General features: G+C 35.1%; 2 long non-coding RNA genes across 2 annotated transcripts; one reads left to right on the forward strand and one right to left on the reverse strand.

The window, feature by feature from the left end:
* Positions 1–1472: 1472 nt before the first annotated feature.
* Positions 1473–10288, forward strand: LOC130454574 (uncharacterized). Its single transcript, XR_008912229.1, has 2 exons — positions 1473–1583; positions 9904–10288. It is a non-coding gene; the product is annotated as an uncharacterized LOC130454574 (long non-coding RNA).
* On the reverse strand, positions 9325–60835 carry LOC103100522 (uncharacterized). The gene is made up of 4 exons (XR_008912228.1): positions 60687–60835; positions 22981–23033; positions 10532–10629; positions 9325–10446 (listed from the first exon to the last, which is right to left on the reverse strand). It is a non-coding gene; the product is annotated as an uncharacterized LOC103100522 (long non-coding RNA).
* Between the last annotated feature and the right edge of the window lie 83344 nt (positions 60836–144179).

Below are 144179 nucleotides of genomic sequence, written 5' to 3' on the forward strand. Positions count from 1 at the left end.
TCTCTCTTTATTAAATATATATTATTTTTTAAATTAAATTGATCATAATAAATCTTATACCTTTTGCAAAATTTGGCTTAATTTTGGGACTAACTTTCCTACTTAGCATCTGTAACATAGACTTATGCACAAGGCATTTCTTATTTGCCTATGAGCACATATTATAGCTTCCCAGCTGCCTGAAACATCCTTTATGGCCTTCTTCCTCCTTTTAAAGAATGCTCATTGAAGATTTAAACATTCTAATTCTTCCCAAAGGGAAAAAAAAAGTATTTTCTTTAGATGCTACATTACAGGAAAGATATTTGAAATAAAGTACTTATTTGCTCTTGCTTCTGATAAGGTTTGGTTCTTTTAGAATTAAGAACAACATTCAACTGAAAAATAATAAACTCAAAGGTGCCCTACTCTATAATTCAAGACAAACATTTTAGAGACTGGTTCTATCTCTTTCCCTCTCTTTACTTTAATTTTAGTTCTTTTGGCATATTCAAAATCAACTCTTGTCTGTCAGTGCAGTCAATGCAGATCAGTATGGGCATGAAGCTTAAATTAGAGCATAGCCTATGGCATTGAGTTGACTTGCACAAGGTATCACAGCCATAAAGTGTAAACCAGTCTTTCTTAATACAAGGTCTTGTAGTTTTTTCCTACTGTGTATGTTTGTTTATGTGTGTGCATATGTATATGAGAGAGACAAATAGAGAATAAGAGAATATTAACTTAATTTAAATTATTACCTGTTACAATTATTAGATATGAACTGTGCTGATACTTAGGCAAATCTATTAACTGCCATATGCCTTACGATTGATCTTCTAAATTATTTAATGTTCATTATATGTTGGTAGAAGATGTCCACATGAAGAGAAAACACAGATCACACAAATACATATATATATATACATATTAAACTGAGTGTGTATTATGTTTGTGTCCCACGCTGTGCTGACTAATGATTTATGACAGAAGATGGTCATGTCATTGTTTTTTCAAATAATTTGTAGTTTGATTACAATTGGGGGTAAATTATCAGAAAAAATGACAAGAAAATGGGAAAGAACTTACTTGTACAAAATATGTATAGCTGCCCTTTTTGTGATGGCAAAGGATTGGAAACTAAAGGGATATTGATCAATTGGGAAATGGATGAACACATTTTGGCATATGATGGTGGTGGAATACTATTGTACTCTAAGGGATGATGAATAGGATGGTTTCAGAAAGAGTTGGAAAAACCTAGATGGACTGATGCAGAGTGAAATAAGCAGAACCAGGAAAACATTGTACATAGTAACAGCAATATTGTGGAATGATCAAATGTGATGGACTTAGCTACTCTCTGACAAAGAATGCTATCCAGCCCCAGAGAAAGAACTTCATTATGTGGAAATTTGTTGTTAAATTTAAATGGTTAAAAAAAAGCAAATTTAATAAAAACACTTTTTCTAAAGGAGGGAAATTCATTCTCAAATCTAATGATTCTCAATATTTCTTTGATGGTATTATTTAGGAATCTGAATTCATTTAACAGTCAACCAAAGGCAAAGTCAAAGTCAACATTATTGCCTGGAAATGAAAATGTAAGTATAAAAAGGAATGTTTAATCAAAGAAATATCCTTAAATATCAGTTGAGATAAGAATATTAATAATAATTATTTCATGAATTGTTCCTCTAAATATAAAATTGAGCCCTTCATCTGGTTTTTGTGCTCTCCTTGAGACTAAAGTCAAAAGAGCTAAATCTCATCACCTTTTCAAATAATTCTTATTCCCCCTTGAGCTTTCTGTAGCATTTGACACTACTGATAATCCTCTTTTCCTAGATATTCTCTCATTCTTTGAGTTTTATTATTTTATTCACTCTGCTTCTTCTCCTGCTTCTCTTCACTCTCATTCATTGGTATAATTTTCTTAAATCCTTCTGTAGATTTCCCCTAAGGATTTATTGTAGGCCTTCTTTTTGTCTTCCTCTACCCTTTGTCCCCTGGAAATACTGAAAGAATTTCTAATGTTCCCTCTATATAGACTTCTAAATCTCTATCTTTAGGTCTCACCTACTCGCTGAATCAAAATACCGAATCTCCAACTTCCTGGTCTTTATCTCTCTGGCTGTATATACTAGGATCATCATAAATTCAACATGTATAAAACCAAGATGATATTTCACCCACTTTACTTTCTTTCTTTCCCTCTATCTTTCCTTTGAATTTCAATGCTTATTTTCACAAAACTATTATTCTCTCAAATACCTATGCTCAAAATCTTAGGGTTATCTTTGAATTCATGTAGCCCTTTTCTGAACTTTCAATTTTTTTTTCTCTTTTAAAGACTTTTCTGTTTGTGTTGTATTTTGACATTACAATCATCTATAGATTAATCCTGGTTCCTGAGAGGTGTCTTGGAACAAAATAAAATATAGGTAAAATAAATCACACAATGATTTTATCTAAAAGTCCATGCAATATTTCATAATCATTATACATTACTCTAATTTAAAAAATATTTTTAAATTAAAAGTAATCTATTCTGTCTCCCTCCACTCCATTAGAGGGCAGAAAGAAAAAAAATCCCCACAAATTTCTTATAACAAATATGCATAATCAAACAAAACAAATGCCTTTAATGGTTCTATATACATATATGTCTAATTATCTATCTAGAGAGAAATACATTTGTGTACATATGTACATATACATACATTTATATAATTATATACAATTCACCACAAATTCACCAGATTTGGGTAATGAAAAGCATGTTTAATCACTGTAATCATGCATAATCAGAGCATTGATCATGGTTCTTATACCTTTAAAAATGTTTGTTTTTACAATGTTATTGCAATTATATACGTTACTCTTCTGGTTCTATTCATTTTGTTCATTAGTTTCTGAAGGTCTTCAAAGTCTTTCATTTTTGTAATATTGATGCTATAACAAAATTTCTTCTGTTTACTTCATCTGCATCAGTTTTATATTTTTCTGTGTAATTTTTCATACCATATTTTTTTATTTCATACCATAAATAATACTCAACCACATTAATATACCTCAAATTATTCAGCTAATCCTCAATGAATATCACACTTAGCTATTAAAGGTCATATCATAAACAAATTAGAAAAACATGATAAATTACCAATCAGTTCTATGGTTAGGAGAAATGCTCATAAATTAAAAAATGAGAAAATAATAAAAGATAGTATGGGTAATTTTATTTATATAAAACATTAAAAGGTTTTGCAAAAACAAAATTAAACAACATAATAAGGTGAATAACAATAATCTCATTTCCAAGATATATGATGAATCAATTTAAATTGAGACATTCTTTAATAAATATTCTAAGGTTATGAAATAACAATGCTCAAATAACAAAAAAATGGTTATATGTGAAAAAATGCTCCTACTGAGTAGAATACTAATTAGAGAAATTCAAATTAAAGCAATTCTGAGATTCCATTTTATGTCCACCAGAGTGGCAAAGAAGAATAAAAAAAATAAGGAAAATGAAAAATATTGGAAGAGCAATGGGTAAAGAGAATATTGATGCAATACTGGTAGGTTTGTGAATGGCTACAAACAACACAAAAGTATTTAAACACTGTGTATCCTTTGACTCAGTTAAAACACTCAGCTTATACTTCAAAGAGAGAGAGGAAAGGAGAAAAAGAGCATTTAAGTACAAAACTACTTACAACAGCTTTTTGTGGTGGCAAAAAACAAATAAGAAACTAAAACAATTCTCCCCTTTCAGATCTCTTTTACAGATATCCCTTTCTCTTAATTTATACTGTCATCACTCTCCTTCGTGTCAATTATATTTTGCTTAGGGCCTCTCCTTCATTGATTTATTTCCAATATGTACATAATTCTAATAACTTGAAATTTAAGTCTACATGTCATCAAGTAATTGTCCTGATCTGTTTCAGCTTCCTTTTATATGGTGTCTTCCTCCATTAGAATGTAAAGTCCTTGAGAACAGGACTTCTTTCTTCTTATATTTTTATTTCTAAAGCTTAGCATAGTGACTGGCAGAGAGTAAATGCTTAACAAATGATTGTTGATTCATTGATTCACTTTATTAATTTGAATTGGTCAAATTAATCAGTTGTTTTCACTTGATATTTAAAAACTTCAGTGTCTTACTTTTAAAATAAAGAGATTAAATTTTTTTTGTGTGTGTGTATTTAGCATTACATTTCTATATCTTTGAAAATGTGGCATTGTAACCAATGAATGTTCTTTGATTACAGGAAATATATGTACATATTTAGACAAACATTGAGGAGAAAATGAAAGAATAGAATAAAATGGATTGAATTCCAGGCAAATTTATAAGATAAAGAGTTGTAAACACAATTTCTGGTTAGACAATAATAAAAATCTGACATTGCATAAGAGGAAACCAAGGAAACAATTATATATAAATTAACAATGACAATAGCAAACATTTTTGTATTGTTTATTATATGCCAGGCACTATGCTAAGCACTTTGTAAATATGACCAAGTAATATGAAAGTATTTTCATGAATATAAATATTAACAGCTGCATATATATACACATATACATATCACTTTAAACTTTGTAAAATACTTTGTATTTCACTTGTTTTCACAATACTGGAAGATAGGGGCTATAATTACCTGTATTTTATAAATGAGAAAATTGAGCCAGACAGACATTAAGTGACTTGTTGAGACTCATAGTAAGTAATCAAGGCCAGATTTGAATTTAGGTCTTTCTCTGTCTACATCCATAAATCTATCTACTCTACCACCTATCTGCCTCTTTCAAGTAAAATTGAAAAAAATATCCCTATTAATATGAATGCACTCCCTGTTTATGTAAACTATCATGGAAAAAGAGCATGATTTTAAATAAATGAATCCTTCCTTTTAACCCCTAGAGACCTAGTTTCAAACAAAGACAAGTGGTTCAAAATTAGATGATGGTACATGGAATTGTTTTACTAAGGTTAAAGAGTCTGAAAAAAGTGAGTGGTACTAAAACTGGGTGTGAAGTGAGAGTGAAGAAGAGATTTAGGATTCTCCTTACTTTGCCTCAGCTTTCCCCTCCAGCCTGCTTCACACATTCTCTCAAACTTTTGATCTTTCTATGACTTTTTGTCTTCATCTTTCTGCCTCTTTCTTTGACTCTGTCTTTTCATCTGTTTGTCTATTTCTGTATCTGTTTCCTGTTTCTTCGGTGCTTTGATTATGAAGTGGAAAAACATAGTTACTCAGTGATACTAATTGATGATTATACCTAAAGGACTGAAGAAAATTTCATTGGTAGTGCCATTAAAGGAAAAACCAGACGCAAATTCAATTCAGTGCTCTATCCCCTAGGAATTCAAAAACAGGCCAGAATTCTTGATTTAAGACTAAGAAGGGAGGGAAGATGGGAGAAAGAGATGGATACAGGATTCAGTAGCCCTGTGAGTTAGAAAAGAATTTGAACTGAGGTGACAGCTTAATAGGAGAGCAAGGGATGATTAAGAAATATCTGTAAAAGCTCATCACTCTTCCCTATCATATTATCCCACCTCATTCATCACTATTTATAATAAAACTTGACTCTGGACTGAAGATTGAGTGGTTAGTCTAGGAAACAAACCCAAATGGCAACCTACAGAGAGGGCAGAGGAGGAAGGAAGAAGGAAAAGTCCTAGTGTGAACCCTAGTGTGGATAGCAGAGAGAAGGCAAAATCTTATAGACACTGGCTTTCCCCAGGTAGGCATTAAAAAAGAAAGGATGAATAGAAAGGAAATTGATTAGATCTGGAAATATCACAGGACCTGAGCAGAGGAATGACTTTATAATGAGAAGTTGTCTGAACATCTGTTAGAATGCTAGGTCTCTGCTAAAAACAGAGAAGTGAATACCTTCTTTCCTTTAATGATAATGTCATCTTGTGAATGGTAGAGTAAATAAAAATAGAAAATTCTATTCTTGATGTGATGCTATATAACGGGAGGAAGTAACCCCCCGAATCATGCTGTCTTGAGAGAATTAGTGTCCAAGAAGGCAGGGGGGCAATCTTTCTCTTCCCTGGCCTAGCCACCTCATATTCTGATCACTACTTTTTAGGAAGGACATTGACATATGCAAATCTCAAATATGCATATCTTTGAGATATGCATATCTCAAAGAAATACTCAGGGTGGTGAAGGGTACATATCATTTGAAGGAACTGAAATGAAAAAGGTTAGACTTGAGAAAAATTTAAAGCAGTCAGGATAGCTCTTTTCAAGTTATTTCATTTAGAAGAAGGATTAAGCTTGTGCTGTTTTGCCACAAAGGTTAGAAGTAGAATCAGAGTGGAAGTTACTTAGGGAAATTTAGCTTTAATGTATGAAAAAGCTTCTTAAAAATTGTCAAGCCAAAGGTAGAATGAGCTATCTCAGTAGAGAGTGGACCTATCTTTTATTGGAAGCCTTAAAACAAAGGGTGGATGATCACAGATTCTGTATCTTTTAGAAGGAATTCTTTTTGGCAATATGGGTGGTCCTGAATGGCCCCTGTGGTCTCTTCAAGCTCTGACTGTGATTCTGCATAGAGTTGAGGAAGTATCTATAATTGTGAATTAAGTATTTGACAGGTCACTCAATGCTTATGTTTCCTAGCATGAGTAATAGTTTGATTTTGGTAAAGGGTTCTTCTTTTGGTCCCCTGGAGTCTTAGTTTCAAAACTTTGGGATTTAATCCAATGCATACTGGTTTTGCCTGGCTTTGAGCCTGATGGAAGTTTATTTTGGAGAGTGTCTGTTTATGCACGTGTGTACATGTTGAGTCAATGGGATCATTTATAATTAGTAGAGGATTGATTTCAGCTGAATCTTTGGCTTTATATACTTACCAGATTTTTAAAAAAATGAATAGTTATTTGTAGAATATTCATCATAAATTATACATGTATGCTACATGTATCCTTAAGCATACATGCATAATTTTTAATGGAATGCAATGCTAATTTGCATTTTTACCATGTTCCACACTGAAATCAGAATGTTGCTAACTGCTTCTGACCTAGAATTACAACAATTTCAATTTTTACTGAAAATGCACTAAGAAGTAACCAAACCATTAGTTATTAATACCCTGGAATATACAATACATGCTAGTTACTTCCCAAATGTACCACATGATGTCAGTACTACACCACAAGAATTAGAATCCATGCTTAAATTAGTGAAATAGCTACTAACAACAAATTTGTAGATTTTTAGAAAATGAAATACAGTATACATTGTAACATTTTCTCCTATAATCAATTTCAGAGAATATTGCAAATTCAAGTGAGTTCAATTCAATAATCTTTACTCTAAATATGTATGATCACTTTTTTAGAAACCTCCAATTCGGTTATGTCTTCTATAAATGGAATTATAAATATAAAAATTAAATTCAGTTAAATAACATGAGAAACTCTTATAGCTGTTAGGGATACAAAGAGAAACATGAAACAGTTCCTGAACTCAAGGATTTAGATTCTGATAAGCTGTATATCTATGTAATTACATCTACATGTGCATATCTACATACTACATATGTAATGTACATATACAAGTTATAATAAATAATAGGTAGAGAATCAACAGCTAAAGAAATGGGAGTGGATCAGGAAATTTACCCAGAAGTAGTAACTGAACTGAATCCTTAAAGAAGGATAAAAAATTCAAGAGACAGATGAGAGGAAGCAACAGATGGTAGGTCTGTATATTAATTTAGATTGTTTTTGTAAAGAATAAAACAGATAACATGTCACATAAGGAAACAGTTCCTAATGATGGGAGTAGGGTGGGATTGAACCCACCAATTAACTATGTAGACTGCCTGATGGTGTTAAAACTGGCTACTAACAATTCAGGAGGTGGACTTCATCGGGTGGAGCCAAGGGGGTAGAGAAAGCACTCAGATGAGCTCTCCCAGCATTTCACTCCAAACAACTTTCCAAAACGTCTCAGGAGTGTTGGAACCAACAAAAGGCCAGAGTGAGGCATTCTTCTGGCCCAGGACAACATAGGAGGTTAGACAGAGAGTCAATAGTGCAGAGGAGGAAGATGGTCCAGACTAGGTCCACATGGAAGAAACCTCGGTGGCGCCACAAGTACTGGTAACAGAAGCAGTAAGGGCTTAGGAGCTTTCAAGCCAGAAATGGTAAGGAGACCTGACTTCTAGGGATGACAGAGTACCCTCTGCTAGCACTGGAAGCAGGGCCAGACACTGTACCTCTTTCTGGGTCGTAATTCAACAGCAGAGAGGATCATTTTCAATCAAGAAAGCATGGAAGCCGTGGGAAATGCTCTTCCTAAGCAAGAGAGCAAGGACCACACCTTTCCCCAGACCTCATTAGTTTGGAAGCACCAAAAAACTTCCAAGCCAGTAAAACTAGCTCTGAAAACAGCAGCATGAAAAAGCCTCAAGCCTGGGTTTACAGATAAATTCTACCATACATTTAAGGAGCAAATTGTCCCAATATCATTCCACTGCTTCAAAAAACGGGTAAAGGAGGAATCCTATCAAGTGCTTTTTATGGCATATATATGATTATGATAACTAATCCAGGGAGAGGAAAAACAACAGCGAAAGTAATTTTTTCAACAAATTTTCAAAAAATTTCAAATACAATACTATTAAGGAGAGTATAAAATATATTATAAAAATATAGATTATGAACAGGTAGGATTGGAACAAGAATGAAGAGTTAATAAAATATTAGGAGAAACATCTGCATGTTTAATGATCTTAATAATGAAAAGCAAGAAAATATAATTATATATTCAGAAAAAGCCTTTGTCAAAATTAAGACCCATTCCTACTTAAAAATGCCAGAAAGATTAGTAACTGATAGATACTTTCTTGAAACAATGAGTAGTATCTTTGTAAAACCAAGAGCAGGCATTTTCTGTAGTGAGGATAAACTTGAAGCCTCTTCAGTAAGATCAAGGATGAGACAAAGAAATACATTATAATGACTATTATTGTATACAATACTAGAAATGTTAACAATGGAAGTAAAAAAAATGAAAAAGAAATTAAAGGCAAAGAGTAAACATCTCTCTCTCTCAATCTCTCTCTCTCTCTCAAATGATCTGATATACTTAGGGAACCCTAGAGACTCAACTAAAGAACTAAGTGAAATGATGAACAACTTCAGCAAAGTTGGAAGACATAAAATAAATCATAAATCATCTTCATTTTATATACTTTAAACAAAACTTATTAGTAAGAAACAGAAAGAGATGTTCTATTTGAAATAATTGCAGACAATATAAAATATTTTAATGTTTACCTGCCAAGACAAACCCAGGTATTATAAGAACACAATTACAAAAAAAAAAAAAACTTTTCAAACAAATGAAGACAGATCTATACAACCAGAGAAATGCTTTCCAATAATCTTCAATGGAGTCAATTCCTCAAAATTCTAGGGATCTTCTATTATAAAAAACACACTTATACATACACATATGTAAACTTAAATTTAAATGGTTTCTTAAATTTATAAAACTTATAGGGTAATGTAAAATGTTAATATATGTAACATTCCTTTGATTATATTTCCCTTTAAAACAATCAAAAGTGAACCCATTAGTGATAACATTGAGAGCTGGAATGGATGACTATATAGAATGAGTCAGGAAGAACTGTGTTGAAATCCTTCCTCATAAACTTTGTGTCTGGGTGACCTGGGAAACATACATTATCTTGCTCTGTTTCTATTTTCTTATCTGTAAAAGAGGGTAGTACTTGCAATGGTTTCAGAGTTGGATCAGTTAAAAAATACATGTAAAGAGCTTTGTGAGCCTTTAAGTGCTATGTAAATATAAGTTCTTAAGCAGAACTTAACAATGAACCATTCATAATATTGGAACTTTTTTTTCCTTTCAGTAACTGGAAAGTAATATCTCTTCTACAGTTAGACAGGTGAAGTCAAGACGCTGAACTAGTAAGAAAATAGAAAAAAAAGCCTACAGACACTAGTAGAAGATGTTTGATTTGAGAAGCATGAAGGTCATTATATCTCTTTGCTTTTATGTCTCCTGAGATACGTTTGAAAATGACTTTTAAAAAATGAAACATATAGCAAGGAAAAACTGCATACACTGCTTACATTTTCATGCTTTTGTGTATTACTCATGCTTTTTTTTATCAACCTGATTGATTCCTTGCTGCAATTACATTAATGTTTATATAGATGTGATCATTGCTTGTTGGATAAATATTTCACAATATGTAAAATATCAAATGGAAAATAAAATAAGAGTTACAGCTGTTTTCAGATGTGATTCTTTCTTACTCCCATTGAGGGTGTTCTATGGGAATAGGTTCAAGTAATCCATGATGCAGATGGGATGGTGATAACTAAACTACATAGAGAAAGCAAGAGCTGTTCACCTTTTTTTTTTTCCTGTCTTCCTTGACAAGATTAACCTTGGGATTGTAAAGAAAACAATAAAGTAAGCCAATATGTAGTAGATACCAATGATAGATAGGAAGATTATAGAGGAACATTTACCTTTTCTTGATGAAGTCAGGCTACGAGCACCAGAAGAACTCTATGCCAAGGTACTGTAAGAACTGGTTCGTGTGATTTTGGAATCAATTTCAGTGATCCTGCAAGAATAAGAACTATCATTTATTAAATTCTAATGACCTAGTTGCTATGCTAAATACGATCCTCAAAACAACCCTGGGGACATAGGTTCTCTTATGATCCCCATTTTACAGTTGAAAAAAGCAATGCAGTGAGGTTGTCCATTAGCACATAGCTAATTAAATGCTTGAGTGCAGCTCTGAACTCATTTTCCTCACGACAGGACCAGAGCTCTATCTATTACTCCACCAAGCTGTTTCGGGGAAACTGTGAACAGGTTAAATGTTGTCCTGATTTTCAAAAATTGAAGAAAAAAAATTGAATCTGCAAAGTGTAGGTCTGCAAGCTTGATTCCAATTCCTGGCAAAATTCCAATTAGTCTAACTTTAGATTATAATAATAAGTTAGTTTCTTAATAACTAGTTGAGTGATTTTATATAAATAATAATTACTAGTTTAATATCAGCTTGAAAGACATGCTTTAATGAAGTGCTCTACAGATATGTGCTGTTTAACACTTTTGTCAATGATTTGGATATGAAGAGTATCAGAGTTCTAGATGATACAAGTCTAAGGAGAATAATTAATGTGTTGTATGATATAATTGGAATAGAAAATATCTTGATAGGTTAAAATGTTGGGCTGATTGTAAGATAAAATTTAATAGAGATAATGGTAATGGTTTATACTTGTGTTCAAAAAATCTATTTCACCACTGTGGTATAATCGAACGTAATGGACTTCTCCATTAGGGGCGGTGTAATGTCCCTGAACAACTTGCAGGGATCCAGGAGAAAAAAACACCATTCATAAGCAAAGGATAAACTATGGGAGTGGAAACACCGAGAAAAAGCAACTGCCTGAATACAGAGGTTGAGGGGACATGACAGAGGATAGACTTTAAATGAACACTCTAATGCAAATACTATCAACAAAGCAATGGGTTCAAATCAAGAAAACATCTAATGCCCAGTGGACTTACGCGTCGGCTATGGGGGGTGGGGGGGAGGAAAAGAAAATGATCTATGTCTTTAACGAATAATGCTTGGAAATGATCAAATAAAATATATTTAAAAAAAAATCTATTTCACAAGTATAAGACGAGGGAAGAAAGGCTAACAAGAATTCATTTTTTGAAATCCTGAGGATTCTAGTGGATTAAAATTGTTTCAGTTGTGTGATATGGTAGCCAAAAAAGTTACTGAGCTCTAAGGCTGCATTAAGAGTTAGCCTTCAGGACTAGGGAGGTAACAGTCCCATGGTACTCTATCCTGGTGAGACTAGATCTGGATATTCATTCAAATTTTAAGAAGACATTATTAGTCTGAAGAACATCCAGAAGAGATCCTCAGTTGGAAAAGAGAGAGGAGAGTATGTCATATACAGAGAGGGGATTGTCTAAAGAAATGGGTATGTTTAGGTGAGAGTAAACACAATTAATGTTTCAATGGCTCCCTATTTCTTCCAGAATCAAATATAAAGTCATTTCCTTCATTTTTACAGGCCTCCATAACCTGGTTCCTTCCTCCTTTTTGAGTCCTTTTAGAGCTTCCTCCCTCTTATCTTTGCCTATTGAAAAATTCAGACTGTTGTATCTTTTTTGTTCCTTATACATGATACTATTAGATTTTCAGTAACTGTCTCCTGTCCCTGGAAGACTTTTCCTCTTGTCTTCACCCACTAGTTTCCAAGTTCCTTCAAAAGTCAGAGAATATTTTCCATGACTGAATATGTCTAATCTACATGGAATTGTTTTCCTTCTTAAAGAGAGGAGAAGGAGGAAAGGAAGGAGAGAATTTGGAATTCAAAATAAAAAAATAAATGTTAAACGTTTTTTTACATATATTTGAAGGGAAAAAGTGTAAAAAAAGTCTTTCCTAGTCTTCCTTAATACTAGTGCCTTCTCTTATCTCTAATTTATCAGTTGAAAATATATATATACTTACAAATATAATTTTTATAACAGATCATTTTATTGACATTATGTCTGTGTGTATATACCTATAATTTATACAAAACTATTTTCCTCTTCTATTAGAATGGGAGTTCCTCGAGGACAAGAATTGTCTTTTCCTTTTGCTGAATATCCAGTGGCACAGTCCTAGATATATATATTTAGCCCTTAGTAAGAGCTCGTTGATTTGAATTTTTATTTTCAAGTATTTAAATGACTGTCATCAAGATTAGACTTGATCTACTTGGCCTTAAAGGACATAACAGGAATCATAGGTAAAAACTGAAAGTAGGCAAAATTTAACTTGATGCAAGGAAAACTGGATAAAAATTAGAGCTACCTACAGTGGAATGGGCTAGCTAAATCAATAGAATGACATTTCCCACTCATCAGAGGGCTTAAATCAAAGTAAGGATGATTGTTTTTCTGGTCTATTTTGGAGGGAATTCTTGATTTGGCTTTCAGAGCCTATTCTACCACTGACATTAACTATGTGCACTTTGTAATTGTGATGTGGCTTTGTGGGGTAGTGTTTGGGAGAGGGGACAAGCAACATCTGTTTGATCAGGGACCTCCCAGGAAGGAGACTCCCTCCTGAGGCAGTTGTTTTCTCCAGCACCCAATGGCTTCCCTGGAATTGTCAATATGTGTCAGCAATCTCCAGGTCTTCCTCTCTATCCCTGATGTCAAATTGTCTCTCCTGATATTCTTTTTACTTAATATTGCTTATTTTGCTCATCTCTATTGGTATGTTATTTACTTACTGGATTATAAACTCATTGAAGGAAAGCAGTTAATCTCTGTTCAAAGTAAACTCTTAATTAATGTTTATTATATTTAAGTTTGCAGTGATAGTATATGAATAGTATTTTTTCATTCCTCCATTATATTTCTTATTTTATCAGGCCTTTAGAAAAGATCTGATAGGGAAGATAGGTCATACAGTGGATAATGTATAGGCACTGGAGTCAGGAGGACTTGAGTATAAATTTAGCCTCAGTCAGTCACAAGTTGTGTGACCCTGGACAAGTCACTTAACCTTTGTTTGCCTTAATCCACAGAAGGAAAGGGCAAACCATTCTAACTGCTTTGCTAAGAAAACCCCAAATTAGGTCACAAAGAACCAGTCTTGACTAAATGACTAAACCAATAACAAAGATCTTATAACAATCTCATACCTAGCAGATTGGCTAATATTACAGCAAAGGAAAGTAATGAATTTTGGAGGGGATGTGGCAAAGTTGGGACATTAATGCATTGCTGGTGAAGTTGTGAATTGATCCAACCATTCTGGAGGGCAATTTGGAACTATGTCCAAAGGGCGATAAAAGACTGCCTGCCCTTTGATCCAGACACAGCACTGCTGGGTTTGTACCCCAAAGAGATAATAAGGAAAAATACATGTACAAGAATATTCATAGCCATGCAGTTTGTGGTGGCAAAAATTGGAAAATGAGGGGATGCCCTTCAATTGGGGAATGGCTGAGCAAATTGTGGTATATGTTGGTGATGGAATACTATTGTGCTCAAAGGAATAATAAAGTGGAGGAATTACATGGGGACTGGAACAAACTGCAGTAATTGATGCAGAGTGAGAGGAGCAGAACCAGGAAAATATTGTACACACAGACTGATACATTATGGTACAATCGAATGTAATGGATTTCTCTACTGGCAGCAATGCAATATTCTAGGACAATCCTGAGGGAATTATGAAAAAGAACACTATCTACATCCAGAGAAAGAACCGTGGGAGTAGAAACACAGAAGAAAAACAACTGCTTAATCACATGGTCGATGGGGATATGATTGGGGATGTAGACTCTAAATGATCACATTAGTACAAATATCAATAATAAGGAAATAGGTCTTGATCAATGACAAGTGGAATTATAACCCAGTGGAATTGCTTGTTGGCTATGGGAGGGGCAGTGAGAGGAGGTGAGGGAAAAAACATAAATCATGTAACCATGAAAAATATTCTAAATTAATTAAATAAAATTTACAAAATCTTATATCAGGATTGTTAAGTAGCTGAAAATTTTCTGAGATGTCTTCCCTCCATCCAATGTACAGCTGACCAAGGTCTTCAATGCCAAGCCCTGTCTAACCTTGTTCTATTAGGGTAATGCTTGATGTTTTAAACTCTGCCCCCTCCCATCTTTGTTAAAATGCTCCATGTTTTGTGTGTCTTTGCCTCAGGACCCTGGGCTCTGCTAGCTGACAGCTAGATAATTTGATAAACGATTTCTTGCTAATTTTTAATGTTCATCATTAATGAGAAATGGCCCTTAGGTAATGTATAATTTAACAGTGTCCTTCAGAAAATAATGCCCTTTGCCAAACAAAGAAACTCTAGATAATTTATGCCAATATTATTCCATGATTTGAACATAAATGAGGCACTTGGAACTTCTTTCAACTATTGGATTCCCTTAACTTGCCATTCTATCTCCTGTCTCTATGCCCCTGGATAAGCTGTTGAACAAATTTGCAGGGTAGTCCCTCTTCATCTATGTTCTTCAAAACAGCCCATATATGTGTTTACACCAACAGACATACACAAACACACACACACACACACACGCCTTAATGGCAAGGACTTTTGTATCCTCAACACAAGTTCAGTGCTTTGTATGAGAATGCTTAAAAATATTTGTTAAATAATGTGGACTCGTTCTTCCACTTTATTCTGCTAGTATAGACCTAATGTGCATTACATTCTCCTTTCTCTGTTCCTTAAAGGAAATTTAAGGCAGGAAGGATTAGCCTAAATGAAATAAATAGCTTTATATTACTTTTGTCCAAAAAAAGAAAAAGACCAGCAAAAATCATATTCTTTCTTTCTCCCTGAATATAGACAACCTAGAAATATAATATACTTTTGTATAACAATTTCATAATTTTTAAAAAATGAAATACTGGCTCATGAAAAGTATTAAAATGTATCAGTTTTGAAAACCAGAAAATGTCCATCTCCAGATTCAAATGAAAGGAAATGATATTAAGAGGAGAGAAGAAAGATGTTCACTACATTAGTGTCAACTACACCTCCCTAACATCACTTGTCTTAAATGGCTAATTATTTGCCAGATTTTATCGTTTCTATCAACATCACATTCCTTATTCCCTAACTGACATGCCATGACTAGTTTGGGCTACTATTACCTCTAGCCTGGACCACTGCATCCCCATCTTCATTGGCCCCTCTGCCTCAAGTTCCTCTTGCAATTAATAAAAATTTTGTGTTAAGGGAAAAGGAATGGCTGCAAACTCAAGACCACTGAATAATAAGGAAGTTGCAAGATGCCAGCTAAATGTTCCTTGCTGATTCTTTGTCCTTTACCAAACTGGTTATGCATTTCTTATTTCTAGCTAAAGTGTGCCATCTGCTGGTTTTATGAGGAATTATTTATTACTACTTTATGCCATCAAGTTTATTCATTAACCAGTTTTGCTTAACAAAATTTGTCATAATAACAAAATCATAGAAAATATTTGGAAAATTAAGATGCAAATACATATAGTCACACATGTATATATAATGAGACAAATATGTTTATAATTGATAACCATTACACATATAAAATGAATTGGTCAGGTGTTTAAAATCTAATTAGCAAACCCACTTTTTAATGGAGGAAATTGCTGAAAAAAATTATCTACCTCTTTTAATTTATTAGCTAAGAAAGCTAGAAGAATGTTTGGCATGTAACTAAATGCTTAAAAAGATAAAATCCATGAATTGTATTTCAATAAGCCTAATCTTGTTGGTCTTGTTAAGTTAACCTTTTCTAATTTCCCATGCATCTCCTGATATGAGTGGATAACAAAGTATTACTAAAGATTTATTATATTTTAGTCTCTTCTAAGATTTGGGGATAAAATGGAGCTAGGCAAGACAGTCCTTGACCTCTGTGAGCTTTAATTCTAATGGGGGAAGACAACATATAAATGGGAGTTAGACAAGGAACTGTTGAAAACATCTATCAGTGTGTTTGGAAATGGCCAGGAACTGATATGGAGGTCTAATTCTGCGCAAGCTATAGCCAAAAACTTAACTAGGAAAAACCCAGGTTCCCAGCAACAGGAGTTAAGATTCTGGTAGGGTTTTGTTCAATTCTTTCATTCATTTCTGACTCTGTGTCCCCATTTGGGGTTTTCTTGGCAAAGATACAGGAGGGGCTTGCCATTTAACAGAAAAAGAAACTGATGCAAACAGAATGAAATCATTTGCCCAATATCACACAGCTAAGAAGTATCTGAGGCTGGATTTAACTACTTCTAGGCAGTGCACCCTATCCACAATGTCATCCAGCTGTCCAAGGGGAGGGTAATAAGAAGAATAAAGAAAATGGCCATTCAGCAGAGTCTCCAGACAGGCACCCTTTCTGTCCTGCTTCTAACAGATAAGTGAATCATCATATGGTTCTATTGTAAAACTGACTCAGTGACTGCCAAATCCATGACTGAGACCTCCAGAGTACAAGAAGGCCCATTTTCACTGCTTTTTCTCCAACTATGGAATATTTATAATTTCCCTGAATTCATTTCTCAATAACTCACAAATTCTCCACCCATCCACCCCCTCCCCAATGATTCTGAATGCCCAGCTATCTCTGCACAAACCACTTTTCCCATTCCTACGCTCTTCTTCCTTATTTCTTTCCCTCCCAATTCATCTGCCACGTAGATTCAAGATCTACTCATGCCTACCTCTGTACTCTCTGGAATGTTGGCTACAATGGTTATAGATTTGTTTTTATCTTTTGCTTTTTATTCCTTTCTGTTTCTTACATTTACAAGCTTTCCAGGGCACTTTCATCAAAACTGGCTCCTTTTTCATTCATACCTCAGCTCAGTATCTGTAGGGGTAGATCAGAACACTCCTTGCTCCTCACTTCCACCTCCAGACTCTCCTTCTACCACATTACTCAGTAAGTAACCTCTCCTTCTCTGAAGTTCATTCTATCCATATTTATTGCCTAAAATAGATTTGTTGTCTGTCAATTCCTGGACACTCTCCTTTATTCTCAGGATTACTGTCTTCCCAACCCAATTTATTATTACATAATAAAGAATGTAATCTTCCATGTTAATATTCAAACATGTTAATATCCAATTTCCCCAATTTATTTATTTCCCATGACTTTCACCTCATCTCAGCAATAGACTGATCTTGCCAGGCTCACAGACTGACATTCCATCATCCAATCAAAATTGAAATTCCATCTCTCATTGGCCTTACAACTTCTTTTTTTCTGCATTCTTCCAGACCTCCAATCCTTCCACCCTTAGTTCTTTCATACACCTCTACTGCTATTCTCTTTAATATTTCTTATTTTACTCCTTAGTAAAATAGTTAAGCTCTATTTATTCTCTTGTCTTGGGTATTTTGTCTTCTCATCCCATAACTCATCTTGTCCTACGAAGGTCTAGTCTTGTATTACTCACATCGTGTGTTCCTTTTGTTCTTATTCTTCTGGGGCTGAAATTTAAGAAGCCATGAAGCCTGGATCCACTGTGTATTTATGTTACATGATATTAAGTGGTCTCTTTCTGTAGCAAGACAATCTTTATTTTTTTTGTCTCTCTCTAACCCATTCAATATGCCATTTATTACATATGCTTTTTACAAATCTATTCATCCCTCCTCAATCCCCTCATGGTTCCCTCTTCTCCCATCTTCTCAGGACTGATAACTTTGCCTCATATTTAATTGAAAAAATCGAGCACATGAACTGAGTTCCTTCTCCCCTTTTCCTCATCTCAACAATCACATAAATTCTGTTGTCTCCTCCTTCAAAGTTTTCTCAGAAGAGATGACCCCAAATCCCTTGGGTTCTTCCTAACTCTGGAATCAAATATAAAGTGTTATAATATTTATTCCCAGATTTTTGTAAGCTAACACATATACCCACTTATATACATATATACACACATATAAATATAAATATTCATACAAGCACATACACACATTTATAATTTCTAGGCTTCTTACACATTATTTCCCTTCATATAATCTATGACCATATTATCCTACTTGCTGTCCTGCACACATGACACTCAATCTTTCATCTTTGTTCTATTTCATTGTCCATCTAAAGCAGGGATAAGTATGTAAATTTAAGAGGAGCAATTTGATTTCATTTTGAACCTTCATTTTGTGAGAAAGAAATTATTATATTAGTTGTTTTTCTATAACCAGATAAGCACTTGAGTGGTACAGTTTTGCAATGACATATGTCCCTCAGGTTTGGTAAACAGCTACTAATGACATGGGATTGTCTTAGATTTTGTAAACAACTATTAATGATGCATTTGTCTCCCAAATTTGGGAAACAAATGAGATACACTTGCTAATTACATTAGTTTTGATTCATAGTTTCCTTTTATCATAAGCTTAGCTCATCATTCAGAACTCAGATGTAATTTGTAAAAACTATTAGCCAAAACAACACAAACTCCCCAGAAGCTCTTCTTAACAGTTTTCTCCTAATATATATGCTTCTGGTTCTTAACTAGGTCAACCTCCTGTGTTCTCTGCATTCAGAAATATGAGTATTTCTGTGTCCACTGGAATACTGAGTTGATTGACAGAGACTTGACAGAATGCTAGTTTTGGGGGAGACACATGGGCTCCAGATGGGCAAAGTAGGAAACTTATCATGAGCCCTGGCATGGGACATGATTACCAGGACTTTAAAAATTAGGTTTTTCCTTTGTTCTGAGCGGGTTCATTGTTTGTATTCCTGAATAAAGTTGGATTGTTTATATTGATGGATGTCTTATTAATTGACTATCAACTCTACCAAATATATATGAGTAAATTTCTTTTTTCTAATAACCTTATGAATAAACCATATATAATACATTTATGCTTAGAAAACAGTCCTTTGTCATTTCTACTTCCTATAATTGCAGGCTTTCTTCATGACTCAACTCTAACATCACCCTCTGCTAGAGATTTTTCCTTATATCCCCACTTTTAGTTTTTATGTGTCCCAGGTGTAAGGAATTTAAATTAAGCATTTGACTAAAATATATGAAATGTATAATTTAATATGATGGTCACTGATTTAAAATATTATGCCTCATGTCAAAATGACTTTCAATAGTTGTTATTTACAAAATAGGTGAAAGAGTGAAATTTTGGAAATACAAAAAGAGGATAGAGAAGATATTTAGGCTATCACACTAAATATTGCTCCAGTGCTCGACCCAACCTGGCACAAGTTGCTAACCCTCCACCGGAATTAATTTCTCTCCAGAAGTCAGGAAAGGAAAGCCAGCAATTCACTCATCCCAGTTCCCTCCAAGAGGCAATTTGAGCTGAAGACAATGATTTGTCAAGGATGACTCCTGAAGCCAACCTCCAGCCCCAGAAAATCAGGGCTATTATATTGATTTCTTGTCCCTTCCCCTCTTTACAGGGGCCAACCACAGCTTACAAATTGTCTAACATTGCCCAGAAGGGCAGTGTCTTGTGGGATCCACTTCACATCCTCTGGTTGTGTAAACTCTTATCAAAAGGATTCATAATTTCCTGACCCATTGAATTGTTACCCACTTTAGCAAATGGTTTGCAAACATTCTTATTTAGTGTCTGGTAAGGTACTAATTAGGGGTACTTAAGTTGGTGTTAACCAAGTATTAACTCAAAATAGACAAGGAGAATAATTAATTCCCTTTCACATAGGTCCCTCTCTGCTTTATCTCACTTTCTCATCCCTATATTAAGGAACTTACATTTTAATGGGGGCAACAACATATATTTTATTGTAAGGAAAAGATTGTCTTGGGTTTTTCTTCATATCCCTGACACTTTAGCAATGACATTGCCTTGCTTGTGAATTGGATTTAAGTGAGGCAGAGTTGCACAAAGTTATCAGTCTCACTACCTTTTCTATAATCCTCAAAGTTCAAAGGCAAGATTAAGGTCAGGACATTTGGTGCTGACCTGGGATACAATAAATGGCGATGGCATGTTCAATGTTTCATGAGTATTTTTTATAAAACCTGTTCAGCTGTCTTCATGGCTGGGGGAGGGAAGCAAATATGTCTCATCTGCCCATTCCATTTGGAAAAGTCTTCATATGCTTGGGGGTAGAAATGCCTGCAATTTACTGACAACTGAATGATAAGATTTTAACTCTTTAGGGCTGGTAGGTGACACTGTGGATAGAACACTGGGCCTGACTTCAGAAAGACATGAGTTCAAATCCAGCCTCAGACACTTCCTAGCTGTGTGATCCTGGGCATGTTATTTAATCCTCTTTGCCTCAATTTCATCTTCTGTAAGGTGAACTGGAGAAGGAAATGGCAAAGCATCTTATTATCTTGGCCAAGAAAGCTCTGAATGGGTTCACAGAAAGTCAGACTTAATAATAACAAATTCTAACTCTTAACTAAAATATTAATTCCTCTATAGATCAGGCTCACAATTCTTTTTTGCATCTCCAGAATTCATCTTAGTGCCTGCCTGGAACATAATATTTATGAAATAATGCTGGGTGATTGATTCCTAAACTATTCTCTCCTCTAATCCATTTTACAAATCTGTGTGAAATCAGTGAAATTACCACATGCCTCTATTTTTCAAAAGCTTTCAATGGCTTTCTTTTGCCTAACAAATAAAGGTCATATTCCTTAGCTAGAACTTCCTAGTTATATGATCCTGGACAAGTTATTTAACTCTCTTTGCCTCAGTTTCTTCATCTGTAAAATGTGCTGGAGAAGGAAATTGCTGTAATACCCCAATTGTAGTCAGGAGGAGTCATAAAATCCAGTGAACACAAATCCTTAGCTCAGCGATGTCTTCATAGTCCTAGCATCATCATCATCTCTAGTCTTATCTCAAGCAGTTACGTTTAAATGCTTTTGCCCTGCCCGGTGCCAAAGTGGTTTAAAAAATTATTCCCCAGAAACTTCTCATATACTATTTCTATACTTTCTGAAATTCTACCTTTTTAAAAAGATTACCTCCTTATTTAAGGCAACCAAAAGGAAGTGATCTTATATTAATAATTTGTACATGTGTCTTATAGCCATTTTTAGATGGCATCATCTTCTGAGGGCAGGTCACATGCTTTACTTATACCCTTACTATGTCTAAAACATAATGAATTGTAAATACTAGTTATTTAGTAAATGCTTATGGAACTAAAAGATGTACACCATATTGATGTGTCATTTAGTGACCAATCCTCATTTCAAGTCTAAGGGGAAATTTACCAAAATAAACTAGTTCTTTTCCTAATCCACATGTTGTGAATGTTAAAGTTCATATACTTTGTATATCTAAGTTAATGTATTATTTAATTATAATAAAAAGGAATATTTTGAAATTACCTAATTGATGTCTTTTTTGTGTTAAAATGTTTAACACATGCCTTCAAACCCACAGGCAGTAGTAAAGAATTGATCAGAGATATAAATTCCCTTCATGAATAAGGGAATTTTAAACACTAGTCCAAAGTTTTTCAGAGTGAAATAAATTTATCAAATGATATGATTTACAGGTCATTTCTACTCTAGCATTCCTACTACTTGCTTGCCAGTACTTGGGATCATATTAAAACCATCTGTTATCCTGCTGGTGTTAAGTAGTCCTCAAGCATTCTTTAAAAAAAATCAAACTACAAGACCACTAAAACCCTGCAGGAGCTATAGAAACATAAAGGGGAACTGAGAATTCATGTAAAGTAAATCTGAACACACTTCTTAATGAAAAATATTGGCATCTTTCCATATGGATTAATACATCTGAAATAAAATTGTTTTATAGGAGATCAGGTTATATAGTATATTTTGGGTAATATTTTAAATAGAATAACATCTTCACACATTTTATAGATTTTAAATATTTTTCTAATATATAATATGTTGTTTTTCAAAGATAACACTTGAAAAAAATTCCAAATTTTATCAAAATATTAGTTTTTTATAATAATCACAGAGTACATTAAAAAATAAGCCAATGTTGGATGAGAGTTATAAACATCAATAATTTATAAATATTACCATTTATATCATTTTGTAACTTACTATGTTATACCTTATATTAATCTGAGGAATAATTTGAAAATTAAGAATGGATCTTTTATAGTGCCTATTATATAATACAATGCAATAGAAAGGTAAATAGTTCCTAGAAATAATCACATGCTTTAAATATAAATAACCTTTTCAATTCTTTTTCATCATATATTTATTTACCTTATATTTACTGAAAGATCATTGCATTGGTTGTAGCCATTGCAGGAGACATAAATATGAGTAAAATGTGCTCCCTGCACACGAGAAGCTTCCAGTTTTTTATATCAGGTGACATGAAAAAATAGTTCTAATACAAGACAATTTTCATTCCATAAAGTGATGACTTAGAACAATATTGTGTGGGGAGTGTTATACATACCATCTGGACAGAAGGAAGAAATAGATGCAGAGTTCAGGAAAGAGATCATGTGCCTAACAGAAAAAAACCAAACAACATGATAAAGTAGTGAGGGATCATATTAATTATCAACATCTGGAGCTCTGTTTTATACCAAAAACAAAGTGACTGATATATGGTCAGAAGGGTTAGGAAAATGAAAGTGTTTTACATTTACATTTGTTGGTCTAAAATTTTATAATCCAATGGAGCAGTTGTCAATGGGCTTGAACAAATTATATCCCAAGGTACTGAAAAAAAGAAATCAAAACTATGAGCCCATTTTAAGAGATCAGAAAGAATGGGAGCAGTATTACAGCAAAGGGAAAATGTTAAGACTAATTTTCAGAAACAAAGGGAAAAATTCAAAATGTCTATAACCTCTAGGCTAGTGAACTTGTCTTCAATTCCTGGCATAATTATTGAAGTCTTATTAAAGAAGCAAAGGAGTAACCATGGCTGCCTGAAGAACAGGTCATGCCAAACAAACCTCATTTGTTTTTGTGACAGAGCAAACAGATTTGGATATTGCAAGAAAACTGTAGATATAGTACACATAAATTTCAGCAAAGCATGAATCGAAATCCCTCAAAAACCTTCCAGACACAATTTGGAGATGTGCACTGAATTACAATATGGTTATAGTGGGGAGATTCAGATCTCAGTCAGACATTAAACATTTATTTTGCACCTATTATGTGTCAGGCACCATACTAACCCCTCAGGAATCAAACATTAGATAAAATCATGGTTTTTACCCTCAAATTCCAATGGGAAAAACAACATGCAATTATCCATGTGGATACAAGATATAGACCATGTAAATGGAAGTTAATATGAGAAGGAAAGCACGAACATGATAATTCTGGTAGCTGTTGGCGAAGTGCACTGAAGAGGTAAGAAAGTGGAAGCAAAGAACTTATTTACTAGTGCTAGTTCAATACTTCAGATTGGGGATTGGAATTGTAGTAGTAGTTAAGGGGATAGCAATGAAAGTACAGATGTGAAAGATACTACAAAGATGACTGGACAAACTTGACTGATTATCTGGTGGAGAAAATTTTTAAAAAGTAGTTAAGGATGACTCCAAGGGTTTGAGCCTAGTTTGCTGGAGCAATCACTGAGAATTAGATGTCACAAGAAATATAAATTAGTTCTACTTTTTTTGGGGGGGTGGGGGCAGATGAATGATGAATTCATGTTGAACTTAAGATGTCTACTGATAGGTTAAACATACATATTCATATGTAGGAGAAGAATTAGCTTTTCTGTAAATTCTATGCTGACCTTTATATAATCCCACATAATATAAAAGTTTTCTTTCATGTGTTTTATTTGAAGAGTAATGGTAGTGTTAGAGGTCAAAAATACATTGTTTTCATTGTTTCCTTGAATAGCATTTGTCTTGAGTTGGCTTTTTCTTTCTCAGCTTTGGCTAATCCTGAACATCCTTTTAATTTTTTTTTGTCTTATTGCCTAATATCAGCAATGAATAATTTTGTCTCTGGAACATCTTTGTTGTGAGTTGAAGACTTTTAAAATTATTATCTTTTTTAACATTGCTAATTTATTCCAGATTTCAATTGGTCAGGTCAGGTTTATGTGGAATTATATGTGGACAAGCCATTTAACCCTGTTTGCCTACATTTTTCATCAATAAATAAACTGGAGACAAAGGACAAGACATTTCACTATCTTTGCCAAGGAAATTCCAAATGAAGTCATGAAGAATCAGGTATGACTTAAAATTACTCCAAGAGCAACAAGCTATATTCATCTATTTTTATCAATTTGTATATTTAAATAGGTATGTATTTATAAACACATTATGGATGAAATATACATATATACACATATGATACACACACAGTCTATCTACACAATAGACATTGATATTTACACAATATACATGTTCATGTATGCACATATATACTGGTTAACAATCCAAACAAACTTTCATGAGCTGATATGATCAGGCTTTAGTATATCCTTGTTATATGAAAACACATTCATGATAGAAGCAGGTTAGAAGTAAGGTGCTTGTGTGTGAGTATGTTTTCACATTAGAGGGGTGTGCTGGAGTCAACTCAAGCTGATTATAAAATTTTCAGTGTATTACGCCTTGAAAAATGCAAACACTCCAAATCAGGGTTAGATTTATTCTTTTGCTAATTGAGATTTTAAAAAGTGATGAAGTAAATGAAAAACATACTGATTAAATTTCAAAATGTGTCATGTTTTCTGATTCACTTGTTAAACATATAACAGCACAGTCTGGTGAATGTATATACCCTTCTCCCTAGGTGGACCAGCATTTTCACCTGGTGGGATTGCTTCCAAAAGGTAAACTCCTTTGACTAACACATATTGGCATCCACTCTATAATTTTATAAACTTACAGAATTGCTGGGAAAATGACCGATTAAGTGCATTGCCCTTGGTCACACAAAGTGTGTGTCAAAATCAGGATTTTAATTGAAGTTCTATTTTGAGAGTAACTATATGTTATGTTATATTGCCTCTCTTGTTATCATAAAGTTTCAAAATACCTTAAAATATAACTAGTTTATAGTAGTTTATAGTAGTTAAATGCTTAAAGCAAATATTTATTAGTAGGAATTTAGAGGAATGTTTTGGTGGAATTTTCTTTATCTTGACAATCAAATGGCTTTCTGAATTGATACTTTGGTAAACATCATTAAATAATCATCATATAATAAATATTTTATTTATAATCTTAATTTACATATGTAATATAATAATATAGTACATATAATTAATTATTAATAATACATTATTACAAATATGCTCATCCAAGAAAAAGAAATTCTTTCATTAGCTATGTCCAAAAATCTATGTCTTATTCTTTATTCTCCATCTCTGGCACCCCTCTTGCCTGCCCAAGAAGGCAAATCATATTAAATTGATCATACAGATATTATCATATAATACATATTTCCCTGTTCACCACAGTATGTTCCAATAGAGAAAAATACATGAAGGAAATAATGTGAAAAAATGGTATGCTTCAATCTGCATTGCGACTCTGTGCCTTCTTGGCAATGGTATCTTTTTTTTTTTTTTTGTCATGAGTCCTTTAGAGTTGTCCTGGGTCCTTGTATTGTTGATGCTAGTTAAGTCATTCACAATTGATCATCATTCATTATTCTTGTTACTGTGTATAACGTTCTCCTAGTTTTGCTCACTTTCCTTTGTAGCACATCATACACGTCTTTCCAGGTTTTTTAATGATCATTTTGTAATTTCTTATCATACAATAATATTCAATTACAATCATATAGTTTTTGTTATCATTTTCCCTGCTCACCTTAGAAAATAAATCTAATAGTGATGTAATTGAGTCCAAAGTTCTATAACTTTTTTGAGCATTATTCCACATTTATTCTCCAAAAGGGTTGGATCAGTTCACAGTTCTACCAGCGTCCATTTGTGTCCCCATTTTTCCATATGCCCTCAAACATTTGTCATTTTGCCCTTTTAAATATTTACTCAATCTGATAGGTGTAAGATGATACCTCAGAGTTGTTTTAATTTGCATTTCTTCAATCAATAATTTAGATTTAGAATATTTTATATAGTTGTATGTAGCTTTGATTTCTTCATCCAAAAATATCTTTACAAATATTTTCACCATTTATCAATTAGAGAATAGCTCATATTTTATATATTTGACAAAGTTCTTAAAGTATTTTACATATAATACCTCTATCTGAGACACTGACTATAAATTTTCCTAATACTGCTTTCCTTCTAATCTTGACTACATTAGTTTTCTTTTCACAAAACTTTGAAATTTAATATATTAAAAATTATCCATTTTACATTTTATTATTTTTCTATCTCATGTTTATAAAATTTTCTCCCATCCATAATAGAAACTATGGTTAGGTTATGTGTTCCCTGTTCTTTTAATTTATATAAAATATTTCCCTTTATAACTACATCTAAATACAGTTTGGTCTTATCTTGGTAAATGGTATAAAATATTGGTTTATATCTAGCATCTGCCAAACTGCTTTATAGTTTTCCCAACAAATTTTAACAAATAGTAAATTCTTATTCCCAAAACTTGGAGCTTTACTTTTGTCAAACGTATGATTATTATAATCTTTTACAACTGTTTATTACATGTCTAGTCTGTTCCAATCGTCTATTTTTCCATTTCTTAGTACCAGATAGTTTGGGTAATTTCTTCTTCTGGTACTACTGGACTTATTGTTTAAATTGTTTATAACATAACATCCTTTTATATTCTTGACCTATTGCTTTTCCAAATGAATTTTGCTATTATTCTTTAGTTCAATAAAAATTATTCAAAAACATCTAATAATAGATAAAAAATTCCTTACTTTCCCTCTTAGCATCAATACTCTATATTGGTTCCAAGGCAGAAGAACATTAATGGCTAGGCAATAGGGTGGGGTACATGATTTGTCAGGGTCCCACACCTAAAAGTGTCTCTAGACCTGGCTCTCAATCCACTTAGCTACCTAACCTAGATACCCCCATTAATAGCATTTTTAAAGTATGACACTTTTTAAAAATCAACAGACATAACCCTGGACTCTATTATAGCCTACATCCACCTGTGTTGGTTATCTGATAAATGATTTGGTTTAGTAAACAAATGGAAAAATGACTCATTTTGGGGATAGTCTAATCAATTCATTAGACAACTCTGTCCATACATAAGATGACAACTTCACGTTTTTAGCCCTTGGAATATGTAGATTTAGAATCTTACAAAGCATCATACATTGTTACTTTTCCCTTCATATATAAGTAATGAAATGAATATTTGAAATACAACAATTGCCAGAAGAAAGTATTACTATCATTCTACTGAAAATAATGTCATACTTTTTCTTCAAATGAGGAAATATCACTTGGAAAACCTAGGAAAAAAAGATGCCTGGGGAAGAAATAATTCTAAAACTAGGCTATCTTTCATCTGAATCAGGGAGAGACTTTGGAACTTAGCATAGAGAATGAGTCTTTCTTTTTTTTACTAAAAAGGAAAACATAGTAAATTGGAAGACTCAAAATGCATGGTAGTAAAATATCAAGTTAAAAGAAGTATGGATGCAGTTTTACATAAACAACATTATTTGGAAGCATAACAAACATGAGAATAAAAGGCAAGACAAGCAAGTGCTACGGGTTCATAGACTCCCCCGCCCCCTCAAAGATTTCCCCAAATAACTGCCTAGGCTATTGCTTTCCTGGTTGAAAATAGCATTGCCCCTTACTTGTTATAATGCTTACTTAGGGGAAAAGTAATTACCTCACCAGAAGGAAAATTAACTAATGTAATAAAATACAAACCCATAAGGAAAAGAAGAAAGATCTTTCCCCTGAAATACTCCAAATATTTACTCAATTAACTTTTAATTAAACCCTGATTACTGGCTAGGCACTATGTTAAGAACTAAGAACACCAAAAGAGAAAAAAGACAGATTCTGCCCTAAAGAAGCTCACAATCTAATTGAGGAGAAAACACATATAAAGCCAACTACATGCAGGAAAAATAGGAGAAAATTAACAGAGAGGAGGCATTTGTTTTAAGAGAGGTGAGAAAGTCCTCTAGCAGAAAGTAGCATTTTAGTTGTCACTTTAAGGAAGCCAGGCAAGTCGGTAGTTCAAACAAAGCAGAACATTACAGATTGAGGGACAGCCAGAGATACTTTGAGGAGCCAAGAGATGGAGCATCCTTTTTTGTGGAACAACCTGGAGATCAATGTCAGTGGATCAAAGATTTGTTGGGGTGTAAGAAGATTGGACAGTTAGGAGGAGTCTCGATTATAAAGGGCTTGTATTGCTTAACAGAGGATTTTGTAACTGATCTTGAATGCTATAGGGAGCCACTTGAGTTTATTGATTTGGGGAGGGGGAAACAGAGGGGAAAGTAGGATATGAAAGTATTCTTTTTTTCCAGTTGTATATATGAAGAGAATGAGGCTTGGAGAACCTAAGTGACTCATTCACAGTTAAAAAGTCAGCGAGCCACAGAGCAATACATGCCTCCAGACTTGCCAACTCTTAAGAACAGTGTTTTCCCCATTATGCCACAGAAAAGAAAGGACTCCTATAAACCGGAAATGGGAAAATTCTTTTCCTCCATGTGAGATAAACTTCCTCATCATCTGTTTTCTTTTGTAGCTTCCACAGTTTAGTTCGGAGTTTAGCTCATGTCACCTAATACATAAGACATTTTCTTATCCTCCTGATCAAATGAATTAATGTTTATTGAGTGCTTAGCACATAGCAGGTGCTCAACAAATACTTATTTCTTCTATACTCTTCTCCATCCTAATTGCTAATAGCTAACCACAAAATTACCTTCTTTTCATTTTGTATGTACACATATATGCATGCACTGTCTCTCCTAAAAGAATAGAAGCTCCTCTAGGACAGGGACCATTTCATTTTGATTTTGCCTCCAGAGTGAGATGCTTGACACATAGTAGGTACTTAATGGAATGCTTGTTGATTAATTGATTGAGAGGTTCTGCCTCCTACCTAGAGTAAAATCCCTCTGAACTTTATCCAACTTAATTTTGTGAGTGGGATTGTCAAATGGTATCAACTTCTTCTGAAGTAAAACAAGAGAAAATCAAATAATATTTGAATTACATCTTCCTTCATAGCTTTTTGACTTTCATGAAGACTTGAGAAAACTAAGGGATTCAATATCATTTATTTTGGTCCATTAGATATCATAATTAAAGAATTCATAAGCAAAATATAAATTAGCATTGTATAACATTTACAGATACTTCTAAGACTTCAATAGTGTTAAACTTTGTTAACTTTGCTTTCATAAATACAAAACTCAGCCTCCAAGGATAAGAAAGATTTTTCCTGGGATAAAAGTGGAATATGGGAATAACTTCAAGAAGAGGGAACACTATGGACCTAAAGCTCCATAAAGACTATTTAAAAAGTTCAAAGGGAATACCTCAATAGGTTTCCTACAATTTGTAGCTCAGTTGGGTTGATTTGTTTTTCCCTGCAGAGCCAGGAAAAATTCAGTCTGTTTTCATACTTAAAAGCTGGTAATGTTACCATCTGGGTGAATGACTTTGGAAAACATGATGCATTGCTTGAAAAGATTTCTATGTTGACTGTAGAGATGATCTTTCTCGGTAAGTCCTGCTAATATTTTTTTTTTCTTGAGAGATCCTGCTGCTTTGTTTAAACTTCTGCTTCCTGGACAGCATGGTGTGTATGTCTGTATGCATGTATGTATGTCTATATTCATGCTTAAACATGTAAATGTTAAAGGTATTACTTTTTAGGACATGTTCACTTGTAAAATTGGGTCAATTGTTTTCACCTATATAATCTTTTTAGATGAAAAGAATAACTCCTCATTATTACTGACTTTTTAAAATACAAAATAGCTATATTCTTTGTCATAATTAGAAAATGACAAATAAAATGCCTTTTAAACTATATTATGCTCAGTGGGAAAATACATTCACACAACACACATTGATTGTTCACTTTTCACGTGCAGGGCAGTATCCTAGCTTCTGAGATGGGTGGGTAGAACCAAATATAAATTAAATTTGGTCCTTCTTAAGGAATTTACAATGTTATGGTAATGATAAATGTTCTCATATAATACCAACAAGAATTATAAATCCAGTGAGAATATGAAAATATATGAATAAGCACAAAAAAGAAGCCCAAGCAAAGTGTTCTGAACTCAGATGAAAGATTATTACCAATTATGGAGAATGGGGAAGACTTCACAGAAAAGTAAAGCTTTGAAGAATAGATATATTTTTAAGTTTACTGGGAAGAGAGAGCATTCCAGACATCAGGAATGACAGGGGTAAAATTTTGCTTTTTTATATATCTCTTGAATATGAGTTTTTCTTCACTAATTCCCTCTAAAATATTTCATTTGTAAATGAAAATTTATTGATATGGAATTGAGATGAATAAAAAAACAAATCAGGACACATGATAACACAAAAGAGGAGAAGACAAAAGAAGTTCAATCAAAATTGTAAATAGAATGGCATGACTGGACAAATCAAAACTTTGTGAAGTCTTTAATTTTCTGACTAATCATATTAGATCAGTAGTTTCATTAGTTTACTTGTAGAGTAAAAATTCTCCTATTTGCTGTCTGGATTCTTGTATTAAGTTAACAAGCTAACAAACATAACAGGCTAATTTGTATTTTTTTTTGTTTTCCAAAAATTAGATGAGGAGTCATTATATAAAATACTTTGTCCTGAAATATACAAATAACTGAGAGAATAATCATTTTAAGGATTTGGTATGGAATATATTTATAATAATCTAATTTTCTCACTTCATTTTATAAGTATAAACAGCCTCAATATCATGTGTTATTTCTACCCAGAATTAGCATATATTAAATTCATTAGATGCAAAGTAATTTGGACATATACAAAGTAATTTGGACATAAAGGCTACATTTTTAATTGACCTTCTTTTTAAGGTATTTGGATGATTTCCAGTATGAAGTAATTTCTTTCCAAAACTCATTTCATCTTTTAGGAGGAGGAGGAGATAGTCATTTGGCATTGAGGGTAATTGAATATTATTCTGAATTCAGGATGCAAAAATTGGAAATTAATTAATGTAGCATAACATCTCTCAACTTTAAAAAATACTGGTCCTGTGTTTGGGATAGGAGAATGATTTCAGATGAAAAACAGATGGAAAGGATCTAATTCCTAAGAAAGAGAAAGCTTATAAGCAGGCAAATATAGCAATTCTTCAAGCCTAAAATGAAAAGAAAAAATGGATTTGTAATTAAAGCATTCTTTCCAAATATTCTTTGACTTAGTCCCTAGCGAAAAATGTAGTATCTCACTCTTGTCTCCACAGGGGGGGAAAAACCCTGAACAAACATTGCAATAACTTCCATTAAAATAACAGCAGGTAAATGAAATCTAGAAGGGTTAGAAAGACAACGGGGTGGAATTCCAAAAAGTTCTGGGTAAATCACCAGGATACCAGCTCAGCTCATTATAAAGATCTTTCTTGTACCTATTAGTCTCTCAGTCAACATGGAGGCTTGCATTTAATTAAAGCCAGTGTGGTTTTAGAGATAGCACTGACCTGGGAGGATCTAAGTTCTATTCCTCATTTTGCCACTAAATTAACTGTATTTTGAGTAACTCACTTGACTCCTCGGGGTCTCAGTTTCCTCATTGGTAGTATGATTTCTAAAGTCTGTTAAATTGATTTTAACAAGATTATAAAAATAATGCTTGCAAGATATTTTCTAAACATCCCATTTGATCTTCAAAACACTCCCATGAGCCATATGTTCTTGTAATTCTCTTGACAGATAAAGAAACTGGGATAGAGAAAGGTTAATTGACTAGCTCGTTGTCAGGTAGCTAGTGTTTACAGCAGCACTTCAATGGAGGTATCTCAGATTTGACACTCATTCTACTTGGTTAAGGTCTTCCCAGCATCAAAATCCAAGAGATCCTGAGTTCTCTGATAAAGGTAAAGAAGTCCATTAATTGGCAAGGTGATAAGATTGGAATGGGGCACCAAGGGTAGTTCTGTATGGTGTGGAAAGGAAAAATCAAGCAAATCAAAGAAAGCAAAATATGACTCTGAAGGAAAAGTTCAAATGGAGACTGGTCCAAGATTTAAGAGTAGTAAATAACTTTGTAAAAAAGTCCCATGCAGTCATTCCAAGCCCATCTACAATAATTTCAGAAATTCCAAGTAAAGGAAAGGAAAGCTAAAAAATCTTTGCTTTAACTTGGCATGAGACTCAGTTGACATGGGGAAGATTACCAATGGGATTCTGTGATAGCCCAACAGTATTTTGCCAGCTCTTGCAACAAGATTTAAAGAACATCCAATTTATAGTTAGCAAAATAATGCATTATGTGGATGACCTTCTTGCATCCCCATCTGCTAAAGTTTATCACCAGGACAGTAAAAAATTCCTTCTAGAGCTATATAAGAAAGTCCACAAAGTTTCCAAATCAAAGTTACAATGGGTCATGCCTAAAGTTGAATACCTAGGATTTATCTTGGAAAAGGGGATGAGAAATATTTCCAAGAAAAGAGTAGAGTATATACAAAAGTTCAGTGTGCCAAAGACTAAGAAACAGCTGAGAGCCTTTTTAGGAATATCAGGTGTCTGTACACAATGGATCCCAGGCTATAGCCACATAACAATATGCCTTATGGACTTAACCAAAAACATAGTCACAGAACCTTTGAAACTAAGAAATGTGAAGATTAAGTTGTAATTCTCTGATTGTGACAATGAAAAATACTTAGTTCTTTCTTTATTGTGAAGATTAAATTGTAATCTCCTGATTGTATCAATGGAGGTACTTAGCTCTTCCTTTATTGGGAAGACTGAATTGTAATCCACATTCTATTTTTAGATTTTAATCCCTAAAAAGGTGATAACTCAGTATTTTAAGTAGATTTACACATTTTAACTAAAAAAAGGTGTGAAGTAACCCAAAAGATATAATTTAAGCAAAGAAGGTGTGAACTAAAGAGTGAACAGTCCTAAGAAAAGCATCTGCTGTGATTGGTAGATGTGAAATTTAAGGGAGGTGACACGAGAAAAAGATCTTTATAAAGAATATCAGAGGCCAGAAAAAGAGATATTAGATTCGAGATTCAAGTTGGATGGAGGATTCTCTGACTCAGAGTTGAACTGGAGGAATTAGGCCCCTGGAGGAAATCATTCAGGAGACCTCAGACTGCTTTTTCATTTTAGATGGTCACCGTTGGTGAGTGAAAGACTGACTTAGTGACCCTGCCTTTCTCAGAGGTGTAAATCTCCAAGAATGGCCCATTATCTTGAGACCCTTTTCCCTGATTAGGGCCTTAGTATTTCTACCTGGCTCAGAGGAAGCCAGAGTTTCCTTTCTCTCTCTCTCTCTCTCTCATTCCTTAATATTTTCCCTCTATTGCAAAGAAACTACCATAAATTCCATTTACTTTAGTAATTCATTTTGTGATTTAGAAATTAAATCCCTGGCGACCACTTACTTAATATAGGTCAGTCTCAACCACAATTAATCTTAACACAAAAGAGCATCTCATGCCTTGGCACAGCTCAAAGAAGTAATCATAACAGCTCCAGCATTAGGTATTTCAGACTACAATAAAGAATTCCATCTCTTTGCACATGAAGTATCTTCTGGAGTGTTAGTCCAAACTTTAGGACCCAATTTTAGGCCAGTGGCATATTATAGCACACAGTTGGATATAATTGAGAAGGAACGATACCCTGTTTGAGAGCAATCACAGCCATAGCAAACATGATTCAAGAGTCATCTGATTTGGTATTAGGATCAAAACTTAATGTCTACTCTTCACATCAACTAGTATCCATATTGACGAAATGTCATTTACAAGCTTGCACACAGCAAAGACTTTCTCAATATTAAATTGTGTTACTAAGCAATGAAAATATCACTTTAAAATGTTGCCAACCATTGAATCCAGCAATCTTGATTCCAGATCTGCCATTTGACAGGGAACCCATACATAATTGCCAGGAAATAATATAATTAGTAGAAAAAACAAGAAATGATTTAAAATACACTCCCTTGGAACAACCTGACATTGAAATGTATACAGATGGTTCGAGCATGATAGTTAACAGGGAAAAGTACACCTGAGCAGCAGTAGTAACACAAATAGAGACATTATAGTATTCATCCTTACCAAAGCATGTGAGCACTCAAGGGACAGAGCTAGTTGCTTTATTAAAAGTTTTGCAAATTGGGAAAGATAAATAGGTCAATATTTACACAGATTCCCAGTACACATTCTCAGTGATTCATGCCACAGCAGAAATTTGGAAACATAGAGAATTTTTGACCATTGCAGACAAAGAGATCACATATGCCAAAGTAATAATGCAACTTTTTGAGGCTGTACAACTGCTCAAGGAAATGGCAATAATCCACTGTACATTACACACAGGGCCTAAAGATCATGTGTCCTTAGGAAACCATAGTGGTAGTCTTTTGGTGACCGAGAATAACTATTGTCTTTGTGCATTATCATCTATTGATGTACCCTCATGTGGCTTTGAAGTCCAAAGACTGAGGTGCAAAGTTTGTGGCACATGGGGCATGGGATGCTAGTTGTTATGGGAGGTGCGGTTGTGGCCTGGTGTCGGCGTTCACGCGCAGCGGCAAGATGTCAACGTCGCTCATCTTCAAAGGTGGCGGCGGCATGGTTAATGTGGGTTTGCCAGCTGCTTCTGTCAGAGGCAGCAAGTTCTAGTTGCTTTGGTGTAATACCAGCCCACTTCAAGTTGGACTTTAGCTGATCCTTGAATCTTTTCTTTGGTCGACCTTGTTTCCTGAGTCCAACTGACAGTTCACCATAGAATACCTGTCTTGGTATTTGCTGTGGGTCCATGCGGATGACGTGTCCAGACCATCTTAGCTGGGTTTTGAGGACCATGACTTCGATGCTGGTGGAGTTGGCTCTGTCGAGGACTTCCTGGTTGGTGATTTGGTCCTGCCATTGGATCCTCATGATTGACCGGAGGGAACGTTGATGGAATTGCTCCAGCTGCTTCATGTGCTTCCGGTACAGTGTCCATGTCTTGCAACCGTACAGGAGCAAGCTGAGGACCACTGCGTTATACACTTTGAGCTTCGTCGCAGTGCTTACACCGCTGTGTTGGAGGACTTTGGAGTGCAGCCACCCAAGTGCCTGGCTGGCCTTTTGGATCCTGGTATTGATCTCATGGTCTAGGGACCCGACGTTGGCGATGGTGCTGCCCAGGGACTTGAAAGTGTTGACGTTAGAAAGCTGCGTGCTGTTGATTGTAATGCACGGCTGATTAGTTGGCCTCCGTGGTGCAGGTTGGAACAGCACCTCTGTTTTGCTGAGGCTGATAGTCAGGCCAAACAGTTTTGTTGTGGTGGAGAACCTGTCCACAATGGTTTGAAGATGATTTTCTTGGTGGGCCATGAGAGCACAGTCATCTGCAAAGAGAGCTTCCAGGATGAGTCTCTCTGTTGTCTTTGTTAGGAAACCATAGATTTGACATTACAGCAAAATTTGGAGCTAGAAAAGGACTTCTACATGTATTGAATTTCTCAATAATTGAACAGGAAAATTTAACTAATGCCTACAATGAATGGGAAATTCAATCATGGATAAAGAAGTTAGGGGCAAAACAAAGAAGAGGTATATGGTTTTCACAACTAGGCAAACTCATCCTGCCTAGAATATTATTCTATCACATGTTCAATGCAATGCATGCACAAGGACACTATGGAACCCAATCCATGATTGATTCAGTGAGACAGTTTTGGAATGCTCTAGGAATATCCTCATATGCCATAAGAGTCTGTAAAAAATATAAAATTTGTATGCAGTTCAATCAGGGAGTTTATATGACCAAAGGGTTAACCGGTCATCCCTTAGCTTATATTCTGTTTGAATGCATACAGATAGATTTTATCAATATGCTGAAAGAAAAAGGGTTTAAGTATTTCCTTGTCATCATAGACAGACTGACTAGATGGCCAGAAGTTTTTCTGGCCAAAAAGAACAATGCAGCATTTGTGGTCAAAATCCAATTAAGAGAAATCATACCTAGATTTGGGATTCCCCCAAATTGGACTCAGACTATGGGAGTCACTTTACTCAAACAATATTAAATGAAATTCATAAAAATCTAAAAATACAAGCAATATACCACATACCCTATCATCCCCAAAGTTCAGGGCAAGTGGATTAAATAAAGACATCAAAACTTTGATAGGAAAATTTTGTGCAGAAACACACCAAAAATGGACGGACATTCTACAATTATTTCTTTTCTATTTTAGAACAAGACCCAGTGGAGATCTGCATGTCTCTCTATTTGAGATGCTATCTGGACACGCAATCTGGCAAGGAAGGACTTGCAAACCAGCTTACATTGCAATGATTGGAGGAGATTGTCAATTAACAAAATATATACAAGCTTTACAAACAAGAATAGCAGAGTTGCATGATATGGTTTTGATACAATAAACAGTCCCCTTTGATTACAATTTGCACAACATCAAACCAGGAGACAAAGTATACTCAAAGAATTTCAACAGAAAATTGGCTACAGACATAAAATGGACTGAACCACATGAGGTATTGCATATTATCCCAACAGCTATAAAAATTGCAGAGAAAGACTCATGATTCCACTCTTCCTACATAAAATCAGAAAAATTCAACATCACTGCAATAGACAGAAGATAATCAGACAAAAGAAAGTGATGAAGAATGAAAACAAAAACTGATTAACATAAAAAGTACACCACAAAGAAATAATAGTGGCACATAATGTTCGCAAGAACAAGATCCCAGCAGTCAAACATGCCACAGCTAGAAGACAACTTTCCAGCCCAGATGAAAAGCATACCAGAGGAAAAGCATCAAGAAAAGCTGCTAGAGAGAAGAAGCAAAGAGAGAAAGCTGAAATGGACAGCTAAGATTTTGAACTTTGTAAATTTGTTTGATAGCTACTAGAGAGAAGAAACAAAGAGAAAAAGTTGAATGGACAGCTAAAACTTTGAAAATTGTAAATTTGTTTATATAAGAAGAGGACAGATGGAAAACATGACTTATATGTAAAACTGAGCGTGGCTAAATCATAAAGCAAAATTAATTTCACATATTAGGGAAATAGCATTCAACACTAAATAACTTGGAAGAAAAAAGAGATCCATCTGTCAACATGAGATGTGGAAATCTGAAGAAACTTGATAAGCATTAATTCAACACAGCATTATTAGATGCAAAACACAAAATCGCAAACTGACATATATTGGGGGACCTTGTTTAAATAAACAATTGTCTGAAACTGTATTTATGTAAAATGTAAATATGTATATAGTTAGTCCCATAAGGTCATAGGCAAATAGAAAGATAGATCTTTCTATTTGACTGACATCAGGATGCCTGAATGATATATATTATTGTATTATATGTAAATAATCTCTCTAAATAATGAATATACTATAATTAGGTTAGTAACAGTGATAGAATCTGTAAATATTTAGCTTAACATATATATGTTGTATATAAAATTATGTTATATATTAGACTAAGGATTTAGAGAATATTTATATTTATTATAAGTAGGGAATAGATTAGGAGTAAATTAAGTTAAACAGCATAGACAGTTAATTATACTTAGAATTAAGCTGCATTTTGCAGATAGTAAAGTTTTAATTGTTTATTGTAAAGCTGATGCTGAAATTGTATTTAATGGAAATATATATATATATATATATATATATATATATATATATAGAGAGAGAGAGAGAGAGAGAGAGAAAATAGTTTGCAAATAATTATAGATAAATAAAATAGGACAAATGTTTGTATTAGTTTTACTTAGCAAGGGTAAGTAGTACTAGCACTAAGATTTAAATTTCTTTGTAATGGTTTTGTTCAAACATTTATTGTACTGAATTTATTTGTAAAACCCCCAAACTACCCTTACCCAAAACTTTCTTGCAAAGAATTCCTTAGGGTAGATAAAGTTAGCATAGAATAGGGATAGACTAATTGAGGGAAGTTTATTATTTTGGGGGGAGTAGTTAGTAATTAGATGTAGTAGATTGGTAAATATAATAAAAATAAATGACCTTGGGAAGGTCACAACAAAAAAAAGGTGATGATTGTGGAAAGGAAAACTGAAGCAAGTTCTGAACTGTCTGCTACTCAGGTGGAACAAACAGGAGTTGGAATGTTAGAGAGAAGATATTGACAAGAATGACAATTGGTGGGGGGAAGGAATTTTGGAATGGCAGTTGGTCTTGTGACTCTCACTCTCTCTTTCCTGGCCTTCAGACTGTAAAGAGAAGAACTTCTATAACAATCCGACCAGAGGTTGCTATATAATTTTCTTTTGTGGGTTGTAGCTTGAGAAGGAGAAGGGAGCCCGAGGAAAATGGGTGATAAATGAAGACTCAGAGACAAGTTAATTGATATGGGGAGTGGTGGTGCTGGATTCTTATAATATTTCCTTTGAAAATTAATTAAAGGAAAATATGAGAAATAAGAGAACACAACACCACAACACGTGGAAGTAAGAATTCCAAGTTAGAAAGCACCTGGGCAAGAGTGGTGCTAGGAAAGATAAAGAGAGATAGAAGGAAGAACTCCAAAGTTGCAGGAATCAAGAGGGAGAATAGCTCATCTCACCCCAGCATTTATAGAGATGTGGATTGGGAGGTATTCAATGAATATGTAACATAGTGTAGTTCTTAGCATTGGTTGAATTGATAGTGATGAAAACAAAGAGGTATAGGTAAATCCAACCTGAGCTTTGCAAATGAGTGTGCTCTGAGCAAAAGTGCCCCTGTTATGTTAATGACCAGTACTTGGACCTGAGGCAGCATGGCCTTGAGGCAGCTTGGCCAAGACCCAGCTCATGAATTTGCCTGTCCTTTGCTAGTGCCTAGGACTGTCCCTTTAACATCAAGAGTTCTGACCATGAGTCTGGTAGTACAATATCAATACATCAATCATACTTCCCAAATGCCAACGTGCCTGGTATGCTACAACTTCTATTCCTGGATATTTCCCAACTGTGTGCTCTACCTGGATTCCTGTGATCCTTTCATCAAACAAAAGGATTAAAGGGGAGCAGTTTGAACTGTAAGGCCAGTCTTTAGGGGTGTCAGTCTGAAGAGACAGACCCAACCAGCTCACTTAAAAGAACTGGCATAGATTAGCATAGACAAGAATAAAAAAACAAAACAAAAAAAAAACTCCACTAGGCTTCGAGGCCTGGCCTCAGCTCAAAAGCCTGGAGAGACTCAAACCCAATCTAGGGAAATCCCAATTCCCTCTTCCCTGTCATTATTAGCTTGTTATTAAACTTCATCTTTATTTAACTAACTTCAGTCAGATAAGAGGACTGTCATTTCAGGGGATCTAGAGGGAGCTGAACCTCAGGACAGTCATTCAACCATAAACGGCCGTTATTGTGCCCCTGCTGGGCGACCTTGGTCTGGGGAAGGCTTGTCCCTCAGGAGGGTCCCTGCTTACCTGCTCTGGGGTATCTTTAACATCAATCCATAGAGAAGACATCCCCTCAGGCTATCATAGGTGACCCATTTCTCAGGAACCCCAAGTTTCAAAGATAGCCTCTCAGCAGGGGTATCTCCTTTTACCTGACCAGCAGCCATATTCCCTCTCTCCCTTCAACTCCTCATTTCCCTGTCATAAAACCTTCCTTACCCCCTCTAGCTCTTCCCCAGCCCCCTTCAATCCCTATAATTCCTTTAAATATTACAATGGAAATGGTTAAAATAAAAAGTTATTTCTTTTTTAAACTGTAAAGCTTTAATTGAAAGAAAACCAGAGCTCCAGCAGCCTTTAACTGACTAGCCTCTTTCCGTCTTTGAATCTAATTCAAAGTCCCCTCCTAACTCCTGGATTGGTTTTTATATAGACCAATCCAGTTCCAGGAAGTAGGAGGGTATGGTCCTTTCCTATCACGGGATTGGTCCAATTCAAGACCAATCCCACGCCAGGAAGTAGGGGGCATCATCCCTCCCCCAGTATGTGATTGGTCCATTCAAGATCAATCCCATATCAGGAAGTAGGAAGGCAGAACCCTTGTGACATGCTGGGAGATGCAGTTCTCTTAACCACAGCATTTTAAAACCCACAGTATTTTTTTTCATTGAGGTATTTATCAAGAGACCAGAAAGCCTCTCTACCTAGATGGATTGGATAGTCCTCTATCTAAAGGCCAACTAGATTATATGTTCTTTATTTTCATATTTTTATTAAATGAAGCATGTCTTTAGTCTATGTCATCTGTGTAAATCTTGGATGTTATAGTAGCAATATGGTGATAGCTTACTTTTCGAGCACACAGCCACTGTGACAAAGTGAGTCACACACATTTTCGGATTTCCCAGAGTATATAAAAGTTATATTTACATTATGCTATAGTATACTAAATGTGTAGAACTATCTAGAATTGTACATAAAATATTGCTAAAATGCTATTCATCATATGAGCCTTCATTGAGTCATAATTTTTTTTGACTAATAGAGATTTGTTCCTGATGTTGATGGCTGCTAACTGCTCAGGGTGATGGTTAAGGCTGGAATGGCTATGGTAATTTCTTAAAATAAGATGAAATGAAGTTTGCCTTGTTGATTGATTCTTCTTTTTTTTTCTCTTCAACACTTATATTGTAGGGTTATTAATTTTCTCAGACTAGGGAGGTCTGAGAAGGGGAAGAGAGTCTCTAGTCGGAGCAGCAGTCAGAACACGTGAAAATCAATTAAGTTTGCATTTTATATAGGCATACTTCAATTATAATAGTAACATTAAAGATCATAGACCACTCTAACAGGTATAAACATGAAACAATGATGAAAAATTAAGGAATGTTATAAGTGCTAAAAAGACATGATGTAAAGACTATGGGAAAAAGTGTTGTTGATAGACTCAAGCTTGATGCAGGGTTGCAACAACCTTCAATTTGTGTAAAAACAATTAACCACAGTATCTGAGAAGTACAATAAAATGAAGCAACATAAATTGAGGATTCCTATTCTTTTGAGTTTATTTTCAATAAAGATATGTATGATTTTCCAGTTCATTTTTGAACTACATATATAAAACGTCTAAGGAATTCATTGGTGGCTTATGTACAGTGAAAGTATAATAAACCTTTCAGCAGATATATAGTTTATTTTAATTGTTATATTATCATTAATGGTAATATGTGATACCTATTTTACTTATTAGAAACCAAATTGACTGAAAAGTGATGGATCCTTTGGACAGGGATTTATAATACCATAATCTTCCCTTACAGGCTGATATCATAACTGCCATTTTGATTCAAGAAGAGCCAAGGGGCACTTTTCACATCTTGAAACTCTATATATGGTGTTGGCAGGGAGGCAAAAGTACTACCTTCACAGCTGCAGTTAATTAAGGGAGTCTCTCTTCTTCCCTTACAGAAATGGCTGTAGGGGCATTTCTATAAAAGACAGTCAAAAGTGAAGACCTTTTGCCCCTTATTTTGACATTAGTTCCCTCTTCATAGTTCACAACAAAAAAGAAGATTCTAGGTACCTGGGTCTGGAGCCATATCCTAGGGTTGCTTACCTAGTTTTATTTGATAATTGTGTCTTTTGCATTACAGTGTGTGTATGAGAGAGAGAGGCAGACAAATAGACAGAGACAAATAGAGAGAGAGGAGAAAAAAGGAGGAGCAAGAGAAAGAAAGAGAGATTAAAGACAGAGATAGAGACAGAAAGAGAGACAGATACAGAGAAAGTTATTGAAATTGAAATGGATGCAGAGGCAAAGACAGATATAGATATGAGGAGAGGGACAGAAAAGGGAGGAGAGAAAAATGAAGAGGGAGGGGAAAGGAAATAAATAGAAGGGATAAGGAAGGGAACAGGAGAAAGTATCTATATGTTGCTCCTTAAATAGAAACCTTCATCTTATCATTTCTTGAGAAATATTCTTTCCTCATGAAAGTCTATTTATCTATAACTCCACATATTGACCTAATCAATATCCAAAATGTGTCTCCATACATAAGCCTCTATCTAGGATCATGTCTCACCAAGCTGAAGCTGATGTTCCCCCTTAGAGGAAATAGTGCAAAGAAGTTACAGGCTATGTCACAGGGGCAAAGAATCTATCACAGTCACTTGTCATGTATGCAAACTCTTATTAAATTTAATCTTCTTGTTTTAAAAGTAGCCTGATGATGAGTGAACACATGTATAAACAAAGTGAATAAGTGATTAACCTTCTAGGGAGTGGGATCTAATCTATCTATCTATCTATCTATCTATATATATATCTTATGATGCCAAATATCCTATGACATGTGAGGACAAGTACTTTTGTTCTATGGTCAGAATTTGAGTACAATTTTATAAAAATCAAAGATTCAAATTAAGGCTAATGTCAGACCTGATTTTTGCTTGCTATACATTATGCTAATGATGGATTACAAGCTTTCAAACAAAGATAAAGTTTTAACCACTTTTGATATAAATCAGCTGTTGGAAGAATTTCCCATTTCTCTGAAATTTCAAATCAGAACATTAGCTAATGCTGATTTAACTCCCTTTGAAAACATGTTGAATTACCATGTTTTCACTCCTATTTTGAACAGGGCATTATAGGAAATCACTGAAAGTTGCCCCCCTCCCCCCCAAGCACCTAACTCTATGTAGTTTTCAGCCTGAAGGTTTCAGCCTGGAGACCCAATTCCTTTTGCATGATTTGATAGGAGATAACTATTTTTAATTTGTTTTTCAGAATGCCTCAAAGTGAATATAAAAGTAAAAAATAGTCCAGATCAAAGCATAGCCCAAACAGATGCTTCTCAAACTTCCCAAAAAAACTCTGCCAAATAATATTTAGCTTTGACCTGAAACATGCCCTACTGTTCTTGTACATGTCCAAAGAGCCAAATTCACTTCAAATTATATAAGGGTTCTTGCTCTTAACAAATTGTTCACAAAGGACTTGGGGGCCTGCCAAGTCCATGTGTAAACGTAGATAGATTTTAACATATCTTGAAAAAAAATCAGTGTTTTCCAAAATTTTTAAACTGGACATTTCTAATGAAGGAACTGACATATCAACCAAATGTGTATATTTATGGACCTTTACTGTAAAAAAAAATTCCAACAATATGAAAAACACTAAGAATGTGGCTAATTCCATTCATTCTCAACCTGACATTTTAGAGTTGATAATATTTCTCTGTCTTGCAAATCAATGCACACCAGGGAATCTATTCTTGTACATCTGTCTTCTTTCCTTAGCTGGTTGCAAAATGAGTACTACTGTGACAGCCCTGGAGATAAAAGTAGATAACAGGTCAAGAGCAATGGGTATTATATTGATTTTGTTGCTAATATAATTTGCCTGGTCTTGGGCAAGTGATATATGTATGTTTGTTTTCGTTTTTCTTTTTATTTGTATCTGGAATTCTTGCTAAGAAATACATCCTTATCCTGGGATTCTACAATGTTAATTTACAAAAAAAAAAAGTTTACCTGGGGTACCGAGTGTTTAGATAACATAACCAGGGTGATAAAGACAATACCATAGGCAGAGTTTGAACCCATGCCCTTCCTCTAAATTTGCAAGCCAGTTCTCACTTTACTTTTGCCATTTTTCTTCTCTTAATAAGATGGGGATACCTGGCACTCTTCTTCCACACACCTGTTTTGAGAATCAAATTAAATCAGACATATGAAAATATTTGGATAAGTTAGAGGCAGCAATGTATAGAGCAATTCTTGGAAACAAGAAGACAAGGCTGGTACCAAAAACAGAAGCCCCAAAATAGTAATGTAAAAACATTTTATTTTTCCTTTTGTCATGCTTTATATTCCTGTCTAATGAGTTCAACTATAAGATGTGAGTATAATGTAATATGATCAATTATATGTGGCTTGGGGAAACTGTCTCCTCCTGTCTCCTCTTTAGTAATATATTCAATTTGATAATGGGCAATCTTCCTCAATTTTCCACCCCTTCTCTCTCAAGAAGAACAACAATAACAACAAAAAAGCTACAGAGGAGATATAGTATTTGTGAAGCAATGGCTCATATCAATTTTTCACCCCACAGACATAGTCAACATCCCATACTCAGAATGGATTGCATGATTTCTCCATCTGATGGAAAGAACAAGACTAAAATAGAGTAGATTCTTAACATGAATTAATAGTCAGTCAACCCAATATCTCTTCAGGTCAACTATTCTGCTCAGTGCAAGGGTCCTGAATCTTTTCTATGTCATATATTCTTTGGAAGTCTGATGAGACCTGTAAAACCCTTTCTCAGAATGTTATTTTTAAATGTATCAAATGAAATAAATAGCATTACTAAGGAAAACAACTATGTTCAAATAGTTATATTTTAAGAAAGTCCATGGACTCTGGAGTAAAAACCCATAGTCTCACAGAATAGATCGCAATCTTTTCATTCTGTGTGATTCATGTTTGTTTTTTTTTCATAAATATTCTACAATGACTCTACTAAATATACTAGTTATCTTCCTCAAAGGTTTTTAGCATTATTTGAGTTAACTCTTTGTCCATTTGTCAAGAATCTCAGATTAAGAAAACCTAAATTTAAAGTTTTGTGTATAGATGTACTAAAAAAAAATTAATTTTTTACATTTTTTACCCTTTTTTGCTACAGAAAATCAACAGAAAGTAACACATGGCTGAGGATCACTTTGCATTTTTCTTTGTTTTATGACTTGCCAGGGACAAAGAATTCATCACCTATGAGTGGTAAGCCTCTCTTTTCTTTGGAGGCCGGTCCTTGAAGAGCAGACTAAATCTATTGACCAAACCATACTGAAATTACTTCTAGCTTGAGAGGATTTGCCAGAGCTTATGATCAACTGGCATAGCCTTCAAAAAACTTCCATGCCATGATAAGGCCTCCATCAAATGAAGACTTTTGTAAAGGTAATTCTGAGAGGGGGTACATAATTTTTTTTTATTAATAGCTCTTTCTTTACAATTCTTGATGAAGTAAGAAACATCCGAACCCACATATTTCCAAAGTTAAAGAATAGCATCTTGAGAAAGGTAACTTTTATTTTAAAAATTAATTCATTTTAATTACAAATAATTTTTCTCTCCCTTCTATATTACCCCTATATGTAAAAGAAAAATAAATCTCTTGAAAAATACATAATAAAGCATATATTTTATAATCATACAACAATGTATATTTTGTGCAATAATTTAAAATAAATGTTTGTTGACTTTATTTTCTCATAGAGATCATAGATTTACACCTAGAAGGGAACTTAGAGGCTACTGCTTAAACAGATGAGGAAACTGAGGCCCAATGAAGACAAATAACTTGTCCAAGAGTTTCTGGTAGTAAGTGGAAAAGCCCATCTATTAACTGGTGCTCTGACTCCAAATCCAACATCCTTTCCATTGGAACATGTCAATTCCTCAAGCAGATAATTAAGTAGAAGGGAGGACAATGTCAATAGTTATTTAAAAGCAAGTTTTGCTGAAATTTATTTGCAATGTAAATAGTCAGAGTCCACGGTATCTTTGTTTAATTTTTTTGTTTGTTTGTTTGTTTTGTCTATTTGGTCACTGGAAATGACTGCTCTTTTTAGTTGTAAGAGTGGCCATTCGTCTGCCATTCTCAACCTACCTTCTAGTTCACTCATGTTTCACAATTAACATTTCTTATGTTTCTAGAGTTATCACAATTTCCTGAGCCAAGGAGCAAAAGCTGACACTATATAAGAGAGCCAGATGCTCTGAGTGCACAGAACAAATTATTTCCCATTCTGGCAATGAAGCAGGCATTTGCAGCATTTCTCGCCCAAATAATTCAGACAAAGTGCTTATTTTATGGTTCTTGGCAAGCTGTGTCTAGACTAATAGCAAAAAAAGGAAAGAAAAAAGAAAAAAAAACCTGCCAACCATAGGTTTTGGTTAGAGCAGTGCTGGTTGCTGATCTCTAGACAGTGGTGGTAAGATATGAAATATCAATTGGCCCTACCACTAATAAAAGTTAATTCTTAGACAAATTATTGCCACAATGCAGCATCTACAAACTATGGATCATCTTGCATTAATATTTTCTGAATCACAAGTGTCCATACTGAAAACATGTCAAACTATTTTAAAGAGATGGAGGAAAAAATAGGATTGAGAGATTTCAAAGAAAGAATGAAGGGAAAAGATAGATTTCAGATAATTTCAAGGTTTCTCAAGGTTTCTCTCCTCCAATACTTAAAGAACACCATGCAATTAGATCAGAATAATAACTTTTGTGATAGAGTAGGAGAGAGTTCATAAACTATTGATAATGATGCCATTTGAAAATCTTGCTACAATGTCTTTTCCCCAAGGTTCTAGTTGGTAGGCAGTTTAGCATAGCAGTAGTCAGTAAAAATTGGATTTAAATCCTGATTCTTATATTTATCTCTATGATCATGGTCGTCACATTCTTGCCCTAATGCTCATTTTCTCCTATATAAAATGTGGATGATTATACTTGTAAACTGATAGAATAGCACGGTTCAATGGAAAGAAAATAGAATCTGGAGAGAAACCTCACTCATAATGCTTACTATCAAAAGATTCTGACCAAGTCAGTTAATGGCCCAATGTTTCTATTTCCTAATCTATAAAATAAGAGATTGGTCTAGGTGATATCTGAGGTCCATTCTAGCTCTAAATTTATGATTTTAAGACTATTGAGAAATTGTGAAATTTGAATGATGCAATGCATGTAAAGTTCTTGAGAACATGTAAAATATAATTTTCAACTATTGCTATTATCATAATCAACAAAAATAGCAGCAGCAGCATTATTTGCTTCCAAGTCTTTGTGCAACTTAGAGCATGAACTATGGCTTCCATAGCAACATATATAGCAAAAAAATAAGAAAAGCTAAATTGGATCATATTGCTAAAGATGCTTCACCTATTTCTCAGTCCCTGCTTCAAATACAATTATATATAGTAACATTTTAATGGGCCAATTAGGAAAGATAATTCTAGATTTCTGGGCTTTTTGTGTATTTATCTGTTGCATGTAGGCAGATTCTGACATGGAAAGCATGAATACATGTGTAAACATAGAGACAGAGACCTATTTTCTGGTTCAACATATTCAAGATTGTATGGCAAGCCTACAAAGATTTATTTAGCAATCACTCTACTTCTATTGATTTATATGAGAATTATATCAGCAGAAGAAAATTTTAAATGTCTCAATAAAAATCTGTGGTGAAGAGAAACTGAGGCACAAAGATCAAAATATAATCTATTTATTGGCAAGGCTAGCATTAGCCGAAAGTAGAGGTCAATGGACCATCAGTGACCAGAGACCCCTTTGACAGTCAAAGCAGCATTTTTAATACTTAAAAAGATATGAGGTGCTAAAAATAGTTTTAAGATGAAGATTAAATTTACACAGTACTTGGCCTATATACGAGGTAAGGGGTGGGCATACACGTGACCAAATTCATAAGAGTGGATCCTCAGGATCCATGGCAATGAAGAAAACACAGCTTTGGTCAACATCCTCTGAAAAGTCTTATTAGGCAATCCCCTAATACCAAAGCCTGTGCTAGAGTCACACAAGGCAGAAAGTCAACTCATCCTCCTTCCTCACTTTCAGAGTAAGAGTCCAGGCTGTAGCCTAGAGAAACGAGGATATTAAATTTATGAAGTCCAACTGTCTTGGAAAACTGACTTTTAAAGTCAAACTAACTAATAATTCCTCTGACTATGACACTAAATACTGATTCCAGTGACTGGATACAATCTTCAATCAGTAATTAATAAAACATACAGAAGAAAGTAGGGTATCAATTTTAAACTTCACAAAATGTTCAAAAAGAAACACAACTGAAGATCTTAGGGAATAGGTGGCAGGTGTTTATTTTTTCCATCCCTAAAGCTAATTGAAATGAGGACATTTTGATGAAAATGGAAAGGATTTAGGATGTTGAAAAGCTAGCAGGTGACCAGAATGGTGCGAGAAGTAGGGAATATCATTTCGGAGGATCAGTTGAAAGAATTGGGGACATTTAAATTAAAGAAGAGAAGACTTTAAGAGGAAGCATGATAGGAGTCTTCATGTATAATGTTCAAAGAGTTGTCATAAGGAAAAAAAGGATTACAAGTGTCCTGCTTTGTTCCAGAAGGACTGAACTAAGAATAATTGGTGGAATTTGAAGCAAGTAAGATTTTACATGAACTTAAAGGGGTGGGGTGTTTGGCACTTTTCACATAATTAGATCTGACTGGTAATAGAATGAGCTGCCTTAGGAGTTCAATTGGGTTCTGTTTATCATATTTTCAAGGGCCCACATTATGGTCACTCCTTGCATATCGCTTATATGATGGAAATCTCATGCAGGAAAAAAAGTGAAAAATGTTATGCTTCAATCTGCATGTAGACTCCATTTAGTTCTTCTATGACAGTAGATAGTCTTTCCTGCTATTATTTTTTAGAGTGGTCCTGGATTCTTAGTGCCTAATAATAGTTGTCATATTATAAGAGTTGGTTAATATTCATTTTTGTTAAATAAATTTTTAAGAATCATATTCTGACGTTTTGTGATCCATGCTTTCTCCCTTCCACTTGCCCTACCCAGGTAATCTGATTGATGTGTTCTCATGTAATATACATATTACAATATTTATCATGTTATGAAAGAAGACACATATCTTTTCTATAAGGGACAAAACTCATGAAAAAATAAAGTGAACAATGGTATGTTTCAATCTGCATTTAGACATGGTCAGTTTGAAGGTGGATAGCATTTTTCATCAGGAATTACTTGGCCAAGTTGATTCTTGATCACTCATGAGCTGTACTATAGAGCTCTTGTCCTTTCCAACTCTGAAATTCTATTATTTTGCTTTTCAGTCCAACTGTGATAAATCACTAGAGGAGTAGACAGGAACTGAAAAAAGGTAGGATTTCATGAGAATTAAACTTGCAGTTCTCTAAATGACAGAAGGGTATGACTGGATCATTTTATGTCATTTTGAATTTGAAATCACAGCTAACATTTCACCTATAAAGTTATGAACTGAAGATATCATGAGCGAACAAATATAATGATACAAATTTGGGATCCTTATGTAGGTTTTAAAGAGAAGGTCTTTATAATATAATGCATTATTCCAATGTAGTCAACCAATTTTCCCCCAAAAATACTCTATATAAATAACTTGAGTCATTTCATCAAAGGTTTATGTAGCTGTTTTTGTATCATTTAGGCAAAAATCCAAGGTGGTTAAAAATAAATGTAGTTTTTTATGGCTCTAACACTTTGTGATTATATAGAGTTGGGATTTCATTAGTGTGAATTCTTCCTCTACCAGTATAGATTGTCACTTCTATACATTCTCATTCAGTTGAATTCTTGTCTACAAACTGCCATAAATTTCATATAAAAGACCCATTCAAAGTTTAATTTAGCATGAGATGGAACCTCCCTCTGATTCTTTTGGTATCTCAGAAGAATGATTGTAGCTCCTGAAGTGCCCATTCTTCGTCTTGAATCCTTGTTATATGAATGACCTATCAATTTTTCTAGCTATATTTATGCTTGACTGCCTTTTGAAGCACTTCTTGCATTATTTGAAAGCTTCTGATATATTTATTATGGGAACTGTATACTTCTACAATCTCAGAAAAATCATCATTGCAAATTATATATTTCCATTGCCATTTGGGGGTTTGTGTTTTGAATTCTTCTAAGATGTCCCATTATTTGTACCAATAAAGACTCATTGAAGAATGATTAACTTTTTTATCAACTTGGTATCACTAAATTCTGTTTCCTAAATTCAGTCTCACCCAATTCTATCCTCTTCCTTAATTCAGGATACAGCCCTTTGTCTAAATACAATGGTCATCCATGATATACATATTGATGTACTAACTAGATGAATTGTCCATTTAGCTGTATGATTAAGAAATATACCTTTTTTATCCACTGGTTTTCTCCTCATTTGGGATGGTTAAGCTATTTTTTTTTTACATTTCATTGCATTTCATTTTTTTCTTTATGGAACATAACAGTCCTTTAATGAATGCTATTTTACTGACCAACTCATTGAGAAGGCTTTTTAATCTAGGTCTCAATGCAATGAAAACTTTGCCATCTGAGATTAAGATAATTTGGAGGGTTTCACTATCTCTAGAATATCTTTCTTTCTTTTCCCTTTTCTTCTTTCCTTTTGAACATTGGGCAGGATATCTTCCATGCCACTGATGAACACTTTCAATAAGGGATAGTTAAGCTTGTGTGTGAATGTTTTATGGACTTAGTTGACATTAACAATCCCTGTTTAAAACCATAATTATATCTGAATGTGTATTGTATGTTTAATGGAAAATAATAGTGCAAATAATTGATTTTCAAAATAAGATTTCATTTAAGCAACTTGTTTTTTTCTCAATAAAGAACTGAAATATCTTTCCCTTCTAACAAATTGGTAATTAGGCTAAGGTATATATAATTAGGAACACTAATGTGCATATGTATTTGTTAATACAGTATAGGAACTGGACCTGTGATTTAACTGGTATTAGGGGTACTTCAAGAAGAAGAAACTCTACTGATATAGATTGGTACCCTCTCTTTACTTTATCATCTCAGAGTTTACTAGAGGACTAATAGGTCACATGATTTTTCTGGAGTCTCATATAAATATTAGTGTAACACTGATGTTTTTAATTCAGTTAACTTTAACTCCATGGGCATGATTTCAAGTATACCGCAGTTTCTTACCACAGTTTCTCATTAGGATGATAGACAAAGTACATAACAGTTTATTGAAGATGTTCATCTTTCCTACAATTGGACAATACTTTCCTTACTAGTTTCATTGATAATTTTCTCATTAATCTAATATTCTCATGAATTCCAAAGTATGATGCATTTTCTCAAATATCTCATCAATGATTTTGCTACATTTGCCCTTTTTTGAAAGCCATTATATAGTGCCAATACCTGATGCTATGTGCCCTGGCTTAACTTTGAAGAGAGGAGACCAGGAATACTATATTTGGGTATAGCTTGAGGCTAAAGTTACCTATAATTTTAATTATGGATTGATCCACCAAATGTGGTACATGCTGTGTTTGGCCTCTGGACCAGCATGTAAAATGAACCCAAAGCAATTCAAACATCTGTGAGCACTACACCTCCCCCATTCCCAAACACACATAACACAAAAATGATGGCACAAGGGAAAAAGTGTCTAGGACCTACCACTGCTGGGTAATAGCTGCACCACTCCTCCCAGACTGACTTAGTCTATCCATTGGATTTATCTCAGCTACTCAGGATAGTTTCTATCCCTCCTCCCTAAATACCCTGGTAGAAATGCTGCTGCGAATCAGTGTTTTCTTTCAGAGCAGCCCCACAGTACAAAAAATATCTTAGGGAAGTGTCTCAACATAGGTCAAGCCTATGTTCTCTTTCACATTCTGCAGCAACCCTAGAAAAATGACAATGGCATTACTGAGGATTGTATCAGTTAGTAGGCTTCAAAATACAAACATTTTCTCATCAACATAATAGTTGTTCAACTAAAAGTATACAAGAATGCAAAAGAATTATAAGAATGTTTCTGATAGCAATTAATATTTTAAAATTATAGCAAAATTCAATTAATATTTTAAATGCTGTTCCATTAGTATGGGTGGAGTGTTTTACATGACCCAGTCAAAAAGGCATTTGGAACATTTTTAGAGGGCTTTTGGCTAGTTTAGCACTAAAAGAGCTTATTTACATAGTGCTCTTGTCCTGAACCACTCTGTCTTGCCCTGGCACCCTGTGCTTTTGATTGGCACAAGTTTTCTTATAACATCCCTCTAAGAACCACTATCCTGTTGTTATCGTAGCATATCCTTATCATTCTAATTCTTTTTTGAACTCTCATGTCCTCTCTAGCTTAAGAAGTAATAATAGTCAACATTCCTGGAAAGATCATAATAATCCATTGTCCCATAGCTCTACAATCTTGTCTTCTGCTTTCTTTGTCCAAAATATGCCTCCCAAACATCAGTTCTTCATCTTCTTTGATTTCTCTTATTAGAACATAAGCCCTTAAAAGTCAAAAAGATAAGTCACTTCTCTTTGACTACATAATTATGAGAGGAAACCTGGTCTTTACTGAAAAATCTGAGTACAGAAGTGATGTGCATTTTCCCCTAGCCTAATATTCTATTATTTTGTCTATTATATTTTTCTAATATTAATTATCTATATTAATAAGTAAAGGAAAAATCAGAAAGTCAGAAAATCATATTTTTAAGCTAGAAGATGACCAAAGAGGTCATCTAGTTCAATTTATTTAGTTTAAAGATAAGGAAACTATACCCTAGGAAGGTTAGATATATCTAAGATCACAAAGGTAGTAAGTAAATAAGTAAGATTTGAACCAAAGTTCTTAGACTCTAGAGTCAGTGCTCCTGTCATGAACATCATGCTGCCACCTTGTGTCCTCAAAGAGCTTAAAGTAAAAAAGAAGGAATAAAAAACTTATACAACATAGAATTTAGTGGGGACAAAATTGAAACCCCCAAAATTCCAGGAAACCCTAAAAAGGAAAAGATCACCTTTAGGTGGAATGGGATGGATGGGGGAATCAGAGAAGGTTTCAGGAGAAAGGTGGTACTCAGCTTAGTTTTGGAGGGAACAAAGCTTTAAACCCTGAAGAGAACAGGTTCAGTTGAAGACACCCTCTATATTCCTCAAACAAACAAAAGATTATTTCCCTCCTTGATATATAACACTTTTGCCCAGTTGGAAAATGGCAGGGCCTGTATATCCCAGCAGGGCTTTTAATTAGACTTGAAATTCACTATGTGATTATTTGTTCCTGTAGAGTTGAAGGGACAAAGTAGAGCAGCTGGGGCCATTGCAATGGATTTTCCTTGGCTACAGAGATCTGAAGATTCTGAACCCACAGTGTGACCCTGACAGGTAAGTACAGAAACAGAAAATAGAGCTGTAGCAGAAGGTAGCCAGATGGGGCTACTCTGTGTTAATAAGCGATTTTATTAGTCTTATTAGCTTTCTTCTCTGGAGAAGAGATGCTTCAAAGCTGGATTAAGGTAAGAAAGTCTGTTTGGTAGCATACTCCTAAAAAAATGCTTCCACATCATAAATCTACAACCCCACCACTCTTAGAAGTTTCCATTCTTAAGAGAAAAAAAATGCTTAAAACAGAAGGGAGGGTTCAGGTGGAAGCAAGGCAAGCTGGCTTCTTTTTACAAAGCAGCTGTCAAATCCCGGTGTGTGTGTGTGTGTGTGTGTGTGTGTGTGTGTGTGTGTGTGTGTGTGTGTGTGTGTGTGTGTTTTATGAGTGTCAGAGTACCTACTCTTATTTATTTTCTCTCGGCAGTTTTAACAGTTCCAAGTGTCTTAAGATTTCATGATTGAATAAAGATGTGTCTGAGAGTTCAAAGACAGATAGGTAGCAGCAAAGAAAATATGCATTTTCCAGGCTGCTGAATATTTAGGGCTGCCTACACCTGGATGGTATTTACAAGAGATTTAAAGAATGTTATAGTGCATGTTCTAAGTCTCGGTTGAGCTGCAGATGATTATTTGCCTAATAACTATGCAATGAAGCAACTAACAGCGGACCATACAAACTTGTATTCTGGGAATAATTAATCCCATGATATATAAGAGGTCGTATGCCTGGTGAAGAGATCAGTCAGTTTGGATGTACTAAGCACATTCTATAATCAGAAACTATGCTAGGTGCCATAAGTAAACTAAATAAAAATAATGAAATAATCCCAGATCATAAGGCCCTCAGTAGATTTCAGGGCCTTCCTCTCATCATTAGGATCAAATATAAAATCCTATTTGGCATCCAGAGCACTTCAGAATCATTGCCCTCTTCACTTTTCCAACATCTTAAACCTTAACACTGCATCCTGCAAACCCCACCAAACATACCACAGAAACCAGTGGCTTGGGTTTCCATGCTATTCTTTGAATAAGATATTACATTTCCCTCCTCTGGACATTTTCAGTGTCATGTTCTTTCCTTTTCCTTTGTATCTCCTGGGTTCTCTGGCTTCTACTGAGTCACAGCTAAAATCCTACCTTATATAAGAAGGCTTCCTGACCTCCTTTAATTCTAATGCCTTCTTTCATTGATTCTTTCCAATTTATCCTGAAATTTGCATGTTACCCCCTCCATTACATTGTGGGATAATATATCAATTGTATTTGAACAAATTTTTAATTGCAACTGATAATGTGACAGTTAAACCTAGAACTCTGGGTCGGATTGAATAGACACTATTTTATGCATTGTAGAGAAAGAAATTGGTTGCTAATATGATTTGTAAGGAAGCTAGGAAAAATGAGATAACAGTTTGATGGGAAAAGCAATGGACTCATTTCTAGTCCCAGGTCTATCTCTAAGTAGTTCTGTGATTTTGGGTCAGTTATTTAACTTCTGTGGGGTTCATATTCATCATCTGGAGAAATGATTTTTACCCTAGCTCCCAATAGATCTAAAATTCAGTAATATTTCCTCCCTTGTCACAAAAGAGTATTATGTTATATGCCATATTGAGATGGAATCTATGTTAGCCATAAATATCCATGAATGTTTTATACCAAATATTTTAGATTTAATGATAAATTTCCTTAAAAACTCAATTATACAATTATTCTCTGTAATCATGAAGAGCAGATTATGTCCCTGATGTGTTAACACTGAAGATGTTGCCCAATACCTCCTTTTGCCTAGTTTCTACAGTAGACTGAACCCAATTTTCTCTTGCAAGATCTGTCTGAACTATGAGAGAATGCTTATTTATTAGTTCAGAAGCCACAAAACAGCAAAAGATAAGATAAAAATGGTCACTTACTTTTCCAAGATCATTTATCCATAATGATATTATTTTTCTGACCTCAACTGACAGTTCTCCTATATATTTTGTACATTTATTTTCTGTATTTCTAAGAACTCCAAATATAATTTTCTGCTCCCCCCCCCCAATACCCTATTGTATACGGGATATGTATGTTTCTTTTTGATTTGAAAGAAGTTATCAAACTGAGGAACAGAAGTTCACATTTTTCTCCCTTTTCTTCAAGATTTATGGAAAACTACTGCAATGCAGGTAATCAAGCCCACTGAACTTTGGTTCTAGGGCTGGTGTGGGGACAATTGGAGAGATATTCTATATAGCATGTATTTTGATGAGATTTTTGCTCAAATATTTGCTCTGCCATGTACTTCTGTTTGGTCTCCATGGATCCCATCATTGGGAGCTTTGAACAACAGGCCACTGAGAAAGGAGAGTTACCTACTCAGTAACTTCCATGTTCTCCTTTTATTTCCCCCTCTTCAGTATTCTGGGACTCTAATAAGTCTCTTTCCCTCCTTCCCGGCAGTAGTTACGATGGCTAAACATACAACATGCATGTGATTACAAATGCTTGACTGAGGCAGGATATGTCTCTAGCTGCCTCTTGACCTTTCCTTTTTGTTTTTGAGCACAAGTCAAGGAAATGGGGATCCTGAGAAAGATGTCCCTGACTTTAGGTGGTTACATTTGCTAGCATAAGTTATGCTAAATTTAACAAAGAAATATCTCATTTCACATTATTCACATCTTTCACATGTCTATTTTTACAGTCTATGATTTGAACTCAAACACTAATTACCTGCTCTGTCAGGCTAAAATAGCTACATATTGTAAAGTAGAGAAAAGAAAACAGAGAACCTACTGGGAGAGTGAATAAATATCAATGAAATGTAAATAACATAATCTAAGAGGCAGAAGTGAATTCCTCCATCCTCTGCTGCCACACTGTTTATACAATTGTGGGCTAATACATCCCACTGTATCCCTCCACTTTGTATTGCTAATATTACTGTTCATTCCTTCTTTAGTAGCACTTTGAAGGAAAAAAAAAACTACATCATATGCAATTGCAAATGTAACCCTTTGATGTTTCCTGCACAATGCTCTGAATGTGGTGAGTATTTAATAAATATCTTTTAGAGGAATGAATACAGATAACTTGCATTCTCCAGATTTCATCATATTGTGCTTATAATCTACAATTGTGGTTCTTAACCTGGGATTCACATATTCATTTAAAATATTTGATAATTGCATTTGAATATAATTTGTTCCTTTGTAATCTTATGGGGTTTTTTATTTAAAAGATTATTCTGTGAAGGGATCTGTGGGCTTCACAAGAGTTGTCAAAGAATTTGATGACAAAAAGAGATTAATAATGCCATGTATGTATGCAAGGAACTGCTTCTCCTGTGTTTCACAGACTATACTAATCCTCCCTGATCTGACTAACCCAAATTTATACTATGTAAATAAAAACTACCACTGTTATCCTTATGAATCTTAACTTCACCTTCAAATTATAAAATAGCAAAGGCTAGCTAGTTGAGTCTCAAAAAGAATTAAATTAGGACTCTGAGCCTTAACAGAGTCACAGTCCAAACCAAAGACCAGATCTTTCTTTGGTCTTTTCAGAGTTTAATCAATCTATATAAACCATAATAGATAGACAATAGTATTTCCCAAGTTGGAAAAGGAAAACACTCTACTCCTTCAGATCTTTCCCTCAGACAGAGAGAAGAAAAGATGTTACCTCCTCCAGCCTCAAGAGAGAGTCTCTGAGAGTATGTCTCTGCCAATTACCAGAGACCAACTCCCAACTGCCAGAGAAAGTAATTGACACAGAAAAATGATTAAAACTGTGAACATCTGAAATCAATTTTCTCTCTTAGCTCTTCTTCAATCTCTAGTTCTTTTCTCAAGCTAGCCACTTTACTTCTTATCTCCAAACTAATAAAACAATACTTATTTTCTAATATCATCCTTACACAATACATCCAACCTTTACACAACTAGACAAAATGGTATTCATAAAACACAGGTCTGACAATGTGAGCCTCTTGATCTGTATATTCCATGGCTCCCTATTACTTCTAGGAACAAATCTACACTCCTCTATTTGTCATTTAAAGTCCTTTAGAATCTAGCTGTATCCTTTCTTCCTAACTTTAGCAAATATAGCCTTATACATTAGTCTTGTCCATATACACTTACATCTGTATGCACTAAACTTACTTTATGATGGTTCCCAAAATATATCTTTCAATCTTATGCCTTCATGCACATGCACAGGCTGAGTCCCATTTCTGGAATATATCCTTTCCTTAACTCCTTTTCTTAAAATCTTTGACTTTCATCAAAGTTCAGGTTAAACATCAGGTATTTGTTGAAACCTTTCCTGATTCTCTTTCCCACTCATACCTACCAGAGCCTCCCATAAAAAAATTATCTCATATTTATCTTGTATTTATTCTGTATATCCATGCGTGTTTATGTTTTATTTCTCTTACAGAGGGTAAATGAAGTCTGTTGTTTTATTTTGTTTTATTCTTCGTATGCCTGGCATCTAGCACAGTGTCTGGCATTAATAAGCATTGAGTGTTGAACAATTAATAGAATTACAATCATTATGAGAAAACACAAAATAGAAACATCAGGAATTTAATTTATTTGGTTGTTGAATCCATATCATGAAGGAGGTAATTTTAGTTGTAATTGAAACAGTTATTTACAATAATTCTCAGAAGAACATTTTTAGTAAGTAGAGTCTCCATTTTTTTAACTTATCAATTGCATTATGTTTCTACTTAAATCAAGGCTAAGAACAAGTATTCAATTAATTTCTAATATTTCATGCAAAATGTAACAGTATATCAGAAAAACGGATATACTTTACTAATGTCAAAATCTACAATACCAGATATTTATGGCATTTTAAGGAGAGAAAATGGACTTGTGATTTCATTAGTACAGAAAGTTATGAAATAAAGAAATTCTACCTGTTAACACTGGTTGGTATCCTTACCACGACATATATAATGTTAGAGTTGGCTAGAGAATGTAGAGGTTAAGTGTCTTGCCTAGAGTCATACAAAGTAACAAAGACAAGACTGGAACCTAGTTCTTCCAAATTTTAAGTAGGATCTATCTCCACACCATGCTGATTCTCCATATGACAATTTAAAATTAGACAATACTTTTACATATTTCATCTACCTCCTGTGAAGTAGGCAGGACACACATTCCATTCCATTCTACTAATGAAAAAGTTGATGCCCAAGAAATGAGTGGCAAAGTAAGACCAAGGTGTTTTGGTTCCAGTACTACTGTTCCTTCTAGCATACAGGCTACCTCTGGAATCATAGAAGCTTGAAGTATGATGGATCTCAACTCTTGACACTGCCATTGAAACACCATGACTACTCCTAACTGTGCTCTAATCCAATCTATATTGATTTAAGCCACAAAAACACTGAAATACTTATTAAAATGCTCTTGAAATCCAGATAGATGAGATCTAAGCTGCTGTCAGAGACTGTGGTCTTTAGTGTAGGCGGAGGGATGTATAAGATGTGAAGTAGGCAGCTATGTTATTTCATCTCTGACCAAGATCTTGTGGTTTTTTCCCCCTAATCTCAGTACTATTTACTTCTGGATTTCTCAATAGATAAAATAGCATTTTATTAGCTTACATAATAAAATACTAAGCTAAGGAGCATCTAAGCTCCCTTCCACTTCTAAAGCTTATGGTTCTATTTTCCATCAGATATAACAGAAGACATATGCACTGGTTGTCCTATTCAGCCAAGTGAAGAGGGGCTTCTATGAGAAGTTTCTGCCAAATCTTGTTCCCTTTGTACTCTACAGTACTCAGCACTGTAGAATGACATCATCTATATTATGACAAATACTTTTTACAACCAGAACCTCCTATTTAGAATTTTAAAAGTCCACAAATCATTGGAACAAATGTCATGACATTTCTAAGACTCGGAGACTATATGCTTCCCCATATATAACATTTGTATTATTTGGTTTAATGATTCTCCTGTCTACAGTTATCGTGAATTTTCCTGGTCAGTTTAGGCTTCCAAGTTTTGGAAGCATAAAAGAATGATAAGCAATAGATGGAGCTTGGCTGGACTTGCTGGTTCCAAGTGATTGCTCATTTTGTTTCCAGTGATCACTGCTTGCCTATTATAAATTCTCAACTTCAGGAATGTTTTGGAAAATTAAAATTTTCTCAAATACACCTTTCCTTTATTTAAAACTGTACAATATTTAGCTGTGTTCAGTTTTCTGGTACCTCTGTCAAAAGCAGTAATTGTGCAATTTTATTTAAAAGTTTTTTTTCCCCATAGTCCTTGGTTTCATGATTCTAGTTTAGGAGTTCCTTAACTAAAGTCTATAAACTTGTCATATATATGTATATGACACACATATATATATATATAATATGTTAATATATAATATATGATATAATATAATAATATAAATTATATTGGAATGCAGTTTCATATGCATATGAATACATTCGAATATAATTGATTTCCAAAGTAATATGTTCCTATATATTTTATATATTTTTCAAATATTCTTTCAAGATATCCATAGACCACTGAAATTTCAAAGTAGTCTAGGACACACATAAAAAATGGCTCAGAACAAGAGTCTTACTCAAGCCAAAGTATCTTTATTTCTCAGTCTTCCAATTGAGATGGTGTCTCAGAATACATTTTTCTCAGACACCAGCTGGTGCTCATCACTCATCATCTACCTCTGGTCACTAACCTACTAATGGGAACACACTAGGCTGAATTCCCACTCTCCTACTCTCTACTTCCTGTTGGGCATTTTGTCTATACCTGAAGGAGGTGACTTACCTTTTCCCACTGAAACCCGGAGCTTCCTGTGTTTCCTGCTATTGAGAGATTTTCTGAGATCCTTTCCATCCCTGTCTCCAGTTGCCATCTCCAGTGATCATGTGAGATTCTGTATTTCTGAGAGATCCTGACTGTGTGAGTGTATGTGAGAAAACAGGCAATGAAATGAAACTGTTCTTTTTCCCCAAATAAAGTGATAATTCCAACCTGTGCCTGTGGTTGAAGTCCTGCCTTCTCCCAAACTCAATAAATGCAGAGGAATTTGATCATAGGAAATAGGCAGAGAAGGACACCAGACAACAAAGTCAGTCAGATAGTTAAAAAAAAGTAAAAAATGAGCATTTACCTCCAGATAGTGTGATGTTCAGTGTAGTCCAAAGGAGATCCTAGCAAACTGAGCTGAATAAGATATGTGGCCCGAATAGCCCAGAGACAATAACCAAGGAGCAGAAAATCAGTGCTCTGCCTCTGCTACTACTTTAAAATGCTGCTCCCATAAAGGGTAGGCAGTCACTGGCTTTGATGACATGGACAGTGCAGTCCCATCACCTCATCACAAGCCTCTGTTGCCATTAGTGTCTGTTGCGTTGGTGCTTTAAGTGTGAGTACCTGGAGTACAGAAAGAATCGAACTGGAATACAGCCTGAGCCTGTCCAGAAGATTGGAGTTCATTTAAATCAGCTGAGGTACTATCTGCTGACTATAAGTGATCTTAATTAACTTCTACTACTCAAAATGTTAGCACTAACCTTTTTGTTAAAAACTTCATTGAGGTCATTGTCTCTATCCTTTAAGCAATGCCAGGTTTAATCCTCTTACTTTACAGATGAGGAAAATGAAAGCCTGGCAAGGTTGAGGGATTTGCCCAGTTTCAGAGAGATTTTAAGTTTTGGAGGGAAGATTTAAATTCAAAGCCTCTGACTACTGAGGCACTCCTCTAGCCCTCTTCTATTTCTTCTAGCCCCTCCTTTCTTTCTCTTTAACAAATAAGTTCGAAGCAAAATAAGGATTGAGTAGTGATGCTACCCCTCCCTTCTTTATCTGTTTTCAGTACACCACTTTTCCTAAGCAGTAGTTTTATTCTATATTTGTTTTACTTTTTGAGAACACCTAAAAGACTTAATTTTCCTAACTGGATTTTTCACAAGTTCAATCTGTTTGGGTTTTAGGCTTCTTGATGAGATTCCATGTCATTTTTCTGAATTCATTACATCCATCTATTGTGAATAATTCCTTTTAATTCTGAGATTGTCAAACATTTAACTTGAGAAAGAATTTTAATTCACATTATGAATCATCTGTAATAGCAAGTTAAGACAGCAGATGGAGCTACAGAATTTACTAATGCTTGTTACAATCTTTATGTGAGAAGCATTACTATAGTTTGTAACAGTAACAGGTACCAAAGTTGAATTCATTATCTTCACTAAATCTTTTTTTTTTAATCTTAAACACTTTATTTTCTAAGTCTTTGTTTTTCTGCTTGCCAGCATTTCTATTATTTGCATAAAAGTTTTTTGCATAGTTTCAAGCTTATTTAGTTGTGAAAATAATTGAGGAATGATCTATTCCTCAATTGAATTTTAAATAAAATCTATTGATTTATTATTCAATTCTATTTGAAATGCTAAATATTGAAGAAAAAATTTAATGTAAAAGAATATTTCAAAAATTGTTAGATTATTTTCTTTTATTGTAGTTTCTTCTAAACAGTCTATATTAAATTGCTGACAGAATTAGTCTCTCAGTTACCATTTTGGAATATAACAATGCTATTAAATAACTCACAATGTATTTACTTGAAGTTCTTTGTAACTTCCCATTCAAATTGAACTCCTTCTTTGTCTCCTAACTTTAAAAATTTTCAACCTCACTAGTGTGATTTCTTTCCCCCAATAAAATAAATATATTTGATTTGCCTAAAGAAACTTGATATTTTCTTCTAAAAATTATACTTTTGATATTTTCATCACTAAAGTTCTTTGTATTCCTTTGCTAGTACACATTGAACATTTTCTTCAAGATACATTTCAGATTGATCTCTTTTAGGAAGTCTTTCCTACAGTTAAACTTTTTCTACATTGAGCAGTTAAATACATTTCTATACCTGAAAAATAGCATCCCTTGAGGCTGCTACAAATCCTTAAAAGTCTATTTCCTCTTATATGTCCAATAAAATAGCATTTTCCAGAATGTTTCATCCAATACTAATTTCTTTCTCTGTCTCTCTCCTGTTACTTTGTATCTTTTGCATAAAACTCATCAAGTGAAGGTGGAAAGATGCTCTGATGAATATGCTTAAATCCTAAATAAGTCAATTGTAGAATTCCAGCTCCTTTAGGACAAAGACTTATTTTTGAGGGTGGGGTTATATCTCCTCTGTCCAGCAAAGTTCATTGGACTTTATATAATAAATACTTAAATTGAATTATTGTCACTTCAATGAAAATATGAACACGGGAAAATAGATAAATAGGTATTGTGATATATGGTTCATGATTATGAATTAGAAATGGTCAAGTCTTCATAAAGATGTGATTCAACTGTACAATCAATATCCAACAATTGCCTATATGTAAAAACATAAACAATTTCATTGTTTGGGATGCTATTCATATTTGCTCTTACTAGATGAAGTCCAATCATCAATTTGTTAGAGCTAAAATAAAATTCAAGATAGATTTAGAAAAAAGGAAAATGAAGGAAAGAACCTTTATTGTAAATATCATAACTTTCCTAGTCAGCCTAATCAAACTAGCTATTGAATTTTTTAATGGAAAATAGAGCAATGAAACTAACAGAGATTACAATAATTTCCTTTGAAAATTTCATCTTTGTAAGGAAGGTAGCCTAGCAGTACTAGATCTCAAACTATATTATAAAGTAGTGGTCATCAAAATAATTTGGTATTGGCTAAGAGACAGAAAGGAGCATCAGTAGAATAGACTTGGGGTACAAAGATCCCAGCTTTTGAGACAAAAATCCACTTTTTGATAAAAACTGCTGGGAAAATTGGAAGACAGTGTGGGAGAGATTAGGTTTGGATCAACATCTCACACCCTACACCAAAATAAACTCAGAATGGGTGAATGACTTGGATATAAAGAAGGAAACTATAAGTAAATTAGGTGAACACAGAATAGTATATGTGTCAGTTATTTGGAAAAGGAAAGATTTTAAGACCAAGCAAGAGTTAGAAAAAAATCACAAAATGTAAAACTAAATAATTTGGATTACATTAAATTAAAAATGTTTTGTACAAACAAAACCAATGCAATCAAAATTAGAAGGGAAGCAGCAAATTGGGAAACAACCTTCATAACAAAAAACCTCTGACAAAGGTCTACTTACTCAAATTTACAAAGAGCTAAATCAATTGTACAAAAAATCAAACCACTCCCCAATTGATAAATGGGCAAGGGACATGAATAGGCAATTTTCAGTCAAAGGAATCAAAACTATTATTAAGCACATGAAAAAGTGTTCTAAATCTCTTATAATCAGAGAGATGCAAATCAAAACAACTCTGAGGTATCACCTCACACCTAGCAGATTGGCTAATATGACAGCAAAGGAAAGTAATGAATGCTGGAGGGGATGTGGCAAAATTGTGACATTAATGCATTGCTGGTGGAGTTGTGAATTGATCCAACCATTCTGGAGGGCAATTTGGAACTATGCCCAAAGGGGTGCTAAAAGACTGTCTGCCCTTTGTCCATCCATAGCACTGCTGGGTTTATACCCCAAAGAGATAATAAGGAAAAAAGACTTGTACAAGAATATTCATAGCTACGCTCTTTGTGGTGGCAAAAAAATTGGATAATGAAGGGATGCCCTTCACTGGGAAATGGCTGACAAATTGTGGTATATGTTGGTGATGGAATACTATTGTGCTCAAAGAAATAATAAAGTGGAGGAATTCCATGGGAACTGGAACAACCTCCAGGAAGTGATGCAAAGCAAAAGTAGCAGAACCAGGAGAACACTGTAAACTGATACACTGTGGTACAATCAAATGTAATGGACTTCTCCATTAGTGGCAGTTCGATGATCCAGAACAACTTGGAGGGATCTATGAGAAAGAGCACTATCCACAATCAGAGGAAAAACTGTGAGAGTAGAAACACAGAAGAAAAACAACTGTTTGATCACATGGGTCAATGAGGATATGACTGGGGATGTAGCCTCTAAATGATCATCCTAATGCAAACATCAACAACATGGAAATAGGTTTTGATCAAGGACAGGTGTAAAATTCAGTGCAATTGCATGTTGGCTACAGGAAGCAGTGAAGGCAGCGGAGGGAAAGAATATGAATCATGTACCCAAGGAAAAATGTTCTAAATTGACTAATTAACTAAATTCTTTAAAAAAATTTCACCTTTGTAAATCAATTGCCACAATAAAGAAAAAACATGAGTCTAGTTTTAGACTTCTATTCCTTTGTTCCTCTCTCCTTTGAACTCCTTTAGTTCACCTGAAAGTTTAGCTCTTTGCTGTTTACTAGTTCATGTGCAATTTTTTCTTTCTTTTATTTTTTGTAAAACAATACTGTAAGCTTGAAGGCAAGGAAGATATTTTACTCTTGCATAGTCAGAAGTACCTAGTGCAGCATGGTAAACATGTTTGATAGAAATAAGGAAGGAATCAATGAAAATATAGGATATGATGTTTAGTCATGTAAATTTTCAATATTTTCTTTATGTTAGGTAGTATTAGAGCTTTGAGTTGGAGTCAGGAGTGTTGTGATAAATATGTGATGATGAGAAATTGCAACAGAAAAGTTCTGAGCTCAATCTATTTTACTGGCAAGTTTAGTAATTATCAGCAATAGATGTCGGTCCTCTCTCAGTGACCAAAGACCCAATTGTGCCATCAGAATAGCTTTTTATCCAGGGTCATGACAGAACAAAGAGGATGATATAGATTTGTGATCCACATGTTTATAGAGAAGTGTACAGTGTTTTTGTTACATAAAGCCCGGGGACACAGGCTAAGGTGACACTATGATTGGTTCTTAATTATGCTTGACAAAAGGATCTTCAAAGACCCTAGCAACAGAGAAAGCAGATTTAGCCAATATCTTTCTGAAAGCCTTTGACAGTTAACCCCACATAACCTGTTATGAAGGAATCTTCCAGAGACCCTGGTAACAGCAGGGCATAGAATTAATCATCATCTCCCTGGAACATTCTTTGGAAAATCCCTATCTATAACTCCCTGTACCAGCAGAACTCAGTACTAGAAAAACATCCTGTGACCAGGTTGAATCATTCTTCATTCATCTTGCTTATCAACCTCAAGTGGCATGCTTTTTGTATTAGGTTATAGACATGTGATCATGAGGATTACATAGACATATTCTGGAACTAAATCTTATAACTTGGTTATAATAGTTGATTATATGACTAATGAAGCTCTTAAATATTGATATATCACCAATCATCAATTTCACATGAGGTTCTGAATTTAAATTTAACTTTACATACTATGGTTGTGGGACCCTAGAGAAGTCACTTAACCTCTTTGTCCTTCCATTTTCTTGGGTATAAATAGGAATAAAAATAGCACTTACCTGCTATTCTTTGATCTTTGATAATATTTTTAAAGAACTTTTCAAACCTTAAAAAGTACAATATAAATGCTAGCTAGCATTATTACCTATCATATATACTACATTACTTTTTAGTATGATTATGTGAATAAAATATGTAAATCTTCATTTCTTTTTTGTTCAATATATATTTTCCTTTTCTTTTTTTTTTAGTCTTTTGTCTTAGAGTCAATACTACATATCAATTCTAAAACAGAAGAGTGGTAAAAGCTAGGCAATTGTGGTTAAGTAACTTGCTCCAGATCCCACAGTAGGAAGTGATTGAGGTCATATTTGAACCAAAGTCTCCTAACTCCAGGCCAGGTACTCTATCACCTAGCTGCCCTTCTACTGTCTTTTGAATTATCAAATCAAATCTCCCCCTAAAGATTACTCTAATTTTCACATATACCATTACTCTGTGTGCGTGTGAGAGAGAGAGAGACAGAGAGACAGACAGAGAGAGACAGAGAGACATACACATTGGAAGTGTTCAGAGATGCAGCTACATGTATTTCCACAAAAGTCCAAATTTTAGAATTGTGAATTAATAGCACTGAAGAGATGGAAGTTTATTTAGGACAAAGCTAACAAATAGAAGTCCCAACAATGGGTATTTAACCTTCAGGAGAATATCTAAAGGGACAAGCAATTCTTTGCTTATGGATGCAATCTGTTTCTTTTTTGGAAAGTTTTATAATTAATGCCTCAACTTGGCTTATGTAGTCTTAAAAGCTATTCCTGATGAGTTCAAGCACTGTTGGCATCCATTATTTTGTAAAGGCTATTTTGTAAGAAGTCTATTTTTAGAATCAGACTCTGCTGTTTAAGGGCTAGATGAGCTAAATATAGAAATACTTATCAACAATAGACTTACTAGTTAGTATTGAAATATGTGGCCATTGCAACCCTTGAAATAAGTGAACAAAAAAGGCAAAATCCTGAATCCTGTGTGTCTTCCTCCCCTTGCTCCTGTGATTCTGGCAGAAAAAAAGACTTTGAATTAAAGAGCATTTAGATTTAATTATTATACTCTAAGTGTGATTCCCTTGTCAAATGAGTAGTAAGTTGAAATAGTGTTATAAAAACAAAACCATTTGAATATTTTATTCTTGCTATAAATTAAAAGTAAGACATATTACAAAACTAGCCACTGCCAAATGGAAGGATGGTTTAAAGCATGTCCCTGACCAGGCCATTAGGTCACTAAAAAGTTTGACAAAGTAGTTAGAGATAGATATATTATGCACTAATTGCAAAACATAGGTATGTTATTTTTAAGAACATGGTCATTTTGCCTTCAGTTCACATCAAAGAAAGGGGAAATAAAAACAACTCTGAAAATATTTGTACCTTTTGCATAAGACTTTTACAAAGAAAGAAAAAGCAGAAAAACTCTAACATAAAATCATTGGCCAATACAACAATAAATGAATGTGGTAAATGTTGGAGGGGATGTAGCAAAATTGGGACACTAATGTATTGTTGGAGTTGTGAACTGATCCAACCATTTTGGTAGGCAATTTGGAATTATATCCAAAAAGTTATAAAACTGTGCATACCCCCTTTTTCAGTAATACTGCTACTGGTTCTGTATCCTGAAGAGATAATAAAAAAGGGGAAAGGATCTACTTGTACATAAATATTTTTAGCTGCTCTTTTTGTGGTGGCTAAGAATTGTAAATTGAGGGAATGTCCATAGATTGCAGTGCTATAAGAAATGATAAGCAAAATGATTTCACAAAAAGGCTGAAAAGATCATTAGGAACTGATGCAGAGAAAAATAACCAAAACTGGGAGGATGTTACATAATAACAGCAAAATGTGTGGGTGGTTATCTGGGAAAACTTGGCTAATCTCAGCAATGCACTGATCTGGGATAATCCTGAAATATGTATGATGGGGAATGCTAGTCACAAAAAGAACTGTTGGAGTCATTTTTCACATCAGTGTATCTTTGGCTTTATTTTGGGGTTTTGGTTATATTTGACTGTGCTCTTACAACAATGACAATAAAAAAGGGGAAAAAAGTATGATAAAATACTAAAGAATTAGTAAACTGTAGAACTTTAGCTCTTTGAGGACAAGGAAACTTCTTTTGGCTTTGTACATATAAGTATATGTGTGTGTGTATATACATCTAGGGAGAGGAAGAGAAAGAAAAAGGCATTTTATAGTGACTTTTGACAATAGTTTTACAAATATATTTATAATATTGATAAATGAATTGTTTTAGTTTATTAACATAAAATTAAACAATCTATTTTTCTGATGATTATACTTTCCATAAATAATAAATTAATAAGATTTCATTAAATACTTACTTAGTTTGTGCCATTTACTGCACTATGCACTGGAGATACAAAGGGAAAAATTTATCAAAAACAAAATCAGTCTCTGATCTTAAAGAACGTAAGGGGAGATTTAAATATGTAGAATGTATTCATATACAAGATAGTACATAAAAATTAACTTCATAGGAGAGGTTGCTAGTAGTTGAGAGATTGAAAACAACCTACGAGGAATTTGTACTTTAGTTGAAACTTGAAAGGAATGAGGGATTCTAAGAAATAGTGATCATGAAGAGCATTTCAAGAATAGGAACACCCAGTTGAAAGGCGTGAAGCTGTGAGATAAAGCAAATGGGACATTATGGTTGGGTGGCAGAGTGTGGAAAGTACATTTAATTCAAAATATCTAAATATTGTGGGACTGGAGTCAAGTAGGATGACAGGGTTGGGAATCAGAAATTCAAAAATGATAACTGAATCCATGGGATCAGTATAGAGATTACAAAGTATAATAGTTGAGAAGAATAATTCTTAATGAGGTGCCAATGAGCTTTGAGAAACTATTTAGACAACTATTTTAAAATATAATTGTTTTTCTTTTTAAATCTTTGGATTTTTTTGTGCATTTAAAATGGTATTCTAAAAAAGTTTTCATAAACAGATTTCCAAAAATGATGCAAAAAAGGTTATCAACCTATAATATTAAGGTTTAAATTAATTTAGCAACTTGTTATTTGCATCTATCTGAGAAAGTCATTACATCTGCCTACACATGTTGCCAGATCTATAAAATAAGGACATCAGACATCATGACCTCTAAGGTTCTTTTCATTTCTACATTTACGATTAAAATGGGCCAATGGCATGAAAACAGGGTAGAAAGCTTTTAGAAGGAAAAAGGGGATCAGCAGAGTCAAATACAGAAGGAAAGTCATGAAAGTTTAGGATTGGGCAAAGGTCAGTAGTTTTGATAATTAAGCAATCTTTGGTAATGTGAAGATTGGATTTAGCTATCTCCTGACTGTAACAATGAAGATACGTAGCTTTTTCTTTATTGTGAAGATAAAATTGTAATCTCCTGATAGTTACAATGAAGGTATTTAGCTCTTCCTTTATAGTGAAGCTAGAATTGTAAACTACAATCTATTTTTATATTTTAACTACAAAAAGGTGTTAAGTAACTACAAAAGGTGAATTAACCACAAAAAGGTGTTAAGTAACTACAAAAGGTGAATTTAACAAAAGAGGATTTAAGTAACCCAAAAATATAAAATCTAACCAAAGAGTTTGAGAACTAAAGAATGGACAGTCCTAGAGAAAATCTATCCAAAGAAGGAGATAACTAAAGAATGGGCAGGCCTGGAGAAAAGGGTCTGCTGTGATTGGTAGACGTAAAAATTTAGGGGAGGTGACACAAGAGAAAAAGGTCTTTAAATAGAGGGAAAAAGACTGAAGAGGACAATCAGTCACCTGGACTTGGAGTGAAGGATCAGTCAGAGCTGAGGGAAAGATGGACCTTTGGAGATTCAGAGATTCAGACATTTGGGCATGAGGACATTTGGGCACTGACTTGGAGGAGTGACTGGAAGGCAGACACCCAGACTTCTTTTAGACTCTTTAGACTTTCACTCTTGGTGAGTGAAAAACTGACTTAGTGACCCTGCCTTTCTGGAGGCATGAAGCCTCTAGGTAAGGCTCATCTTCTTGAGACTCTCTTCCCCTGGCTGGGGCTTAGAATTTCTAACTGGTATCAGAAGAAGCCAGAATCAATCTCCAATCTCTCTCTCTCTCTCTCTCTCTCTCTCTCTCTCTCTCTCTCTCTCTCTCTCTCTGGTCTCTCTCTCTCTCTCTCTCTCTCTCTCTCTCTCTCCTTAATATCTTCCTTCTATTGCAAATATTGTAAATAAACTACCATAACTTAAATTTATTTTAGTAATTCATTTTCGGATTTAGCAATTAAATCCCCAGGGATCACCTAATTAATATATTATTAGTCCATTGACAATTAATTTTAACAGTAATTTTAGATGAAGAAATATAAGCCTAATTATGATTATTAAATAAAATCAATCATTTGAAATGTAGGGCAATAGCACATCAAATCACTGTCATTTACTCTCTATTTCAGATTATTTTTTCTTATCATGTTTTATTTTGTTACTGCTATTTTAATAGCTAACTTTGATACTCTATTTTTTATTTCAGAAGAAAGACCATTTTATCCATATTTTAAGATTATTACCATAATAGAGGTTGGTATTTCCACCTCAAAGCTTTTAAATGAAAGTATCATTAACTGTAATATTAATAAACTGTTTCATCAGAAGTTCTAACAAAGATGGATTTTATTCAATAACAAATACATATTAAAAGACCTTGTTTTAAGCATTGCATTCCTCACATTTTTATATTACTTTTAAAAAATTTATTCTTAGACCAACCTGTTACAATTGTCTTCCTTCCTCTTAATTGCAGATGAAAATGAATAGAATTTGTTCATTAGAAACTGATAAAAATTGAAAGGGAGTCCCAAACTTTAAGAGTTTAAAGCAATGAAATCTTCATAGAGAATCTTTTTTTTTAATATCTGTCACTGTCAAATGTCACTGTCAAAAAAGTGACAGAGAAGGAAAAAGAGAGGGAGGAACTATAAATGCATGAGAATTATTGAATTGTTTTCCACTTATGTGTGACTCTTTATGACTGATCCCACTTGGTTTTTTCCTGCACAAAATTTCTGAAGTGGTTTACCATTTCCTCCTCTAATTCATTTTTATAGATGAGGAAAACGAGATCTACATGGTTAAACGACTTGTCCTGGGTCTCATAGCTAATAAGTGTCTATGGCCAGATTGGAGCTCAGGGAATTGTCTTCTTGACTCTACCTTGCACTTATCCATAATGCCACCTAGCTCTCCAGAAAAGGCAGGTGTAATTATAGAGATTTTTTTCTATTGTGTCTGGACAGAAATAGACAACATTTTGCTGTGAAGGGATTTTAGTTTACATTGACTTGAGGTATATGCAAAACTGTTAACTGACAATTGTGTATATGTTTGTTATTTTGGGAGAGCATTTTTTCCTTCAAAAACTCCATTTGGGAACTGTGAATAATTTCTATGTATAGCATCCCACTGTCCCATGTTGAAAACTTCTATTTGTGATTATAATACTTATAATATTAAAAAAGAATTCAATTTTATTACTAGAAAGAAAGCAAAACAGAAGGGTTTGAATGAATATACAATTATTAATAGAGATATATGTAAATTCCTAGAACCACATATACTCCTAAGTATGACAACACATAATTTCCACCCTATTTTTTCCTCTGCTCTCTGGTTGGCACTGATATAAATTGGGTAGTCAGTAAACATAGAATGGACCCTCTTGTTTCCCATCCTATTCTACTCCTCTCTTTTTCTCCTTGGATGTCATGTCTCTTGTGCTGTATGAGGATAAAATACCTCAAAGGCACTTCCTTTTCATCTGCCCTATTTATCTTCACTAGTTCTTGGCAGAATCTTTTACTTCTTTATCCTCTCCTAGTTGCCAGACAAACAAGGTATCATTCATATTCCTTAAGTAAAAACTGTATTTTGTCATGTTACTAAAATAGGAAAAGGAAGGTTAGGGGGAAAATATTTTAGCAATTGCTATATGCAGAAATGGGTATATGAAGATGCAAGTTGAATGCCAATTTCCTTGATGCCTCATGTCTGTTTCATAGAAAAACAAATGAGGATAAAAAATTGTTGGTTGGTTGATTGCCAAATGGCTAATTATGGTCTTTTATTTTACTACATATTTTATAGCAAAAAAATAACTAATATAAAATATTCCTAGTAGGCAGTTATTATATTTACCTTATAGGAGGACTTAAGCATATTTTTTTAAAAAATCAAGATACATGTTCTCATAATAATGGATTAAGACAGGGGAATCACGATGGCAGTTTAGAGACAACAACAGTTCAGACCTCCATAAGCCCTTCCTCACCAATCAACAACACAATGCTTTGAGGGGACTGAAAGCCAAATCTAACAACAGGATATAGCCAGGAAACCCTCCTATTGGACCCAACTTAAAAGGTACACCCCCAAGAAAGCCTGAATTCTAGAACATGTGGTTTTAAGGGGTAGGAAAAAGGAAGGTTCCAGGACCCCTCCCTCACCTGTAGTGCTGAGCCTCCAGTGGTGACTGGAATCTCTGGGCTGGCAAGGGTGCTAGTCCAGAAAGAGTACCTTGCCAGCAAAGCTGTGCAAGGCTCAGGGCATAGAACACAGGCAGCATAAAGGCAGCTGGAAGAAAAGCTCAGACCAGGCAGCCTAGTTGCAGTCAAGATACTCCATCTCCACCCCCCCCCCCCCATCTTCTAGAGGTTTTGGCCTCAGGGCACATTCAGCTCTGCAGATAGACTCCTCTGCCCTGGCTCAATCTCATCAATAGGGCAGATAAGAAGCCTTCAGAGGGCAGGGGAGCTCAAGCTCCAACACCCCTCCCCCAAAGACTGGTCTGAGAGCCTTGCTGACTAAGATCCAAGGTCAAAAGCTACAACAAGATAAAGGAACCAACCTTGACAACAAGGCAGGAAGACCAGCTCATTTTCAGCTTCTGCTGTCAGCTGGGGAAGATCTGACTAACCTGATCAATCAGCAGAATAGAGAATAAGCCCTTTCAGGACAGAACAGGCCAAACCCACAGATCCAGCATATAATGAGAGGAACAAGACTACAGGAAGTTATGGGGGGGGGGGGGAGAAGGAGGAAATATGAGTAAACAACAGGAAAAGGAAAAAAAAGAAATTACAATCAACAACTCCTATCCCGACAATGAACAAAGAGCAAATGGAACAAAGGATGATCAAGGAACACAAAGCAAAAACACAGAAACTCTAGCAAATTGGACACAGACTTAGGAAGAAGTAAAAATATAATTCAAAATACAATTAAGAGAGGCTGAAGACATCTGGGAAAAAAAAACTTAAAAAGCAAGTTAAGTCATCTGGAAATAGAAAATAGTGTCTTGAAAGTCAAAATTCATCAGCTTGGAAAATGAGGCAGAGGAGATGAATGAAAGATGACATCTAAAGAAAATCAGACCAAAAGGAGAAGGATGACCAAAAAACAGGGATGAAATTCTGTCCATAAAAACTAGAATCCAACAACTAGAAGCAAACAACTTCACAAGGCAGCAGGAAACTATAAAACAAAACCAAAAGAATGAAAAAATTGAAAAGTATGAAACACCTCATCCACAAAACTGACGATCTAAAACAGGTCGAGGAGAGACAACTTAAGAATCAAGGAGCAAGGAGGAGAGACAACTTAAGAATCATTGGACTACTGGAAGATCATGACAAAACAAAAAGCCTGAACATCATTCTACAGGAAATTATCCAAGAAAACTGCCTTGACATGCTAGAGCAAGAGGGAAAGCAGAGATTGAAAGAATTCACAGGTCCCCTCCTGTACTTAATCCACAACTGACAACACCCAGGAATGTTATAGCCAAACTCAAGAACTACAAGACAAAGGAAAAAGTATTACAAGCTGCTAAGAAGTCATTCAGATACCATGGAACCACAGTTAGGATAACACAGGATCTGGCTACATCTACACTGAAGGACAGAAAGACATGGAATATGATTTTCAGGAAAGCAAGGGAACTAGGTCCACAATCAAGAATCCAAGAATTCCAAGAATTCATAAAGAAAAGACCAGACTTGAACAGAAAATTTGATGCTCAAACACAGAACTCAAGAGAATCATCAAAAGGTAATTAAGAAAGGGGAAAAAACACACAAAAAAACCCAACAAAAAAACCTTTTTTAAATGGACCTAATAAGTTAAAATGATTCGTATCCCTACAAGAAAAAAGGATATCAGTAACTCTTAAAAATGTTATTATGACCTGGGTAGGTAGAAGAATTATAACTAGAGGGAACAGTGATAAACTATATAGGATTAAATGCCAAGACATATATATATATATGTATATATATATATATATATATACATATATATATGTGTGTGTGTATGTGTATGTGTGTGTGTGTATGTATACATATATACATACATATATATATTATATAACTAGAAGTAAAAAGTGAGGTTAATACTAAGAGAAATAGGAACACAAAAAAACTGAGGTAAATTTATATGTCATAAAGAAGCACATGATGGGAGTGGGGGAGAAAACCAATACACTGGAAGGCTAAAGAGGTTGGAGACAGGAAATACTTATTTCTCACATGCATTGGACTTGACTAAAAGATGGAAGAACAATAAGATCCATTAGGGCAGAGAATTGATTCCCACCCTATAGAGAAGTATAGTATAGTATAGTAGTAGTCTCTCGGAAGCCAAGGATGACAATTGTCTTTGTGCATTATCATCTATTGATGTACCCTCATGTGGCTTTGGAGTCCAAAGACTGAGGTGCAGAGTTTGTGGCACATGGGGCATGGGACGCCAGTTGTTATGGGAGGTGCGGTTGTGGCCTGGTGTCGGCCACTCGGGGGCAAGACATCGACGTCATTCATCTTCAAAGGTGGTGGCAGTATGGTTAATGTGGGTATGCCAGCTGCTTCTGTCAGAGGCAGCAAGTTCTAGTTGCTTTGGTGTAATGCCAGCCCACTTCAAGTTTGATTTTAGCTCATCCTTATATCTTTTCTTTGGTCAGCCTCACTTCCTGAGTCCAGCTGACAGTTCACCACAGAATACCTGTCTTGGTATTTGCTGTGGGTCCATGTGGATGACGTGTCCAGACCATCGTAGCTGGGTTTTGAGGACCATGACTTCAATGCTGGTGGAGTTGACTCTGTCAAGGACTTCCTGATTGGTGATTCGGTCCTGCCATCGGATCCTCATGATTGACCAGAGAGAGCATTGGTTTTTGCTCCAGCTGTTTCATGTGCTTCCAGTACAGTGTCCATGTCTCACAACTGTACAGGAGCGAGCTGAGGACCACTGCGTTATACACTTTGAGCTTCATCGCAGTGCTTACACCTCTGTGTTGGAGGACTTTAGAGTGCAGCCACCCGAATACCTGGCTGGCCTTTTGGATCTTAGCATTGATCTTGTGATCTAGGGACCCGTTGTTGGTGATGGTGCTACCCAGGTACTTGAAAGTATTGACGTTAGAAAGCTGCATGCCATCAATAGTTATGCACGGCTGGTTAGTTGACCTCCCTGGTTCAGGTTGAAACAGCACCTCTGTTTTGCTGAGGCTGATAGTCAGGTCAAACAGTTCTGTTGCAGTAGAGAACCTGTCCACAATGATTTGAAGATGATTTTCTTGATGGGCCATGAGAGCACAGTCATCTGTGAAGAGAGCTTCCAGAATGAGTCTCTCTGTTGTCTTTGTTTTTGTGGTCAGGCGGTGAAGGTTGAATAGTGAGCCATCCAGTCGGTATTTGATATAGACGCCCAGGTCTAGATCCATCACAGCATGTCGTAATACTTGGGTGAAGTATAGGTTGAATAGCACCGGAGCAAGGACATAGCCTTGTTTCACGCCACTGGAGATGTTGAAGCGATCGAAAGTCTCTCCACCAGATAGGACTTCCCCTGTCATATCGACATGAAAGAGCTGAGTCAGTCTGATGAATTTTGCTGGGCAACCAAGCTTGCTGAGGGTCACCCAAAATGCATCCCTGTTTACTGTGTCAAAGGCCTTCATCAGGTCTATGAAGACAATGTAGAGACTCAGGTTTTGCTCAAGGAATTTTTCCTGCGTTTGCCTCATCATGAATACCATGTCGATGGTGCTGTGATCTGGTCGGAAGCCACATTGTGATTTAGGCAGGTTCTGCTCTGAAAGAGATGACAGGAGACTGTTGAGTATAATACAGACGAGGATCTTTCCAGAGGTGGAGAGTAGTGAGATGCCTCTGTAGTTGTCACAGGCTGCTCGTGCACCTTTGTTCTTGCATAGGGCTAAGATGGAGGCATCTCTAAGTTCTGGGGGCATGTCTTCCCCTTCCCATATGCTGGTCAGCACTATATGGAATGCCTGAAGCTCCTTTCCCTTTAAGGCCTTGTATACCTCGGTTGGGATCCCTTCTTTATCAGGTACCTTGCCTGCACTCATTTGTTTAATGGCTTTTTGGACGACTTCTAATGAAGGAGGGATGTCAAGTTGCTTGATGATGCGGTTTTGGGGGATCTGGTCAAGGTCACTTTGGTCAACTGAAGAAAGTAGGTTGAGAAGTTGAATGAAGTGTTCTTTCCACCTGTTGCTGATGCCTTTTATGTCTTTTATGAGAGTGTCACAGTCAGAGGATAGCAAGGGGGCGGTGGCAGATTTTAATGGCCCATACACAGTCTTGAGGGCACTGAAAAATTGTTTATAGTTTTTCGTGTCAGCAAAGCGCTGGATTTCTTCTACCTTTTTTTCCCACCATCGGTCTTGCATTTTCCTGATCTCACACTGTTCCGTGGCTTGGAGAGACTTGAATCTGTTCTTTTTTAGGAGCAGAGTTTGGGTTATTTTGCCACTCCATAAAGGCTTTGTTCTTTTTGTTCAATAGGTCTTCAATAGCAGTGTTGTTCTCATAAAACCAGTCCTGGTGGTTGTGTTGCTTAGGGCCTAGGGCTGCCTTTGATGTTTCCGTCACCATGTTGCTGAACTGGTTCCATTTCTCGGTTGGGCTTCCAGTGAGTGGTCCCTTGGCAGACAGTTTGTCGCCCAGACAGGACTGGGATGTTTGCAGATAAAATGGATCTCTGAGACGACTCATGTTGCAAGATGCATGAACTGTCTGGGCGCGTTTTGGATGGGGAAGTGCAATGCTCATTTGAAAAGTTGTTCTAACCAATCGGTGGTCTGTCTAGCATTCAGCTCCTCTCATGGCTCTGGTGATCTGTACATCCTGGATGTCTCACTGGTGTACAATGATGTAGTCAATGAGATGCCACTGTATTGATTGTGGATGCATCCATGTTGTTTTATATTTGTTCGCCATTCTGAACACAGTGTTCATGATGGTGAGTTCAAACTCTGAGCACTTGCTAAGTAGCAGTAGGCTGTTGTTGTTCATTTTGCCCACCCCGTGTTTGCCAAGCACTCATTTCCATCTTTCATGGTTCTGGCCAATATGGGTGTTGAAGTCTCCCAGTAGTATCAGCTTGTCATTTGTGGGCACTGAGTGCAAGAGGCTGCTCAGGTCAGAGTAGAACTACTCGATGGTCTCCTCTGTGCTGGTCAGTGTTGGGGCGTATGCGCTGATGATTGTGGCATACCGATCTTTGCTGAGAGGTAAACAGATCTTCATGAGCCTCTCGTTGATGCCCACAGGCAAGTCTGGCAGCTGTTTGAGCAAACTGGTCTTGATATGTAAACCTCAAATTTCCTTAGACTTATAAATGTTGGAAATTTCACCATTGGGATATTTCATACTTGGAAAATTTCTTACTGATAGTCTATTGGAATGGGAACTCCATTGGCATGGGAGGTTCCTTCTCTTCCCTTCTTAAGATTACTTTAGGACAGAAACCCTTTGCTGAACAATGGAAAGGACTTTGACCTATGCTTAAGCATAGAACAGGAATTTCTTTGAGTCTTGATTGATTTTAGAATTGATACAATGGAGATACTTGGAATAAATCTCCACCCTATTCAGTCCTAATAGGATTGAGTAAGGGCTGCAGCCTAGATCAAAATTTAATTATTCCAATCTCTACCATACTCAAGTTAACAGGATTTAGAAAGGGCTGTAGCAAAGGAGTAAAGATTTAATCATTTGAAAATATGACCTTCAACAGACATGTGCAAAAGCCAGAAACCTCTGGGCGGTCCTGGGTTAAGCTAGAGCCTCCATTGCCACAGGGAAATTGATGAACAGTGATTGGTAGATGGGAGAAAGGAGGGGAGGAACTTGGATGGTTTCCTTAAAGATAGGGGGTCTGAAGACTCCAGGGAGGAGAGAGTTGGTTGGGGTGGTTCCTGTGGCTCTGAGAAGGCTTGCTCTGAAGGAAGCTGAAGGTGGGGGCCTCTGAGACTGTTTCTCCATTTTGGACACGTGAGTAATAGGGACTGATCTCTTTTCTTTGCCCCAGCTATCTAAGGGCTTGGGCCTTTTGGCCCAGTCTAAACAGAAGGGGTATTTAAGCCCTATTCCCTTCTCTCCCTTTTTCTCTCTCTCTCTCTCTAATTCCTTTCTTACTCCTATTGTAATTAAACTCCAAAAAAGGCTGACGGCTGACTTGAGTTTTTCATTTAGGAATTACATAGCTGATTCCTTGGCTACCTTAAATTAATATATATCAGTCTTTTAAGGTGATTCCCTTGTAACAGATAGCCAGGCCAACACCGTGGATTCTGTCTTCATTTAAGGCTCTACCTTTCCAGAAGAAGGTGTATCCAGTGGTAGGTTCGCTGAGTGATCCCTCTTCTGGTAAGCGTGTTTCACTTAAGGCTGTGATGTCGATGTTATATCGTGCCAGTTCTTTACCGATTAGGGCTGTTCTTCACTCAGGTCTTGGGGTATTATCTCTGTCAAGTAATGTCCTGATGTTCCATGCTCCTAGTAGGAGTTTCTTTGTGTTTTGTTTTCTTTGGTTTCGACCACTTAAAGGGATGACCCGTCAGCTGCAGTGTGCTGACCGGGTGTTTGTAGGGCAGGCAATGTTTGGGACACCTTTTCTAGTCCCCTCCCTTGATTAGGGTGAGCAGTGCTGTCCTAGAGAGGGCTGCTCAGTCACCCAGAACGCTGCCGAACGTCTCTGCTGCCCGGGTAAGAGCTGAGCGACCACTGGTCCATGGACCACCTACATGCAGGATTGTGACTACAACTGCCAGTGGTCACCTCCACCTGTTGTGTCGCCACTCCCCCATCGCAGCAGGTCTTGAAAAGGATAGGCAGGGTTGGAATAGATGAGTGTGCACAAAGATACTTGGGTGTGAAAGAGATTTAAGTGGAAAAGTCGATGCACAGAGACAGTCCCATTCTCTTGGCATTGGAAGCCTGGGTCCAGTGGCATGGAAAATTGTTATGCCTGGAGACTTCCTCAGATGCATTGGGTGGCCATGTTGTCCTTTGTGCTCCAACACGCCCTAAGCACTCCACAGTGCTTTGCTGCATTGCCATCTCAGCCGTTGGACCTTCTTGTTGGTTTCTTCTGCCTGTTCCGCCGAAGCAGTCTTCACATGCTGGGTGAGCAAAGCCCTAGTTCACCAGGGGTCTACGACCTAGTGGCTACTCTCACAAGGTTTAGCTGGCCTGTCGAAGCCGTTGCCCGGAGTGTGGCCGCTGCTGCATTTTAGCAGCTACTGGGAGCCACAAGTGAGAGCTGGGTGTCAGGTGGGGTCAGAGGTTGGAGAGCTGCCCTAGGAGGGCACAACAAGCCCTCCATACCAAGGGTGCTACCCCTCCCTGAACACCCCATACACCTCTATATAGAGAAGTAGAAGGGTAACAAAAGGACTTGTGGGAAGGGAGCAATACAAGGGAGGGAGAGGGTGAGAGTACCTTATAAAAACTGTAAATAAAATAAGAAGAGAATAAGAAGTGAGGTGGAGTAGAAAGGGAAGTAAAATAAGGGTGGGGATTAGGGGGTCTGATTAAAAACAAAACACTGATGTAGAAGGAAATTATGAACAAAGAAAGGGCAGGACTAGGAGTGAAAATAAAAATGTTGGGAAATACATAGCTGGTAATCATAATGCTGAATGTGAATGGAATGAACTCACTCATAAAATGGAAGCAAATAGCAGAGTGGATTAGAAACCAAAATCCTACCATATGTTGTCTACAAGAATCACATGAAGAAGGTAGACATACATAGGGTAAAGGTAAGTGGATGGACCCAAATCTATTGGGCATAAAATGATAAAAAGAAGGCAGGAGTCGCAATCATCATATCTGACAAAGCCAAAGTAAAAATAGATCTAGTTAAAAGAGATAGGGAATGTAATTACATTCTGATAAAAGGCAATATAGACAATGAGGAAATAGAAGTAAAATAGGGAGTAGAAACACAAGAAAAACAACTGCTTGATTACATTTGTCAATGGGGATATGATTGGGGATATAGACTCAATGATAACTCTAGTGTAAACATCAACAACATAGAAATAGGTTTTGGTCATGGATACATGTAAAACCTAGTGGAATTGTGTGTCAGCTACTGGAAAGGGTTTGGGAAGGGGAAGGAAACAATATAATTCTTGTAACCAAGGAAAAATGTTCTAAATTGACTAATTAAGTAAAAATTTCCAAAAAAACCCCACAATAATGAATTAATATAAAAATTATCTAATTCAATCCAATTGTATGTGTATTTGAATCCCTTTGGTGGCTCAAATAACTTAAAAGAGCATATTCAAGTGTAAAGCACAATTTAAAACTCTTTTATTTCCTTTTTTTGACTGCCAATAATATAGGTTTTTCCAAATGCCAATCAAAAAATGATAACCTTTGACTATAATTAAATTTACTTGCCATTTCCCACTTCATTCATCTGTCTCGACAAAGAGGAATGCATGAAGATTGAATTTATTTATATTCATCCATATAAATCTGAGTTGAATATGAAAATGTTGATGAATCAGAAAATTATAGATAAATATGTATGTATATGTATTCATACACATGTATAACTAAATATAGGCATATGTGTATTCATATATAAACACATAAGCAAACAGGTAGGTGGATAGATGGATAGATTAAATTTATATAGCTTTTATTATGTGACAGATACTGTTAAGCATTTTATTTTATTTACTTCTCATCATAAACCTAGGAGGTAGGTGCTATTTATAGGTGAGGAAATAGGCAAGCATAAATTCAGTGAAAAAGTTATATGACTGAGGCTACACACACACACACACACACACACACACACACACACACACACATAGTTGTGTGTGTGTGATTAGTCTACTACTTGTAATAAGAGAGGCATGAACTTAAACTACTTATGAAGGTGGAGATGGGTTAGTATTACTAAGTTTTCTATAAGAATATTAAATCTGGATAGAAAAATAGCAGAATATACTAGATTAAAATTAATGTTTTGCCAAAGAAATTAAAAATATGTTCATATATTGAGAGCTATAAGAGATGTAGTTCCACTCTCTCATTTTCCAGTTGAGGATTCATTAAGTCAAGTATTATTAAGTGGTTTGCCAAAGGTCATGCAGTTTTGAATTCTTGATTAATAAAAACAATTTGATTTTCTATTATCTTTGTTTTTTTTACCTTCATTTCCATGTGTTCACCTTCCTCCATTCTGTCTCATGACATCACTGGTCTCCTTTAAGTCCTAGGAAAATCCCATCTTTTAGTGTAAGCCTTCCTCAAACCCTTATAATTCTGGCCCTTTCTTCTCTTAATTATTTACTATTTATGACATCTATAGCTTGCTATATCCTGCTGGGGACAAAGAATAGTACTATGGTGGAAATTCTGTTTGGACCAACTCCACACATCTACTAATGAAGCTCCAAATAGATAGGTGGCATATGTAATTATTAAATAGAAATGTTTTCTTATGCTTTTCCTGACAATTTATAAAAATGTTACATTTAAATAATGATTTTCTTTTCTGTTCAGTTTGGGACATGTCTGTGGAAAATATATACAGTACTGCTATAATAATATACAGTAAATTACATAGAACAAAGAATATTACTAAATAGTAGGAATCATAGTAATTATATACAGTACTACTTATTCAATAGGCATGCTCCCACAAATACATTTATCATAGGGAGTCATGGAGATAGTGAAGGTATCTGTATAGTGTTTCCTATTCTGCCCTCTAGTTACATGAATCATGGTTCCTCTATAGATAGGGATGAGGAATCTTGGGGAATTTATTACACTGTTTCCCTATTTTTGTTACTGATCTTAATATATTGCCAGATGAGTAGGTGCTACTTCTGGGGCCATCATTAATTTACAGAATCTCATAATCAGGATTTTGAAGAGTTAGAAGAGATGTGAAGAACCATTTAATTCAATCCACATCTGAAAAGAATCCCTACTATGGCAAGCTGAGCAAATGCTGTCAGCCTCGACTATATTTTTAAACACTTAGAATTGTCTTAGAATCAATGCTATGTATTGATTCCAAAGCAGAAGAGGACTCTCATTTGCATTGTGTGTGTGTGTGTGTGTGTGTGTGTGTGTGTGTGTGTGTGTGTGTGTGTGTTTAAGGAAAATGGAAAGTTTAGGCTGGAAAAGGTAGTGGAAGTCTCTGAGATCACATTTGAACTCAGGTCTCTTGGTCTTTCTGTCCATTCACTGAGCCATGGAGCTTCTCCTAGTCAGCCTTTACTTAAAGACTTCTTATCAGGGAGTGATGAGATTACCTTCTAAGGCATGTCCTTTCCATTTTGGGACAATTCTAATTGTTAGTAAATTTGTCATAATGTAAAGACTAAACTTACATCTGCCAATTTCACCTTTTGATACTAGTGTTGCTCTTCTAAACAAAAAAGAAAATGTCTAAAACTTTTTTTTCATTCTTTTGTATATGTGAACACAGCTATTGAGCCTGACTCTGCCTTTTCCAGACTAAATTTTTCATTTTCCTTAAAAAAATATATAATTTTCATAGGCTAGTCTCAAGGCCTTCACCATCTGGTTGCCTTTCTATGGACATCCTCTAGTTCATCAATGTCTTTTTTAAACTATAGTGCTCAGAATCAAATCTGATATTCCAGATGTGGTCTTAGCAGGGTGAAATACATAGGGAGTAGAATTTCCTTATCCCTGGAAGCTATGTCTCTCTCACTGTAGTCTCAGATGATGGTGATTTATTTGAGCAGTCACCTCATACTCCTTATTCTGTAATGCTCTAAAATTTTCAGATATCTTTTGACTATTGTAAACTTAAAAACTAATATACAATAACCTGAAGTATTACATTTAATAAGATTTATTAATAAAATCTAGAACAAAGCGAGAGTTAACTCAGCCGCAGTCACAAGAGAAGAGGCAGAAAAGGGTGGAATTACCGAACTTATATACACGTACATAACAAAACACAAACATCAAGGATGGGAAAAGGATTCTGGGAGAGTAAGTCCAAGCATTCAAGGTTTTCTAATTATACACTATCAACTCTCTAGTCAAGCCTCCTCTATCTTTTATTTGTTCTTGATAAAAATGTGCAGCACCCAGAGAAAACTTCTATCTCATAGTATATCCCTTAGAGAAGTTAATCCAGATGTAAAGTATTATATGTGATTCTCAAAACAGTAACTCATAAATCCCTGCCCATGTGTCATTTTCCTATAATGTGAATATTCATCCAGAAAAAAGAATTAGTTCAAAGCAAAGACATGTAATGAAGTGTTGTTATGAAAACTATCCAAAAAATGTTTTCCCACAAATCTGAGGCATATTTTGAAAATATATAAATATATTATTATAAAGAAAAGTGATCACACAAAAAAGAATACATGTATCCATGGCACACATAGAGGAGTTCACACAGAAACCATGTGGCCAGGGTGCAGACAGCAGCTCATGCTGTTGGCATTAAAGGGCAATGGATGCCTTCTGATGATGTCAACTGATGCCTTCTGCTGATTTTATTCAGCTACTCCTGCTGGTCTTTGATAAATGATGACTTGCTATATTCTGCTCCAATTCACACTTAATCTCTGCCAGATGTAGTTTCCCCGGAGTTATTCTGTTAGAAGCTTCCAGGCACAGTCCTACTTGCCATGTAGTTTGGGAGCTTCCAGCTTCTGGCTCCAGCTGAAGCCTGGCTATAGTGCGAACTCTTCAATGTGCTCAGTTCAAAAAGCCAGAAGTCTTTTATAGCTCTGTACAAAAGCAACCTCTCTTGCTTCAAGCATAAGACAAGCAACAGTCCTTGGAGAAAAATATACCCTCTCTGCTTTTCATTTACAGACTTGTCTGTATATTCTTCTGCATAGAGTCTTGGCTGGAAGACATTTATTTCTAGCAGGCTCTTCTTTTTTTCCGCCACATCAAGCCTTGGAGTACATAGAACAGGAACCTTCCAAATAGCTAAGTTCTTCAGGCTTACATTTTTTTAACCCTTGCCTTCCATCTTAGAATCCATACTCATTATTGATTCCAAGGCAGAAGAGCAGTAAAAGCTAGATAACTGGGGTTAATTTGTCCAGAATGACATGATAAAACAAAAAGTCCCTGACGCCAAATTTGTACACAGTACCTCCTGTCTGGAGATCTGGCTCTCTATCCACTGATCCACATAGCTGTCCCCAGGCTTACATTGTTATTTGGACTAAACTTCCTGTTATTGACAGAGGTTTGTTTCTGACTGAAGACTTACCCCTACCTGATTTTAACTTCTAAAAGAAAAGCTGTTTATTCAATAACTGCTTTGGGGTTTAAATTCCCAAGTTTCCAACCCAATGCTCCTTCCTTTTTGAATCTGATTTATGCTCATGGAGATGCTGGGCTTTGATAAATGAGTTTTTGCCTATCTTGTTCAGAACTAGACTACCACATCCCTTCCTATTTCCCAAGTATTCTCTGGCCTATAGTTTTCAGACTCAAATCCATCCTCCTTCCCCGATCATCCCCAAATTTTAAAATTGGGCTAATATTGGCCGTCTTCCAATCTTATGGTTCTTATGTCATTGTTATTTCAAATTTTTCTGACAGTGCTTCAACACTTGCAAACTCCAGTCCTTTCATTGTGCATAAATAGTTTATGTGGATAAATGACTTGAATTCACTGATAGCAAAGAACTCTTTTTCTCCTTGCTTATCTTGGATGTTAGCTCCTCACTAACATTTTCTGTTCTTCCACTTTTATAATAAAGAAAAAATACCATGACAGAAAAATTAGAAATAATATAAAGTTTGAATGTTTCAATATCCTTTATATTTTCAAATACTTCAAGATAGATCCGATCAGTTTAGGGAAATAATCCTCTCTTGAATGAGTCTCCTTTTTCTCACAAGTTAAATAAAAACAGCAAAAATACCTTTTAAGTTTTACTTGACTTCCCTTGCTAGAATCACCTTATTCTGATACTCCTGACTTTATTTCTACAGGATGTTGTCATGTTCCTACTCACCCTTGCTTACTTATGCTTATTTCCATCTTTGTATATATCATTAAAAATCTTAATTGGTTTGTAATTTCCCTATTTATTTTCTTAAGTTAGACTTTTATTTTATCAAATGTTTCTAACATTTGGCATTACACCTAATCAGCATTTTAAGAATAATATTTCATTTTTCATCTACTACATGTAAAAACAATTTTAACCTTCATTTTTAAAGTTCTGAGTTCCAAATTATCCCCCTCTCTCCCTCACTCTTTCATATTCCTGCCCACCCTGAGATGACAAGCAATTTCCTACAGGTTTTACAGATGTAATCACGTAAAAATTGTTTCCATGTTAGTCATCTTTTGGAAGAGCTCTAAAAAAGAGAAAATGAAATATAGTATGTTTTCAGGCTGCATCCAGACTCTAGAAGTTATTTCTTGGAGGGTAGATGGCATTTTTCTTCATGAGTCTTTTCTAGAATTGTCATAGATCACTGCATTGATGAGAATAACTAGATCATTCACAGATATTCATCAAGAAAGATTGCTATCACTATATATAATATTCTTCTGGTTCTGTTCACTTTAATTTGTATCAGTTCATTTAAGTTGTTACATTTTTTTCTATAATTATCCCCCTTTTAATTTCTCATAGCACAATAGTATTCCATAACTATCATATACCATAACTTGTTCAGCCATTTACCCAATTGAAGGACCACCCCTCATTCTCATCTGAATTAGACACAAGAAATTAGAACATTGTCACTCAAACACTTAAACAGAGGATGATGTAGAAACACATTAAAAACCAATGGAGAACTAGATGGGGAAAGAGAGAAAGGTTAATAAAGAAGACATTTTACATAAGGCAGTAGTCACAGACAAAAGAAAGTTTGGTGTCTGAGGAAAGAATATGAAGGAGGAATTAAAATGAGAAAGAGAAAGTATAAAAATTGCTGATCAGTGTGGGGCCAGAGGGAAAAATTGAAGAGTGGAAAATGACACATTACAATTACAAACATTTTTATTTCAGGTCCTTCTTCCTTTTATAAAACCCTTACCTTCTGTCTTAGAATCAATACTGTGTATAAGTTCCAAGGCAGAAGAGTGATAAGGGCTAGGCAATGGGGGTTAAATGACTTGCCCAGGGTCACACAGCTAGGAAGTATCTGAGGCCATATTTGAACTGAGGACCTCCTGTCTCTAGGCCTGCCTCTAAATCCACTGAGCTACCCAGCTGCACCCCCCTACCTTCTTCCTTTTAAAGAGGTGAGCTGGTACAAAGACAGGAAAAAACACAAGAGTATGAGATGATGGAGACCTTAGAAATAGCCATTGTAAAATATATTCCATGTTAATGAAGATATGGTGTAATAAAAAGAGTTTTGGATTTAGTTTAGTGTTTGAAAAAGTCAAGGATAGCAATTACTTAGGATAAAAAATTCTTCAAGAAAAATTGCTGAGAAATATGGAAAGTAGAATTCATAAGAAATTAGTTTTATACCAAAATATTGCAAATTATATCACAAATAAGTTTCCAATGGGTCCATGACCAAAATACAAAAAGTCACACCATAAAAGCATGCAGAAATTATAATTGTGACTGGTTTACACATTTATTTCTATAGTGGAAATTCTATTCTGAAAATTAAACAAAGGGGTCAGGTGATCAAAGAACATGTAGTAAATAGTTTCAACTATATGAAATTTGATTTGTTATAGAAATAAACTTCATGCTAAAACAATAAAAAAGAAAATAACTTGGAATAATCTTTATAGAAAAGATCTCTGATAAAAGTCTGATAACCATGAAATACAGGAGATTAATCCAAGTATTTAAGAACATTTATTCCCCTATGATACAAGTAGTCAAAAGATATGATCAGGCAGTTTTCAAAATGGTAAATATAATCCTGTAGAAAGTATTCTTAGGTTATAGGATTAAAATTGAAAGGGTCATTTTTGAAAAGCAATTTAACAATTATTTAGGACTTTTTTCTCTCTGAAATAGGAGTTTTGAGCAGCTTGGATCAGAAAAGCATCTTTTCAGTTCAACAAAATATAAGTAAGGTTATAACAGGGTTATAACACAATAATAAAATAGATTAAATAATACACTTACTAGAATATGATACATATACAAATAAAAATCTATTTAAATTAATATTAATAAGTATTTATTTAAATTTTAAATAATTATATGGTTATAAAATAGTGATTTTTAAAATTTAAAGTGTGGAAATAAATATTACAGTTTTTGGCAAGTCAGCTAGGAGACAAACCTAGAATCTTCTGATCCGCAGTCAGAAGCATTATCCATTTTTGATTTTAGTTTAAGGAGGGGTGAACCGGCCCAGGTAGGAAACAGAACAGATCAGTAGTGGGATCGTGCCTGTGAATAGCCACTGTACTCCAGCCTGGGCAAGATAGTGAATATGTGACCTTGGGAAGGTCACAACAAAAAAAGGGGACTATTGTGGAAAGGAAACAAGACTGACAGTTTGTGGGGGAAGGGGCCAACTGGGAGTGGCAGTTGGGTCTTGTGACTAGCTCTTCCTTCCTGCTAGGTGTGGCAGTTGGGTCTTGTGACTAGCACTTCCTGCCTGCCTGGGGGGTCTTGCTTCCTGGTGTTGGAGGAGAGAGGAACTTGGTCAGCCCAGTCTGGAGTGGCATGCTCTTCTTGGTTCAACCTGAAGACACAGGCTTCTGAAGGTCAGATTTGTTCTTGTTTACTTTCTGTGTACTGCTAAGATTCTGAATTCGAAAAACAAGAGTAGACGGGAGTGGGACAAACTCTCCGCCAGCCTCTGGGGCCTGGCCTCAGGTCTGAAGCTGAGAAAAAACTCCAATCCCAACTAGTTATTGAACTTTATATTATTTGAATTCGCAGTCAGATAAGTGGACTATCTTTTCTCGTCATAGAGGGAGCTGAAAATCAGTTCAGTCATTCCAGGACAAATCATTCTTACTGGACCCCTGCTGTTTCCTCTCAGCAGGGGGCATCTCCCTCCCTTGCCTCACCAAGTGATATACCCTCTCTCCCCTCTCTCCTCCATACCCTGCTACAAACCTCAAGTTATCCCCTATTTTTCCAATCCTATTTCCTTTCCCAATAAATATTACAAAAGGATATGATTTTGGTGAAAACTATTTGGTAGGTAATGTTATTTTGCTTTCAGATTAGTTTAGCATTAGTAATGTGCAATTTGAGCCTAAATTGATTTCACTTTTATCTATCTATCTATCTATCTATCTATCTATCTATCTATCTATCTATCTGGATAGATAGATAGATAGGAGCATACATATATGTGTGCATACATGAAACTGAGGCATTCCATTTCAAAGGTGGATTATAGGCATTTAAAAATATTTTCCAAAACTGCCCAGGAAAAAGAAAAAAAGTAAAAAGTTTATCTTATCAGTCATGGTCCAATTCAATACAAACTATTCTTGACATTCAAGCATAGATGCCAAAGACATTTCTTTTCTATACAGAAGCCAGGCCTACTGTGTGTTTTGTTGAAAGAACCTCCAGTTACATTTGTTTTTTTTTTTCTATCAATACTATCACAAAATCTCCATGAAGTCTACATGTGCAGCTCCTCATATTCCACAAGGAATTAGTCACAAAAAAGAAAACATACATGCCTACCAATGTTAGTTTAAGAGAGCTAAATTTTGATTTGTTTCCAACTTGTCTTGTTTTCTTTAGGCTTCAAACCAAATCCTTTGGAAGAGAAAAAAAAGGGGAGAGAATCAGAGTTTGAGGGTAGACAGTAAGGGGGGAAGGGTGAGGGGTAGAAAAAGAAGCAAAGAGGAGAGGAAGAAAGAATATTAAAATAACAATAATACCCAGCATATTTTTAAAAAGTATCATGAGTAAAATTAATTATTATCCCTAAATTCAAGATAAATTTAATACAACACAGTGCAGTGAAGAAAGCATTAGACTTGGAGTCCCAAGAATGGGTAAAATCTAAATTTTCTTGCTTATTGTTTAATATAGACAAATCAATAAATCTTTCTGAGCTTTACTTTTGACATCTTTAAGATGCAATATTGGGACCAAATGAATATTAAATTCTCATTGTTATCATATTTGTACTTCTATTCAATATTTTGGAAGTAGAAGAAATTAGAATCAGAGATTATGCACTGTTTAGATATCCCAATAATTTCAAATGAAAGTAGGTGATCCAAACAAAGTAAGGAAATTCTATTCAACTCTCATTTTTATTAAACACCCACTAAGTGGCTGGCCCTTTTCTGGCTCTGGGAACATTAAGACAAAAATGAAAAAATAGGGAATTCCAGAGCTAATAATGAAAATAGCCATTGCCCAGAAGCAGGGCAAGAGGATAAGAAATTGTCCCTATTAGATATTGAATTATTTGATCTCTGAATGAAGTAAAGGACAAAAGGAAATAGTAACTAGAAATCTGACCTTGGAGCCAAGGAATTTTGAATTCAGTTCCTGTCTTTAGGATCCATAATATTTAACATCTCAGTGCTCTAGGTCTGGGGTCAGCAAATTTATTTTCTGTAAAGGGACAGTGAGTAAATATTTTAGGCTTTGTAGATCTAAAGGCAAAATAAAGGGCCTTATTTAGGCACTTACATAGAAAGAGAGAAAACAAATATTCATATTTATTGATGAAATAAAAATAGTAATAGTAATAATAGAGTATATAATTTTTGATAACACAGATATACTAAGGAAATGAATGAAATTCTTTTTTGAGAGGGGAGAAGGATAACATTTCACTTAATTGAGGTTCAAAATTAGTGTTTCCTATCATCAAAATCAATTGTAAACTTCCATCTATTAATACTGATTACAATTAGATTTTGTATATCTTATCTTTAAAAATGTCTTTTGACACAAATGATGTTCTTCAATCTTTTGGGTCATGCCTGTTTATTTGTAGCCCCATTTGGTGTTTTCTTGGTAAAGATACTGAAGGGGTTTCACATTTCCTTTTCCAGGTCATCTGACAGATGAAAAAATGAGGCAAACAAGGTTAAGTGACTTGCACAGGATCACATAGCTAAGTATCTGAGGCCAGATTAGAACATAGGAAATGAGTCTGACTCCAGGCCCAGCAGTCTATGAACTGGGACAACTAATTGCCCCATTGACATAAATAAGTACTACCAAATATTGTAATCAGTCCTCAAACATATGATTTTAATCGAACGTTTTCATTTCCTGAAAGATATTTATAAAATCGCATTAAATTCTTCTTTGGTATTTTTCTTTTAGCATATTACCTTGCAGATTAATCACTTCCAATTTAAGATTTGCTGGAAGCTCTCAAATGCACGAAAAGGATTTTGGAATATGAAAATGTCTTTTGCATTAGCATCACAGTTTTTAAAAGTGCTATTGGACCTGCAGTTTGAGCTTAGAAAATATATTGCAAATTTGTTTAGGGAAGCATCCTGTTTTAATTTTTGATAGCATGGAAGTATAAAAAAAAGGCTAATATCACTTGTGGTTCAAAGAACTTTGGTTGTCATTGATTGCTTTTACTATAAATATTTTGCTTAACAACACTATTTTTCTTTATAATTTTATGTTGAATTCTTCAAAAGCAATCAAATCTCCAATTGAAAACTAATTCCTCAAACCATTCAATGTTTGATAATAAAATCTGAGGGCAATTCTTGTTAAGAAAAATTTCAATCTAGGCCCTGAACTAAAAACCAAAAAAACAAAAAATATAACAAGAGTTTTTGTTTTTCTTTTAATTTTTTCCTATTTTTACATGATAAATATGAACTTGTAACAAAAGTGTAAAATGTTATGATATGTTTGTATATGAGGCACACAAAATGGTGCCATTGTATTTTATGTTCTCTATCAACTCTGCTGAATAGTAGGAACATATCCATAGATAAATGAATGAGTGTGACTGTGTTTCAAACAAAAAGTCTTTATAATGAGCGCTGAAATTTGTGTTCAAATAAAAAATTCCCTGTATCATAAAAGTATAATTTTGATTTTTTAAAAACTATTTTCAAATGTCAAGACTATATTTCAGCTGTATGCCATACAAAAATAGGCAGTAGAGCTCTGTTTGCTGACCTCTGCTCTAGTTAACTCTTTTAAGACAAATAGCAGAGAAAGGGCTAATTTGTAACAGGAGAGACAACCCCTTTGTGGAAGTTCCCTCTACTGATGACATTACAGGACCAGTCCCTATCTCTATGTATATCCCTATCCAGTACTACTCAACCTATTTTTCACCCAAGTATTACAACATGCTGTGATGGATCTAGAGCTGGGTGTCTATATCAAATACCTACTGGATGGCTCACTATTCGACCTTCGCCGCCTGACTGCAAAAACAAAGACAACAGAGAGTCTCATCCTGGAAGCTCTCTTTGCAGATGACTGTGCTTCATGGCCCACCAAGAAAATCATCTCCAAACCATTGTGGACAGGTTCTCTACAGCAACAAAACTGTCTGGCCTGACTATTAGCCTCAGCAAAACAGAGGTGCTGTTCCAACCTGCACCAGGGAGGCCAACTAACCAGCCGTGCATTACAATCGACAGCACGCAGCTTTCTAACGTCAACACTTTCAAGTACCTGGGCAGCACCATCGCCAACGACGGGTCCCTAGACCACGAGATTAATGCCAGGATCCAAAAGGCCAGCCAGGCACTCGGGCGGCTGTGCTCCAAATTCCTCCAACACAGCGGTGTAAGCACTGCGACGAAGCTCAAAGTGTATAATGCAGTGGTCCTCAGCTCTCTACTGTACATGGTATCCATGTACAGTACATGGATACTGTACCAGAAGCACATGAAGCAGCTGGAGCAATTCCACCAACGCTCTCTCCGGTCAATCATGACGATCCGATGGCAGGACCGAATCACCAACCAGGAAGTCCTCGACAGAGCCAACTCCACCAGCATCAAAGTCATGGTCCTCAAAACCTAGCTACGATGGTCTGGACACATCATCCGCATGGACCCACAGCGAATACCAAGACAGGTATTCTATGGTGAACTGTCAGCTGGACTCAGGAAACAAGGCCGACCAAAGAAAAGATTCAAGGATCAGCTAAAGTCCAACTTGAAGTGGGCTGGCATTTCACCAAAGCAACTAGAACTCGCTGCCTCTGACAGAAGCAGCTGGCGAACCCACATTCACCATGCCACCACCACCTTTGAAGATGAACAACATCGATGTCTTGCCGCTGCGCATGAACGCCGACACCAGGCCACAACCGCACCTCCCGTAACAACTGGCGTCCCATGCCCCATGTGCCACAAACTCTGCACCTCAGCCTTTGGACTCCAAAGCCACATGAGGGTACATCAATAGATGATAATGCACAAAAACAATAGTTATTCTCGGTCACCGAGAAACTACCACTACTATCCCTATCCAAAGAGGGAGGAGAATGAAGAATAGACAAAGAAAACATAGTGGGTGGGGAAGCATACAGGGAGCAGTAAGGAGGTGAATTTGTCTGGAATGGTCAATAGGTGATGAGGAGCAATTTGAGATAAATTTGAAAAGAAAGAAGTAAATCCCATTATGAAGGATGTTAAATTTCTGAGGAGTTTGTAATTTATGCTGGAGCCTGGAAATCACTGAACGTGTTTGAGCACAAACATGGTATGGTAAATAAAACATGTGCTTTAGCTGTCTGTATCAGTTACTTTGCCTATCTTTCTCTCTCTCTCTCTCACACACACACACATACACACACACACAAACACACTTTGCCTTTTCTTTAGACATTTGTGTTTTTGCTACCTGGTTGGCTAATTATTGTAACTGATAGAAAATTTTGAAAAATTTTACTAATACAGCTATCTGCAAAGGAAATTGATGTTCATGCAAATATAATATTCAGTCTTAGGAACTCAATTTTCTGCCTTCAAAGTTTTATTTCAACTGATGCAAAGTGAAGTGAGGAGAACAGAGGAATATAGTACATAGCAATATTTTATGAAGGACAGCCATAAATGACCTAAACATTCTCAGCAATATAATGATCCAAGAAAATCCGAAAGCACTCATGGTAAAAAAAAGTCATCAATTTATAGAAAAGGAGCTGATGAGTCTGAATGAAGACTGAAACATATTACATCTCACATGTTTTGTTCAAGTTTTCTTCTGCAAAATGACTGAAATGAAAACATTTCTTACATGATTATATATGTAAAATCTATATCAGATTTCCTACTGTCTTAGGGAGAGAGGAAAGGAGGAGGGAGGGAGAGGATTTTGTACTCAAATTTCTTTTTTTCTTTTTTTCTTTTTAATATATTTTATTTGATCATTTCCAAGCATTATTCATTAAAGACATAGATCATTTTCTTTTCCTCCCCCCCACCCCCCATAGCCAACACGTAAATCCATTGGGCATTACATGTTTTCTTGATTTGAACCCATTGCTATATTGATAATATTTGCATTAGAGTGTTCATTTAGAGTCTCTCCTCTGTCATGTCTCCTCAACCGCTGTATTCAGGCAGTTGCTTTTCCTCGGTGTTTCTACTCCCATAGTTTATCCTTTGCTTATGAATAGTGTTTTTTTTCTCCTAGATTCCTGCAACATTACACCGCCACTAATGGAGAAGTCCATTATGTTCGATTATACCACAGTGTATTAGTCTCTGTGTACAATGTTCTCCTGGTTCTGCTCCTCTCGCTTTGCATCACTTCCTAGAGGTTGTTCCAGTCTCCATGGAACTCCTCCACTTTATTATTCCTTTTAGCACAATAGTATTCCATCACCAACATATACCACAATTTGCTCAGCCATTCCCCAATTGATGGGCATCCCCTCGTTTTCCAGTTTTTGGCCACCACAAAGAGTGCAGCTATGAATATTTTTGTACAAGTCTTTTTGTCCATTATCTCTTTGGGGTACAGACCCAGCAGTGCAATGGCTGGATCAAAGGGTAGATATTCTTTTGTTGCCCTTTGGGCATAGTTCCAAATTGCCCTCCAGAATGGTTGGATCAGTTCACAACTCCACCAGCAATGAATTAATGTCCCTACTTTGCCACATCCCCTCCAGCATTCATTACTTTCCTTTGCTGTTATGTTAGCCAATCTGCTAGGTGTGAGGTGATACCTCAGAGTTGTTTTGATTTGCATCTCTCTGATTATAAGAGATTTAGAACACTTTTTCATGTGCTTATTAATACTTTTGATTTCTTTATCTGAGAACTGCCTATTCATGTCCCTTGCCCATTTATCAATTGGAGAATGGCTTGATTTTTTGTACAGTTGATTTAGCTCTTTATAAATTTGAGTAATTAAACCTTTGTCAGAGGTTTCTATGAAGATTTTTTCCCAGTTTGTTGTTTCTCTTCTGATTTTAGTTACATTGGTTTTGTTTGTGCAAAAGCTTTTTAATTTGATGTAGCCATAATTATTTATTTTACATTTTGTGATTCTTTCTATGTCTTGCTTGGTTTTAAAGTCTTTCCCCTCCCAAAGGTCTGACATGTATACTATTCTGTGTTTACCCAATTTACTTATGGTTTCCTTCTTTATGTTTAAGTCACTCACCCATTTTGAATTTATCTTGGTGTAGGGTGTGAGGTGTTGATCTATTCCTAGTCTCTCCCACACTGTCTTCCAATTTTCCCAACAGTTTTTATCGAATAGTGGATTTTTGTCCCAAAAGCTGGGATCTTTGGGTTTATTGTATACTGTCTTGCTGAGGTCACTTTCCCCCAGTCTATTCCACTGATCTTCCTTTCTGTTTCTTAGCCAGTACCAAATTGTTTTGATGACTACTGCTTTGTAATATAGTTTAAGGTCAGGGACTGCAAGGCCCCCATCATATGTGTTTTTTTCATTATTTCCCTGGATATCCTTGATCTTTTGTTCTTCCAAATGAACTTTGTTATGGTTTTTTCTAAATCAGTGAGGAAGTATTTTGGTAGTTCAATGGGTATGGCACTAAATAGATAAATAAGTTTGGGTAGGATGGTCATTTTTATTATATTGGCTCTTCCTATCTTTTCCAATTGCTCAAGTCTAGTTTTAGTTGTGTGGAGAGTGTTTTGTAGTTGCGTTCATATAGTTCCTGTGTGTGTCTCGGGAGGTAGATTCCTAGGTATTTTATTTTGTCTAAGGTGATTTTGAATGGGATTCCTCTTTCTAGTTCTTGCTCCTGAGCTGTGTTGGAGATATATAGAAAAGCTGATGATTTATGTGGGTTTATTTTGTATCCTGCAACTTTGCTAAAGTTGTTGATTATTTCAATTAGCTTTTTGGTTGAATCTCTAGGATTCTTTAAGTAGACCATCATGTCATCTGCAAAGAGTGATAACTTGGTCTCCTCCTTGCCTATTATGATGCCTTCAATTTCTTTTTCTTCTCTAATTGCTACTGCTAGTGTTTCTAGTACAATGTCAAATAGTAGAGGTGATAATGGGCATCCTTGTTTCACTCCTGATCATATTGGGAATGCGTCTAGTTTATCCCCATTGCAGATGATATTAGCTGATGGTTCTAGATATATACTGTTTATTATTTTTAGGAATGACCCTTCTATTCCTATGCTTTCTAGGGTTTTTAATAGGAATGGGTGTTGTATTTTATCAAATGCTTTTTCTGCGTCTATTGAGATAATCATGTGGTTCTTACTGGTTTGCTTGTTGATGTGGTCAATTATGTGGATAGTTTTCCTAATGTTGAACCAGCTCTGCATCCCTGGTATAAATCCTACTTGATCATGGTGAATGATCCTTCTGATCACTTGCAGGAGTCTTTTTGCTAGTATCCTATTTAAGATTTTTGCATCTATATTCATTAGGGAGATTGGTCTATAGTTTTCTTTCTCTGTTTTTGACCTGCCTGGTTTTGGAATCAGTACCATGTTTGTGTCGTAAAAGGAGTTTGGTAGAACTCCCTCTTTGCTTATTATGTCAAATAGTTTGTATAGTATTGGGATTAACTGTTCTCTGAATGTTTGATAGAATTCACTGGTGAATCCATCAGGCCCTGGGGATTTTTTCTTAAGAAGTTCTTTGATGGCTTGTTGGATTTCATTTTCTGATATGGGATTATTTAAGAATTCTATTTCCTCTTCTGTTAGTCTAGGCAGTTTGTATTTTTGTATATATTCATCCATATCCCCTAAATTGGTGTATTTATTGCCATATAATTGGGCAAAGTAATTTCTAATGATTGCCTTAATTTCCTTTTCATCGGAGGTGCTGTCACCCTTTTCATCTTTAATGCTGTTAATTTGCTTTTCTTCCTTCCTTTTTTAAATTAGATTGACCAGTACTTTGTCTATTTTGTTTGTTTTCTCAAAGTACCAGCTTGTTGTCTTATTTATTAAATCAATAGTTATATCACTTTCAATTTTATTAATTTCTCCCTTAATTTTTAGGATTTCTAGTTTGGTTTTCTGCTGGCGGGTTTTAATTTGATTGCTTTCGAGTTTTTTTTATTTGCATTTCCAATTGATTGATCTCTGCTCTCCCTAGTTTGTTAATATAAGCATTCAGGGATATGAATTTACCTCTGATTACCGCTTTGGCTGCATCCCAAAAGGTTTGAAAGGATGTCTCGCCAAAATTGTCATTTTCCTTGATGAAATTATTAATTGTTTCTATGATTTCTTCTTTAACTAAACAATTTTGGAGTATCATATTGTTTAATTTCCAATTGGTTTTAGATTTGGTTTTCCATGTACCATTACTAATCATTATTTTTATCTGAGAAGGCTACATTCATCATTTCTGCTTTTCTGCATTTGTGTGCTATGTTTCTGTGACCTAATGTATGGTCAATTTTTGTGAATGTGCCATGTGGTGCTGAGAAGAAGGTGTATTCCTTTTTATCCCTATTTACTTTTCTCCATATGTCTATTAATTCTAATTTTTCTAAGATTTCATTCACTTCTTTTACCTCTTTCTTATTTATTTTTTGATTTGATTTATCTAAATTTGATAATGGTTGGTTTAAGTCTCCCACTAATATGGTTTTACTGTCTATTTCTTCCTTCAATTCTCCTAGTTTCTCCATTAGAAATTTGGGTGCTATATTATTTGGTGCATACATGTTGATTAATGATATTTCCTCATTGTCTAAAGTCCCTTTTAACAAAATATAATTACCTTCCCTATCCCTTTTGATCAGGTCTATTTTTGCTTTGGCTTTATCAGATATCATGATTACCACTCCTGCCTTCTTTCTGTCAGTTGAGGCCCAGAAGGTCTTACTCCATCCTTTAATTCTGACCTTGTGGGTGTCAACCCGCCTCATGTGTGTTTCTTGAAGACAACATATGGTAGGGTTTTGGATTCTAATCCATTCTGCTATTCGTCTACATTTTATGGGTGAGTTCATCCCATTCACGTTCAAAGTTATGATTGTCATTTGTGGACTCCCTGGCATTTTGATATCCTTCCCTAATTCTAACCTTTTCTTCTTTGGCTCTACCTTTTAGTCCAGTGATTTACTTTGACTCAGTCCCCCTTGTCCCCTCCCTTGATGTTTCCCTTTTTAGTCCCTTCCTTTTTGTTCCCTCCCCCTCCCCCCTCTCTTTCCCTCCCTTTTTGTTTTCCCTCTCCCCCTCCTCCCCTTGGTTTTCCCTTCTCCCTACCCTTATTGGGTAAGATAGAATTCAAGATCCCAATGGATCTAGATGTTTTCCCTCTCAGAGTTGATTTCCCTGAGACTAAGGTTTAAGTAAAAAACTCTCTCTTCCTCTCCTTCTTATAGGAGTTTTCTTCCCCTCCCCTTCCCATGTGAATCTTTGTGTGAGAAAGATTTTTCTATTTGGTCTTTCTTTACCCCCTATTTATACATTACATTTTCCCCACATGTTAGTATACATAGGTTGATATAAATGTAGTCCTTATAGAAGAGAGTTTGAGTAAAAGAAGAAGATAACATTTTTCTCTTTTCTCCTTTCCTTAATATTTACCTTTTCAGGTATTCCTTGCTCTTTGTTTTTTGGTATCAAACCTTCCACAGAGCTCTGGTCTTTTCTTTGCAAAATGTTGGAAATCTTCTATTTTGTTGAATGCCTATACTTTCCCTTGGAAGTATATAGTCAGTTTTGCTGGGTAGCTGATTCTTGGTTGAAGACCCAGCTGTCTTGCCTTTCTGAAGATCATGTTCCATGCCTTATGATCATTTAGAGTAGAACTTGCAAGTTCTTGTGTGACCCTGATTGGCATTCCTTTATATCTAAATTGTCTTTTTCTGGCTTCCTGTAGGATTTTTTCTTTTGTTTGATAGCTTTGGAATTTGGCAATTACATTCCTGGGAGTTGTCTTTTGGGGGTTTAGTGTAGAAGGTGTTCTGTGAGCTCTGTCAGTGACTGTATTACCCCCTTGTTCTAGAATCTCTGGGCAATTTTCTTTGATTATATCTTGTATCACGATGTCGAGTTTGGTGTTTATTTCTGGCTTTTTTGGAAGTCCCATTATTCTTAAATTATCTCTTCTCCCTCTATTTTCCAGATATGTCACCTTGTTGGTGAGATATTTTATGTTCTCTTCTAATTTCTTGGTATTTTGGCTTTGCTTTATTAATTCTTTCTCTTTTACACGATCATTGTCTTCCAGCTGCCTGATTCTGGCCTTTAAAGCCTGGTTTTCCTTTTCAGTTTGGTCACACCGGTTTTGTAGATGTGTGAATTTCTTTTGCATTATTTCCCACTTTTCCTCCCAGAAGGCTTCCATCTTTTTGGTCATTTCTGATTCAAATTCTTCATGTGTTTGTGGAGAGTTTCCATTTCCTTTGGAAGGTTTCGGAGCATTTTCTTGTGTATCATCTTCTATCTCCTCTGTATTTTGTATTTTGGCTCCGTAGAATGTGTCCAAAGTCACCCCTTTCTTCTTATTTTTCTTGGGATTTTGGGGCTTCTGTGCTTCTGTGGAGTTTGCCATCTCTGAATGGGGAGGATTAGCTTTTCTTATCTCTGTCTGGTGTTCAGAGGCTTTAGTCCTGGGCAGATTATCGGTTCTATGAGCTTTCCCTGGGTTAAACTGAGTATGCCTTAAGGCAATGACTTTCACTGGAACTGGAAGGGTCGGACCAGGGGGCCACACTCTCCCCCGGCTCTCTGTTTCCCTGCTGCTAAGGTGCCCCCTCGACTGGAGTGGGTCGGGTTGCTTTCCGGAAGTTGCCTTCAGAATAGCTGGCCGTGAGGCTGTCTTGCCCGCCCTGAGGGTTGCTGTTGTTTCAGAGGACCCTGCTCTCTGAGGGGGGCGGGGCTGCAGCTTCCTGGAGCCTTGGACTCTGTGCTCCTACCCCTTAAAACCGAGTGATCTCGGGTTCTGGCTTTTGAGGGGGGCTGTACCTTTTGATCCAGGTCCAGGTCCAGGAGGAGGATTTCCAGGGTCTGTGCTGTTGATCGTTTTGAATTTAGGTGCCTTAGGATCTTATAGTTTGAGATCGGTCGGGAAGGGTTTACAGAGGTCTGAACTTTAGCTTTTTCTAAGCCACCATCTTGACCGGAAGTCTGTACTCAAATTTCTTAAAGAAAATGATATAATTATTTTTATATGTAATTGGGAATATGTATATATATATATGTATATGTATATATGTATATATATATGTATATATATACATATTTTAAGCACCTAATTTCCTATTGTAGGTAATGTAGCACACAATGTAAAAAAATGCTAGTTTTGGAGTCAAGAATCTTCATTGTATATGGAAAGTACAATATGGAGCAATGTGAGATCATTCTGGGAATATAGACTGTAATAAGGACATAAAAAGCTTTAAATGAAATATAGAATGTTTGTATGTGTGGATTAGAGGCTATAAGGAATAAATGCATACTTTTAAACAGGAAGTTAAATAATCATATATATATATATATATGGTATATGACACTGGATAAGTCACTTAATTTCTCTGAGCCTCAATTTTCTCACCTGTATACTGGGGGAAAATAATAAGTAGCTCTGATAACATTGTGGTAAGGCTCAAATTATATATGTAAAGTGTCTTGAATATTTAAAAGTCATATACAAATCACATATATTATTAATTATTCCTAGATACCCACTGTGAGTCTTGAAATTTCTCAGACTTGTGAATGTTAAAAAAATTCCCCATTGGGGAATTCTTCATTGGAACAATTCCCTACTGGGACCATTCCCCATTTGGACAGTGATAACTCTACTTAGATCAGAAATGGGAAGACCTCTACGCCACTCTACTTAAGACTGCTTTAGGGGAGAAAACTCCTTGCTGAACAATGAAAAATACTTAAACCCATACTTAAGCCATGCCTATTTTTAGAATTAATACAAAGGGGTGCTAAGTACCTATAAAGGTCAGGCAACTTGTGAATTTACAGGGAACAAAGAACTGGGAAACTTACTCAGAGCTTTCCTGGTGTGAATTACTCAAAAATCCACACCTTCTTAGGTGTAGACTAAGAATGGTCTGTCCTTTGAAAAACGTCTACTATGATTGGTAGATGTAAGAATTTAGGGGAGGTGACAAAGGAAAAATTCCCTTTATAGGGAAAGGAAAAGCTAAAAAACAGGATCTCTCTGGAGCTCTCAAAAGACAATCTCTAAGGAGGTTGTTGAGAGAAGGACAATCTCTAAGGAGGTCTCTCAAGGGAGGCTGACTCTGGCTGGAACTCCCTCTGGGGAGACTCTGTCCCCCTGAATCCTCGCTTGAATAGATCTTATGGTGAGTGATTAAGGACTGACTGATCTTTTCTTTTAGGTTTAGTCCTGGGTTGCCCAGGGCTGCCTGGGCCGGCCTATTCTTTTCTCATTTATTTCCTTTTTCTCTCTCTCTCTATTTCTTTGATTCCTCATTGTATTATTAATTAAATTCTCTATAAAACCCAGTTGACTTGGGTATATTCATAATTGGGAATATTTCCCTGGCGACCACCTTATATTTGATTTAAAAACAAAACACTGTAGTGGAAACATATTTCCTGCGGTCAAAATTTACTCACCCACTCTTATATCTACTACAATTAATATCTTCCACTATTTAATCACTACAGTTTATGACCATCAACCATTTTAACTCTTACAGTTTATGGCATTCACTCTTTTAAATATAACACCACCCATGTTCCAAAAAACAGTCCAGAATCATAACTGATAAATCATTGACTAACAAATTGCTAGGATGCTGATAAGTTCGTCCAAAAATACACCATATTTTCCTCAAAAACACCATTGTTACTCTATTACCTTATATAGACATCTACAAGTACAGAATTTGACCAAAATATTGGAATCATTATCTCTCACATAACTTAGTCTTGAGTTATCCAAATGGTAAATCTACCAATTGAAAATAGGTAATGGATTTAAATTGATAAAAATATGGTTGTCTTTTAATTGCCTCATTCAGTTAGCATTTGTTCAAATAGATATAAAGATGAATAAAACAAGCACAATCATCAAAAGACTTTTCATGCAGTAGGAAGGATAATCCAGGTATATAAATATATCTGGAATTCTGTGTTATGGAAACATTTTATATCTCTGAAGACAACTTGTTTATGGCATTCCTTTGTCATTTATTGAGATTCAGGAATAAGCACAATAATATGTTAAATGTTTGGGTGATGAAAGATGGATGGGGTGAGGAGAAAGGAGCAAGCAAAAAGAAGAAATTGAAGACATTTTGATCTTTTGGTTTTTAAAATCTAATGAGATTTGATTTGGGGAAAATTAACATCTATGTTTTCATCACAATCAGGTCAAGAATGAATGGGTTTTAGACAGAGAGGAATGGAAATTAAAGGTTAAAGAACAATGAGAAGGTTGAATGGAAGTGGTTTAGTCTCTTCCTTCTCTGAGGCAAAACTTGACAGTCAACCACCAAAAGAAAAGAGGGATTCACATATTAGTTCTTTCTATCTTTCTATGGTGGAGGTCATGAATGAAGATATTTCTTCCATATTTTTAATGAAAAGGAGAGAAATGGCATCAAAATACTCAAATGAAATGATGACAAAACAAGATGCTTTCTTTTTACAGCAAAAGAATCAAATGTCACATTGAATTAATATTTTTTAAAAAAGCCAAAAAACACCAATAGATTATATAACAAAAACGTCACAATTAGTCTCGTTATTAATAAGCTTTCTACTCTTAAAGGATATTTTTGAAAGAAAGTTTTGGCTCTAGGAAAAAGAAAAATCATGTTTTATTTAAATGATTTCTGTTTCTTGTCCATAGGTGTGGGATCATGATTTACAATTACTGTTTGTAAAAAAAAGTGAAGTTTTTTTATATAATGTGAATTATTTCTTAAAGTATTAGTAAAATACTTGAATGGTTTTGGTATTTAGAATTTGGAGAAAAGATTTTGTTGTTTTTCAGAAGAATTCCTTATGGGATTTATTCATCTTTACTGTTTAGGTTTTTAATGTTTCCATCTTTGTATTTTTTTTCTGTAGTTTCTACTATTGTTTTCTAATCATTTAAAAAAATCAGTTTATTTTCAATCTTCAGTTTCAACATTTTCAGTGGTTTTCCCCTGCTTTTATTACTGAAGTTTTATAAATAAACTATGGAGGAATAAGAGCATAATCTGAAGCCTCAGAAAAATTATCCTGAATTTGTATAGCCTCCTTATTGCATCTGCACAATTATCTCAAGAACAAAAGAATGAAGTTAACTATTATTTAAAAGTGTCATATTCTAATGAACCATTTAAACATTTATAGGACTACGAATAAGTACTTTTCCAGAAAATACTAAGATAGAGTATGTAGTAATAACCAAAGAAATGGCATTTGGGGCATTTATCCAAAGAATATAAAATTTCAGAAATAATTTCTTTTAAAGATTTTTTATTGGGGTGGGGAAGAGGTTATTAATCAAATGCTCAGAAGTCAGTGCACCTTGTTTGTTAATATTTTAGCATATAGAAAGGCCTTTGACCTCTCTGAGGTATTGTTCTAATGGCAGAGTATCTGACTCTAAGATTCTTTGCATTTTAATTACTTCATTTTCATTTAAAAGATAATACCTAGTTTTTAGAATTTTAGGATTGTAAATCTTGAAATTTCTCAGACTTGTGAACGTTAAAAATTTCCCCATTGGGGAATTCTCAGTTGGAACAATTCCCTACTGGGAACATTCCCCATTTTGACTGTGAGAACTCGCCAGGATCAGAAATGGGAGGACCTCTACTCCACCCGTACTTAAGACTGCTTTAGGGGAGAAAACTCCTTGCTAAACAATGAAAGTACTTAGACCCATACTTATAATGAGGCAAGGAGTTCTTTGAGCCATGCCTGTTTTTAGAATTGATACAAAGGGATGCTAGGTACCTATAAAGGTCAGGCAACTTCTAAACTTGCCAGGAGCAAAGAGGAGAAAACTTATTCAGAGGTTTTCTCTTGAGAGGATTAGTCGACCCAGCAGTGTTTTTAGAATGGGTTGTCCTTTGGAAAACGTCTACTGTGATTGGTAGATGTAAGGACTTAGGGGAGGTGACATAGGACGAAAACCTCTATATAAGAAAAAGCAGAATCTCTTGAGAAGGAATCCTTTTGGAGAGCTCTTATGAGGATCGCTTGGGAAGAATCTCTTGAGAGAGGCTCTGGAAAAGGGAAGCTCTTGGAGGACAATCTCTAAGGAGGTCTTGCTGGAGCTCCTCTGAGGGGACTCTGTCCCTCTGGAGGCTCTGGAGAGAAGCCCTTTGAAACAGTCTCTGGCTGGATCTCCCTTTGAGGAGGACTCTGGCTGGAACTCTCTCTGGTGAAGTCAGCTGAGATGGAGCTGGCCTAGTGTCACTAGAATCCTTGCTTAGACAGACCTTGTGGTGAGTGATAAAAGACTGACTGACTGATCTCTCTCTCTTAAGACTCAGGTCTAGGTTAAGGCCCTTCATACTTATTCCTTTCTTACTCTTTCTCTCTTTCTTTGATTACTCATTGTATTATTAATTAAAATCTCTATAAAACCCAGTTGACTTGGGTATTTGAATAATTGGGAATATATTCCCTGGCAACCACCTTATATTTGATTTAAAACCAAGACACTGTAGTGAAACATATTTTCTGTGGTCAAATTTATTCACCCACTCTTATATCTAGCATAATTTGTATCTTCCACCATTTTAACTCACTACAGTTTATGACATCAACTATTTTAAATACAACAGGATATAGAAATCAGAATTGAGGGACAAATAAAAAACTCTGAATCTTCAAACACTGGAGTCTGTAAGAATGATAATATCAATAATAGAAATACAGATAATCCAGAGAAAAGCACAAGATCTTTTGTTAGATTTGAAGTATTAGATGATTTCTTTCATTTCAGATGTGATGAGTTCACTGTGATCTCAGTATAAAACAGTACAAAATAAATTGTTTTTATGACAGAGTAGAAAAAAACACCTGTGGGTTAGTTTAAATGCCAGTGAAATGCAGAAAGAAATGAAACTGAATGAATATTCATAATATTATGGTGTTTAATTACACTTGTGGTGACTTATGGAAAATATTTACTTTCTGTCATATTGCTGTGTACAAATTAATCAAATATAAACAACAGCTACTTCCATCTCATAATGAGGGTCTTTTTATAATATGAATGTTGAAACCAAACTATAGTCTTATATCCTGTACTATTTTTCATGTTTTACTATAAAATTGTGGCTAGCAGTCCACCTACCATTCAAGTGTCTTGAAGGCTCTTCAATGGCTGTCCTACATGATCAACAGATCTATTTAATATCTTTTAGAGAGTTCCTCTTATGCAGTCTTTGTTGACAGTGTGCTTCAAACTACTCATGCCCACTTCCTGCCTTTCATTACACTTTAGATGGCTATACATAAGTATCAGGTGTTTACTTCTTCAGAGACTAGTTGAATGTCATGTATTAAAGATAGGCAGCATCACCAGAGTGATATCATCAGTATTTCTCTATTCTATCAATCAATCCTAAAAGCAAGAGACAGAAAGAGAAATCCCTTCTTAAAATAACTATAGATAGCTAGGAATCTACTTGCTAAAACAAACCAAGGAACTATATGATCATGACTACAAAACACTTTTTACACCAATAGTTAGATGAAAAGAATTAGATAAAACATTAATTACTCATGGATATGCTGAGCCAATAAAAATGACAATTCTTCCCAAATTAATGTATCTATTCAATGTCATAGCAACCAAACTACCCAAAAATTATCTCAGAGAGGTAGAAATATATTAACAAATTTTATCTGAAAAAGACTTAAAATGTGAAGGGAATGAATGAAAGAAAAAATGAAGGAAGGTGGCCTTAGCTGTACCAGATCTCCAACTATATTAAAAAGTGGCAACTATATTATAAAGTGGCAACCAACAAAATAATCTGGGACCAGCTAAGAAATAGAGTGGAGGATCAATGGAATAGATTTAGCATTCAATACACTGTGTTTGATAGACTCAAAGATCTAAACTTTTGAGAGAACTCACTATATGCAAAAAACTGCTAGGAAAACTGGAAAACATTATGGCAGATATTAGATATAGACCAACACCTCAAATCATATACTAAGATAAAGTCAAAATGCATATATATGATTTAGAAATAAAGGGTGATGGCATTAACAATTGGGGGAGCCTGAAATAGTTTACCTGTCAGATCTATGGATAAGAGAATAATTTAGGTCAAAACAAGACACAGAAAATGCTATGCAAAATATATAACTGACTATATTAAATAAGTTTCTACACAAACAAAATCTATGCAACCAAGATAAAAAAGCAAACAACAAACTGGGAAAAATTTTTATTGAAAGTTTTCTTTTTTTTTTGACAAAGCTGTCATGTCTCAAATATATAGAAAACTGACTCGAATGTATAACAAAGCTAAGCATTTCCCAATTGAAAAATAGTCAAAGGATATGACAAGCAATTCTCAGATGAAGAAATTAAAATAATCTTTAGTCAGATGGGGGGAAAGCCCTTCAAATCACTATTGATCAGAGAAATGCAAATTAGAACAACTCTGAGGTACCACCTCATACCCATCAGACTGGGTAACCTGACAAAAAAAGGAAAATGATAAATATTGGAGTGTATGTGGAAAAATCAGGACACTAATACACTGTCAGTGGGAGCTCTTGATACAACAATTCTGTAGAGCATGCCTAAATGCCATTAAACTTCACATTCTGTTCCAGCACAATCCTTCTGTCACTTATAGGTCTGTGTCTTTAAAAGATTAAAAATTGGGGAAAAGAACAAAAAAAGGACAAAATACTTATAACAACTCTTTTTGTGATGTCAGAGAACTAGAAATTGAAGGGATATCTGACATTTGGGGAATGGCTAAACAAGTTATGCTAAATGCTTGTAAAGAATCTTGTGCCACAAGAAATGACAAGATAATCAGGAAAAAAAACTGGAAAGACATATATAAAGTGATGCCAAGTGAAGTGAGAACCAGAACATTGTATGTAATAATAATAATCATATATGATGATCACCTGTGATCTTCAATAAGGCAGGAATCTAGAATTCATCTAATAAATTCATGACAATAAAGGATATCCATCACCCCAGATGTAACAGATGGAGTCCAAACACAAATTTTTTATTTCCTCCATGAACTTTTCTCTAGTGTAAGCAATATGTATCTTACGTCAATAATATGATAAACCTGGAAATTTGTATTATGTGATGATATATATTCAATCTATATCATATTTTGTATTTTCTTGGGGATGGGAGTGGGAGAATAGAGAAATAAAGAACATGGACTGGAGAATAGAACACAAATATTAAAAGATAGTTTTGACATATAATCTTGAAAAAATAAAATATTATTACAATCAAGAAATTACTACACAAAAATACATAGGAGATAACCTAAAAGAAGTCAGCCTTTAAATATTTGGCTCAAACAAATCAAATGCTTTGTTAGAGTTAATAAACAGTACACTCAGTGAGTTGTTATGTTTTCTATGCCCTCCAATCAAATCTATGGCTATAAAGTTATTTTCTATAGAACATCATTTACAAAAGTTTGTTACAACTCAAAAAATTCATCTAGCATGCATTTGATACAGTATAAAAAAGTTTTTTTACCTAGTCTTCACAGATGTTTTACACTTTATTTTATCTGTTAGCTAGACTTCTTCCTCTCCATTGTTGAAATATTTCTTAGTTGGGTCTTTCATTCAGCTTTACTTAAACTTATTTTTCCTTCCACTGCAATAGCTTATAAACTCAAAATTATTGTGGTAAAATGTTGTTAATAGAGTTTATTAGATAATTGTATTCTATTTTTTATCCAAAATTGTGATTTAATTGACAATGGAAATTTACACCTATTTAGCAACTAAGAGTCCTATAAGTTTCTGTAGACATTGTGAGGTTAAATGATTCATCCCAACTTTACACACATAGGAAATCAGCCTTGGGATTTGTTTGAACTCATGTCCTCTGAGTAGAGAGCTACTGTTTTTTCCACTGAAACACAGAGCCTTGACACAAGCCAGTAATTCATATAGGTAGAAAAAAGAGGGAAACACTGCAAATATGGGGAATAGATCACCTGTGCAAACACTCAGAAGCCAGAAGAAGGAAATAGAAATGGACTTTTATATACAGGGAACTGTAAATAGGTCAGTTTTACTGGAAGAAAAGAGAACACTATGTAGGGAAAAATGTGGTAGAGTAGAAAAAAAAAAGTTGGATCCAGACAATCACAGCCAGAATGGGTGGTAGATGCAAAGAGGCAAGTTAAGCTCCATGTCAGGAAAAATCTATGTAATAATTTCTTTGTTGTTGTTCAGCTGTTTTTCAGAATTGTCTGACTCTTCATGATCCCAATCGGGGTTTTCTTGGCAAAGAGACTGACATACTTTGCCATTTCTTTCCATTGACTGATCTACAATAAAATAACTGAGGCAGACTTCTGAGCCAATAACAATTTATTAGAGGGACCTGGCCTCTTCAACGGATAGGATCCCAGACTTTTCTTTCCTCACTGTTTGAGATCCCTCTCTTCTCCAGAGTAGAGCTTTCAATTGCCTGGACAGTCCAAGCAGCATTGTGCTATTTCAATTGTCAATTTTAAACTCTTGGCACTCCCCTAAGACATGTTGTTACCAAACAATAAGAGGAGCATAGAACAACCAGCCCATCTATGCCCCATTCTTATGGCAACCACTTTTAGTAACAGGCCCTGGGCAACCTGGCAATGGACCTGGACCCTGAGCTCATATGGTCAGGTAAGATTGCTAGTTCTTAGGTCTAATTTCTTTCCCAAGCCTCTCTGGAATAGGTAATGAAGGGGAAGTGACACAGGGTGAAAGGGCTCTTATTATATCAGAATTTTCACTGATACTTATGACATCTCTATCATATAGAATCTTCAAGCCTAGGGTGAGAGCATCTCTAATGTGATGCTGGTAGGTTATGAAGTTTAACATAAGATTTAATGAGAGAAAATAACATATCAAATTGCTCTGAATTATATTATACTTTAAGATTAGTTGATTATCCTTAAAATAAACATCTAGGAATTAATTGCTACCCCAATGGGAAAAAAACATTAAGCTGGATAATACTGATAAAATAATTGATCTTGGTAAGGGTGTGCTGGTGTCTACTAAAGTATAATAGGAGTCAAATTATCTTTCACACTTCTCCAGCTAATTTTATAAATGAGGAAACTGAGGTAAACAGGATTAAATGACTTGCTTAAGATCACACAGCTCATAAGTATCTGAGGACAAATTTAAGCTCAGGAAGATGAGTATCCTTGACTCCAGGCATGGAATTCTATCTACTGAGTCACACAGCAGTCAGTTTACAATTAGAACTGTCTAAAAGTTTAATGACTTAATTTGAGAAGTTATGAGTTATTTACCTAGGAGTTCTTCAAACAAGGACTGGGTGAAAATTGGTGAGGGCTGGTATTTTGAGGAGTCCTTTCTGTATGGGTTGGGTTCTTGACCACTGATAGTCTGGCTAATTCTCAAGTTCTCTAAATCTCTGTCAGACAGAGGACTTAAACACCATATTCCAAGACCTGTTTTTTAATCCACTAAAACATGCTACTATTTACTAGATAATGAAATAACACCTCTAGAGAAAGGAATTTCCACAATACAACCACACTTTCAAAAATACTACTCACTTTCCATGTAACAAGATGTCACAGTATTAAGTTGTTCCCTTAATCCTCATTGATAAATGTAAATTATCCTGTACATTTTAACAGCCTAATAGTTGAAATACTAGCAAGATGTTTGAAGCCTTCTCTGTGACATGGTTCTAGAGACATCATGCTATTCTATTACTAGGAATTAATTACTTTTCATTGCCACTAAAACCTTTGACAGGGAAAGCAGAGTAGGGCAAATAATATGAGGCAAACTGAGAAAAAAATGAATATCCATTCAGGCAACATATAATTATTTGATTTTCTTTTCCCCACCAATGACTGATATTCATAATATAAAATCACTTCTTTTACTGATTATTGGATTTGATCACTCAAAAGTCTTGATTAATACAGAACCAGATATAAAGAAAGCATGTCTATTTCATTTTAGGGTGTATTTTTACAATTTATATAAAAGGATGAGTATTTTTTAACGAAATGGAAGTTCATAAAATCCTGCGATGAAACTGGCAAAGTTCAGAGACTTCCTGATTCATGAGCACTTTATTTTTGCTAAGAAACTTGATTTAGTCAAGGCTTCTCTGAAACATTTTCTGTAAACAATCTCTCAAAGTTAAAACTTATAAAGAGCTCCATTTACATAACAGTTTTGGGCTTTTTCTAAAGGTTTTTATGCTAATGTGGGAATTATATTATACAGAGATAATGGAAATCTTGAGCTTTTCACATTCGTTGAGCATTTTTTTTTCCTTTGTGGGTCAAATGTTGAATTTGCTTTAAGGTGGTAGAAACTTGAAATACACAACAAAGTAGTCATTGAAGGTAGCACAGTTATATTGAAGTATGATTATATTAAAACATATTTCTATTCAGCTTTTATTAATATAAATATTTCTAAAAGAAAACAAAAGACAGAGGATTATTCAATATATTTTTTTAAAAATTGTTCATGGTTTCCATATTAGAGGAGGTACAAAAACAGGGCTAGACTTAGGATGATAAGACTTTGGTTCAAATCTGACATCTGATGCTTAGTTTTGTACATTAGGGCAAAAGACATACTAACCCTAATCCAATATTTCATCAAATGTAAAAGGGAGATGATGATTTTACTTAACAAGATCACTGGGAGCACAAAATGTGATGATATATAAAGTGCTTCACAAATATTAAAGTACTATATACATGTTAATTATGATAATTGTCACTAAATGAAGTATTGTCTGTATATTATGTAAAGGATGTTACCTAAACACCTCACTGCAAGATACAGTGTTTTATTCTGCATATACCAAACCTGGACATACATGGGAGGTTTGTAATAAATATTTAAAAATATTTATCATGTTTTAAGGTTGAAAAGTCACTTATTCTTTTAAACATACTTTTTGAAGTATAATTTAAAATTTGATAAAATATCATATAGTAATTATCTTATTTTTTATCTATTAAAATTCTTTCAGATCATTTCATGCAATTTAACATACATTCCTTAGGTAAATGCTATGCATAAAATACTAGGGGTACAAAAGCAAAAACCTAAATAAAGCATTTATTATATTTGGGAGAATAGAATGCACAAATATGAAATGTATGCAAAGCAATTTTGGGGGGCAGGGGAGAAAACTAATTATGGGTTATCAGGAAGGCCCTGTATAGAAGGTTACATTCAAACTGAGCCTTAGTATCATAGGACCAAAGAATAAGAACTGAAAAAAAAACCCATAAGTCATTTTAGTCTAACCTCTTCATTTTATAGAGGTGAAACTGAAACCCAAAGAAGTTAAAAGATTTTTCCAAGGTGACTTGAATAGTATCAGGCATGGAATTTGAATGTAGATTTTCTGACTCAGGTTGATTGGACCATACAGCCTTGATAATAGTGAAAGACTCCAAGAAGTTGAAATAAAGGAAGAAATCATTTCAAATGTGGCAGGAAAATAGAATGGCATGTCCAGGGAACCATAAATAAGTCAGTTTTAAAGGAATATAGAATGTATTTTAGTAGTAAAATCAGACTACAATGATAGCTTGGTGTCAGATTTTCAAGGCCTTAAATGTCAGAGAAATTTGAATTTCATTCTAGCAGTAATAGGAAACACATTGGAGTTTCATGGGCAAGGAGGGTAACCTAATCATACCTGCATTTTAGAAATATCTATTTGTCAGTTGTATAGAGGATGGACTGGAAAAGGGAGAGATATATGAAGCAGGGAAAGCAAATAGTAAATCTGTCACCCCAAATAGGTGACATATAGATGTTAAAGCTATAAAGGATAAAGATGTAGCAAAGACAGAAAAATAGTTAGGAAGTTCGACAGCAAATGATCTAATCTTTTATGAATGCATTTCCATTGGATCAATGCTTAGGAACAAAGAAGCTTCATTGGCTTAGTCTGAAGATAGAGATCAATTGTGTGTGTGTGTGTGTGTGTGTGTGTGTGTGTGTGTGTGTGTGTTGGAGGGGGCTGATAGTGGTGTTTGGGATCTTGGAAGCAGGATTAGGAAGACTGGAAACTATTGCAATTAAATGGAAGTTACAAGGAATTTTCTAACCCTAGATCAGAAGGGAGAGATATATAGCCAGAAAAATTCAAAAGAATAGATAATCTTAAGCTGGAGGTTTGATAACTAACTTTTGCCATCACCCACCTCTCTGCTAAGAAGCCCAGTGAGAGCACTTCCTCCTTCCGCTCTCTGGGAGAAGCATGAGGGTTACAGTTTGGTCACTTGGTCTTTAAAAGATTCGCCATCACTGCTATACACTCACCCTCTTGCTAACTTCTAAAATAAATACTTGTGGAAAGTAGTGAGTAGATGTTCACCCACAGAAAGCTTCTAGCTTAGTGATAAGGAAACTTCTAGAGACAGAGTGTCAGGCTCTGCTCCTACCTCCCCTCATCCCAGTCAGGGGGTGGAGGAAGCACTCTCATTGGCTGCTGGGAAGAGGGGCAGGGGGAAGTGAGGAATGTTCTCAGGCCTATGGAAAGGGAGAGGGAAACAGCCCTGCCCTGAGTCCCTCTGGCTTTCTAGTAACAAACTGGCAGATGATAGCAGGTGTGCCATTTTGGGCATATGTGCCATAGGTTTACCTTAATGGTTTTAGCCTGATATTCTTTTTAAATAAGCAATTGTGTCATGGAGAGGGACTTTTGATTTTCTCTTCTCTGAATAATAGTTAAACTGTTGTATATGTGTTAGGTTTGCTTTCAAAACTGGATTGTAATCTCCTTCAAGGCTATGACTGTGGATAATACTTGCCTTCCATTTTCTACAGTACCTAACACAGTAATGGGTACATAAGTGGTGAGGCAGTGAGGTGTGTAATAAGCAGAGACTCCTTGCTGCAAAAAAAAAAATGATTGACAGGGACATGTGACACAGAATCATATGAGAATCTGGGTCATGATTCTAAGGTCCCAACTGAAACCAGACTTCTGGGAGTTAGCTGTGATTTCCTTCTTTCTACAAGTTTTCTGGCCCTTTTTGAGATACCAGCTTGAGAGGAGAAAAACTGCTTAAACTGAAAACCACAGAAGAATCATCACTTCTCTGCTGGACCTACTTTGGACTTTACCTCTGGGATCTTAGCTCATTTACTGGACTCTGTTTTGTGAAGTTCTGTTTGGGGGGAACTTAACTAATTTAGCCTAGATAAGTTAACCATTATGATAATATTAAGGGAATTAGGTTTGGGAATAAGATTAAGAACTTTTCTTTCTCCTTTGTTACCCTCCTTCCTCTCCCATTCCCCATCAATAAACTTAAAATATTTAGATATTTCCCTCTTGTCTCTTTCCCTTAAACAATCCCATAATAACAGGTGGTGCAGTATAAAGATTGGTGGATCTGGAGTTAGAAGATCTGTGTTCATATCTAGATTCACACTAAGCAACTGTGTGACCTGAACAATTCACTTAACATCTTTCTACTTCAGTTTCCTCATCTGTAAGATGGGGATAATAATAGCACCTATTTGTGGGGTCACTATGAAGATAAAATAAGATATCTGTAAAGCATTTTGCAATTTAAAATGTTCTATAAATGTTACTTATTATTATTCCATAAGATATTCAATAAAATAGTAATTTATTTGGTTGAATATATCCAACTTAATCCTTTGATTTTCACTCCCTCCTCTCTTCTCTTGGCTCTAAACTTGGCTCTCTCTTATGCTAATCATAAGCCTTAAACCAAAGAAAGTATGAAACATAAAATGGAGGATATTTTAGTAAACTCTTTTGATCAATAAATAAGAGTCTTTGGACTGGAGCATTAAAGGAAAAGAAATGATATGTATGGAAGTTTACTTTCATTGGAAAAACTAGTGTTTCCTGTTCCCACAGGGCCAGAAGCTCAATTTGAAACACATGAACCAGTTCTTATTGAAGTAAATAAAAATGTGGATGAGTTAACAATGTATCATTTAACTCAATCAAGTGCCTGGAATCAGATTCCAATGAGTGTTTCTTCCTCTCTCTCTCTCTGTCTCTCTCTGTCTCTCTCTCTGTCTCTCTCTGTCTCTGTCTCTGTCTCTGTCTCTGTCTCTGTCTCTGTCTCTGTCTCTGTCTCTCTCTCTCTGTCTCTGTCTCTCTCTCTCTGTCTCTCTCTCTGTCTCTCTCTCTCTCTCTCTCTCTCTCTCTCTCTGTGTGTCTCTCTCTGTCTCTCTCTCTCTCTCTCTCTCTGTCTCTCTTATTTTCAAGTCTGGCACTAAATCTACTGCATCACAGTAGCTGTTCTTGTGAAGCCTAGAAGGTGCTTAATAAATGTTTATTAATTGATTGTCCATCTATTCTCCACTTGAAGATTACCTGTGTAGAGTAAACCACTAGATCTTGAAAGAGGCAGTTCCATATTTATGCAGCTATAAGAAAAAATTGTTTCTTCCCTTTCATAATATGCATTTTGGAATGTTTCAGTCCCATTGTTTTGTTTTTACCCTCTAGAATAAAGGAATAAATTTAATTCCTCTTCCACATGACAGTCTTTCAATTGCAGTAGATATCATGCCATTTAAACTGAACACATAGAAATTCAAGTATATGCAATGGGGAATCCAAAAAATAAAGACAGAAAAAAAACAACAAAAATTTTTCATTACAAACTAAGTCCATGCCATTTTCCTAAGCAACATAAAGCCTTCCACTAATTAAACTAAGCACTTATATTCTCACTTTGAGAAGCATTAGTATGAGTCATTACAATGTTTTGTGCCAAACATTAGTTCTTGCATCAGTCTTCCCTTTGAGTTATCTCATGTAACAAGTCCCGTCATATCAAAGTAATATTTCCTTTTGTTTCATTAATGCTCTTTGTTATTAATACTGGCCCCAAAGTATAAGAGTAGTGATGCTGGTAGGTTTGATAAGCCTAAACTTTGTAAGGTATCTAGATATGCTAATGTGAGAAATACTAATGAGGTTCACTATTATGTGTGATTTTCATCTTATGAAGGAAACATCTTGGAACATATCAGTAGCCTAAAACAAGACACTAGTCTATTCGACATTAGCTATTATTTTTTTTCCTAAGCTTTTCTTTTGTAAGTTTAATATCTTTTATTCCTTCAACTAATCTTCACAGTGGCATGATCTTAAGATTCTTATCTATACTAACTGCTTACCTCTCTAAATGTTATACCACTCCAGTATCTTTGCAAAGAGAACCCCATATGGCAGTGATGGTGAATCTGTGGCATGGGTGCCAAAGATGGTACGCAGAATGCTCTCTGAGGGTGCGTGGCCACCCTACCTCCCCAGAGTTTGTTACTAGAAAGGCAGAGGGACTCTGGTGGAGCTGCTCTCTTCCCCCTTTCTACCATGCCTTATGACATTTTTTCACATCCTCTGCCTCTCTGCCCAGCAGCCCAATGGGAGTGCTTCCTCCCTCCCCTATATGGAGTAAAGGGGTGTGGGGCACATCATGTGGGGGGCACAACATGTGGTTTGGGGGGTGCAGTGGGGGCCATGCCTGGCACTCCATCTCTAAAAGGTTCGTCATAACTGCAATATGGGGTCAAGAAGAGTCAGAAACAATTCAAAATAAACAATTCTACGGGGTTGTTGTAAGGTTCAAATGAGATCTTATTTTTTTTTTTTGTTAGAGTACTTAGCTCAGGGATGGGCACATATTAGGTACTATCTAAATGCCTTTTTCTTCTCTTTTTCTATTCTACAATTCATGGTCACTGACTCCATTTAAAGGAACAAGCCATATTTTAATTAAGCATATTTTACTCTGTTAATGATAATAAGCCACCTATTCAACTCAACCATTGTAACTCAACTCCTATCTCTTACTCTAACTTTTTTTTTTCATTCAGAAGGAGGTGGAGTTGTTTTATAAATGATGAAAACTCCACTCCAAATAGTCAATAAGGAATAAAGTGTCATGGGATAATAAACAGGTAATGTGATAAAGTAGACAATGCTAGGTGCTGTGTAAGGAGACCTACATTCAAATTCTGGCTCTGTTTCTTGCTCTAAATATTTGATCTTGGGCAGTTTTCTTAGCTTTACCTAGGCTTTGCTTTTTTATTTATAAAATGAGATATTGGAATAACTATATTAATTATAAGCTTCTATCTAGCTTTAAATATGTGAATTATAAAACTAGTTAACTTCCTCACTTTTTTTAGTTGTAGATGTCTGGAAACAAAACCACTGCATAATTACACTTAAAACTTGCCAGTAAACCAGTTGCTTGATTTTATATACACTATCTTACGAGTGTATTTCATTATTTTTATGAATTATTTTGATATCATATGTATACTTCCCAATTTTTTATATTTTCTCATTCTGTCTCTCTCGAACATATACATACACGTTCACACACACATACGTATATTCAGAAGGCATTGTATCTAAGACAATAGTCATTGGTTTTTCATAACTAGGTAAAATGAAATAATTTTGTGTTTTCAACACAATTCAAAGTTTTCAACACAATAAGTCATTTTTGAAGAATTCTTCCTCCACAGAAATGAGCCATATCCTTTATTACATTCTGAGAAATATTCTGACTTAGTATTTCAGGAGGCAAAAACTAATAGTTAGAAAACTGTCATAAATGACCCTGTGGTATTCATACTGAATTTCTGGACCTATTTAATAGCTCCCATACTGCCACATTTGTTGAGAGTTATGGCATATGGCATGCTACTGCAAATCTGGAAATGTTTTAGTGATTTCTTTCCAGTCTTACCAAAATTCTGCACTATTTAGAACAAAGTAGGAGAGGAGTAGCTTGCATTAGAGCTAATTTCATTGTTATAGGGAACTCACAGATGAAGTAAGTCTCTCTACCTCTGTAGTATGACACCTTCTCTGCAACTCAGAGTGTTACAGAGATGCCTAAGAGCACTGAGAAATTAAGTACTTTGCCAAATATCACCAACCCAGCATGGCAGAGGTCAGGAATTGAATCCAGGTTTATCTCTTTTGAAGTCTGCTTGTCTACTATGCCCAAATACCTCTATAATAGTCTTAGCAATAGGATCATTGGATAACATATTAGAGAGAGTAGGAAGAATGGAAGTCATTATAACCCCCTCATTCTACACATGTGAACACTGAACCCTAAGAATGATACATAACTTTTCCAGGTTCACATAGCAGAAATGTTAGGTGGGATTAGAACCCAAGTTACAGTTTCCAAATTCAGCATTCTCTTCAATACATCATATTATCTATACAATACTCTAAGCAATAGAATGCTTCATCTGGACATTTCTTTAACTGAATGATTAAATTTCCTTCTCCTCATATTAATTTTTTTCTTAAAATAGGTTTTCATCTTCTAGCATTGTGGAAAATTACAATGCTTGCCATTTCTTGCTTACCGTGTATTTTATGCATGCTATAATGGATCATTTATCCAAAATACCCATACAGGCTGTTATGATGGCAGACACTAAAAGAATAAACAAAAAACCCCACAATTTATTGACATTTGGATACAAATATCCTTAGAAATAGCTAGTGGTTTTAATACACATAGTTTATAAATGTGGCCTCAGTGAAATGTGAAAAGGGAAATGAAATGAGTTGGAGGGAAAGGAATAAAAGAAACTGGGATAACATCCCAAGCCCAAAATCTGACTTTATTTTGTGAGCACAAAATACAGAAGACAGAGGTCTGAAGCCATGCCCAGTTGTGGCTGATACAACTGATCTCCAGGGAACACAGATTATACAAGCTTTGGTTAATTACTCAACTAAAGTTCTGAACAAGCCCAGGTATTCAGAACATGTTCAGAACAGGGTGTCTTGAATCAGTTGATGAAATGGTCTTCTTTGCTAATAGATTCCAGGAATAGAGTTCATGATCAGGACACTCTTTCTATCCTTTCCCTTCTTGGGTGACTTGGATATGACACTGAAAGACCAGGTTGCCTCATATCACACCCTCTAGAGCAGCCTTGGTGAAGGATTTTGCATTTGAGTGCCCAGAGGACAAATTCAAGCTGTCTGTGAGCCCCTCTTACCCCTCTCCAATTACCAGAGAGAGCTGAGGGATGAAGTTCTTGCTTTGGTTGGCTGGACAGAGGGGCAGGTCATGCAAAAAAAAAAATATGTCCTTGGGCAGGGGGAAGAAAGGGAATGGAGAAGTTCCTCCATGTAAGGGGAAACACACATGCGGATACTTCTTCAATGCTGCTCTAGAGTATGTGGCAAGGAAAAATGGAAGTACACAGATACTTTCATCATTGTGGAGGCTTTTAAAACTATTTCTATTCCTATTATGTAAGTTTAAAATCATAGTAACAACTTCTTGAACTATAATAGAGGAATTCTTATAAATCATTAAAAGCTATTTAATTATATTTCTTCTTAAAAGAGAAATATGGGGCCAGATTTTCAGAAACGCACCATTAAAATAATTTAAATTAATATTATTGCCAGTTTTCCATTGTTTTAATAGGAATGAGGGGAGAAGCATGCATTTCATCCATAGCAAAATATGTTAACAGATGATTAAAACATAAAAAATGGAAGCAAATACTTGAAGTTCTTCAAAAAAAAACAAAGTCTTCCCTCTCCCTAGTTCAAAGAACCTATTTTAAATGGAACCAACATTATGGAGGAATTGAGTGGATATCTTGGAAATATTATATGTCATGGCTAGAAGAGAAAGAGAAAAATGGCTTTCAGTTTCACCAGTCTGTCCAGATTCATGGTAATATTTTCCAAAGTTAACATGAAACACTGCTCAGTTTTCTTTTTACTGGATTAGAGTTGGAAATATTTAATTTTTTTCATTACTCAGCTTTTTTAGAGTCATGAAGACAACATATAAAGCAAAGATGAATCAAATAAAAAGAGTTAAAGCATAGAAATTTGAACAACTAAACCCTTCTATCTGCCAATTTTAAATGGAAAGAAAAATTTACTCACATTTTTTGGTGTTAGAATTCGAATCATTTAGGTAAATATTGTGAATACAAAATGAGGTTGCTTGAATGTAGTCACTAGCTCCCTTTAATTTTAGTATTATTAATTAGAGAGAAATAATTTAAAATTTTTATAATTTTTCCATATTGTCATGAACACAAAAAAGAGTCACACACTGAATTGATGTAAAACATTGTAGTCAAAGTCTACTTTTAATAATTGGAATAAAAATTTTTGTTGCTGTTGTTGTTGAGTTGTATCCAACTCTTTGTGATCCCATTGGGTGTTCTTTTTGCAAAGTTCTTTGAGGGCTTTATTATTTCCTTTCTAGATAATTTTACAGATGATAAAATGAAGGCAAAATATTAAATGATTTGCCCAAGTGCACACAGATAGTTACTGTGATTTGAACTCAGGTCTTCTTGGCTCCACGTCCAACTCTCTATCCACTGTACCATCTACAGGTATCTGGGATTTCATTTATGAATTGAATTCTTATGTAAAGAATTTCACTTTACTAATGCAGGTCAGCATTTTCTCTGCCACTTACAGTCTGAAAGAACAGCTCAGAGGATGGAGAAGGTTAAGAGGCTTATGTAAAGTCATTTTTGGGGAAAGAACAAGCATTGATTAAGCTCCTACTGTGGGCCAAGCATGGTGCTAAGCACTTTACAAAAACCAAAATCAGAAGGGTAGCAACAAATTGGGAAACAATCTTCATAAAAACCTCTGACAAAGGTTTAATTACTCAAATTTATAAAGAACTAAATCAATTGTACAAAAAATCAAGCCATTCTCCAATTGACAAATGGGCAAGGGACATGAACAGGCAGTTCTCAGCCAAAGAAATCAAAACTATTAATAAGCACATGAAAAAGTGCTCTACATCTCTTATAATCAGAGAGATGCAAATCAAAACAACTCTGAGGTATCACCTCACACCTAGCAGATTGGCTAACATGACAGCTATGGAAAGTAATGAATTCTGGAGGGGATGCGGCAAAGTGGGGACATTAATTCATTGCTGGTGGAGCTGTGAATTGATCCAACCATTCTGGAGGGAAATTAGGAACTATGCCCAAAGGGCGATAAAAGAATGTCTACCCTTTGATCCAGCCATAGCACTGCTGGGTTTGTACCCCAAAGAGATAATAAGGAAAAAGACTTGTACAAAAATATTCATAGCTGGACTCTTTGTGGTGGCCAAAAATTGGAAAATGAGGGGATGCCCGTCAATTGGGGAATGGCTGAACAAATTGTGGTATATGTTGGTGATGGAATACTATTGTGCTAAAAGGAATAATAAAGTGGAGGAATTCCATGGAGACTGGAACAACCTCCAGGAAGTGATGCAGAGCGAAAGGAGCAGAACCAGGAAAACATTATACACAGAGACTGATACATTGTGGTTCAATCGAAGGTGATGGACTTCTCCATTAGTATCAATGCAATTTCACTGAACAATCTGCAGGGATCTAAAAAAAATACTACCCACAAGCAGAGGATAAACTGTGGGAGTAAAAACACCGATGAAAAGCAACTGCTTGACTACAGGATTGGAGGGGATAAGACTGAGGAGAGACTCTAAATGAACATTCTAATGCAAATTCCAACAACAGGGAAATGGGTTCGAGTCAAGAACACATGTGATAACCAGTGGAATCATGCGTCGGCTATGGGAGAGGGAAAGGCGGGGGGTGGGGGGGAAGAAAATGATCTTTGTTTCCAGTGAATAATGTATGAAGACGACCAAATAAAATAATGTTTAAAAAAAAAACATTTGATCTCCACTATAATTCTGTAAGTTAGCAGCTTTTATTACTTCATTTAAAGTTGAGGAAACTGAGACAGAGAGGTTTAAATGACTTGCCCAAGATCAGACAACTATTAAGTGTCTCAGGCTGAATTTTACTCAGGTCTTCCTATGTCCACAACTAATAATAATAATTACTAGGCCATGTAGCTGCTTCGGTTGAGACAATGTATGTCAGAGGGAGCAAGTATTTGAATGTAGGTGTTCCTTGATCTTAAACTACCTCATCTATTATGCCATGGGACCTGTTAATGAGGAATACAGTGTAATTTTAAAAAGAATGTTTTTCCTCACTTTTGTTAAAATTTAATGTTAGTTACTCTTTTCCAGGTAATCATTTCAAACATTTTTAGCAAGTTGAAGATGTTCCCAAATTATTTTCTACCAAAAGAAGGACTAGCCAAACATTTTTTTAAATATGCATCTAAAACAACTATTTAGTTTTACGCATTATTTGGACTTTTGTAAGGAAATTTTTGTTTAATATGTTGAGCTAGTTGCTTTATCTGTATGATAGTAGTCTTTCAATTACCATGAATAGTTCAGAATTGGCTATATATAACTTTCATAATCTCACATTTATATAACATTTCAAGAAGGATCCATTACATACAAGGCGCTATGAGGGTACAAAGTCACTCCCTGCACCCCAGGAACTTACATTCTACTGGAAGAATTCACAATAGTGTGGAAGTAAATATTTAATAAAGTTAACTAGGTGGCATAATATATAGAGTGCTAGGAAATTGTATCCGCCAAGAAAATGCCAAATACCAAAAAAAGCCAAACTAATGTAGCCAAGATTAGAAGGAAAGCAATAAGTTGGTGTTTGTGTATGTGGAGGGGATTGCATAGACAGTTTCTCAAATAGAGGTCTCATTTCTAAGATACATTAAGAAAATTTATCACATAGATAAAAAAAATGTGATCCATTTCCCAAATGACAGATGAAAAATATATGGACAGTTTGGGGATGTAGAAATGGAAGCTAGATATAACTTCTGAAAAAATGCAGTCATTATTGATTAAAGAAATGTAAATCAAAACAACTTTGAGAAATCATTCCATATACATTAGATTTACTAAAATGAGTAAAGGGAAAAATTATAAATATTGGAGATGATATGGAAAAATAGGGTTAGTAATACATTGTTGGTGGTACCACGAATTGATACTACTATATGAAATTATTCTCAAAGAGTTGCAACACTATGTACACCTTTTGACCCAGTAATACCACCATAGGTTTATTTCCTAAGGTGATCAGGGAAAAAGGAAAAGAAATTATGTTCTAAAATCTTTGCAGCAGCATTTTTAGTGGTGGCAAAAGAACTGGAAACTGAAGGGATGTCCATCAATAAGGAAATGGTTAAACAAATTATGTTGTATGATTAAAATAGAATACTCTTGTGTCATAAGAAATGACAATTAAGGTGATCACACATACACACAAAACTTAGAAAGACAAATATGAAGTGATTCAAAAGGACATGAACAGAATCAGAAAAAAAACATTGTACATAGTAACAACAATAACGTATGATGATTAATTCTGAATGACAATTATTATCAACAAGGCAATAATTCAGGATAGTTCTAAGGGACTCATGAAAAAAAATGTTTATATCCTTAGAAGTCTGAATGCAGATTGAAACATATCAGTATTCACTTTATTTCCTCCATGAATTTTTCTCTAGTATAAGCAATTTGTGTTTTATTTCGCAGCATGACAAATATGTAAATACTTATACGATACTGTTTTTACAATCTATTCCTATAATATCCCTTATTAGGAATGGGGAGGGTGAGAAGGGAAGAAAAAAAAGAATGAGAGATTTTAGAATGTAATTAGTATGAGAATTTGCTCTGTTGGATAATTATACCAATTATAATTTATTACACATTTATAACAAACCATATATATTATATTATTGTTATATTACATATTGTTATATGATTTTAAATGATAATAAAAACAAAGAAAATGTCAATTAAGGTCAGAAGGAGTAGAACTGGAAATGACTGAACAACAACAGCAACAAAAAAACATTTAACAACTGATTCTCAATCATTATTTACATTTCCTTCATCACTTTCATAAATCCAGTCGACAAAAAATAATTCAAGCCCTGATTTTTAGCCTGCCAATATTGAAGGTGTAAATGCTCATGTTGAAAATTTTACAATCCACTTTCTCCTAGAAATAATTTTGGGACAACCCTTAAAATAATCTAGGTACACAAATAAGTTGATATTAAATATATGTAAAATGCATGCAAAATATTTCAAGTTCATATAAGTGGTCATTAAGGTGATCCTTGAAGGGATCAAGAGATGTTTTACTGTTTTAGAGTTAATTAAGCACATGTTACAAGTAACCTACAAGACAGGCAATACAGGTATTAGTAATCGATTTTTTTAAGGATGGAGAGTCAGAGACAGTACAGCATAGTAAATAGAGAACTAGCCTTGGCAGAAAGGAGACATGCATTCAAGTCCATTTCAGACACATACTAGGTAAGTCATTTCCATGCTTTAGGAAATTCCCTTAAACTTTATACTGCAGAAAAGGTGCAAGGCACATTGGGAGAAGTGGTTTCTCACCAAATGCAATTTACATATTGCACCTAATGGAAGTTGTATATACCAATGGAATCATAGGACTAGGATCTATCCATATTTTTAATGGATTAGGAAACTGAGGATTAGAGAATTTAGTAACTTGTCCCAGATTGTGCAGGTAGTACATGAAGTCAAGATTTGTACATGTATTCTCATCCACATTCCAGGTTTTTCAGATCATCCTAAGTCACGAGACAATATAAGTATATTTTCCAATTCCTCTTTCTAAATAACATTCTGAGTAATCAAATGAATTCATATTTAGTCATTCCTGAAAAGAATATGATAATCAGTTTGCCCCAAACCTCTAATAACCATCCCTTTGGTGCACATTCTATTTGGGCTACCATTTTGCTCTATTTGTTGTCTTTTCTTAGAACAATTAGGATCTCTGAGGGCAGAGATGTTTATTTGTTTATAACTATTTCCCCAGCCTATAAATAATAGTGTCTGACATATAGTAAGCATATATTCCTTCATTCATAGTCTGATAAGCCTTTTTTTTCTAATCTGGTTGTTAACTTGCCAATGCTTAATGGCTGTGTTGAAAATCATTTTAAGATCAGGTTTGGGAAAAAAAAATTTTTTTTTTTTTAAAAAATCCTCATTGATAAGGAAAAAAAAATTGACATAGTAGTAAGAACTTGTCATTTTAGTACTACTCAGTATACATTTATTGATTCTATCAGGTCCCAAGTCCTAAGCCATGAAGTTCAATAGTAGAGAATGATTCCTAATTCTGAAGTGACACAAAAGTCAGGGCTGGGGTACCATACGGCATTATCAGGACATATTGCAATTCCAGGAGCATGTGTTTGGCAATGCTGTGTAACAGCTGGTAGGGGGTGGACTCTGGCAAGCTATTTTCTAGGGATATGATAGGGATGTCACAATAAGTTACCATACGATCTTCTCATATTGAATACAAATTACTGCAACTGTTACTGTCCTCTTATCAATAATCGAGTAATATCAAGGTTATATCAATCCAGATAGCTTATTCAATAACACAAAAGTGTTAAAACAGCTAAGCTTTGATTGAGGGACTACTTTAACCATGGGACGTTATCATAATTTTCAGTGGTATCTTTTGAGTAATCTCAGATTTATTAAATAAAAAAATTGCATTGTTTTAGACTAATACTCCTTAAAATAAAAGCAATAACAATAACAAAATAAAAACAAAAAAATACCACCAACAAAAATAGGCTAGGATAAAAACAAAAACTTAATTGATTTAAATTCTAGAATGTTTTTGTGCTACTTTACCCAAACAAGACATATAATTTCTGGCTTTTACAACAAAGAGGTATATTTTAATCTTTGAAAAGTTTACCTTTCAATTTCGTAAAATAGTTTTAGTCATTTGGAGATATGTGCAGGAATAGAAATATTGAGCAAAACCAAAGCAAACAAAACCAACCCCCCCCCCAAAAAAAAACATAGTAATGCCCTGAAATGAAATAAACTTTTACTTGCTGATTTGTCATTCTTTTCCAATTCAGAGAATCCTGATGTCAGAATATCAAACCCAAGAGAGAAAATTTTATACTTAATCAGGTCATTTTTAAGCAACTGTGTTACTTACTTGAGAGAGCCTTGTCGATTGCTTTTCAAAGGATGCTTCAGTTCTTTACAATTTAACTGTAAATTAACAGACTACTCCAGAATTTACCTTTTAATTTTTCTATTTTGTTGTGTGTTGTCCTATATAACACAGCACTTTGTTACAACAAATAATAACTATCTGCTGTCTGGACAAAATAGGGATTTAAAATGAAAAGCAATCAATGCAGATGATATTTAAACTGAGTTTTGCCATTTGTACTAATTTCTGTACACTCTGATACTACCATTTAATTTGGCAGAGATTTAAATTTTGTGTTGGAAAGTACTATGATAAGTTAGACACGAACCTTCACACTTTCCTATCAAAGATTTTTGGACAGCTGAGGTCCTAATGCTTTGCCAGTAAACCATGAAGAAAGGAAGTACAAATCAGGATAATAATTGTATTCTCTGATTGGATTTCTGATTTTGACTATCATTTTTATAGATATTAGAATCAATCATTTCATTTCTTTGTCAAATTGTGATATTTCAGTCATTTAAAGAATATATTTTCCTTTAATATTGTTAGATTATCTGAAGTATTAAGGTTAATGTGCCCAGTAAGGAAAGGAGGGTTGCTTACTGGACAAAGCATTGAATTTGGGGATCAAATGGTCTGGGTTGAATAATATTTTTTTAAATGGCCATCTGGTCATTCATTCATAAAATATTTATTAGTTGCCCACTATGTTCCAGGCACTATGCTAAACACTGAGGATACAAAAGGAAGTAAATATAATCCCTAAACTCAAGGAGTTTACAAAATCATGATCTAATTACTTCATTTTACAGAGGAAAAAATAAGAAACTAGGAAATTAGGTAATTTCCCCAAGGTCACACAGATAACAAATGACTGAGGCAGGACATGAACAAAGATTATTTGACTCTAGAGTTAGTACACTTGCCATTAAATCATTCTGCCTCCTGTGTTTTTATGGCATCCTGTACAACAATGGGATCAAAGTCAAAGAGAAATTTGGCCATTAAATCACTCAAAAAAACACCCTTCTCATATTGATTTAGAAAACAATTATTACCATTATATGGGTTCTACTTTCAAAATTTATTTAGTTAAATAATGCCCAGTTACATATTAACCCTGTTCCTTTGTGCTAGGAAGTGTTTCCTGTTCGATACTTCTGCTATATATTGTCATGTATGAAAATAGACTTTAATATATTTAGACTTTTATATTGTTATACAGGTTTTCACTTTAAAACAAATCTAGAAGAAAGAAGGAAATTTTCAACTGAATGTAAGGATAGCTTAGATGATCTCCTCAGAAGAAATACATATTTACATATTAAATTATCTATAATTCAATTTAATAAACATTTATTAAACACCTACTATATGCTAGGCATTATAAAGCCCTGGGGTTATAAAAGTAGGCAAAAAGACAGTCTCTGACCTCAAAGACATTACAGAAAATCTAATGGGGGAAGATTACAAGCAAAGAAATATATATGAGCCAAGCTATATAAAGGATAAATATTTAAAAGAGGGAAAATTAGGCAATTAAGAAGGGTAAGAAAAGACTTTTGGTAAAAGGTGGAATTTTAGTTTGGACTTAAAGGAAGTCAGGGAGGTTAGTTAGTCAGAGGGGAAGAAGGAGAACATTATAGGCCTTGAGGATGGCCAGAGAAAATACCAGGAGCCAAGAAATGGAGTGTCTTGTGTGTGTGGAATACCTAGGAGGCTAGTGTCACTGGAAAGAAGTGTAGGCATTGGAGAATGAAGTAGATGAGGGCTAGGTTATGAAGGATTTTGAATGCCAAGTAGAGGATACTCTATTTGCTCTTGGAGAAAATAGCCACTGGAGCTTGAGAAGGGGAGGGCAGTGTGTATTTAAGAAAAATCACTTTAGTAGCTAAATGGAGAATGTTTTAGAGTGGGGAGAGACTTAAGGCAGGCAGACCCACCAGCAGGCTGCTGCAGTAATCCAGGAGTGAGGTAATGAGGTCAGTGTCAGAGTAGAGAATGAGCTATATTAGGGAGATACTGCAAAAGAGAAATGGGCAAGTCTGGGCAATAGTTGGGATTCGGGTTGCCTAAGGTTGGGAGAGTTTAAGTGACTTCCTCTCATCACACAAAACTATTTATCACATCCTTGCCTTCGTCCTCTGGACCCCATGCTTAGAAGGAGCTTTCAATTATGCTTCACTGAATCTCTAGCATCCTTCAAAACTCAATTCAGTATAATCTTTTACCTGAGGGTTGTTTTTTCTAGATCCCTTCAACTAGTGCTCCTCCCCAAACACCTGGTATCAGAATGTCCATATTTTTATATTCATAAATGTTGTTTCCTTTGAAAGAATGTAAGTTTCTTGTAAGCAAGGACTATTTCATTTATGTGGAGAAAATCCTAGATGTTTTAAAAGGCAAAAATGCAACCAAGAGAATATCAGCAAATACTGATCAATCTGACCAATTACTCACTGATATAAAATCTCATGAAACTCAGGAGCCCAAGAATTGAGGACAACCCTTTAAACAGAGTATTAGTTTTGTGGGGCTCAACCTATGTAACATGCATGAGAATGTGTCTCTGGGTCCTCCCATATATGTTAGTCTCTTTTTAGTGAGCCACATCTGCTGGATCCTAGATCATGCAATACTTCCTGGTTTACAGATCATTGTTAAGGAGCTACCATAACCTATTTATGACCACCATGTGTTTTTCATTGCCTTTTAGGCAAATGTGATTTTTTTTTGGAAACTGTATCATTCCCTATGTTCAGATATGCAGTACTGTTCACTGTTAGATGAGTGTTGGGAAGATAAGGATCTGTGTCAGGGAATAGCGTAGGGTCACTAAGAATATTTTAAGTGGTTCTCTGAAAATTACCAGTTTGAACTTCATAATGAAATTAAAAACTATTTCCACTTTCTAGTCTACTGGTTCCTTCCCTGCCATCATTGAAAGAATTAAGGTCATTAATTTGATAAGCATGTCCCTGCTAATATCTTTAGAAAACAAAATATAATTTTATAATTTAGATTACACAGAAGTATTTTGATCTTGTAATTATAGCTGCCTATTTTTTCCTCTTATAATTCAAACATGAGGGCACTTTAAAACTTGCACATAGGTTTGACTTATAAAACAAACAACAACATTTGCTATCACATTAAAAACAACTGAATGATTGAGGCAACTATGAGTTTCTTTTATAAAATAAGTAAACACACAGACATACAAAGACTCCCCTAGTGTGATAGACTATTAAGAACTGCCATATGAATTCCGTTTAAAGGATAACAACCAATAATCACTTTTATTTCCATGATAAACATAATCCAATAATTGTAAAAAATTGAATCAAAGGATAAGCTCAGAGAATTTTAATGAGAAAATAATGTATTGAAAAGTCAATAAAGTAACTATATTTTCTTAAAGCTTGGACTACGTATCTTTGTATGTTTTAAGTTGCAATGTTCCAAATGGATTTTTCTATAGGTAATAGGAAGAGAATATTACTCTTATCATCAATGCATAATAGAAAAGTCCTTCATTTCTATTGAAAACTAAAACAAATGATCTGAGTTATTTGAATGGTATAACCATGTACAGATGAGTCTATTAAGAATTTAAACTGGGGGAAAATCAAAAGATTTTGTACACCAAATATGTTGTTTTGGAGAGACAGAAGTCAACTGGAGAGAAACCAAATTCATCATTGTATTTCCAATCTTACCAATATTTTAGTATATGTTGGTATATACTTTGATCTTTTGGTAATCACATATTAAAAATAATAATGCCTGCCATTTATATAGGATTAACAGATTTTTGAAACATTTAAAGACATCAAATATTTTGATCCTTGAAACAACTTTATGAGTTAAACTTATAATGTGTATATGCATATATGCATACACATATAGCATATAATATATGCATATACATATACATATGTCTCATATTGTTAATAAAGAAACTTATATTAAGAGAAGTTGAGTGACTTTTATATCTGGTATCAGAGGATTTATTTTTACCCAGGTCATTCTGACTATAAGTCCAACACCGTTATCACAAGTCTAATACCCTATACTTTTCTTTCTTACTTTTAAAACAAATCCATAAATTATCAATACAACACCCCCAATGATCCAGCTATTAAGGAAAGTTCCTTCCACGAAAGCAGCCCTTAGCATTATCAAATGATTCAATATTAGAAATCAATGTTTTTATTGATGTAAATTACATTAAAGAAGAACATTTCTGTTGCTTTGCCACTGGGATGTAATGACAATGGGACCGTTTCATCTGACATGGCGCTAGAACATATGTATATAGTCTCCTATTATCAGAATGTGAACTCCTTGAAATTAGGGGCTGTATCGCCTTTATTGGCATGCATAGCACTTAGGACAATGTTTTGTATATTCTAAGTATTTAACATATGCTTTTTCAGTCATTCATATCCATTTTCACAAGAGGTAAGGATGAAGAAATAAGTATGACTTCAAACCATTGGTCTCCGTCTCCAAACTATTAATGTTCTATTATGCATTAGATTTATTGTATATATACCATATCCCTCTGGCGTAGGACCTTAATCCTGTCATATTTACCTTCCATTAGCACCTTGACACTGTCAGATTTACATTTGTCTCACAGTTTATAGCTCAGTTCTCTTCAGGTAATGGATGCTCCACATGTTTATTTACAAATTGAATGGATTTCTTCTTGAATATACTTTTTTGGTGATTTAAAGTTTTTGGTGGCATTGAGAATTATGTAAGCAACTCAATCTAGGGCTAAATAAATGTAATTGGAAAAATTTCTTTGGGGGATTATTATAGTTTTTGGAAACTAGTAGCCTGGGCTATTTTTTTTTAGGCAAGAGACTCAGTTTCAAGATCACTTATAAAGCTAAAGCCTAAAGCTCACCAAAGCTTTAATAAAGTTATTCTGATATGTATTACTTTTATTTACTATATTACATAAGGAAATGACCAGGTAAATAAAACAGACTTTTAGTATTTTGTATTTTAATGTGGTTATAATAGGCTGAGTCATTTTTTTTTTAATTTGCACACTGCTTTGTTCAGCTGGTTTATTCCTACAAATTTGTTTGCTAACCAGATCATACAATTTAGAGCTGGAAGGGACTATAAGAAATCCTCTAATTCAGTCCTCTCATTTAATGAATGACTAAACTAAGTCCCAGGGAATATGAGTGCTTTATCCAAGAGCAAACACATATTAAGTTCATAAGGCAGAATTAGAAGCATCTCTGAGGAAGAAAATATTAATCATACAGATTCAACTTAATAATGCATACTTCATATTTTTTCTTGAGTTGGTATCATTAAACATTTGCTAGCACATCTCTGATTCAAACCCAGATATTCTGTTTCATAAATCAGAGTTCTTTCTACTATGCTTATAAATTACTTGAAAAGGTCTAAAGGTATTGTCATATTTATTTACTCTGGAAATATTTATTATAATGTTTATTTCATTACAATTTTACAGACAGCACATGGAAAGTGAATTAATACCATAAAACAAGTTAGTTTAACTATAGCAAATGAAGGAGAATAAAGAAAAAGAAAAATAATTGGTCAAGGATTTTTTTAACGTGAGATGGGTGAATCGAAATTCTAATTCAAATAAATGTTTTATTTGAAAATGTTATTTCTTTCACCAAACAAATCTTTCCAGATATTTAAATATGTTTATTATGTTTGTCTATTGGAGAAAGTCAGAAAAAAATTTGAATGTTCACTGGGCATGTTCTATAATGAGTTTGGTTCAAAAGGAATAGAGAAATTACAAAGGGAAGCTAGAACCTTCCAGTCTGGTTATAACTGTCCAGAAGGCATGAAAAAGATTTAGAAATTTCCTGAACAGAGGGCTTTCTTGTGGAAAGGGGCACAAAACTCAATCATCTACTGGGAAAAAGTTCCAAAACCAAGCTAAGCCCAGAGACTAGGCATGGATTGGAATGGCTTCACAGTTTGTTCATTCTGTATAAGCTGAAATGCTAGAGAAATCAAAGGAATCACAATGGATTCTAGGGAAGATCTGTAAGACACTAAGACATAGAGCTAATATGTGACAGGGCCTCTGGACCTTTACAAGGACTTGAAATTCTATTCATGTTTCTGGGTCTTTTTCTACCTGAAAACTCAGGGTCTGTAACGTATTTATCACTATTTATTGAAAAAATATTATATGGGAACTAAGCTTTTGATAGGTAAATACAAAAATGTTTAAAAGTTCAAATCATATTGAGGGAAATTCTACGTATTTTTGTTGTTCATTTATTTTTTAATCATATCTGATTTTTTATAAGACTAGATTTTTTGGGAAAGATACTAGATTGATTTACCATTTCCTTCTCCTATTCTATGTTTACTAAAAATAAATACAAATTACATTCTAAATAAAGTTTTAAAAATAATTTCTAACAATTGGGAGAATCAGAAAAAAAACATGTGGGATATGGCTTTTGATGTGTCGTGAATAGAGCCGGGGATTATAAGAGACAGTTGGGGTAGGGAAAGCATTCTTAGAATAAAACACTATCAGCTCAAAGGGTCATTTTTAGTGATGTTATATATATATATATATATATATATATATATACACACACACACACATATACATATATGTGTGTGTGTATATGGAGTACACATCACACTTTAGAAGCTTATTATCTGTGTCACCATTATTAAGTTACTTATCTTATCCCACATAAAATTCTATTTATAAAATGAGTGTTAGAATAAATGTACTCTCATATCCTTTCCTTCTTTAGTTCTATAAATCCATGAAATTTTTGCTCATCTTTATCCAGAGTTTGCTGTAAAAATCTTTAATATGTTCATTTCTTTATTTCCATAGATGTGAGTGAAAAGGGTCCCCAGGTCTGTTATAAGCACTCAAGAAGGGTTGATGGTACATTGTGATAGGACAGCTTTTATTTCATATAATAGTAAAGGCAAAAAGGACTCATACAGGTCCATAAACAGATACAGAAAATGTATCTCAGAAAGATGACAAACACTTATATCTGTTCTCCTTGAAGGAACTTCTGCCAAGGCTTCCAGAAAAGAAACCTTCAACATTCCCATGAATCCCTAGTTCTCCCCTACAGAGGATTAGCTATACTTTCCTTCTCAGGCTTATTGTGGCTCCTGTGGTTTGGCCTCCCTCTCACTACAGAAGGCAAAGTTATTTCTGTGCTATATAAAATATTATCATTTTTCTTTGAAATCTGCACTTATGGAAAAATCACTATAATAGTGTTTGGAGAGTGGGGGAATGAATAAGATTCACATCTCCTGTCTTGCTTTTAAGACCCTAACTGCTTTCTAGGTGCAGATATTGCACAAGTAATCTCTCATATTCATTAAACAATCTATTTAGGAAGTCTCTTTCACTCTGGAAGGCCAATCTTTGAATTCTGGAACCTCTAAATGAAAGGGAAACTGAGTCTACCAGAATGGAAAGGTACAGCAGATACTTGATTAGAAGACATAAATATATATCCTTTCCCTGATTTTATTTATTTCCTTTCAATAAATATATTGTGTAATAAATCTTAAAATATATAGAAAAAGAATTCATTTAGTGATAGTAATTATTTAACAAAACAGAAACCAGAAACAAGTGCTTCACAAAGTTATTTGCCTTTGTCTGGGAGGATGTTCAATGCAGACTCTATGTTGAAAAATGGATTTCTTACAGTTTTCTCAAAATCCAATTTGCAGAAATTTTTGTATTACTTTCCTCAACTCTTGGGAGCAGTATGAATTTTCCTAAATTATATCTATGATTAATCAAATTTCACTTAATAATCAAAACAGGAAAGTTAAAAAAAAACAGATCACTATTGCTTAGACTTTGATAGACAGCTGGGTGACATGCTGGTAAAACTGATCCATCAGGGCTTTTACAGGGTGTCCCAGAAGTCTTAGTTCAGTTTTAACTTGAGTAATTTAAGCCTCAATAGTCCCTCACAATGAATGAGACAGCATACAGTTTCAAGCTTGTGTAGATTAAATTTGTACTAAGCTTTTAAAATAAATGTCCTGTAGCTTGGAAAGATATCACAGATAGCTGAGCTGTGACTAGAATGAAATATATATGAGAGGAGGCCTTTGGGAAAATTTTCAATGTTCTAAATGACTTTAAGTTTTTCCTGACAACAAAAGTTTAACTTATTAGTGCCTATAATATTCTGGGGGGTGCTTTATAGTTGAGATTCTTGAAATAATGCATTCTCTATAGAGAATAAATGTTGTAGGTAACCTGCAAGGCATTGCAGAGGTTCATTATGAGTATCAATAGATTACAACATGTTATAAATGAAGAAATTTAAAAGAGAAGAGTCTGCAAGTCGCAGAAACTCTGAGTGAAGCCATGCATGAATAGAATAATAAAATCTTTCCAGTACCAATGGCCATATTAATTTCCACCCCTGGCATTGAACCACTGGCTTAATTCATTAGTCCAATTTCCTCAAAATCACCTATAAGATTTCTTTACTTTATTCAACTCAAGTACTTTTTGCTTCTCTTACAAGTGTCTCCCACAGAAGTGAGAAATGGATTTCTTTCGCTATACATCTTCTGCATAATTCCTACTTTGTCATAAAAGACAATTCATACACAATATGTGGAACTCTTTATTATCCTTTGGAAAACTGAACATGCAGAACTTTTAGTCTTCCAAAGGGCAATAAAGAGACACACAACACTTGTCACAAAGTTTTAAAAGACAGATATTGGTGGTAAAGAGATGAACCATTACCAAGAGAAGTTTGCTTAGGAGTATAGAGAAAGGATCATTAAAAGTGCTGCATAATTTTCAAAATGCAAATATTAATAATCATTATATTTGTTTATCTATTTGGTTGGTAGAATATTATAGAGAAAACAGCTTTTGCTATATTTGTAGCTTTTGCTTAATTTATCTTTTTGACGTGTCCAGTTAAAATGTTTTTTCCTGAAAGAATTTTAATTATTATTCACTTTAACTTTTACTTACTTATATAGTATTATGAGTTGGATTAGAAATAATAGTTTACTCCAATAGGGATACGAAGTTCAAGTGAGTGAATATGAAAACTTTTTAGAATAAAAATAATGTTATTTTACATGATCATACATGAATATCTTATAATCCTATTTACCTGATAAAATCCTTTTTAAACCCTCTTTTGTACATGTAAAAGGTTTTTCTTACTATAACTACACTTACAATGATGGAATAAACATTCTTTATTCAAAAGAAGGTACAAAAGGGTAAAAAAAAAACCCTTAGAATTCCATATGTTCTATTTCCTTGCTATGTTACAATGAAAAAATGTCACATCTCTAAGATTCTTTTTATGTAAAATGGTACATTGGATAGGATAACTGATTTAGAACCATTAGGGACTTAAGACTTCATTTAGTCTCATCATCTCCATTTACAAATAAGGAAACTGAGGGTGAGTGGCTTATCCATTTATACCAGTAATAATGACCAGATATTCAAACTCTGGAATACTCATACTAAAAATATAATTCTTATCATTGACATTTTGGTTTCATGTATTATTTGCTAAAACTCTCATAGCTGTACCTATCTATTAATACATCAAGCAACTCTTCTTATTAATGAGGAAGAAATAGTAATAGTGACTTTCTGAAATTATGACATTCAATATTTATAAAATTCTATAATGTTTGCAAAGCATATTGCATATGTACTTTCATTTGCACCTTACAACTACCTTTGCTATGATAAGGTATATCTAGCAAAATATGAGCAAATTTTCAAAGGTAGTTTAAAATTGCCAGACTCTGTGCTGGGGATAAATAAGTCAAGTAAAAGAGTTCCTGCTCTCAAGGAGTTCATAGTTCAATGAGTGCATCAATATGCAAACAACTAAGTAGAAATAAACAATATACAACATAAATTGTAGGTAATCTCAGAGGAAGGGAACAAACATTAAAGGGGACATGGAAAGGCTTCTTGCAGAAGGTGCGTTTTTAGCTAGGAAGGGTTTGAAGGAAGCCAGGAGATGTAAATGTTCTTTGATTTGCTGTTAACATAAATATATTTTTAACTCACTGTTCCCACAAAACTTAACTGACTATATTTTCATATGTTCTGAACTTAATTTTTCTTTCCATTCCAAAAATGTAATGATAAGTTGTTGGCATTTTTTGCCACTTTAGTTTCCCCAGACATTTTTAAAAGAATTATTTGCAAATAAAACCAGGGATGCTTCTAATGAAGGATTATTTACAAGGTCCTCAGAGAATACTGCACCTTATACATTAGTATTTTTAAAAATAAATTATCACACTTGAACTCTATTGTCCAAAATCACTTCAATAACATGCTTTCCTTTGCCAATGACTTCTGTGGATATATCAGGACGTTTTGGAATTTAAGTCCTCATCTGGTTTGACACTCATTTATGAAACTTCATTATAAAATTTGTATTACTATACTTTGGTCCAATCTATCTATGAATGTGGAATAACTATTCCCCAATTTAAAAAAGTGAAATGGTTAATTTAAAAGCTCTCTTAAATTTTATTTATAAAATATGATTCATCTCTTTTAAAATTTCACTTAGAATATTTGTGCTTAGTATCTTGAGATTAAAAATATATATGATTTATGTAACCATTAGGGGAAAAATTGAAAGGTCATAGATTCATAAATCTCAAGAACCTTAGAGGCCATCTTATCCAACTCCTTTATACTTAAGATTGGAAAACTGATGACTAAAAGGATGAACTGATTCCAGTTCAATTCACCTGAAAATTTTTTCCAAGGATTTACCCAAGGATACATTGCTGAGAAATAGCAAGGTCTGAATACAAACCCAAGTCATTCTAATGCAATAACCATATCCATGCCTCTTTCCGTTAAGTCATGTAGATTTCCAAAGAAGCATCTTTCTCTATTTATTCCACTACGTGCAAACCTCTGATTTAATTGTGGCTTTCATTCAAAACTTACAACAAAAAGTCAGCAATATGGAACACAAGATATATTTACCCAACAAAATCAAGCAAAAAGCCAAAGTTTTAAATGGTATCTAGATTTCTCCAAAATCTCTTTCACATAATCTTGGATTTATTTAATCTAATCCATGTCTGAATATCCCTTTTAGGGCTAACTTGACAAGATACCATTCAGCTCTTACTTGAAAACCTCTGAGGTCTAAGGTGAGGAGAAAACCCCTACATCTTGAGTTAATCCATGCTACTTTTGGATAATGTCTCATTCTGCCTCTTTGTGTCTTCTAGATGACTGTAAACTAGATTATGGGGGTCCAACTAAAAATGTCCTTTTATATATTTAAACTACCAAATGCTTCTTGAGGCTTATCTTCTCTAGGCTGGCATAACTGTACCTCCAGGTTAGGAAGTTCTTTGAATGGATCAATATATAGAATGATCTTTTGAAGCTTATTACCACCTTTTTTCTTCCTATTTTAGATCTTTAGTTTTTCATGCAGTATACAGAATCTAACAAAAGGGTCTAGATATGGTTTGAATAAGCAGCATAGAGTGGCACAGTCCTATTTCTTGAAATTGGATACAACTCTTAAAACAGATTAAGATATCCCACAAGGTTTTTTGAATTTCACACTATAACCTTGAGAGTTATTGCCATGTTCTAGCATGTTACAATATTACTATTTCCTGACTATGTTTTACTTTTTTGATAACTATTATTCTATCCATCTGAAAACTTGATACAGAAGCTATGTATGACTTTTGTCTAATTTATTGTTTTAAAAAACTGTTATATAGCTGAGGGAGGCTAAGGATAGTTGCCTGGAATACTCAAACAGAAAACTTCTTCCTTGTTAACATAAAATCACTCTTTGGGTCCAGTCATTCAATCAGTATCTAAATCTATTAAAATTATTTTATTCACATTTCTACTTTTAAATTGCTAAACCAAGAGGGATATATATATATATATATATATATATATACATATATATATATATATATATATATTTACCACAGACATTCAATAGTTTTATGGACCATATCTACAAACAAAAAATTCCTTATTGATTATAGTTTCCTCTAAATTCATGATGTTATTGTAGTAATAGTGCAACAAAATTAGGAATTGTAAATGTTAAAATTATAGTTGAGACTGATTAATCTAAATTTAAGTGGTTGCCAGGGGAATATTACAGAATATTACATAGCCTCTTCACTGAAATGTATGGCAGTGCTAAGGAGATTAACCATCTAGTGTAGAAAAATAGCAACAATAACTATGGCATGCATTTGATTGGGATAATCCATCTCTCTCTCTCTCTCTCTCTCTCTCTCTCTCTCTCTCTCTCTCTCTCTCTCTCTCTCTCTCTCACCAGTTTTGCAAATTCACTCCCCATAAACACTCTTTTTGGCCCTGGAGAAGTTGGCTAAACTCTAGGCTGCCCTCTTTTGTTGGTAAGTGGTTAGAAAAATGTTGAGCTGCTTTGGTAAAGAACTTTGTTCACCTAGGAGTTCCTTATAGTAAAGAAATCCTTATCCCTATAGTATTCTCATGCCCAGAATTCATAACTTGAAGGGATAACTATATAACAACACCAAATGCTTCTGGTTCACAAAGGCATGATGGGGAGGTAAATCTAATTCCTAGGATACAACAAGTCAAGGGCCCTCAGGAGAAAAGTGATGGATGTGTAATGTAAATCACTTTTTTTCTTTCCACCACACAAAAGAAAGCTATAAAACAAAAGACCTACAGCACACATTGAGTAAGGCTTGAAATAGGATATAGTACTTTATAACTAGTAACTGTTAAAATCTTGTGAAAGGTTCAGACTTAAACATCAAACATGAAGCAGTTCACAAAATTACTGAATAGGCATTTATATTTTATCTCTTTCCTACACTGTTCAGATAATTGTCTCCAGGTCCATGTCTTTGGAAAAGCAGACTGGGAGCTTGTTTTATCCTCTGGCCATCATGTCTTGCTTGCTCTCTAAGAAGCAGTGGATTGTATGGAGAAAGATTGTTTCCTGTCCCTGTTGGGTACCCTGACATCCTTAGACCTCTTGAATTCACAAAGAACCCTCTAAGGTTGGAAATGTCTATTTCTGGATCAATGAATTGAATCACTTACGGTTTGTCAAAGGACCAAAAAAGTTTAAGAGGCATTTTTGGCCATCTTGGAATCCCATACAAATCCCCTGTGCCTGGCTTGGGGGAAGGAAACAGCTATTTACTCTCAGTCTTGCCCAGATAGGTAATGTATTTTTATTGCCAGGTGTACACATGTGTCATATGGTTAGATTGCAAGGAGAATTCATTCTTTCATTCAATAAATATCAAGAACCTACTATATGCTAAGCATTGTGCTAAACACTGTGGATACAAAGGAAACAAAAGACCGTTCTGCCCTCAGGGAGCTTACAGTCTAATGAGGGAGACAACATGTAAGCATATAACTGAAGAGAACTATATGCAAAATAAATAACTGAGAAACTTAAGAGGGGTTAGAGAAGACTTCCTTTGGAAGGTCGGATGTTAGTTGGGACTTGAAATAAGCCTGGGAGGTCAGTAACCCTGGCAAGGGAGAGCATCCTAGGCATGGGGGTCAATCAGAGAAAATGCCTTAAGTCAACAGAAGGAGTTTCATTTTGGAACAGTCAGGAGGCCAGTATCACTTGATTGAAGAATATGTGTTGGGGAATGAGGTATAAAAAAAAAAAAAACTGGAAAGTTGGGGGAAGGACTAGCTTACAAAGGGCTTTGAATGCCAAATAGGGTATTTTGTCTATGTTTCTAGAGACTATAGGGTGTCTTTATTTCCTCAGCACTAATGAGAGATTTACTTGCCACAAATGCCAGACAGTTAAAGTAATAAAGAGTAGAGAAATTATTTTTTTTCTTTTAAACTATTCCTTATCATTGCTTTTTTCCCCTCTATTACAGGACTGGGGGCAGAGTAGAAACAAATGACCACACAGGATTTCTGCAGCATTTTTGTAGGACTAGATATGTTCCTAGAAATAGAAGAATTCAGCACATACTCCTTGGAAACTGCCTAATACACTCATTGGCATTCATGCCCCACAGTTTGCAGTCTTTGCCTCACCTTTATTTATAACTTGCTTTCACAAAGTATGTTCCTTCTAATTCATCTCTTGTCTGCGATATTTGACCTGGACATCTATGGAGTAGGACTGCTCCACTGTGGAATTAAATGAAGATAGAAAACATAAACATAACTGGAAATGTGCACAAACATATTTATGAAAAATTACTTAGCCTTTTTTTTTGCTAAAGTTAGTATAATTTTTAAAATTCTTTTTAACTCTGACAGTGCATTTATAACACTTCTGTGTCCAAGAAATAAAGCATGTCTTCACAAACATTAACCTCCTTTCTCTATGCTTTTATTTTTTAAGAAGAAAGGTCTTTTGGTATTAGCAAAATAAAAAAAAAATGAAACTTTTCTTTGAGGTCCAAAAACTGAAATTAGTTCAAACGAAGATTCTGTCAAGACATAGCTAGGAATATAAGCATCTGGTTATAATTTCTAATTCTAATTAAGACTTTATATATTAAATATATTAATCAGAGGCAGCTAATTGGTACAGTGGATAGAGAGAGTACCAGGTCTAAAGTCAGAAAGATTCATTGTGTAATTTGAATCTGTTATCCTAAAAATTATGATCCCCAGGAAAACTACCATCCCCAGCACCCTACTCACCTCCTGTTGTTACATGCTGAAGTAGACAGGATATAAATTGGGTAAAGTTCTGTGTCTAGCCCTCTTTCCTTCCTGTCTCAGCTTTGGTAAAGCAGACTTTTTAAGCATGCAGGAAAAAAAAAAAACCTTAGTCACGTGGTTCTGTTTTGTTATATAATAAATTTTATGAAAATAATACTTACAGTATTGCACAATTAATTTTAAATCCTACATCATCTTCCTGAGTTCAAATCTGACCTCAGATATGTATTAGCTAAGTGACACTGGGTAACTCATTTAACCCTGTTTGCTTCAGTTCCTCATCTGTAACATCAGCTAGAGAAGGAAATAGGCAAACCACTCTGACTTTTCTGACAAGAAAACCCCAAATATAGTCAGGAAGAGTTGGATAGAATTGAAAATAAACTGAATGTATGAATTAAATACATATATTTTTATTTCTTTTATTTATAATACAATATGTAACATAAAAATAGTACATAACATATATTGTTATAATTATTATAAATGTGAAATCCCCAATTCCCAATCCCCTTCCCCCATCCATGATTTCAAGTCATATTCAGTCATCTTGTTCTATTATCCTTCTTTCTTGTTGTTTTATTTTGAAACTAATATGTATTCTGGGTACACGTTATACTCCATACATCCTGCTGACTCCACCACTCTGTATGTAAAACCCTTGTACACATGCCTGCTGACTCCTGACTCATAGCAATAGCACCTCTTTAAGGGGTCTGATCTCAAGGCTGAAGGTCTTTGGCTGTGAACTGGTGGTCGGCTTTATTGTGAGACTGGCCCTCTCTCAATGAACCTTTTTCTTTTTGGCTTGGAGACTTGGTTTTTGCTTTTTGTTTCTTGGATAATACATTTTCTCAACAATATGTAATAAATTACAATAAATATGCTTATCCAAAATAAATAAATTCTCACGTTACTTATGTCCAAAAAATGTATGTCTCATCCCCCACCCCAATCCTTCCCTTTTAAATAAGGTTGTGTTCAATCTCTATAATTAAGGCTTTAAAAGCACAAATATTTCCTATCAACATGGCTTTAAAATGGGTGAAATAGAGAGAGAACCCCTTGCCTGGGGACACCCAGACAACCCCCAAGCTTACAGTCCCATGGGGGTTGGGGGGGCTCCCCTCCCCCACAGACCAGGCTTCATCCAGGGCAGAAACCCAGGGAGTTCCACAGCCTCTATTTGGTGGGAGCCAACACTTGAAGCCAAGGAAGTGACACCTGCCTGGTGGAGCCTGGCCCTGCAGGTTGAAGTGAGTCCTGCCCCTCCCCTGCAACCCCCAGCCCCTACCAGGCTCCAGAGCTATGACATCACAGGGGAGTCAGGGTACTACCCTCTGGCATTCATCCCAGGTGGGCCCTGAAAAGGAGGGAGAGCTGGGTCCAGAGGCAGGGAAATGAGTTACAATCTGGCCTCTGATACTACGAACTCCTATGGCATCAGAAGATAGATAATCCGCCAATTAACCTTGAAAAAGATTTGAAGTTGGACAGGAACATCCAAATCTGGTCCCTCTTCAAAGCCACTGTAGTCCCAATGGGAACCCCCTCCATGAAAACTGAGTCATTCATAGAGAGCCAGCTGGCTGCTTCCTCCTGAGGGTCAAGGTTGGTGGCACTGCATGACCACAAAAGCAGTGTTGCAATGTCCTCAATGAGGCGGATCAGGGCTCCTACTCCCCAATACTTTTCTCTGGGCAGGTGCCTAGGAGATGACAGGTGTCAAATGGGCCAGTCATGGGGAGGGTGGAGGGGGGTGGCACATAGGGTATCTCCCTGTCTTCCTTTCTCTTATCCTGGATCAAAGGACATATTTTTGGAGGGGCTTTCCTCCAGTTAGAATCAGACATCTCCCCCAAAAGTCACCCATCTCCACCATGCATGCACTGGGTTGCAATTTTCCTGGACTCTAAAATTGAGCATAAGCAAATACAAAATGATGTTAAATTCAAATTTTTTTCCCTAACACATCTATCAGCCCTGTTGGAACAAAGTCAAATTTTCAAGTGTAAAAAATACTCCAAGCATTATACTAGAACTGATTGTGATTAAAATAATAGCATGTAAGGCTGCATTTCTGTTCCTTGAGACTCAGAACTAGACCAATTTATTGTATGCAAGGGTACAAGTTTTAAGACAAGGAACAGTTTGGAATAATTGATTCTTTTCCTAAATTTTCCAAAACTTCTCCACTCTGTCCCTCAGTGTCTGTTTCTGTAAATAGAAGATAGCAGTTACTATTTTTTTATCTTTTAGAGATGGATGAGAGTTTTTCTTGTTCAGTTTCACCCAACTCTTCTTGACTCCATTTGTGGTTTTCCTGGCAAATGTGTTGGGGTGGTTTGCCCTTTCCTTCTCCAGCTTATTTTGTGCATGAGGAAACTGAGGCGGACAGGGTGGGATGACTTGCCCCAGGATCACACAACTAGTGTCTGAGGTCAGATTTGAACCCAGGAATATGAGTCTTTATAATTCTAATCCCCAGTGTTCTATCCACTAACTGCCCCATGAAAATTATAGGATCACAGATTTAAAGTCAGAGAAGAGCTTAGTGGCAGTCACCTTAAAGTACAAATCCCTCAGAACAACTCTCTTCCTACTCTTCTGCCTTGGAACCAATAATTAGTAAGAATTCTTAGAAGGTAAAGTTTTAAAATAAGAAAATAAAATGATGAATAAATAGCTTGGGGAAAGGAAGACAATTCCACAAAGACGTTGCGTTTTCTTTTGTTTTGTTTTTCTGGAATTAGATTTTCATCTATCAGTTTACATTAATAGGAACTACAGTTCCCATTTCATAGGTTATAGTTTAATACCTGAGAGAATAAACCAGTATCTTCTTGTGACCTGGCTTGTTTAATGGGCTTGATCTGAGATGAAGTGCATGATTAGAGATGTCACTATTTAGTCCATGATAGAGCAAGGACCAGGCCAGGCTTAGGAAAGGGCTTTTCCGCCCTCATTCTTTGGGGAGTGTTTTGAGGGGATCAGTGTCCTCTGAACTGTTATCAACATCCAAATGAAAGCTTATTATGTAAGAATACAGTACCTTGATTCTGAGCTCTTCCAACTTCACCCTCAATTCTTATTCTGTCAGTCAAGTATTTTATTAAATAAGAATATGCTAATGTTCCAGGCATTGATATTTTAAATACTGGGAGATTCATAAAAAGGCAGAAAGACAGCCCTTACTCTCCAGGAGCTCACAGTCCAATGCAGGAGACAATGTACAAGCAAACCGTGTACAAACAAGATAAAGACAGGATAAATGGGAGATAATCAAAAGAGAGAAAGCACCAGCATCAAGGGGGACCAGCAAAGACTTTTTAGAAATGGTGAGATTTTAGCGGGCTCTTGAAGGAAGAGAGGAAATCCAGGAGGCAGAGATAAGGAGCAAGACTTAAAAACTGAGCTGGTCAGAGAGGGTTCAGTTCTGTAAGCACTAATGAAGAATCAGCACCCTTTTCTTAGGAATAAAAACCATATCTGAATGCCTTAAACATGGCCTGGACCTGGAAGATTTCCAAGTGCCTTACCTGGTTGATGTGATGTCTCTGGCACATGGCTTCTATTCTGTGTGTTCATTCCCCCCATCGCCCCCAAAAATGTTATTCTCAATGGATTCCCAAGGCCAAGCAATGAAGATTCAAGAACTAGAGAAACTGGAGGATGGAAAGCTCCTAGGTGGAAGGAGCCAGGCTAGTGCCACATTTGAGTCACAGTCTTTGGGGTAGTCATTCAGGAATAGATCTCTCTGCTGTATTTTTAGTCCATGCTGCCTGCAGCCATAAAGCTTTTCTATAGAAGGCTTTTTAAAATACCCATGGAATCAGATATGGAGACAATGGATATTCTCTAGTGATAATTAAAAGGTCAACTTTTCCTTTAAGGAAAAATAATTGGCCACTTTTCTACAGAACTTTACATTTTTCAGTGCTTTCTGTTCCACAGGATGGGGAGGCAACAATCATCTTAATCCATTAAGTAAGATTTTTTAGCATGTAATATATGCCAGTAACTGTGCTAGGCTTTGGTATTATAAAACAGAGGGAAAGGATTGTCTCTGCCCTCAAGGAGCTTGCAATCTATTGGAGGAGATAACATGTAAAAAGGCAACTACATGTCCCCTTCCCCCTTTTAGATCGTGAACTCCCTGAGGACAGGGACTATCTTTTGCTCTTTTTTTTTTTCTATTCTCAGTATTTAGCACAGTGTCTGGCACATAGAGATTCCTGATTCACCAGTCAGTCAATAAACATTAGGGTGGTGGGTTTAGAATTGGGAAGACCTGAGTTAAAATCTGTACTCAGACACTTACTGGCTCTGTGACCCTGGGCAAATCACTTTACCTTATTTTCTTCATTTCCTCAGCTGTAAAATGGGGACACACTGGAGATGGGAATGCCAAACCACCCCATTGTCTTTGCCAGGAAAATCTCAAAAGGGGTAAGAAAGGGTCAGATGTATCTGAAAAATGACTAAACAACAACAAACCATTATTTTTTTCTCATCAGGAGAAGAAAGAGATACTAATAATACTGAATCTGCAGGTACCTAACAGAGATATAAGAATTAAATTCAATAGTGGATGTCCAAAGTTTGCTAAGGCAACTCTGAGAGAGTGGAGGGAAGTGGGGTAGGAGATAACATGAATCATGTAACCTTGGAAA

Source organism: Monodelphis domestica, chromosome 5 (assembly GCF_027887165.1).
Source record: "Monodelphis domestica isolate mMonDom1 chromosome 5, mMonDom1.pri, whole genome shotgun sequence".
Taxonomy (NCBI): Eukaryota; Metazoa; Chordata; class Mammalia; order Didelphimorphia; family Didelphidae; genus Monodelphis; species Monodelphis domestica.